The sequence below is a fragment of the Camelus bactrianus genome, chromosome 11 (genome assembly GCF_048773025.1).
Source record: "Camelus bactrianus isolate YW-2024 breed Bactrian camel chromosome 11, ASM4877302v1, whole genome shotgun sequence".
NCBI classification, from domain to species: domain Eukaryota; kingdom Metazoa; phylum Chordata; class Mammalia; order Artiodactyla; family Camelidae; genus Camelus; species Camelus bactrianus.
In genome coordinates, this window is record NC_133549.1 from 31440729 (window position 1) to 31583106 (window position 142378).

The 142378-nt window shown below is 47.2% G+C and overlaps 2 protein-coding genes and 1 long non-coding RNA gene across 16 annotated transcripts; 1 reads left to right on the forward strand and 2 right to left on the reverse strand.

Annotated features, from left to right (window-relative positions):
• Positions 1-831: 831 nt before the first annotated feature.
• NRAP (nebulin related anchoring protein) lies at positions 832-67127 on the forward strand. 11 transcript variants are annotated; one of them, XM_074373589.1, is made up of 43 exons: positions 834-1095; positions 1409-1503; positions 2068-2155; positions 3909-3962; positions 6522-6626; positions 9078-9182; positions 10260-10364; positions 11068-11172; positions 11957-12064; positions 12354-12458; positions 15373-15477; positions 16448-16564; positions 18947-19051; positions 21067-21174; positions 22208-22312; positions 27234-27332; positions 28543-28647; positions 29814-29921; positions 30165-30266; positions 31943-32140; positions 32714-32818; positions 34217-34315; positions 35428-35532; positions 36703-36810; positions 38374-38685; positions 39839-39943; positions 42723-42821; positions 44440-44544; positions 45275-45382; positions 45929-46042; positions 47768-47965; positions 49713-49817; positions 51115-51213; positions 53190-53294; positions 53642-53749; positions 54614-54925; positions 58013-58117; positions 58925-59023; positions 60308-60412; positions 63715-63822; positions 65088-65399; positions 66178-66309; positions 66871-67127. In XM_074373589.1, exons 1-43 carry the CDS (start codon positions 1024-1026, stop codon positions 66973-66975), a joined length of 5247 nt encoding a protein of 1748 aa, XP_074229690.1. In that variant the 5' UTR covers positions 834-1023; the 3' UTR covers positions 66976-67127. The 11 variants fall into 11 exon arrangements, with proteins under 11 accessions (XP_074229699.1, XP_074229696.1, XP_074229694.1 ...); XM_074373597.1 differs by having other exon boundaries at positions 845-1095; positions 3909-3986; XM_074373595.1 differs by lacking the exon at positions 65088-65399 and having other exon boundaries at positions 833-1095; positions 3909-3986.
• Positions 66374-100718, reverse strand: HABP2 (hyaluronan binding protein 2). 2 transcript variants are annotated; one of them, XM_045506633.2, is made up of 13 exons: positions 100540-100718; positions 88322-88358; positions 80812-80922; positions 79233-79340; positions 77934-78050; positions 77047-77166; positions 76385-76556; positions 75083-75180; positions 73426-73681; positions 72194-72336; positions 71348-71482; positions 69836-69978; positions 66374-67716 (listed from the first exon to the last, which is right to left on the reverse strand). In XM_045506633.2, exons 1-13 carry the CDS (start codon positions 100606-100608, stop codon positions 67552-67554), a joined length of 1674 nt encoding a protein of 557 aa, XP_045362589.1. In that variant the 5' UTR covers positions 100609-100718; the 3' UTR covers positions 66374-67551. The 2 variants fall into 2 exon arrangements, with proteins under 2 accessions (XP_045362589.1, XP_010968129.1); XM_010969827.3 differs by having other exon boundaries at positions 69836-69981; positions 100540-100717.
• Positions 100719-102362: 1644 nt separating this feature from the next.
• LOC123612783 (uncharacterized) lies at positions 102363-120379 on the reverse strand. 3 transcript variants are annotated; one of them, XR_012510128.1, is made up of 5 exons: positions 120227-120379; positions 119825-120007; positions 117623-117755; positions 116989-117157; positions 102363-102795 (listed from the first exon to the last, which is right to left on the reverse strand). It is a non-coding gene; the product is annotated as an uncharacterized LOC123612783 (long non-coding RNA). The 3 variants fall into 3 exon arrangements; XR_006720065.2 differs by lacking the exon at positions 117623-117755; XR_012510127.1 differs by having other exon boundaries at positions 116989-117755.
• Positions 120380-142378: the final 21999 nt, after the last annotated feature.

Below are 142378 nucleotides of genomic sequence, written 5' to 3' on the forward strand. Positions count from 1 at the left end.
GGGTTTGTCTTCAAGCTGCCCACTTCAAGGCTGAGAGGCAAGGGACTAAGCAAGGCCCAGAAGATAAGGACTTCTTGGAACAGTCCAGGGTACCAAACCGAGGCCAGCACTCAAAGGGTTCTCATTTGGGTTTTTTTTGCATTCTTGCAGAAGCTAAACACGAATTGGTATCTTAAGTAGTTTCCCATCCTGCTGTTAACAAACATTTTTAATAGGTAAGGCTAATATATATGAAAATAGATGCTAAAAAAGTTTCTTCTGTATAGCACAAGGAATAATGTTCAATATCCTGGAATGACCATGAATGAAAAAAATGTGAAAACGAGTATTTGTATGCATATGCATGACTGGGACATTGTGCTGTACACCAGAAATTGACACACTGTCATTGACTATGCGTCAATAAAATTTTTTTTTAAAAAAAGAAAAAGAAAAAAATAGGTAAGGCTGAATTTCAGTTATGGTATTTACCATCCTGTGGAGTGAATCAATCCTGTTTTATTTTCTTTTGGGGGTGGGTTGGGGGAAGCTGGCCTTTTTGCTTTAGTCACAGGCCTCACGGAGCAAGCTTTTCTCACTTGGTCGTCGGATGAGGGTGCAGTGTCTGCCTTTGGATTCTTTTCTTGGCTTATGATCACAGCTAGTGTTAAACTACTACAGGCTGCCGGATCACACACGAGGATTTGGTCACCCACATGAACATGAGGCTGTTGTGAGTTCACTTTTCTATTTAGAGAAGCACGTCAGCTAGAAATACCACCACCTTATTTCCCAGGCGCATGCGTGCTGAGCGAGTTGCCAAAATAGCCCTTTGAGTAAGTGGCAGCTTTAAAAACCGTCCCGCTGCTGACTTCCAGCTTGAAGGTCAGCAAAGGAAAGTGGAAGTTGGATTCTGAACGCCTGAGGTGCCCACAGGAATTTAACAGGGGGTCGGGATCTGGCAGACTTGCACAAGCGGACTGGGGCTTCTCTTTGGACTTCTTGCCTGTTACCTGGCTCTGTCTTCTCTCTTCGGACTTCAAGATGAATGTGCAGGCTTGCTCTCGGTGTGGGTATGGAGTGTACCCTGCTGAGAAGGTCAGCTGTCTAGACCAGGTCAGTAGATATTTGTCGGCCTTTGAGAATCATAACGAACGTGGGAAATTTATCTTCTCACATACAGACATGTGGGTATTTTTGAACCACCAAGGGAAAAAAAGAAAGATACATTTCCCACCTTTCCTTAGTTCTACCCATTTGTAGCTCCGTCTCCTATATTGTTTCAAAATTGGTTTATTCATTTATTTAGTGTATCATAGCCATGTGTGTTTTATCCCTAAAGCTCAATTTTTTACCCTGAAATATATAGGAATCCTGAGTCTGAAAAAAAAAAAGTCATTTTGCTAAATCTCTTCTCTGTGATTTCCAGATATGGCACAAAGCGTGTTTTCACTGTGAAGTTTGCAAGATGATGCTATCTGTTAATAACTTTGTGAGTCACCAGAAGAAGCCGTACTGTCACGCGTAAGTGATTGATGGCTCCTCCACTACCTCCTGAGCTGTGTTTATTTTTTTAACAAGTAGCCAACCAGAAGCTCAAATCACACACCCCAGGGTTAAATCCAAGAAATGTCTTCTCAAAAGTGTTCACTTACATACAATCATTAAAGAGACCTCAGATGGGATTTATGCAATGGATGCAAAGTTGAAAATTTCAAATTTCTTATACATAAAAGATCAAATCTATCCACTATCACTTCATGTCAAATTATTAAATATTGTGCAGAGCAGTCTAATTGCCATGGATATGCATAGAACTTTAAAATGTTTTCTTTTACATAATTTCATAATCCTTTTCTATTTCTTCTGAAAGTTTTTAAGTGATCATTTCCAGCTAAATTTGGTCTTTAAGTTAAAAGTTTGGATTTTATTTTATTTAAGACTCATTGCCTGGAAAATCTGGAATTTAATTGTTAGGTCTTATTTTTTTGATTTAAAAAATGAAAAAAACTCTGCCTCTAAGAATAGTCACTCAGTCATCTTGGATAAAGTACGTTTCTAATTTTGGTTCGTATCTAATTTTTGTAGCCATAATCCCAAGAACAACACTTTCACAAGTGTCTATCACACTCCATTGAATCTAAATGTGAGGAACTCCCCAGAGGCCATCTGTGGGGTAAGTCACTTCGTTTTGAATTTCAAAATAGCCTTTAAAGAAAGTTTCTTAGTTCAGACACCTGTTAGGTTTTTAAGTGTCACTGTCTTGATGGGAACCTGCCCATGTTTTCCACCCACACAAGCAAAGTGCATTTAAGTAACAAATATTGCTATTTGTTCTACCATAGCATGGAGGCCAACACACAGGGTAATCTAGTTGAATCGAGTATCTGAGGTTCTTGTGTCTATTATAATGTCTGTGTCTGTCAGCTCTGGACGTATTGATACAACAGGCCCTGCATACACTAGGTACTTAATACATAAAACAAAGTTCATCTAGTTGGGAAATATTACAAAGGCCCTTCCTTTCTTTCCCCCATGACATTTTGGTACAGGAGTTGAAAACCTCTCGTTCCACACTTTTAAATCTGTCTGCATTCAGTAGTGTGTAAGATTATTTGCAGCCTCTCTTTCCCTTTGGGGTAGGGGTAGGTCAAAGATATTTTGGTTTGGAGCTGATGTCTGGATAGACAAGAAGGCCGTATTGATAAACCAACCTCTTTTGAAAAACCCCAAGTAGAGTTTTGTCAAATAACTATTGATTGGATGTTTGTGTTGAGTAAAATGATGACTCATTTAACTTCCCTCCCCCATGCCCCACAACAGGTTGTCTTGTGGGATGGAGCTAGCAGCTGCCTAAAATTAGAAAATTACACATGAGGTGGAAGGCTGTCTAGTAATCTGCCTTCCTCATGTTACTGCACCTCCTGCTGACTCTCCTGCCCGCCCAGGCCATCGCCCTTCTCAAGAAAATGGGCATTAGATTGGGTTTATCCTTGTGTGGCTCTCTACACAGACCACCTAGTAGTTATTTTGCCAAGTGCTTCACTTTAATGGTGACTTTTATCATTTTTTAAAAACAAGCTTATATAACACTTACTGTACCATTGCTAAATTCATTTCATACGTTACAGTCCAATAAAGTAAATAGTATTATTATCCCATTCTACTACTGAGGAAACTGAGGCTCTAGAGTTGCTCATACGTCATTGAGTTCTAAGGGTAAACAAATGTTAGGAACTCACAAGCCATCCTAGATTGCTGAGAAGCCTAGTTCTTTTAGGGTTTTGCTTTCGGCTCTTTTTGTTTGTCTGTCTGTTTGGTTTTTGGTTGATGTTTGTTTTCGTCTCTTGCTGTGTAAGGGCAGCTACACGATGTCACTGTAAATACTGAATTTAGCTCTTGCTTCTACAGAGCTCCAGACACTCTGCTAGAGCCTTTAGCTACGTTATGTACTTACTCTTCATGAGAACCTTCCTTAAGATGATCATATGACAGCTGGAGAGGCTGAGGCTCAGAGAGATTAAGTAGCTTGCCCAGCTTTGCTTGCCTAGTTGAGGGCACAAAGCCACATCTGCCTGACTTTGGAATCTATAGCCTAAACTGCTCCATGGGCCTACTGCCATCTACCGAGGGGGTGGCACACTCTCCAGAAGGGAGAAAACCACTTGTTGATGTTTATAAATATCCAGAGATTTCTGCAGTTGTGTAGCCAGAGTTTGACAGGTTGAACACAGGAGAGCTACCCGGTATGCATCAGAGTGCTGTTTGTGCATATCACAAAAACCCCCCATAATATCTGTATCTTCCGCCCTACGCTAGGTGTCAGCTGGCATGCCCCCCCTTACAAACTTACCGCAGGTCACACCGTATTTACCTTTCTTTGAGGTGGCAGTGGATTCTTTTAACTTTCTTTTAACTGTGTGTGACAGGTCCGACCTGGAGCAAGATTATCGCTGGTTCCATCTCCAGCCGCAGACAGTGATGTGAGCTTCTCAGGAAGCCTGCGTGTGTGTATCTGTTCGCATCTATGTGAATGTGTGTGTATGTGTAGAAATATGTATGTGTGCGTGTGGAGAGTATATGTGTGTATGTATGTGGGTGTGAATATGTGTGCATGTGTGTACATATGTGTTTACATGGTGTGTGTGCAGGTGTGTGTACACACACGTGTGTGTGTACATGCATGTGTGCACATCTGTGTATGTGTGTGGTGTGTATATGTGTGTATGTGTAAATGTGTGTCTGTCTCTGTGTGCATATGGTGGACGTATGTATACCCGCACCGATGTGTGCGCATGTGCACATGTGTGCGTGTGTGTGTGCACACTGAACAGCTGACTGTTGAGATCGCTTTCTCCTCCTTTCCCGCCAGGGGAAAACTCACAGGGACAACCATGTCCTTTCTAGGCCCCAGAGCTTATAACCGCCCTAGGGAGTGTGATGAATTACTTTCTTCCTCCCTTTTCTTCTCTTGGAGACTTTGCCAGTTGAATCAAAAACAGATTCCTGGTTTAGCAGGGGCTAAAGTAAAGAAAGGAGAGAAAGGGATGCTTCAGTGATGATGATGAAGGAGAAAAATAAAAATTTTAAGTTGGCATCGGAAGCAGGTTGACATTTTTCTGTTTTTTGTTTTTAAATGTAGTTCTTTAAAATAAATAAAAAAAATTTGCTAAGTAGGACAAAACTTCCTGTTTGGCAGGTGTGAATGGAATTTTTAGGAGAATAGAACATCTGGGTTCTCTTCCATTCAGAGTGACTTTTAGCCCTTAATGCTTCCTTACCTAGTGACTTTTTTTTTTGCTTTTTTTTTTTAAATTGAAGTATAGTTGATTTACAATGTTGTGCTAGTTTCTGGTGTACAGCATAGTGATTCAGTTATACATATATATTTAGTTTATGTTTTTTTTTCCTCTTCCTACTTCTTCCAAATAATCACAAGTCTTGTGAAAGGCCTCTGGGGAGGCAGGCACTCCAGTGATGGATTTGCACTGTGTGGGGAGGACAGCAAATATGACTTCCTATCCATTTTGGTCATGTGATTCTGATTCCTTAAGTCAGTGGCTGTCAAGGAGGGCAGTTTTATCCCCCAGGGGACATTTGGTGATGTCTGGGGTCTCTTTTTGGTCACAGCTGGGAGGTAGGAGTACTGTTGGCATCTGGTGGATAGAGACCAGCTATGCTGCTTGACATTCTGCAACGCACAGACAGTCCCCAGCAACAAAGAATGAACTGGCCCTGAGTATCAGTGGGGCTGCCAAGAAACCTTGCCTTAAGTTGTGTAATGTTCGTGGTAGTTTCTCAAAATCCAAGGGGAAAAGCATGTAAAGGTGTCTTAATTTATATATTTATAAGTATACACGTTGGAGCTTCATTAAGCAGTAACAAGCCCAGACAAACTGCCCTTGATGGGGAACTAGAATCCCTCGGTTATGAACCTGACCCTGCTAACCCGCTGAATGATTTGAATAAATTCACTTCTTTTCTCTGCCCTTCTTTCCTCATCTGTAAAGTTAATGATTTAAACTTCATCTTGTTAGAGCTGCAGATTTCTGGGCCCATCTTAGACCTTGTACATTGCAATGTCTAGGTTTGGACCTAAGACCTGATTTTTCTCTTTTATGGTTAATTCTTTTTGTGTTCTCTTTAAGAAATCTTTGCCTATTCCCAGGGCATGAAGATATTGTTGAGATGTCAGTTCGCCCCAAATTGATCTACGTTTTTACTGCGATCCCAGTCAAAATCCTGGTGTTTTTCATAGAAATCGACAAACTGATTCTAAAATTGATATGAACACACAAAGACTCTAGAATGGCCAAGAAATCTTGAAGAACAAGGTCGAAGGACTTAGGTTACCTAATTTCAAGGCTTACAATAATCGTAGTGATTAACTCAGTGTGGTATTGACATGAGAATAGACCAACAGACCAGTGGAATACAATGCAAGGTTCAGAAATAGAGTCACATTTATATGGCAACTTGAAGTACAACAAAGGCACCACTGCAATTCAATGTAGCAAGAATGATCTTTAAATAGTTGGTACCAAAGTGATTAGACACCTGCATAGAAAAAAATGAGCCTTCATAACCTACCTGACACCTATGCACAAAAATTAGCTCAAGGTGTATTATAGATCAAGATAGTGAAGGGTGAAATTAGAGAGCAGAGGAGAACACCTGCATGAATTTGGGGAGCCAGCATTCAACAAGCTCCCTGGATGTTGCACAGGCTCGAGTTAAGAACCACTGCTCTAATGTCTGGTGTTTTCTGAGATTACTCTAAGCCGAATACTTGTGTGACAATCTCATAGGGACTTTCAGTCTTTTTAATCACACTGCTAAACAGAGCTTTGCACACAGCAGGTGCTCTGTATGTGCTGCCTGCCGGGTGGCACAGATGAATCCATGGTGAGACTAACAGCACAGTGTAGGTTGTAGTGCAATTAAGATGCTTTGCAGTTGAGACTTAGGAAAATCCCCCCAATTTAGCTCTATAGTATTTCTTTTCTGATGGAAACATTACTGACAACATCTTCATTGTGCAGATTGGTGACCAAGGTGTTGGTGAACGGTTTAAGTCGGTTTTTCACTGGGACATGAAATCCAAGGACGGGGCAGCTGCACCTAGCAGGCAACCATTGGTGGATGAGGTGAGAGAAGAGTTATAAATGGGTTTGGAAACAGAGAAAAGGAGGATACACTATGCAGATGAAATGTATTTTCAGTATTACTTCTAGAGAGAATCGATTAGGCTTTTTTTTATCCAGTTTGTAATTCCGGCTGTCGACAGAAGACCTGCATCCACATGTCCTAGCATCACTTCAGCCATATCTGCTCCCGTCCAAGCTGACTGACTTCTCGCTTCCAACCACTGTGTTTCTGCAACTGGGAAGAGCCACCCAGGCTGGAAACCAGTGCTGCCCTTTCTTTTTCTGACACTTCCCTCAGCTCCACGCTGCCCCTGCATTTCACTGTCCCAGCTCTGGTCCACATCATCTCCTGCCTGGACCTCTGTGAGGACCTTCTCTGTCCTGGGTTTGCCCCTCTCCAGCCTGCCATGTGACGTTGGTCACATGCATCTTCCTGGTTATCTCTGCCTTATTCTTCTACCACCTGAGAATGTATGGCCACTCTCTGTTGAAAGCCTCATCATTTCAAAATTCCCAGCCATTTATTTTTAGTGATACACATGATACTGGCATTTTTCTTATAAAAAGAAAAGTCCAAACAGTGCAAAGCTCACTCCTTGTCCACCATCTCCAACCCCAGTTCCTTCTGCAGAGGTACCCATTGTTAGCAATCTCGTGGGTACCCTTCTAAACTTCTCTAATTTACAAATCAGTATCTATGTGATTAATATTCTTCTGGTCCTTAAGTTTGGATATGACTACTGCCACTTACTGAAAGACCTTTAATGAGCTATTTAACCACTCTTTTCTATGGTTTTCTCGTCTGTAAATTGAACTCCAAACAATTCCTGATTCACAGAACTACTGTAAAAATTAGAAGAGCACATAATGCAAAGATCTTAGAGCATTAATAGGCACAATAAATACCAACTACTATTAATTATTGAAAATTATATGCATATACTTCTATGGAAATGCATATTTTTGTTTTTCCATAAAACAATATGCATTGTTTTGCAGCTTGTATTTTTTCACTCAACAAATACCTTGGAGATGTTTCTGTGTTAACATCCTTTTAAGCTGCTGTGGATGGGTGTATCCTGGGTGCAAGAACGGGTGTTAAGAATGGATGTATCGTGATGTCTTATTGCTGGGCAGGGTTATTTCAATTTGTTTTCCATTATGAAGTTGCAACGAACACCCTTGTGCATGAGCTCGTTTGGACACAGTGAGTGCCTAGAACAGGTCAAGAATGTGTGCCTTTTTCATTTTCATGGACACTGTCCAATTGCTCTATAAAATGACTGTACATTTTATATTCCCACAGGCAGGGTCCGAGAATACCTGTCTCCCCACATTCTCACCAGCACTTGGTATTGCCAGATGAAAGTTTTGACAATCTGTGTCTTGTTATTTTAATTTAAACTTCCCTGGTGGCCAGTGTAGTTGAGCGTATTTTCACCTATGAATTCTGTCTTTCCAGATTTCCAAAGGATGGTTCTACCAACCTGTCCCACCTACCCCACCTCCAGTGCATTTGGCTCCCCATCTCATCGCCTCAATTCCAATCAAATCCATCTCCCTATGGTTTTTTCCCATGAAGCCCGTCACTGCCATCATGCTTTTATTCATGGCAGTCCCCACTTCTAGACTTTATTCAACATGTATTTATTGAGTATCATGTGCCAAGCACAGTTGCAGGCTGTTGGAATACACAAGTGTACAAAACAGATGAAAATCAAGCCCTGCTGTCAAGGAACTGACTTCCTAGAGAAGGTGCTTTTCTTTCTCCCTTTGCATCTGTTCACTGACCTCAGCCCTGGAGTTCCAGCCCAGCTTCCTTCCAAAACAGGGCCCATCACACACAGATTGCTTTTTAAAACTCTCACTGTGTTTATCTTTGATATAGTATATTTAAGCAAACAAACATTTTCTAATTACTAATTGTTTCATATGTTAGTTTTATCTCCCTAGATAGGTCACAAGTCTCTTAAAAAAGGAACTTTGTCTTCCTCTTTTCCTTTTTTTCTCTTGCTTTTCTTTTCCTAGTGTTAATTGCATAAGCCAATACTTGGCACACAACCGGTAGTGGGGTTTTGAAGTTTGGCTGAAGAGTGCTGGTTAATCTAGGATTGCCTGTCCACAGCACCTCCCCGCTGCCCAATCTTGGTGCAACAATGAGCAAAGAAACGTTAAGTTACATTTGGAACTCTTCTATGATATATGTGAATATCAGAAAGTTCGGTTATTTATATTAGGTTATTTTCTAGTTTGGAAAAAAAGGGAACATTCTGGTTCTGAGATGTGCCAGATGACAAAAGGAGTTTATAGTTTTTAGAGAATTTCTCTCTTTACTAGCTTATATTGGCAACGTAAGTGAGCCTTGCTGGGAGGATGAGGTAGATGATGGGTGGATCTCACTAACCAAATGTGTGGGGTGCGTGTTTGTCTGCATCTGTTTTTCCTCCATAGAGAACCTACTGGACTGGATGTGGGGACGGGAATGGTTGGTGTCCAGGAGCTCTGCCAGACCCTGAAATCGTAAGGATGGTTGAAGCTCGAAAGTCACTTGGTGAGGTAAGGGCCCTAGAAATCACTGTAGCAATTAGTTTGAATGTTCCTTTATTTTAAGATTGTGGATACAGAATACTGGCCCTCCCCCCAAAGATGACCATGTCCTAATCCCTGGGACCCATGTGTATCCTACTGCACATGGCCCAAGGGACGTTGCAGTTGTGATTAAGGTAAGGATCTTGAGATAGGAAGATTACCCTGCATCATTAGGGTGGACCACATGTAACCACAAAGGTCCTTATAAGGAGGGAGGCAGGAGGGTCAGAGTCAGAGAAAAGTTGATGTAACAACAGAAGCAGAGATTAAAGCTGTTTGGGGCCATAAGCCAAGGAACGCGGGCAGCCTCTAGAAGCTGGAAAAGGCAGAGCCTCCAGAAGGAATCCACCCCGATGCCCTATTTTAGAGACCTCTGATCTGAAGCCCTGTAAGAGAGATCTTAGTAGGTTTTCATTGTCGAAAAGGCAATTTTAGCCCAGATTATGGAAATCCTTAACGTTTGCACGTAGTACCCTCTAGTCCTCTCCGTCCTTCCAGGGCACCTGCCCTTTGAAGAAGCCACTTTGAAAAATATTGTTAGTTTTTAGTAACTTTTCTTTAGCAAATGGAAAGAAAACAGCAAAAACACAATTGCTGAGGTGCTGTGTGTCCTTAGGAAAACTAACCATCAGAGATGCCCAAAAAGTAAGGAGGGAAACAGACATTTCACTCCCAATGATGTAGAACTCTCTCTAGTAGATGAATTCCCGAAAAGTCTCCTGCATAATAACTGCTGATTATTGTCATACAAGCCTTTGAGCCAAAGGGCATCCCTTGAGTGGTGCCAGATTCCACATAATTTAATATAAAAGTTGAAGAGGAAACCCTTTGACCTGGGAAATATGATTTCTTCAGCTTGAAAGTGTTATTCAAATCACCAGGTGAATACCATGTTCAGATTTATTCTAGGTGACTGAAATCTTTTCCAGGTACTTTGTAAGTCCAATAAGTTGCATTGGCTCTGATGACGCCTGCTATTGTCATTTTAGTCGTTCTTGTTGGATGTCATATTGGTTCTCATGCTGACATTGGTCTGACCAACAGGAGTACACAGAAGACTATGAGCAACCAAGGGGCAAGGGGAGCTTTCCAGCCATGATCACACCTGCTTATCAAAGGGCCAAGAGAGCCAACCAGCTGGCCAGCCAAGTGAGCGTCTTAGTGCTTACTCACCATCAATTATGCTCATTTTTGTCATTAGCGAACCCCTGGGACTCGGATAAAATCCAGTAGGAGAGTGCTTTGGGGCAGTAGGTACCCTTAGTGTGATATTATGGAGAAAACTGTGTTCTTCTCTTTTCCCTACCAATTATTCTCTGTGCCTTGATTGGGCCACATCCGTCAAATGGAGAGAAGACCTTGGAGTCCACCCCAAGACTGGACCAAATAATTTCTTGAAGTGGCTTTAGCATGAAGGACACTGTGTTTTAGCAAGTGGAGGGCAGATCTTCCTGAAAAGGAGCGTAGCTTGTTGGGTAAGAGCTCAGATTTTGGAGCCAGAATGCTGGGATTTGAATCCTGGCTCTCCCACTTAGAAGCTGTGGGACCATGAACAGATTACTTAACCTTTCTGTTCCTCAGCTGCTCATTTATAAAATGGAGAAAATCACAGTCCTGCCTTATGCAATTGTTGTGGAGATGTATTAACATCTGTTCATGTTTAGCAGCTCCTGGCACTCTCTCAGACTTACCACACTAGCATCGGTGCTCCTTGGAGAGGAGCGCATAGAGCAAGCCAGAGCGACTTGCCATATTGAGTGTTGCCCCATAGTGTAGCTTCAGGATGGCTGCAGGGAGAGGTCCTCACAAAGGCAGTGGATGTGACCTTGACTCTCCGCTGTCTCTTCACCAGGTGGAATACAAGAGAGGGCATGATGAGCGCATTTCCAGGTTCACCACGGTGGCGGATACCCCTGAGCTGCTCCGGGCCAAGGCGGGAGGACAGCTTCAAAGCGATGTAAGAAATGATGGCGGCCAAGATGCAGTGATTCTTATTTAAGGGTCCCCATTTTTCCTTACTTGGAGGAGGAGGCAGAGAGAATGTAGGCTGCTTCTCAATCCTGCATGGGGGCCAGGAAGAACTTTCTAAGGCCATGGACGGTCAGGTCAGATTCGTCAGCTAGCACAGACCTAGCGAAAACTCTTCCTTACAGAGAAAAGTTTAGACAGTGTTGGTAACAAACCACATGTATCTGATTAATCTGAAAGAATGCTCTCCTTGTCACTGCAAATTTTAGAACATAACTTTCAAAGAATTTCTACCATTTGCCTTTTCATGGCCCAGTTGCTCCACAGTATAATAAGACCGAGAACTTAGTGATTTTTGAGTGGGAAGTTTAAGCATGAACCCAGGTTCAGCTTAAAAAAGTGGCTTCCCCTTGCCTGGGATTGAGAAACCTCTTTCCTGTCCCAGACTTGACTGGCAGCTCCTCTAGGGCAGAGCAGAAGCCTTATTTCTCTGCCTGGCCCCACCAGCTGGCCTGCAGCAGGTGCTCACAAGTTACACGTTGTATTCTACACTGAGCATCTCCGTGAATCAGGCACTGTGCTGGGTACTGGGAATAGAATGGTGTATAAAATGCGCAGGCCCCATCAAGCTTTAAGCCAGCTACATCACTGTAAGAGCTGTGAGCAGGGCTGTGCCGGGTGTTACGGCAGCTGTTAGCAGGGCTTCTTGCTCCGATTGCCCGGTAGACGGTGGGATTGTGGCGTGTGATTCAGAAAGTGTTTTCTTCTTCCAGATGAGATACACAGAGGACTATGAACAACAGAGGGGGAAAGGCAGCTTTCCTGCTATGATCACACCTGCTTATCAGATAGCCAAAAGAGCCAACGAACTGGCAAGTGATGTAAGTGTCCAGGGCAGCGTTGTCACGCTAGGGGAAGAATCAGGAAGTTACCTGGGCCTGGCGAGCCCGACTTCCTATCTCCTTTTGCACGCACTGTGCATCCAGAAAGTAGCTTTCCTTCGTAGTTTTCAATCAGTTTTACCCTGACAGTGATTGGCTACTTTCAGGTCTAAGACACGGTCCCTAGACCCAAGCAGGAGAAGAACATTCCACAAAACCTTCATTTGTACCCTTCTGACGCCTGTGCATAAGCGGCTAAGTTCACCAGGTTTGTCCTCCCCTCAAATAGGTGAGGTACCATCAACAATATCAAAGAGAGATGAAGGGGGTGGCCGGTCCAGCTGCTGGAGCCGCGGGCTCGCTGCCAAGGGAGCACACGGACCAGTACGGCCAGGTGCGTGGTGAAATAACTTCCTGGGAGATTGCCCTTTCTGATGGTCAGTTCTCAGTTCGGCAGCCCTCTAGCCTGGGACACACCCTGTGACTGTTTAATCAGGGGTTGGCTTATGGTTTATCCTTGCCCTATTTACGGAAGGTGGATTTTCCAAGTCAGAAAGTAGCAGACAAACAGTTACACTAGGCTTAACTTGACTCACTTAGGAAAACAGATTCTAAGCACTTTTTCTGTCCTTTTTTGTCATAAAGGACCTGTATCAAAATGGTGGGTTTGCTGGCAATAAAGCACCCTCATGTATCCATTGAAGAAATATTCTAAGGTCTGGTTATGGTTAGCCCATCACTGCTTAAGCACAAAAGGGATCAAAAGGCAATGTCTTGAAAAATGTAGAAGACTTCACTGAGTAGCAGGACTCATTTTGTTAGAAAGTGAATTTCTTATCTGGGTTGCTAGATGAAGCAAGATGCCAGAGAAAGCAACCCCTTTTCTCAGTTTCACTTCTTAAATGAACTACATCTTGACAGGATGTAAAAAGGTTGAGTGACAATTACAAGCTAATTTTATTTGCACATTCCCCTGTATTTTCTGGTACTAGACAGGTGTTGTAAGGGAGAAAGGAAACATAATTTTTTCATGGCTATAAGTAAAGACTGTTGGAAGACCAAGCGTGTGTACTGGAAGTGCACATTCAATGGGATTAGTTGATGTTTTTCCCTTAATTTGACCGCTGTTTGAATGTTTTGGCAATGAGTAGGCTCTACAACATACGTGACTTATTCAGTATACGCAATTCATAAAAGGGAACGAAGAGCTATTTCTCTTCTTCAGAAAACCAAGTTGCTCTATTGGGGATATATTCATGTGAAACTTAGAATGCATGTGAAGATAGATTTTGACCCCTTTGCAAATGTTGATCTGAGCAAAAATGTTTGGTTTTACATTAAAAAGGCCATTTTATTAAATTCCACAATAAGTTCGTTAAGTAGTCTCTTGGTGCTTAAAGCTCAGTGAAAGTGTATTTGTATTGGTTTCATGTTTTAAATATGTTGTTTGGGGGAGGGTGTAGCTCAGTGTTAGAGCACATGCCTGGCATGCATGAAGTCCTGGGTTCAATCCCCAGCACCTCCATTAAGTAAACAAACAAACAAACAAACCTAATTACCTCCCCCTAGAAAAAAATGTTTTAAAAAAGGTTTAAATAAAAATAAGTAGGTTGTTTAGAATGCTCAGAACAACTTGAAAAATCAGTTTTATTAAAAAAAAATTTGGCTTCTATATTTGGCAAAAAATAATTTGTTCTATATTTCGACCATCCTATCTACCACTAGTTCTAACACACACATGTAATTTCATATCCCTGTGTAGACCTGTCTATACACATTGATGAAATGTGACTTCACGGTCTGGTAGTGGGGCCTTCATTATTAGGACATTTTGATTGAAGTTTCCTATCATGATAGTAACAAACACAGGAATTAAAGTGCGCGTTGTTTGAGCACACTGCCAGCAGCTGTCGGCCCAGAGGTCTCAGCCTCATGTGGCATTTCGCTGTGATCTAGTGAGACTCGCCAGGACGAGGATAGGAGGAGAGAGAAGAGGCAGACAGTCAGATAAACTGTAAACATCTGTAGTGCCTAGGAGGCCAAACAGTTTGTCCTTCTTCTTAATAAGTGCCTATTTTTTTAGGTTAATGGACTATACTATGTAATCAATTTATTATTTGTAACCAGTCAACTGCCCAATAGGATCAAGTGTCTTGTGGAAACATTTACATGCACAGCACATATTCATATAAGCAGAGAGGTTAAAATAAAGCAACAAACCAGCTCCAAACCATAGAGCAGAATAGGCGAAAGGAGATTACCAAAGGATTTGAGAGCCTTTATTGTTATTATTTTCTAGCTTAACCTTTTTTTATTTAACCACATTTGGCCCAGAACATTCTGGCAGTTGAGCATAAAGGAGCATTTTGGTGAAACAGCTGTCGTTATTGGATAAAAAGGAAGCCTGGACATTCTAACTTGACCCACCTGTTTCATTTAAGAAAGTATGTGTGTTGGAGGAGGCAAGAGACAGATGGAGTCATGAACCCAGGGGCTCACACTAAGGGCTCTTCCAAATTTGTGGAAACACAGATGAGGAAATAGCTAATTCTGCCTGGGCAGGCCTGGGAGTAAGGGAGGAGTTCCCCTGAGAGAACGTAGCATCTGACAGGATCTTGAAGTACATCCAATCACCAGGGAAGGATTACCCTAGGGACTCAATGACAGTTTCGTAAGAGAGAGATTTTCCTTTGTGGAAATGGGTGGGTGGTGGAGGGGGGAGGGAGGAGGAAGGAAGAAATTATGACTTAGATTGTAATACTTTGTCTGAAATATGCATTTAGTCCCATTTGAGAACATCGTATGGCAGTTTGAAGTCTTTTCCCCCAAATCACAAAAATTCAAATAGTTATGTAACTTCTCTTTTTGGTAAATGAAATGAATCCATCACTGGAGGAGACAGTATGTGGCTGTCAGTGCATCTCTGCATAGATACAGCAACGGGCTTGAGAAAGTGTTGGAGATTCCTGGAAGGCAGAGGTACTTTCCAGGTGTCAGCTAAGAAATGAATACTCCATAACACATGGACCCAGGAGACACACAGAGTGTCTTGATTTATCTAATGGACATGATGATGCTAATGACAATAGTTAGCACTGAATTAGTGCTGACCGTGTGCTGGGCACCAGCAAGTAGGTCTGCCTCCAGAATGGACTACCTTAACCCTGGCGTGGTACTGCTTCTAGGATAATTACATCCAATATGGACAGGCCTCCACAGGAGCAGGGCTCTAAGAGAAATTATTGCTAGCCTCCCACCCATTCCAGGAGTGGAGCATCACTGATTAAAGTTTTCCATTCACCCAACAGGGTTACTCAGAGGAGTATGGCGAACACAGAGGAAAGGGCAGCTTCCCCGCCATGATCACCCCAGCATATCAGAACGCCAAGAAAGCCAACGAACTCGCTAGTGATGTAAGTACCACAATGCGACAACCCCCAGAGCCACAGAAGCAGAGGAGAAAGGAGACTTTGAAGGCGGTGCTTACTGAAACCTACACGCAATTAAATTGATCAGAGCTGAGTCAATGCAGAATGTCCTCGATTTCTATCCAAATTTCTGAATTCTTCTTTTGTTGTGAATACTGTTAGTTCACACTTATCTGCTTCAAAGGAGATTGACAAGGACAAACCACGTAACTTACTTTAGGTCAGCTGAAGCAAGTGCAAATGCTGGTCCCGCCAGATAAGCTGGGGTTAGGAGAGCCTTAGCAAAATAACCTGTCTTAGAAATTGAACACTTTAGAGGAATAGCTGATTAAAATAGTCATATGATTATCAAACTGAGTGTAACCCGGTTGATAAAATGGTTTTTATTTGCAGAATGTTATCCAGCTGGCAGTCCTTGAAAGGCAGGCTATAATTAAACTTGGTAAAGTGACATGCAGGCTGTAGAGCTTAACCCACCGACTTGAACTTGATCTATGAGCAGAAGCCCCATGTTTGTTTCATACCCCCTTTTCCCTTCTCCTTTGCTTTGTTACTGTTCAGTTATTACCCACGTCCCTAGCAGAGGGCACTTTGCCCAGAGAGGGGAAGTAAAAGACACATTCATCACCCAAGGCTGGATGAGAAATGATTGTTAAAACCAAGGGCAGAGTGGATTTGGGAATTACGCCTTTTGGTGTAATCATTTTTGAGATCTTTATGCAGAATTAGAATGTAAAGAGTAAAAAGTGTGAAAGAGGGCAGTACAATTTTGATATAAAAGGACCTGAGTGGTTTATGGACTTAACGGAGGAAAACCCTGTATGATTTTTTTTTTCCTCCAGAAAATTCTATGTAATAAATGTTTGACATTGAACGTGGAGTAAATTTAGGGTAACTTCTCTCATGAAGCATGAAAACACGACGACTCTGGATGCTCTTTGTGTGTTTCTTTCAGATAAAATACCGCCAGGACTTCAATAAGATGAAGGGCGCTGCGCATTACCACTCCCTCCCAGCCCGCGACAACCTGGTTCTTAAGCGGGCTCAGAGCGTGAACAAGCTTGTGAGTGAGGTACGTATGGGGACAGCCTCACCCGGTTGCTGTCACCTCCTTTATCTCCGACAGACAGCGAAGGGGTGACCCCAGAATGGGAAATTCCATGTAATGCCGCATAAACTACACATAGGTTACCAGCTTCCAAAGCGCGAATAGGCAGTAAAAAGCAATTCACAAGTGATCCTAGAATCAAACTGATTACATCTTTCTGTGATGTTTTTTCTTTTTTGGTGGGAGAGGGGTAATTAGGTTTGTTTATTTATTTATTTAACTTTTTTTTTTTAAATGGAATTAACTGGGAATTAAACCCAGGACCTCATGCATGCTAGGCATACACTTAGCACTGAGATGTACCCTCCCCACCTTTCTTCGATGTTTTGAAAGTTTCTTCCCAAATTTTCACTGGGCTAGAGATACTCAGAAGTTCCCGGCAGTAGATTTCTAGTTGCCAGAATGCTGGCTGAGCCAGCTTTTATAACAATGTGTCACTCTTACAGAGTGGCAATCAAAGACGGGAAAGAGCGTTTCGAACATGGAGCCTCCATCATTCCCTTAGTGTTGCTGTCAGGTTTCTGAGAAGCGATGTGTGCTCTGTGAATTCCCCTTGCCTTAGAGGCCGACCTGGCTGCCGAGACTGCTCTGTCTGGCCTGCCCAGCGGTTAGGACTTTTAGAACTGTTGAGACTATTTGGCAAGGAAATACCCCCTCTATTTCCCCGTGTCCTTTCTATGTCCTGAGTTCCTTCATAGCGGCCTCCCTGTTGGCATTACCTGCGGAGCCCTGAAGCCATTTGAGTTGTCAGTCTCTTTCCAGGCTACTCATGGTGCTCACAAAACAAGTCACCTAAAACTCAAAAAAGGATGTGCAAATATCCTAAAATATTTTTCTTCTTTAAGTCCTAAGAGTCAGTCGTTTACCCCAGAGTGTGCCTTAGCTTGTGGTGCTATTACTGCTCAGAATCATGAGGGTGACACCTCCCCAGCCTCATCGGGAGCCTCAGATACGTTGAAGTAGTAGATGGGTGATGGGTCCTTGGAATCTGCACTTTAAACAAATATTCCACGTGATTCTGATGCTCTAGGCCAGAGGTCTGCAAACTATGACCTGAGTGCCAGATCCGGCCCATAGCTTGTTTTTGTAAATAAAGCTTTATTGAAACACATCATACTGTCAATGGCTGCTTTTGAGCTCCAAGGGCAGAGTTGATAATAGAGACTGGATGTCTCACCAAGACTGAAATAGTTACTTTCCGATCATTTATAGAAAACGTTTGCTGAACCTTGCTTTTGACTCATTGAACATTATATCTGAATGGAATCTTTGCAATCTTTAGGTCCTCGCTTTGTCACAGGCCTGGAAAAGTAAAGTATCTTGTTCTGGTTCAGAGTGACTTTTAGGGACAGAACAGGAACCAGACTGCTGAAGTGTGGTTCTGCCACCCAGGAATAACAGTGTTACCATTTTGACTTTTTTCTGTGTGAATATACCGTAAAATAATACATGAATATAAAAGCGTGCATTGATAGAATTAGAATTCAGCTGTATACAGTTTTGTGTACTTTTATCATTTTATATCATATTGTGAGCATTATCATGCTTCTTGCATGCTTTAAAAGGCATATTCTCACCAAATGTTTTATAAGATATGATTAAAAAAATTGTGTTTCCGTTGGTAAGAGATCACAAGGGAACCTTCAATTTCTTTCTTACCCTTATGTTTATCTAATAAGACAACTGGCTTTGCCTCTATTAATGGTAACCAGGCTTCAGCTGCCTTCTCCAATTACCAGGGACAACTTGGAGTCTATTTAATAACTATGGCCTCACATCTTATGTCCAGCAACCCAAGGGAGCTCAACTAGCCAACCCATTTAAAAATAGAAGACACTGTGCATCTATGAGTGGTCTCAGTTAATACACTCTTTTGTAAAGTAACTGTTTTGATTAAATTTTACTGAAGTGTACATTCAGAAAAGTGCATACATCACAAGTATACAACAGGAAACATTTCCATAAGTGGTTACATCTGCATAACTAACACCCAGATCAAGAAACAGAACATAACCAGAAGTCCGGACATCCCCCTAGACATCTGTCCCCAAGAGTGATTTCTGTGCTGACTTTTAAAACCATTTGCCATTTTTTGAGCTCTATGAAATCTTAAAGTATTTACTCCTGAAAGACTATGTATTTTTAATATTCTGAACCAAACTGATTATTTACTTATTTATTATTCAAAAGGGGAACATGTATTGTTAACTTACAGTATCCTATGCCTGGTATTTTAAAATCTTGGGTTGAAAGTTTTCTGAAAATATCCTAGTCGAGTCCTGGTGACATTTTCAAGAGTGACTTTGGGTTTGCTTCCCTTGTGCATCTGGTGTTTTGGTTTCCAAGGTGGAGTATAAGAAGGATCTGGAAAGTAGTAAAGGTCACAGTATCAACTACTGTGAAACGCCTCAGTTCAGGAATGTGAGCAAGATCTCAAAATTCACCAGTGATGTGAGTTTTTAATGCCTAAGTATTTGTTTGGGCTTTTTTTTTTTTTTTAATGACCTTAATTTCTAAGTCTCCTAAGAGACAGTCTACCTGAATATATCTGGGTGTCTTGGAGAAGCATGGCCTCTTAGGCACAGATGCTATGAGTTTTGATTGAGATTGCCTCCTGGGCTGGTCCATGGGGTGTGAAATCCCCCAGCATGCACTTGACCTGGAGTCCTCGGGGCTGCACCTGTCCTCTTGCATCCTTCGTGTGTAGCAGTATCTTGCTCTTAGTGGTGAATGCTGGTGAGGGAGCATGCAATGTGCCCTCTCAACACGACTTTATGCTCCTTAAATTAGTACACAATCTCAGTTAACCCACACAGTCACCTGGGGAGCCAGGTGTTAATACCCAATCTTACAGATGAGCAGACATATGCTGGAGTGGCATTTGCAAGTTTGGAAATTCTCAGAGAATGTCTGCGGATGTATCCTTGAGAACATCAAGGACCTATACCAGTTTATGTGATTTACTTCTGCTTACCTGCATATAATAGAGTTTAAGATCATGTGGGACTTCATGAGGCTCAGTAAGGAATTTCTTTTGCATAAATGTTGTGGTTAAGAACGCCAGTTTTGTTGCTGATAGACGTGGTTCCACAATTAGCCAAGTGGCTGACTTCCAGCAGGTTGTTTAAGTTCTCGGAGCCACTTTGCTCATCTGTAAGATGGTAATGATAATAATTCCTTTCTCCTCATAGAATGCTTGCGGAGATTAACTGAGATAAGTAGAATTGTGTCTGATGTAGAGTAATAGTATTCTGTTTAAATACTCTCAATGCCTGGGAACTCAATGGCCTCCCAGGGTAGGTGATTTATTTTATTTTATTTTATTTATTTATTTTTAGAGCTCTGCTCTTTTTTGTTATTGAACTATACAGTCAGTTATACTGTGTGTCAATTTCTGGTGTACAGCACAATGTCCCAGTCATGCATACACATACATATATTCCTTTTCATATTCTTTTTCATTAAAAGTTACTACAAGATACTGAATATAGTTCCCTGTTAGAGCTCTGATTTTTTTTAAGAAAATGTTTTTAATCAAAATAATAAAACCTCTACTTCCTATAGTCTGGTTTTATCTTAAGACTGGAAGCCAGCTTCACGAGGATGGGGACTGGTGAACCCCAGCTGTCTGACATAGAAGTGGCACTCAGAAATGTTTGCCGAAAGAGGGAAGGGAGTCGGGAGGGAGGGAGGAAGGAGGAGAGAGCTAACACACGGGGGCCCAGGCTGAACCTGCAGGTGGGGGATAAGAACACAGCCCTATAGGACCCACAGGGCTGCAGAGGCGAAGAGTCAGGCACTCTGAGACCTTCATCTGTAAATTTCACCCTCTTCATTCATTCATTGCCTAAGCCCACCAGGGTAGGTGGTTTTAATGTAGCTTCATTAGAAGCTACCCCTATTTTCCTATTTATGGCTTCTGGTCATCGCATTTTGGTCTTGTCTTTATTTGGTAAGCTGCATTGGGGACGTGACATCGTTATTTCACATGGCTGCAGTAGTGACCGATGTATCATGTGAAAGCAGCAAACTTTGGCAAAGCTCAGGTCTCACTCCTCATGCGTTTAGAAGCAGAGGTAACAACATGCAGTGATTGGCGCCAGCCCCCAGCCTGGGGCTTGCATGCCGTGCGGGGACAATGAGGGCTCGTCTTTGGAGAGTTCCTCACCCTCGTGATGGGTTTTTCACATGGGAAAAATCTGGTATATTTACAACAAAATCATGCCTCTTTTGTGCTGTCTATGCTCATCAGATCTTCTGTTTGCTTGTGTGTTTGTCTCACCCCAACTTCTTGAAATTTAAGTTATTTTTTAAAAGTTTATTTTACTTTTGATTCAGTGACATAATACTTAAAAAGGTCCTACTTAATCATTTATATTTTGGACTTAGTGCGTTAAGATGAGTAATTTATCTTCAGCAAGTTGGGAAGAGAATGCTTTTGTTGAAGGTTTTGTGTTTCCGTGTAGAACAAATATAAAGAAAACTACCAGAACCACATGAGAGGCCACTACGAAGGGGTCGGAATGGATAGACGGACTCTCCACGCTATGAAAGTTGGAAGCCTGGCAAGCAACGTAAGTCCTGTTATGAAGGGGCTGTAGGTCCCTAAGATCTGTTGGGGTGGAGGGAGAGGAGTCACGAGGCATTCAGCTAATTCTCTTTCAACCTGCCCTTTTTAAAAATCAGTGTTCTATTGTGTAAAGACAAACCTGTGAAAGTTTCTTAAGTGTTACTGAATACAACCAAAGCTAGGTAAAATCCTTGAAAATTTTCAAAAGCTTCCATTTATTTATCTCAGCTTTCTCTGCTTTGGAGAGTATGTAGATCTCTTATAATTGATCCAGTGTGAGGAGACACTGTCAATTTCTGAGACATAAAGAGAAATGGATGAACATAATTCTTATTTGAAATTCTTCAAATCTCCAAAGCATTTGTGATTTATTTGGAAGTGGTTGGTTAGTTGGTTGATTGGTTCATTTATTCAGTCATGGTGATGTTCATTGTAGACTTCCTATGGCCAGGCACTGGTCAACTTAGTAGGGTAACAAAGTAGATTAGGTCCCTCTTTTAATAGCATGTGACCTCTTAATCTCTCTTTGGGTTTGTCAATTCAGTTACAGGTTTGCAAATGCCAATTTGTAAATCTTGGAGGTAAAGGACACTTAGAAGATCCTGATCTTGTTATTAAAACATACAAATGTCAAATTTCCTCTGCTTGAGAATGTCAAATTTGACCTTTAGAAAAAATTTTTTGAAATACTCTGAAGACTGTTGGCTTTTCATTTATTTTCTGGGCGTTAGCAAGAAGCTCTTTTATTGTATATTTGTATGCAAATTCTTCTTTTCAACAAAAAACTACAAGGGGTTCCATGATTAATGAGAAAGATAAAACAGATGTGCTACAGATGAAGTTAACTAATTTTGGATTAATTAAGAAGAAGAATTCAAATTAATTAAGGCAAAAGTGTGAACATAATTTAATTTTCCTTGGAGGTGATGGAACTGAATTAATTTCTGGTTATTTAAAAAATATTTTTATGACATTCAAACAAGGTCAGAAGAGAGCAGAGGCTAATTTCTCTTTCCTTGTTCTTTTCTTTGTTTCAGATCGCCTACAAGGCCGACTACAAACACGATGTTGTTGACTACAACTATCCAGCCACTCTGACTCCTTCCTACCAAACAACAGTGAAACTGGTTCCCTTAAAAGATGTAAGTCCTCTCCCTCCTGAGGGTCCTTTCTGCTCTGTTCCTTGTCACTTCCCTCCAGTGGAGGGGTTCTTAGGCAGCAAGATGGAAAGAAACAAGCCATCACAGTTCCTAGGAAGTGGAAGGGTTTGAGAAAGGGGAACTTTTTCCCAATAGAAAGTCCACTTATACATATTTAGAAACTCTTAGATTCCCAGTCTAAGAGGAGGGCAGTGCTGGTTTCATCTTGAGACTATCCCGAGGTTCCGTTCTACCTCTTAGAATTTTGGGGACTATGTCTGCCGCTGAGCACATTTAAAGTAATCATTCTCCAGCAATGATGAGCTTTTCTTTTTTCCCCCAAGTTTTGGAGTGTGGTATGTTTAAGGACTGAAGGAAGTAAAATAAAATAGCTATAAGTTGAGAGGAAGTGGTAATGTTGACTTAATTTTTTCCTTCGGGAGCACGGGGAAAATGTGTGAAGTGATGTGTTATCACTAAGCTATCGCAGCAGTGATTGTATTGATTAATAATTGGTTGTCTCCAATGAAATATGTCTGATTAATCAAATTTGTTGTTTTCTAAGTATGAGAATTTTGCCACACAGTTATTACAGAGATTTTAGAAAATAAGGAAAAGTACAAAGAAAAAGGTAAAAATTAGAATCGAGTTGGTATCATGGTTGTAAGTGAAAGTTGTCCTCAGTCCATCAGTAATTTAATGTATCATTCCACATGTGTTTATTGAACGCCTGGGACTTCTTTCCTTCACATTCCTTTGGGATCTGCACAGCTCCAGCGGTTGACTTGGGTCTTGCTATTGGTAGACAGGTCTTTGCATCTCTCTCTCTCTCTTGCTCAGAGTAGGAGCAGTGTCAAGTTCAGCTGGGCGTCTCCAGCGTCCAACACAGTTTACAGGACCATGAAGGCCAGTCATTGGCAAATGGTAGTTTGTAGTGAATGGGAGATATAGGAATATCAAAGGCCTAAATTTGGCTTCTCCTTTTCCCACAGAGTTTGGTTGAGTTGACTTACTCATTTCACCTTAATGAAATCCAAGGTTAAATGTGGCTACCAAAGTGGTGTCCTTTCTGTTCTGGCCACATGCATTATCTGGGAAATTTGAGGGATCAGGAGCCCCTGGTTAAAATATGAGTCTGTGCTTTCCCAGCAGAATTCTGGAAACCATGCTAATAGCACAGACAAAACGAAAGAGTCCTATGACTTTATATCCCGTTATGACACGACTTGCTCTTAAGTTTGTCTACATAAGACCAGGTACCTGAAACATAGCCAGCTCACCTGGGGATGTCTGACACACGAACTAAACCAGACTGGATTAGAAACATTAATTGGAAGCCGAGGTAGGTTCTACACTGGCAGCCCACGAGCCTCATCTAGGCTGCAGAGGGGTTTTGCCTGGCCACACAGTGTGGAAAAAAAAGTTTTTTTGAGCCAGTATGTAGAAATTGTGAGAGTTCACATAGGACCTGTGGGCCTGCTTCCTGTGTGGCAGCAGTTGGCTGGGACCCAGTGGCAGCTGTTTCCAGTCATCTTACCCTCCTTTTGCCGTTTCCCTGGCTCACATGTGAATTTGAGTTTATCGCCCTGAATGTAGGGAGTGCCTTAGTGTTCAGGAAGTTTGGGGTAATCCATTTATATGAACACGTGTGATCTCTCTCTGTCTGATAGTCTTAAAGGTGGCCAAATAGCTATGAAATTAAATAAACAAGCCCTGGTCCTTAATTAGAGAGCATTCCGTTCAGATGGATTTTAGAAACACTAATAGCATTAAAATGAGACTCTATCCTCAGCAAAGGGACCTTTCAGTAAGTAGATTGAAGCAATGACCGAGCATCTGTGATGCTGCAAAATAGAATTAATCACGGAGAGTGTTAATTACGTCCTGCAGAGGAAAGTAATTGTGCAACATACTTAATGCGGAATTACTAGGAAGGAAGGTGCCATTTAAAAAAATACAATTTTTGTGGCATTTTATCATGCATAACTCTGAATTCTAATAGACTCTTTATCATAAGATGATAATTTTCCCTCTAACTTAATGCATTAGGGAATGACTACACTGTAATCTCATTAATAGTTGACATTGAAATGACTTCGTGTTTCCTAGTTTTCCCACACATCCCGTGTCCAAAACTCAGAACGTGCAAAAACTTTTCTTCTTGAACCGTTAACTAAAAAACACAAAGCCATACTGTCCTTTTTCTCTAAATCCAACAAAACAATCTGTGGCCTGGTATCTGGAATACCCTGCTTTTCCTAGATCGTGTTCTAGAAGCTAATTTGTAAGTCACTTTTTTGGGGTAGGGGGCTAATTGATCGGTCAGAATACATTTCCCTCTCTAAACAAAGTTAGCTCTGGCTATGGGGAACCCCTGGTCCACCTGTAAGACAGCGAGTAACAGTTCCAAGTGCACCCGCTTTGACAAACCCTGCTTAGAGTATGTAGGCTGGGAGCCACTTTGGGAGACCAGCTGCTGGGATTTGAATCCCGGCTCCGACACCAACTGGGTGGCCTCGAGTAAGTCACTTCAGGTGTCTGTGCCTCAGTTTGCAGGCTGTGGGGTAGGAATGATCACAGTGCTTACCCACAGGGTGGTTGGGAAGATTAAAAGTGTAAGGATGTGTAAAGCATGTGAAATACTGCCAGGCACATAGTAAGTGCTGATTTCTAAGCCACGATTACTATTAGCTGATGTTGGGACAGGCAAGAACGGGGCAAGTGCCAGGAAGAGAGGCAGTGCCAAGCGGTCCTTGGGTCTATTTCACTTGGGTTTTAAAATATTGAACTATCTCCCCAGCCTTTAAAAATTGTGAGATTTTAGATACCTGATTTCTTTGGAATAATTGGGTTATCTGGCCACTCTGAGCCCCACTTTGATGCACGATTATGACCTCCGAGAGCTGAGTAAGCAGCTGCTGCCCTTTGCCACAGTCCCCACCATTCCTTACTACTTCCCCGACAATGAGGCCAAACACTGAGCCCAGACTGGTGCTATCTGGCTGGTGGTCTGTTTGGCTCTCACAGTCTTTGTGACCATTAGGCTATAAAAACCCATTGAGGCGGGCTCTCACCCAAGGAGATGGCAATGGGGGCAGCAGTAGGCAGATAGAGTGGCAAAGACATCAGATTCTAGTTTCAACAGACAGGAAATGGTGGGAAAGTGCAGTGTTGGCCGCATGTGTAAGCCCCTGTGAAGAGAAAGCCAGCTGCCAGAGGAGTATGTCCAGAGCCGGTGGGTGAGGTCTGGACAGAGATGGCAGAGGTAGTGGGGATGCAGGAAAGGAGTGGAGTTCTTGGGCAGAAGCTCAGCCAAGAGAAGCTGCCACCCTATGTGGGATTCTGTGTGGGGCCCTGGGCCTTGGGCAATTACACAGAGGCATGCAGACTGTGAGTCGGGTGTTTGATGGTGACCTGACTGCTGCAAACAAAGCCAGAGCCAAGCCTAGCTGACTGAAGGGCCTCACCTGGAGCTCGTAGGTGGAGGGGCTCAGGTGTCCTGAGGGACTGGGGCAGGTTGGGGTGCTGGGGAGCAAGGACTCAGCTGAGATGTCCATGTGGGCAGGGCTGAGGCTGGGTTTGCTCACTCTGCCCAGAGCAGATACTCTGTGGCTCTTTGTTGAAGGAATGAATTAATGAACAAAGGGATGAGAGGGGACCGGTCAGGTAAAAAGGAAGAAGATGTTCAGGATGAGGGATGAGTTCATTCTTTTCCTCCTCTACCTGTATTCAGGGCCAGCCTCGGTTAATTCGTGGGTGAGGCCATGTGCCACCCGCAACTTCCCCCTCTTTTCCTTCACCCGTCTGCATCCTGGCCCCACTCCAGCTGGACAGGTTTCCAGGCTCTCACTCAGCACACTTCAGCCCTCACCCCTGACCACCTACCCTCGAGCCTTGAACATGCTCCTTGACCTCTCTGCTTAAATTCCCATTTTCTCTGCAGCAGACCTTGGGCATGTTTGGAGGAAAATAAGATGATTGGATGAATATAGTCTCATATGCAAGCAGCTAATAATCCTTAACTCTCTGGAGGGCAAACTGTACTTGGAAAAAAGAGAAAATTCACTAGCCCTCAATGTCTTGAAGTTAGTGGGAAGCCAGGGAGATTCCACTTCCACCTCTCCTGAGCCCACATCTTCCATGAACGTGCCAAGTTTAGGGCCGTGGGAGTGAGGGCCAGACGGGGGCTGGATGTACAGGGCGAAGACATGTGAAGACTGTCCTTACACGGCGCCACTGTTGCTCCGTCACCTACCCCTTAAAAGACGTGTATAAAGCCTCAGTAAGAATTTCTTTCCCTCTTTCATCTTTCCTTTCCTTTGGGGGGAAAAAACTTTTCTTTTGAAGTGTAAGATATATTCAGAAAAATTACACTAATTATTGATAAACAGCTTAGATTATTATCAGGTGACCTGTGCCTGCATTTTCTTTGTGAATGTGCCTACAAATAGCATTGTGGGGACTTAGGGTACGTGTGTGTACCAAAAGCCGTACCATTTTCCAACATGGTGGTACCAGCCTGCACTTGTGCCAGCATTGTGAGAGTTTCCACAGCTCCACATTCTTGCCAACACTTGGTTCTTGTCCACAGTTTAAATGTTCACTGTCCAGGTGAGTGTGGAGGGGTGTCTAACTGGGGTTTTAAATGCCTTTCTCCGATTAATGGTGGGGATGTGCACTTTTCCCTCTGTTCACCAGCTGTCTGGTTGACCTCTTTTATGAGCTGCCTTTTCAAGCCACCCACTTGTCAAGGGGCTGTTTTCCTATCTGTAGGCTTGGAGTGTCCATTGGTCTGCAACTGGAATCTTTGATCCTTTCTCTGGTAATCTGAGAATCACCCCCTTGGTTGGGCTGAGGGGTAGAGAGCTAAGTAAATCTTAGAGAAAAATGCAAGTGACGTCTTCTTATGCCTCTTTGCACCCAGGTCAACTACAGGCAAAGCATTGACAAGCTGAAGTACAGCTCTGTGACCAACACCCCTCAGATTGTTCAAGCCAAAATCAATGCCCAGCAACTGAGTCATGTAAGTGACCCGCCCCTGCTCAGCCGGATGTGGGGGACTTGTGATTGCTTTGCAAGGTCTGGATATCTCGCTCCCCAAAGATTTGACTTTCATTGATGGTGACATATATCCTGTTACAACCATGAGAGGACTCTCTTTGATTTAAACTTTTTATTATAGAAAATTTCAAATACATTCAAAAGTAGAAAGAATAGCGTGATGAATCCCCAGGTACCCCTCACTCAGCTTCAACGACTTCTAATTCATATCAACGCATGGCCAGTCTTGCTTCATCTGTATTCCCATCCACTTCCCCCTCCGTATTATTTTGAAGAAAATCCCAGGTGTTATATAATTTAATTTATAAATATTTTAGTGTGAATCTCCAAAAGATAAAAATAATTTTAAACATGTTTATACAATGTTAGTATGTCACACCAAAAAACTAACAACAGTTCTTCATATCACCAGTGTCCATTTGGCATTCAGCATTCCAATTGTCTCATAAGGTTCTAATTTTGTTTTTTACAGTTTGTCTGAATCAAGCTCCAAATAAGGTCCATACTTTGTGATTAGTTGATATGACTTTAAGACTCTTTTCATCTTTAAGGTTTCCTCTTCATCTCTTTTCTTTCAAGTTGTTTGTTGAAGAAACTGAATTGTATATCTTGTAAAGTTTCCCACATCTGAGCTTTGCTGACTGCATCCAGCATGGACATCTTGTGGTCCCCTGGCCTCCAAATGCCTGTAACATACTAGTTGGATCTATAGGTTTGATCAGGTTCAGGTTTAATTTGGGGGCAAGACTGCTTCTCAGATGATGCTGTTCTATTGGGAATCACATAATGTTTGGTTGGCTATTTTTTGGGTGATTTAAGATGCCTTTCTTCCAGTGGGGGCAAGCATTAGATACTTATTCTTTGAATAAGTTAAAAAAATAAGTTTCATGCCCTCAGGTTCTTCAGAGGAGAGTTGGCAAGGTAGCCCCAGAGAAGTCGTTTGCACACTCACAACTCTGAGCATGCATTTGAGCTGTTGGACTTTTCATTTGGCATCTTCAACCTGTTAATTTAGAACATTCGTAAAATTAGAGGCTTCCTTTTAAAATGCCTTTTTTCCAGAAATTCCTCAGCTTTGGAGAAAGTGAAAAACAGAATGTTCTCTCCACTGTTCTCCTTCTGCCCACATAAAAACTTGCACTTACCCTGCGGGTTGATTTTAAATCCTATAGGTGAATTACCGCGCCGACTACGAGAAAAATAAGTTGAATTACACGTTGCCACAGGATGTGCCTCAGCTGGTGAAGGCCAAAACCAATGCCGAATTGTTTAGTGAGGTGAGCAAGCAGCATGGGTGAGAACGTGGTGGGAGTTACGCACAGAGGTGAGAATGAAGATGTGAGGATGGTCCAGCAAAGAGAGACCAGGGACTATTCTATCCAAGGAGAGATTGATCAAAGGCACCCATCATGTTATAATTTTGCATTTTGCTGTCTCGTGCCGTGTGGTAGTTCACCGGGGATCAGTCAATCATAGCAACTGAATTCTCACTCTGCACGTGGATGGTGTGTGTTGGGACACACTCAGCATCATACACCTTGTATCCTCATATCATCATCATCCTGGTGACTTCTAGCTGCTGCCTCGCTGTGTGGGTAAAATTTAAGTTTTAAGAAGACCAGTTTTGTTTTGTTTTTGTTTTGGGTGGGACAGATAATTAGGTTTGTTTGTTTATAATGGAGGTACTAGGGACTGAACCCAGGACCTCGTGCAGGCTGGGCACGCCCTCTACCTCGGAGCTGTAACCCCCCAAGAAGACCAGTCTCAATCACCAGAGTTTTCCGGGAGTCACACGTGGGCTGTGATTAGACTTCTCAGGCCAGATGGGATTTGTAGGGTAGGAAAATTTAAAAAGGAACTAACTTTTTTGGTATGCTTCTTCTGTGCTGGACACTGGGATAGGCACTTTACGTATGGAATTATTCAATGATCCTAATCCCCTGGAGGTATTTATTGTAGAGACACAGTTGGTGGCATGGTCTTTGGTATCAGGCAGACAGAGTCAGGCATTATGACCGTGGCAATAGCGTTACTTACATCTGTGTTGCACCTTATAAGCTTAGAATATCTGTTTTCATAGATACAATTTACTCTCACAGCCACCCTGAGGCAGGTAATATATTATTATTTTCCTGAATGATAAACTGAGGCTCAAAGAGGTAAAGCGATCTGTCCAAGGTCACATGATCAAGAAACAGTGGCGCTAGAATGAACACATGGGTCTTCTCTTTGTCCTGTGCCACTTTGCTGCCCCGCATGGCCCTACAGTGAGAGAACCGATTAACTGGGTTAATAATTGCTGTTATCACTTCGATAATAACAGCCACAATTCTGGTCTGTGAACAGATGGAGACACCGACTTTGTTATTAAAAAAAGTTTCTGTTCAACTTTTGGCAGGACTATGGATAGCGACTTCCCTTCAACTGTGTTTTTGTTTGTCAGGTTAAATACAAAGAAGGCTGGGAGAAGACAAAGGGGAAAGGGTTTGAGATGAAGCTGGATGCCATGTCTCTGCTGGCCGCCAAAGCCTCCGGAGAGCTTGCTAGCAATGTAGGTTTTCTCTCATTAACTCCGAAGTGCATAAGAAACGGTTCTACTAAAATGCCAGTGGTCCTGTTGGAAAAAATAATGACTGTTAACATTGTAAACACCACCATGCTTTCATCTTCTACTGGGTTTGGGAAAGATGGGAGGTGTTTTTTCAGAATTGCTACCCTTGCGCTTGTTAAAACCAAAGCCCCTTAGGTGGCAAAGTTTCTGTCTCGCTCAGTTAACTTTCTGCTTTCTCTCAAGATTAAATACAGAGAAGAATATGAAAAAGCAAAAGGCAGAGTCCTGGGAATTACAGACTCAAGGCTTCTGCACTCCCTGCAGGTTGCCAAGATGAGCAGTGAGGTAAGCTCCACTCCCCAGCCCTTCACTTAGAGCTGTGTTGCTGTGAAAGATTTTCCCGACCTGATTCACCTGAGACTGGTTTTTTCTTTTTAATTGACTTCCACTGATAATTTCTTTCCTGGTTTACTTGAAAAGGGTTTTCTCTTTCTTTATTTTGCCAAGGGACACTAATTTTTTAAAGTAGATGAGAAGTGTGTGGTCCCTAAGGGTGACCATCATCTACTGTTCAGGGTACAAGGTGTTCAGCTACATCTATTCATTCTACAGATGTTTAATAAGCAACTACTATATGCAGGATGCTGTGCGAGACACGGGTTGTAAGAGCAAACAATGCAAAACTTGTTCCTCCCTACTGGAGCTTAATTCTACTGGGAGAGTTCGCCAGGAAGCATCTTGTTCATTGTGGTGATGTCCTGGATGAATCCTGTGATCCAAACACACTTGGTATTCAAAATATTTAGCCAACAACTGGGGCATCCAGGCTCCAACCACTCCAAATGATGCTGCTTGTAAAACACTGTAATGGCTGAAGGTTAACCTCGGTAAACGTCACTTACCAAAAAGCCTTCGGGAAAGGAGAGTTCTGCTAGAAGGGACTGACTTGGTTTCTAATCCAGTCTTGTCTGTCAGTGCTGAACAGGCAAAAAGGAAACATGAGCATTGGGTTTCTGCTTTGTGATTGCCTGCCCCAAGCTGTGAGGCCAGTTTATGCTGCTTTGGTGATGTGGTTAGATACAGTTACCTGATGAGTCATTGAGGAGCCATGGCTTGAATAGAATAAGAGAGTTGGCCTCCTGGTTGCCATTTGGGATGTGACGTGCATAGTCATGAAGCAGACAGGGACACTGAGAATTTGGCTTCAGTTTAGACAGAGGACAAATTGGTATTTCCTATTTGCAGTTGGAGCCACCGGGGCCAAAAAGATTATCTTGCCCAAAGTCATAGAGTAGTCAATGGTAGTGGAGGAGGAGTAGAGAATTAGATCCTGGAACTCTTACTTACTGGTACCATACTGCTTCTACTGGACTACCTTTCCTCACCATCATGCCATCATCACCATCATCACCATCACCACCACCGTCATCACCACTGTCACCATCACCAGGACCATTATCACCATCATCACCAGAAACACCATTACCATACCATCATGACCACCATCCAACCTCACTGCCAGCCTCATCGCTAACATTTATCAAGTGTTAGCTATATATCATCCCTGCACTAAAGGGGTTTCAGCTACTGTTTAATTTACTCATCACAATAGCCCTCCAAGGAAAATGAGCCCTTAGAGAGTTGATGTGACTTTCCAGAGGTCATCCAGCTGGCAAGGGGAGATCAAGTTTGAACTCAAGCTTGTCTGGCCCTGGAGCCCCAGCTTGGTTATTTTGCCTCTTAAAGCTTCTACAGAAACCATGGATAGAGTCTTCTCTTTCTGGAGCAGCCAGTTAAAAAGATTTAGGAGGTATTCCTGCAGAGACAAAGTAGTGTGAAGCCTCAGTTTGCAGGTGTCACCACCTTACAGAGCCAGGACTTGGGTCACACCCTTCGGACAGACAGGTAGCATTGCCCGGAGTGCCAGTTCCTCCTGGAAACCTGGGCTTCCTTCCTGGGTTTTCACATCATTCCTGCCAAGTCAGGCTTCAAGTAATGGATCTTGTTTTGGTGAATTCAAGGTTGAATACAAGAAAGACTTTGAGAAGAGTAAGACCCAATTTCACCTGCCCATGGACATGGTCAACATCAGGCACGCTAAGAAGGCCCAAGCTCTGGCCAGCGACCTGGACTACAGGAAACAACTGCACGAGTACACTGCGCTGCCCGAAGATATGAAGACTCTCTGGGCCAAGAAAGCCTACGGGCTCCAGAGTGAGGTGAGCCCTCGCTCATTGCCAGTTCTCCCCGTGCATCTGTTGCAGCTGGGTACAGTGACACTTCCAGAGTGACTTTTAACGTGTACATGAGTCTATTATGTAACTTAGAGGACTAGGAAGAACCACTGGAGCTGTGGCAGGCCCAGGGAGGATGGATGGGGAGGGTAGAGATGAGTCAAGACAGTGGAGACTAGAGGATGGAGGACTGGGACTCGGAGCTATTTCCAAAGCCAAGATGTGTTAGTAATGGGATAAAGCAAAGAGGAAGGAAGTGTTGAAGATGGTAAGTAAATCTGGGAAAGGTAACAGGTTGGCGGGTAAGATCCTTAGTCAAAAAGTCTGAAAAGCCCTCTTTTTAGTGAGGTTGCTGTGGTTCAGGGCTCAAGGAGAACAGGTTCTTCTGGTGGCAAGGTGGGCCCGTGGCTTCACCCCCAAGCAGAGTTCTTCCTGACTGCAAAAGAGTAGGGGGCAGCGCTTCTAGGGAGACAGATGCAGGAACGAGGACTTTCCCGACTCTCCTGTTAACTTTGCTCAGTCCGCGCCCATGATTAGAGCTTGGGTTTTCTCTTCCAGCTGCAGTACAAGGCTGACCTGGCCTGGATGAAAGGAGTCGGGTGGCTGACAGAGGGCAGTCTCAATTTGGAACAGGCCAAGAAGGCCGGACAGCTGGTCAGCGAGGTAACCTGAGCCCAGGCCCCCGGCTTCTAGTCCTTCTCAGCACGAGTCACCACTGAGAGGAATATTTTCCTCTGATTCCCCCTCCCTAACCCCCAGGCTTATTTTGAGCAAGACACAGAGGAGAACTTCATTTTGCCCCTGTAGCATATCCTGAACTAACTTCCCACATCCTTGAGATTCCCGGGGAGGTATTTGTAAGAAGCTGACCAATTTACTTAAAGTAGTGGCAGCCGAAGCATCCTTCAGAATGATCGTAACGTACAGTCAGTTAGCACGTAGGAGACATGTTTGTTGGGTGAGGAGTGTGTGATTCCTTCTGAATCAGAGAATCTGGTATTTGGAGGTCAGCATTCTCATCAGGCCTGTGACTTCGGGCAGGTCACTCAATCCTGCCGATCCTCTTTCTTATAAAAATGAGAAAGTTGGCTAGGATGTTCTCCAAAGCTCCTGCGGCTCCCAGCCTGCACTTCTTTGCGCCTCGTGGAGCTGGCTGTGGCAGCGGGCAGGGGAGGGCTTTCAAAGGGCGTTCCATTTGGAAGCATGACTATTTCAGGAACACTGGGATCTTCACAGGGGATTCTTGTTTCGGCGCCAGGAAGGCTGAGTTGGCATTTCTCTTGCATATGGTGATAACGGTGATAGTAATGGCTGCCATTTGTGGACGGATAGTAGTAACGTCATCACTGCTGTCATTTATTGATGACATTGAGGGTGTTACGTACCTATTGTTCATGTATTACTCACATTTAATCTTCCTATGTGAGTAGACACTATTATTATTCTATGAATATTCCTATTTTGCATATGAGGAAGGAGAGACTAAGTCATATTCAGTAAGCAGCGGAGCTGGGATCTGTACCCAGTATTTTGGTCCAATGCCCCAGCCCTTAGCCATTAGGCAGCATTGGATCCCCAAAGGATGTTCTGTAATTTATTCTTTTTTTTAATTAAAACATTTTCTACCTTTAATTATTTTCCCCCTTAACGGAGGCACTGGGGATTGAACCCAGCACCTCATGCATGTCAAGCACGTGCTCTACCACTGAAAAATACCCTCCACCCCCCTTGTAATTTATTCTTCCCTTCCCACTGTATTCTTCCTTCTGTCAGACACAGACACACTTAAGGTTAGAGTGTGTGAATGGAAGGCAGAGAGAAGAGAATGCCCTTGGGAGTCCCCACTACCTAACTTCTTGGGTAGGGGTGTGGTAAGGGGACCCAACCAGCCGATGCTTTGCATTACGAATGTCTGTTTCTACCTCACTTCCTGTGCCTACTAACTTTTAAGCTCCTTGAGGGCCAGGAAGATATCACTTCCTTTGCCTTCTTAATATGCTTGTGTGGCGGTGGGGGCAGGCCCAGTCCTAATGCTACCGGGTCCCTTTGCTTTGAAAACAGAAAAACTACAGGCAGAGGGTGGACGAGCTGAAGTTCACCAGTGTGGCCGACAGCTCGCAGATGGAGCACGCCAAGAAGAGCCAGGAGCTGCAGAGCGGGGTGAGTCCGCGCTGCCCTTTCTCCCTGAGCTGTTGTGTCCCAGGCCTGGGGGCCTCCGGGGACAGCAGCAGGTGCTGCCCAGGCACGATCCAGGGACCAATGCGCCTGCCCTTTCATTAGGCTGCACCCAGCTTCCCACAGGCTTCCAGGCTGTCTCTGGAGACTGGACGCCAGGCCTCCCTGCCTCACCCACCACACTTCTCCTCTGGTTGTTAAGGATAGCTGTCAGCTGGCGTTATTCCTTTTCAGCCTCGTTCCCTCTTTTTTCTCTCTCTCATCAAAGACTCCGTTATCCTGGAGCTAGTCGAGAATTATCTTGGAGGAGGGTAACACTTGCTTGTGGGATGTGTGCCTTTCATGGCCACTTAAGGTCAAATATGAGAGGCAGGATAATGAAATGCCACCATAATGACAATGTGTGCATTATTTACACGTTGGTGGTCAACAGCCAGGCAGGTGCAGCTGCTGCCACCTGGCCAGGACCTTCCTAGTGTTTCTTTCTAAAGGTCCAGGTACACCTGTCAGAAAGGATGCCATCAGTATCACTCAGAGTCAGCAGAAAGCCATTGTCTGGAAACTCAGTGTGGGGAGTGGGTGAGGCTGGGAGAGAGAAAGCAGGGAGGATACGTTTTCTGGGAAGGAGATGGTCCCTCAAGTTGTCTTTTGGTCACTGTTCCTCTCCAGGTGTCAGTAGCGGTGGATGCGTTAGGGTTGATTATGGGCTGCAAGAGGCAGAGGATGCTTACTTTTCCCACTTAGGGAGTCTGCGCTCATCTGAGCCCTCCAGTGGGTTATTTTTTGTGGCCATGGATAGTGTAGCTGGGAACAGCTTGGGGAAGTTGATGCCTCCTCAGGGGAAAGGTGTAAAACCAGAAACCTTAGAGGGCTTCTCAGGTTGGTCCCCTGGCCACAGTCTTCTCTCAGCTTCTCACGGCTGCTGCTCCTTCTCCCGTCACGTCTTCTGCCCCGAGCCTCGTTTCCTGTACACTGCCAGCCAGCGTCTGGTCTGGTCCGTCTTGTAATGGACTTTCCACATAAGACACAGAAATGCCGAGCAGCCACCCACCTCCTCCCTTGCCACCTGCCCCTGACCCAGTGCTCTCTCCCAACAGGTGGCCTACAAGGCAGGGAACGAGCAGTCCGTCCATCAGTACAGCATCAGCAAAGACGAGCCCCTCTTCTTACAGGCCCGAGCCAACGCCGCCAATCTCAGTGAGGTACAGCGAGGGGCAGCGGGCGGCCCTGGGCTCTGCTTCTCTGCGCGTAGGCGCCTGGTCCGCAAAACCCACTAGCCACATGGCTGTGTCTGTGTCAGCCGAGGCTGCGTACATCTGATCTTTGTAAATAGCTCCTTGAGGAGCACCTTGTCTCTGTCCGGTGTTTAAGTAGGGAGGGAAGGGCAGCCCTTTGTAGAAATGAGCTGGTGGGAGATTTGAACCACCGACTGATGGGGTAGGAGGCAGTGGTTATTCCTCAGCTGGAGCTGAAACAGCATAAGAGCAGTGATGGAGGAGAGTGAGTAAGAGCTCAGACATTAGCTCCAAACTGCCTGGGTTTGCCCCTTGCTTCTAATACTTACTAGGCATGCAGCCTTAACCAGGTTCTTTGCTCTCAGTCCCACTGGTAAATGAGGGCACTCCTGGTCTCCTCCATAACGAGTTACCTTGAGGCTTCCATGAGCTGATATACAGAAAGCACTCGGAGGTGTATGCACAGGGCAGCTATTCCTGAGACACAAAAGCATGCGGAGTCCCAACTTTGCTTCTCTGTCTTCCAAGGAGGGGCCTTTCTGGGTTCTTGCATGCAGCTCCCAGGTCTTTGGGGTCTTGATCTGAGTAATGGGTCAAGGGGAGAATTATAAGGAGCAACCAAAGCTAAGGTGATTCACACACAGAAACGGACGGGGGTCTTCCAGAAGAAAGAACTTAAAATCTGAAGATGCGGGCAGGACAAGAAAGGGGAGGAGCAAGGAGGAGACCCATGTGGACTAGAGGCTGGGCTCAGGAAGAGAAAAGGGTGCAGCTGGAGTAGCTGCCGGGCTGGTGGGACGTGCGGACCGACATGGAGAACAGACTTCAGAAATGTTGCTGTGTGTCGTGCAGTGTTAGTCCACCTGTGGCTTGTCATTAAGACTTCCATGAAGAACCCTAGTATTTTCCAAGGCTTCTGGAGCTCAGTTTCTGCTTCTTTTGGCTGAAGCTCTGTCTTTCAAGAGGCCTTAAGACAAAAATAAGAAGGCCTGGTTATATCTAGGTTATAGGTGTCTCTGGCTCTCGGGGTTCCTGGGGAAGGATGTAATTGACGTTTGCCTCCTGGAGAGGTTGGTACAGAGTCTGGGGAAGCCCTCTCACATGAAGATGATTTCTTTTTCTCCTAAATCCCCTTAGAAACTGTATAAGAGCAGCTGGGAAAACCAGAAGGCAAAAGGGTTTGAGCTGCGTCTTGACTCCCTGGCCTTCCTAGCAGCCAAAGCCAAGAGGGACCTGGCCAGTGAGGTGAGTCAGTCCCCAACTTGTACTCAGCGTCACAATCCTGATGTTTTACATCTGGGCAGGTTCTTAATCTCTCTGAGCCTCAGGGTTCTAATCTGTGAAATGGAGATAAATACGACCACCTTGCAGTGAGATAATCATGTAAGTGTCTAACACACTGCTTGCCACACACTGGTTATTGGTGAGTGGTAACTGTTATTATTCGTGGTAGTAGCCAGAGTAGCAATCCAGATGACTCATTTTACAGGTAAACTGATGCCCAGAGATGTTCTGTGACTTCCTGAGAATGTGGGGGCCTGCTGACAGTTGAGTACAGGCTCTCGCATTGAATAAACGGGATAAAATCCCAGCTCCATCACCTACTCGCTTGTGGCTTTGGGCAGGTTGCTTAACCTTTCAAAATCTCAGGTAACTCATGGGTAAATTGGTGACTGCAAAATGGTTATGAGGAAATGAAATGAATTGATGTGCGTTAAGTATCTATGGTTCGCTGCTGTCTGTTATGAGTCTGCTGTGAGATAGGGAGCCTAGGCCAGAATGTGAGTCAAACTCTGCTTCCTTCATCAAGAAAGCCTTGCTTCAAAAAAAATCCCAAATATATACACATGTATATATTTATGTTCTATATCTGTTGTGTATATAGTACATGTACATGCAAAAATACATCCATAAATGTGTATAGGTATCAGCTGAACTGAACAGTGACTTGGCAACGGGGTTGATTTACCTTATGACACAAGCCCCTTATCGCATCAACTGGTAACATTTTACAAATCAACACTTGTCTGCAGGTGCACTTTGAGTGGCACAGATTTACACCATCCCTGGCTCATTGTAAGTGATCACTAACTTGTGACAGTTATCGATACCGTTGTTACTGTTGTTGGCAGAGATGAGAGTAGAGTCCAAGTCTTCTGATGGCCACAGTGATGATGATGTTGACATGATGCCACACATGAGTATCCTGTTACAGTTTTCAAAGCACTTCCATATTTATTCTTTCTTCTGATCCTCATTACTCTTGGCCTGGTGTTTCTTTTTCAGGTCAATGTGCTGCCTTTTGCTCTCCATAACGCCCAAATATTTAATTTGAGTTTTTTTCTGAAACAGCAGTTGCATTTTAGATATTCTGGTTTTTTTTTCATTTCCTGACAACTTTTTATTTATAATGTTCTCCCTATAACAAAAAAAAAAAAGGGTTTTAAAGTGGCTTTCATGAAAGTGACAGGCTACTTAAAGATAAACCCAGAAAGCGTAATCTCAAATCATACAGAGGCAAGATGAAATTTCACCAGGAAATTGGGAGAAGACTATTCTAAAGCTGAGCTTTCAGTTTAGCTCTGAGCTCTCTGGCAGCCAAAGTGAAAAGGGAAATAATGAGAAGTAATATTTAGTTTCACCATTTGATGAAAAGAAATATATCAGTTGTTTCAGGAAGGCAAACTTTTTATGACCCTGATTCTAATAGGATCTGTTGTATGGCTTCTTTTTAACTTTCATGCATGGCTTGATACTTAATTCCTTTAGGAGATTCTGATGTACCGCTGCTCTCTTCCTCCCATTTAGGTGAAGTACAAGGAGGATTATGAGAGGTCCAGAGGGAAGCTCATTGGGGCCAAGGGTGCCCAGGGGGATTCGCAGATGAGCCACTCACTGCAAATGTCCAAGCTGCAGAGTGAACTGGAGTACAAGAAGGGATTCGAGGACACCAAATCCCAGTGCCACGTCCCCCTGGACATGATCCACCTGGTGCACGCCCGCAAGGCGCAGCACTTAGCCACGGACATAGGCTATAAGACGGCGTCCCACCGCTTTACAGCTTTGCCCACAGACATGAAGGTGGAATGGGCCAAGAAGGCTTACGGTTTACAGAGTGATGTAAGCTCTGTGTGCATGTGTGTGTGTGTGTGTGTGTGCATTAATATTGGTGCAAGGTTTTCCCAGACTCTTCAAGACTGTAGCTTATACTGAGACGTACCTGTTTCTGGATCCCTAAATGAAAAGGTTTTAGCTTCCTAGTGCTTTAACTTTTATTCAAACTATGCCCATTCTAGAATCTAAAATGAGATTATCAAACAGAAAATCTTACAGCTACTTTTTCCTTCTTGGAATTCTGATCTACGTATGTTTGCCATGTTCCTTTTTATTGCTGAGGGTTGGGGGAGAATGTATTTGTGACATTCTCAACTGTGGCTTGCTTTGGGACGGCATCAGTGGTACTCACTCCCACGCTAGTAGTCCCATTTTCAGAAAGGGCAGCTTGCTAATCGCCGACAACCCTCTCCCCTTTTTCCTTATATTCTCCACCTGGTTCTGTTGACTCTCGCACGAGAAAGTTGGGGAACTCAGAAGTCAGGTCAGCAGGAGCCAGACTGCCATGCACAGGACGGGGGTAGGGGGTAGGAGGAGGGCAGTGCAGACACACCCTTCCAAATAGAGCTCTTTCAGGATGGAGAGATGATGTGCTAGTTTTAGAGAAGTGTCCATTTAAATGGCCTTCCATTAAAACTGCTTCTTCAGTGGCAAGAAAGAAATGAGACACCCCCACCCGCCCCGCACCGAGGTTCGTAGGAAGGAATCGGCATGATGGGAAGCCTGGGCTGTCTTGTGAAATTCTCTCAGATAGCTCCCTGCCTGGGTTCCGTTGTGAGCTCTCATTTTCTTCTCCCCGCGTGTCATTTTAAACAAGAAAACGGGGAAAGCAGACAATGAGGGCGCGTTTCTTTCCGAGGAAGACGCGGGTCTGTAATGAGGGACGGGGGCTGACTTGGCCCCTCCCGCTCTGCCCCCAGTAGTGTCGGGTGGGGCCAAAGCCACCATCAGCGGGTCGGCTCCAATTAAGGGGGAAATTAATTTACATTTTGGAGCCCTACCTGTGACTGTGCAGAAATGGATAAGACAAAAGTGGCGTCTAATTTGACTCAGCTGGCACCAAGGCGACATTGGGGAGCTGTTAATAGCCCTCTAAATGTCTGCACACCAACAATGGCCTGCTTTTTTTTTTTTTTTTCCTTGCTTTCTCCTTTGTCAGAACCAATACAGGGCAGATGTGAAGTGGATGAAAGGCACGGGCTGGGTCGCCACCGGGTCATTAAATGTGGAGCAGGCGAAGAAGGCAGGAGAACTCATTAGCGAGGTGAGATTCCCTGACAGTGTGCAGCAGGCCTGGCTGCATTAGGCGTGCGGCATTTCTGTATAAAATTAAAATAATTTCCACTCAAAAGGCAGAGAAAAAGGCAAAGCTACATAAAAGGCCTCAAAACCCAGACTAGGGCTGGTAATTAGAGAGAAACCACATACCAAACACACCCCAGTAGGGGCCGGGAGAGCCCTGGCAAAAACAAAGTGGGTGACAAATGATATTATGAATAATAATGACAATCAAACGGAGCTCAATTGCTACCCACCAGCTTACCTTTTTAGTGAAGCAACATGGGAGAGATGATGAAAAGATGCATTTATTACACCCAGAAAGCCCTTTTGTGACTTAACGCACATTTTCTCCCTCTTTCTTTCCATGGCAGTGTAAACAGTGTTTGGATAGTCACGTGGTGTTGAACATGTGACATGGTTCCTTTTCGTTGGAGGGTCTCACTTCTGTTTAAATCTCAGTCCTGTCTACTTGTGGCCACCCCAGCTGGACTCTCAGACATGACAGCTTATGAAACGAGCCCTTTCCTCACATTTTAGGGCAGTATCCTTGAGCAGATCTTTTAAAGACTAGGTCAGAGTTTCTCAACCTTGGCCCTGTTGACATTTTGGTAATTCTTTGATGTGGGGGTGTCCTTGGCTTTGTAGGATGTTTGGCAGCATCCCTGACATCTGTGCACTATATGCTAATGGCACCCCTTTCCAGTTGTGGCAACCAAATACGTCTCCAGACAATGCCGCAGGGTGGAGCGGCATCAGACAGGACACATCAGGGAGCTGTCACTGCCTCATGATCACAAAGAGGCTGCACACCCCAAACGACCCAAATGCACTCTGTCACTTCTGTCTGGGCAGGGACTTGCTCAGAAGGCACGTGACCATTTGTTTAGTTGCCTCCAGATTAGCCTGCTTTTTCTGGACTCTTCTGGGTGGGGAGCAGACTGTACTGGCCGTAGTCCCAGAAGACCTCAGCTTTGTCAGTGAGCAGCCTGGGACCCTGTGTCCCAAGAGGAGATTTTTCTTAACTGAATGTATAGTTAAAACAGAAAGACTGCCGTGGTGTAAACACACCTAATATTTTGACACACAGCATCGATGTTTTCCCACGGGAGAGCATTCTAGTCACCTGACACATCACAGAGCTTATTTCAAAAGTGGCCTTGCTCTGACTGGCCTAATTTTTAGGAATGTGAGTCGACACTCAAGGTTCAGAAGACCCTGGGAGTTACACGAAGACTATACTGCCCTCAGCAGTTCAGTCTCATTAAGGAAAAGCCCTCTTAGGGGATGAACATGAGAAACTCACAGAGAAAATATTTAAGTTGGAAGCTCTCAATATTGGGCCAGCTCTCAATATTGGGCCCGCTCATAAAATAAAGACCATCACGCACATAATTTAGACTTTGAGATGATTCCTTCACGCAGCTAAGCCTGACAGCCAAGGGATCTTTTGAGAACCATTTGTCCCACAGTGGTCTTACTTTTCCACCTTACTTTGCAAACTTATTCAACAAATTTGCTTGTCTTCTGCACTCTATACCAGCCCTCAAACTTCAGGAAGGCGCGACATCTTTCAGCAACTTCTTGCCAACCATCGCCTTCCAGCTTGCCACGTTTCCAGTTTAGTGCCGAATTGGATTAACCTCTTAGTTTTCAGGCGGAATGCCAGGCGCTGTTGAAAGAGCCACAAATACACACACACCTGCCATTTAAATCAGGAGTCAGCAAACCTTTTGTGTAAAGGACCTGATGGTAAATAGTTTTGGTTTTGTGGGCCACACTGCTTCTGTTAGTAACTATTCACCTCTCCCATGGTAGCATGATGCAGCCGTAGACAATAGGTAAATGAATGAGCATGACTGTTTTCCAATAAAATTTTATTTACAAAAACAATGGATGGGCCAAATTTGGCTGGATATTGAGCTGTGCCTTCTTAAGACAACCTAGTAATACAAAAGTCCAACTCGATAAATAAGGAAGTGTATATAAAACATTTGTTTGAAGGGAGAAAAGATACCCTTCTTAATTCTATTAAGATAGCAACTGTTTTAGTCTCCTGGAAATGTACTTTTATAAAAAAAAAAAAAGCAGGAATTAATTTAAGCATAATTTTTAGAATACTTCAAAACTGAGTACCTAGGATTTTGCCAGCACTTACATTTCTTGTAGTTTGTTTATTTGTTTCAGTCTCTTTCAAATTGCATGATGACTCCTTTCAGGAACAGCACCCTTGTTCCTGTTACTGTAACATTTTGAGACATTATTGCATATGTTAACCTGAACCGGTTTCTAGCGTGATCAGCTAGTGTACAGTCACTGTTAAATGCAGAGGTTTTGACTATGATAATCTCTGGCATGTCGTTTTGTGGAAGGAAAACAGAAAGCTTCAACTGATAAATGTAACGATGAATGTTCTTTCTTGCTTGGGAGACCCAAACTAAGATATGTAAACAACTGGAGACTGTATTTGAAGGCTATAAAAAGAGTCCTTTCCTAAGTGTGTCTCCTATTTTACTGGTATAACCTAATTTTGAGATGTTTTCTTTGCACCAGGTAGAAATACTTTAATGTTAATTGACACGAGGTTATTCTTAAATTGAAACAAATATTAACCCGAAGGCACCTAGGATATAAAGATGGAGGAAGCCGAATAATAATTATGTTCACAAATTCACTCTAATCTCAAGCAACCTATGATTTTCTCTTTCAAATGGCATGAAAGAGCAGCACAAAATTCACAGCTTTGATCTTTTTCTGCTCAACAGAAGAAGTACCGTCAGCATCCAGATGCTTTGAAGTTTACCAGTATTAAAGACACTCCGGAGATGGTCCAGGCCAGGATTAGTTATACCCAAGCAGTGGATGTAAGCGATAATGTATATACATTATGACTCTAAGAGTGGGCTCCTCTTTCAACTCTGCGATTGAAGCCGAGGGGTTCTTGGCTTGCTCCTTCTGTTGTTCTAAGGATGAAGGAGCTTCTTATCCTTCGCCGAGGCGCACCTTAGCAGGGGTACTTCCTCATTAGGATGCAAACGGGGTGTCACCGCCACTCTTAGGATGCCAAGTGGGGCTCCACCACCGCTCTGCCCCACGCTCTCGTTCCTTCCCATTTGCATGCCTCCAGGGTTTGTCTGTGGTGAGGCCTTTCCCCCTCTCCTTTTGTTCTGAAGCATTGTTTTCAGAAATGGGACTTTGGGGCAAAGTTCTTGGTAATTGGAATACTTAGCAATTGGAATGCTTAGGGTTTCTTGGGACCCACGGCAAAGAATTCATGCTTTCTGATTTCCCCCAAAGACTTTGAAAATGGTTTGCATCTGATTTATGTACGTTAGACTAGCTTTTAAGCTATTTCCCATATTCCATTTTTAAAGTGAAACCAAGATCTGGCCTTTGCAGGGTCCCGCGGAGACGAGATGGAATGGTGAGATCCTATAAAAATTCACGTTAGGACGTGGATTAGCCCTGTTTGGCTGATTTTACTGAGAGAGGCCCCCAGGTCATCGTGAGGGAAGACATGCCTTTTAAATATCTTCAGATCAACTTGCCATGAGGGAAACTGACAAACCTTGATGGGGAAGGATTTCAAAATTGTCTCCCTTGTTTCCCAACTGAACAGATTATTCCTGTTGTGCTTTATTCAGCTGACATTCTGAGATGGTCTGAGTGCCTGTCAGAATATATTATGGGATGATTTATAAACTTATAAGTTTAGGAATTTATAATTTCTTGACAATCAGCCCATCAGAAGCAAATTGAATTCTGAGAAACGTAGATGGTCAAACAAGAACTTTTGTATAGAAAAAAAACAATACCTGCTTTTTCCTTATCCTAACCAGCTCTAGGGGGCACTGCTGTGATACATAGAAATTTGGACACATCTAATAAGATTCGGGATGGAAAAGCCCGGTTTAGAAACTTTCTTTGGTGGCGGATGCCAATTCCATGTGTTATTGCTCACTACTAGAATTATCATGAGCCCAGATCAGAGTTCTGGGTGAATAGCACCCCAGACTCACCCAGGAGACGTTTATTAGCACAAGAATCATTGAGATGCAAGGGGAAGTAGGTGAGGATGGAAGTAGATCCTGGGAAATTCCCACCTGTGGAAAAGCCATCTTCCCTTGTGCTTGCTGAATTGTGATGCCCTCTCCTAGCGTATAGTTAAAAGCAAAATTACCAGATGTTAACCAGAACTCATTTTTTTCACTTGACACCCATCTCAGCAGTACGCTACAGGTGGAGCGTTAAGTGAGAGGGGAGTTTCAGCCCGTCATGTTCTGAGCTCGGAAGTAGAACTCGGGAGGGAATGAAACGCGTGTCATCTCGCTAGCTGTGTAGTCTGGTGGAGGCAGGATGCCCGAGATCCTGTCTCTTCTGGGAGGTGGCAGCTGCATCACCCTTGTCTCCTGAGGTGTAGCTTGGCTGATGGCTGCACGGGGGAGGCTTCTGGGTTTAATGGGAACCTCTCTCCATCCGCAGAGGTTATACAAGGAACAAGGAGAAAACATAAAGCATCATTACACGCAGACAGCCGACCTCCCTGAAGTCCTGCTGGCCAAGCTGAATGCCATGAATATCAGCGAGGTGAGGCGGATGGAGGGGGCGCTGGTTTTAATTTCGGGAGATCACAGGACCTGTGCAGTTGGTCTGCGTCCTGTGCTCCGATGCATCCTGTGCTCCCACACTGGGTTTAACGCTCTGCTGTCACCATCTTGAAATCTGAACAAGGGTCCCCCATTTTCCTTTGCACTGGGCCCTGCCAGTCACGTAGTTGGTCCTGCTGAAGGGTCAAGCTCATTAAAAAGGATGAGACTAGGAAAACTTCCTTGGGACAAAGGGCATCTGTACTGCGGGGCTGGATTATGGGAGCATCGTCAGAATACAGGTGAGGACCTCCAGTGGCTGTGCTGAAGAGGGACCAGGGAGACTTAATTCGTTCCTTCCATAATCTCTGTCAGCACTTCCTTCCTCGCTCTTCAGCAGAGACAGTTGAGTTTTCTTTGTTCTACATAAAGAGCTGACCCTACAAGCATCGTGCCTCCTTCTTCCAATCAACTTGCTGCTCAGGGCAATCTGGTTCTGACTCCAAAGCTCTTGCCTTTTAAACCCCGCCCCCACCCCCCGGCTCTCCCCTCCGTCTGTGGGCGTAAGGCAGCATTCAACTCTTTGTTGGTTTTTGCTAAGCCACAGTGATCTCTAACTCCAACTAGGGGAAAAAAACTCCACAACAAACTGGATTCTCATTTTGGTGATGGGAGTTTAGGAAACCACCAGGTCACACGAAGGTCTTTATTTGCACACATCTTCCCAACAGACGCGGTATAAGGAATCCTGGAGCAAACTTCGAGACGGTGGATACAAACTGAGATTGGATGCCATTCCATTCCAGGCAGCAAAGGCTTCCGGTGAAATCATAAGTGATGTGAGCGGCCACCTCTGTTACTGGGACAGTGTTTAATACTCGCCAATTTTTATTCCCTTTGCCCCTAACCTCTGCCTTCTTTTGCCTGTGGATAATATCCTCTCCTCTCCCAACTGACTGTGTCAGGGCAATCAGATAACGACCAGTGAGAAAGAACATACCCTACAACAACAACAAAAAATCCCCTAGCCGGGGTACAAAGCTGATGCTGGACTGTAAATATGGACCCCGGGCAGATGAAATGCACCCGCCACCAAGCGTTTTCCTAAAGCGAGTCCATGTGAAGAGACTGTTAACAATGCACCCACCTTCTTCCAGCGTGGGCCGCCCAGGCGCTAACGTGTCCTGCCATTTCATATCGCAGCCCTTTAGTCATTGGGAGGCTTGCATATGAAAGAATAGGCCTTTTGACGACTCCCGCGCCTTTTCTTTTAACTCACCCAGTTGCTGTCAAAAGAACAAAACATTTTCGCCCAATACCCACCTCTTCCATTCCGTGTCCCTTGTCCTCGAGCTGTTACTCTCTCCCGCTCTCTTTCCCTTTAGTACAAATACAAAGAGGCATTTGAGAAAATGAAAGGGCAGATGCTCGGCTCCCGGAGCTTGGAAGATGATATCAGCCTTGCCCATTCAGTGCACGCGAGCTCTCTGCAGAGCCAAGTAAGTGGGAGAGAACACAGCGGAGCTGGGGGGCCCCCACCTAGTGACACACAGCCGACAGATGCCGTGTGTCCTTCTGGCTGCGGGTATTGGCTCTGTCCTGACTAGCGAGGTGGCCTGGTCAGGTCCCTTGGGCCTTCTGGGCGTCAGCTGCTTCCTCTGTCGAGTGAGAGGTTGGACTAGTTGACCCCTTAAGCTCCCTTCTGGGCTGGGCATTCTGTGGCTTTGACCCATGGCCACAAATGGGGGCCGCTGGGCTGATTTGGATGGCAGGGGTGTTTCGTTGGGTCTGCAGAGCAAATTCATTGCAAACCTTTAAAAATGGAAATCTTTACACAAAAGTTTTAGATTCTGGGCGGAAGCCAGGCTTGGGTTCCTCAAGGCTGCGGTTGAAGTTGATTACTGAGAGCACCACTTAGAAGGCATCCCTGCTGTCCTGGTCACGCAGCCAACCCCTCCTCCCCCACTTCCTCCGCTCATTTGTGCTACCTGCCTGGCTCCTGGAGGCCTCTGAGTTTACATGCCTTGATTTTGACTCTCTGGATGCTGGCACATGTGTGTATACGGTACCTCCTTGCGTATATGTGAGTTGACTAATGGCAGTGATGAGATCTGTGCCCAGTGGGTAGCAGAGGACTAAACACTTTTACGTGCAATGTCCCATTTAATCATCAAATTGTCTCTAGGAACTTCACTTGTTATTCATCCTGGTTTGCTGATAAGGAAATCTAGAGTCTGAGGGTCTTTCTTGCCCAAGGTCAGCTAGAAAGGGGCAGAGCTAGGACATGGAGCCAGCTCTACGTCTCATGCCCTCTCCACAGTTTCATGTGTTCTCTGCCATTTTGTTCTCTGCCTCAGTTTCCTTGTTTTTAACATTTCTTTCCGCTTTCTGTGCTGGGATGCTGACCAAGTAGTGTGAGATTGGACGTGAATCGTCCTTGGATTTATGCTAGGAGTGAGGGGAGGATGAGCGGAGGTGGGAGTGGGAGGTCAGGGAGGAGTGGCTGGAGTTCAGAAGGCAGTGGGAAGGATGGAGGAGGAAGGGGTGGTGATTTTGCATCTGACTCACAAGAAAGCCCCGAGTGCGCTTCAGGGACCTTCCCGCAGCTCGTCCCAGGACTGTTGTGGAGCTTGAGGTCTGCAAATGGGCCTCTCCCCTCCTCCCTCAGGGTGCATGTTAGGCTCTTGGGAATACCCATCCCTGAGAACTGGCTTTTCAAGCATCCGCCCACTGCTCCTGGCCCCCAGATTTACTAGGACGTCATCTGATGTTTGAAGAGGCTCTCCATCAGCAGCCTGAGAGGAGACTCCTTGGTGTCTCAGATCTGAACTTGAGAGAGTGATGGGGAGAAACTCTGGGGAGCAGGAGGCAGGTTAGCCCTGCATCTTCTTGCCCCTGGAAAATGGGGAGATCTAAAGACTTGAGCAAGGGAACCACTGACATTATATGTGTCCCTTGAACTTCTGTATTTTCCAGAGTAGGGGAACCCTGGACCTTGATCATCCAGATCAATGACCTCCAAGAGTCGGGGGTGGTGAGTGGCAGGGCCTGGAGACCAATCCTTCTTATTAAGCCAGTCCTTTCAAGAAAGGAATGCTGGCCCTGCCAGGAAAGCCTCCCGGGCTTAACCTGGGACAGTCACATCCCAGTTGCTCTCCTGATGGTCCTGATGCAAATGGATGGCGGCTTTGAAATAGCTGCTGTTGATCTGTCTGCCCATCTAGGTGAATTACAAGAAAGGCTTTGAACACTCAAAGGCGCAGTTCCATCTGCCGTTGGACATGGTAACCCTGGTGCATGCCAGGAAGGCTCAGACCCTGGCCAGCGACCAGGACTACAGACATCCGCTCCCCCAGTACACTTCCTTGGCGGAAGACCTGAGGCTTCGCTGTGCCAAGAAAGCCCACAAGTTGCAGAGTGAGGTAAGGGGACCTGGCCTCTCTCTCGGGGCTCTTTTCCTCTTGAATTTGATCACAAGGCAGTGGCCCACAAGCTCCTGTGAGCTCAGTGGGGGCTCCAGAAGTGAGGACTCCTACACCTGGGTTTTCTTTTAAAACACTGCCTTAGTTGTTTTAAACTGGGTTTTAAAACTGTGCCTCGCTCTTAATAAGAACAGTTGCACAGGTCGAATACTAATAGCAACAACTGTTTATTGAATATTTCTGCTGAATTTCTAAGCATTGAGATTTCAGGCATGACCTCATTTAATCCTCAGAATAACCCTGTATCGATCGTCTTTATCCCCATTTTACAGAGCAGCTATAATGAGGCTCAAAGAACTTAAACAGCTTGTGCAGGATCACAGAACTATAAATGAGAAAGTGGGTGCTGAGACTTGGACCTAGGTGGTGTCTGTCGAGGATGTCAAGATTTGCTAATGGTGTTGCCTCTGGCCCCACGTGGGGCTGGAGGTTCCTCTTTGCTTCCTCTGTTTCTGTGCCACTGGTTTTCTCCAGAGGGCTAAGGTGTTCTGGGACCACCGGTCTTCTGCAGAGGGCTAAGATGTGCTGGGAGAGGTGCACTGAGCCCCTTTGGAACTGACCCACTTCAGGCAGAGGAGAGTGCTGGCAGGAGGGCAAGGCAATTAGGGCCCCAGAAATCCTTCCTGGGTGCTTCCAAGGAGTCTTGGAGGCCTTTATGTCCTCCCGTGTGCATTTCTAGCTCAAGCTACCTGTTTTCTGAAGGAGGCAGGCCCAGAAGCGGTGGGAGGCACGGGAAGATTTCCTCACTCCCAAGGAGATGCAAAATGTCTGTTCCCAGGAGGCAGCAGCATCCTTTTTGGTACTCACGTTATCTACCAGCTTGCCAGGTTTCCGCGCCATGAGATTCACAAGTAATGGGCCTGTGTTAGAAAATAAAACAACCCCACCAACCCGCTTTCGGGTTTGGCAGAGCCTGAGAGCTGCGCGGTGCTCAGATCTGGCTTTCTGTCGTCTGTTGGAAGTTTTCACCTGTGTACAGCATTTACGGAGTGACATAAACTGTCAGGAACCCGGGAGCAGCTGGAGGAACGAGGGAGCTGCCACGATCAGCTCAGGGGCCCGTTTGTCACTTGAGCAGAGACCTCACTTCCCCTGTCTCTCATCACCATAGCAACTGGAAGGCGGCATGCCTGGGGGAGGGGTGCCTCTGTGGCTGAAGGGGAGTGAATTTGGGGGTCCCCTTTAAACTGTCAGCCCTGATCACTCAGGTACATGCACTCACCCCCACCAGCACAGACTCAGGCCTTTGCCAGGTTATTCTGGATTCATTTATTAGTTCTTTCTTAACCTATGATTAATTAATGTCACCCTCTGCTGCTGGGTTTTGTTTTGAAGACCTATTAAACCGTTTCCACGTTTGCCCCAAGACAACTGCCTTTCTAACCACAATCCGCTCCGGCGTTTATTTTTTGATAGCCCACGTTAAAATAAAAATCCGCCGAGCATCCCACTAACAGCTTCAGAGACAAGTGACGGCGGAATTATTTTCTTCTGACGTACATTTTTGTTTCCCTAACGAGCATTTACTAAGAAGCGTGCGTGCATTTGCTGAGTATGACGTATCTGGAGGGACTGGCTTTGCCATGAGTTCTAATCGTGATGCTGTCTGTCGGGGGTCCTCTGGCTTCGCCCTGCTTCCTTGTGCCCCGAGCTTAGTTTTTCTGATTCCTTGTGTCGTTCCTTGTAGAATTTGTACCGGTCGGACCTGAACTTCATGCGAGGTGTGGCCTGTGTCGTTCCAGGCACGTTAGAGATTGAAGGGAGAAAGAGAGCGTCTGAACTCATCAGTGAGGTAACCAGGGACGCAGGATGGGGCGGGAGTGTCGAGAGTATTCCACAGTAGAGGATACTCCAGAACAATCAGCTTGTGTCTTACTGCTAAAGCCAGTTGGATGTCACACTGTTAGCAGGGGCAACTTCCCGCACAGCCTTTTGCCAGTCTCTCTTCTTACTCGCCTCTCCGTTCAGACCGCATGCTGTTTAAAACAACTTTGCAGACACTGAATCAGTTCCTCTATTAACGTATAAGAATTATCCACTGGCTCGCAAGATGCACTTTCCTAGGGTCCCTTTGAAGACTGGCTTGTGATACAATGAAGAGAGAGTGGGCTCTGGAGACAGAGATGGAGACTGAAATTCCAGGCCAGTACTCATTTGCTGTGTGCCAGTCACCTGCCCTCTCTCAGCCTCAACATCTTCATCAGTCAAATGGGAATATTCAGACCTATCTCATTTAGGTTTTGTGAGGACCAGCACCAGTCTAAGCACTGTGCTTCTCTGGTGGCTGTATGTGAGATGGTTGCTATCAGCTTAGTGATGATTTCTTGGTAGAAGTACAGAAGCCTGGAATTCTAAGCTCTTTGAACTCCTGAGGAATCTTGCCCGCCCCTGAGAGGGCTCCAGGACTTCCATTCACAGCAGGTGGAAGGGCAGGAGGGCGTAATGGAAGACTCTGGAAGTGAGAGGTGGTCAGCGTCCAGCCCGGGTGCCTCAGATGAGCCTGGGCATTGATTAGAAGCTCTGAGCCAGCAGAACTGTCCTCATTGTGGGAGTTGAGATTTAACTTTGTGCTTTACTTTTCCAATAATATTTCTTTAGCGAGTGGTTTCTAAACCTTGTGGTGCATCAGAATTCCCTTTGGAACTTAAAAAAAAAATACGGAGGCCTGGGCCCACTGATGACTTACTGAATCCCATCTCCTGGGGGGAAGGGGGGCATGCCGGCATGTGGATTATTTCACGCTGCACGGTCATTTCTGGTACACCCCCGGGGTGAGGAGCCCAGGTCTCCGGAGAGGAACGGAAACTTGGGAGCAAAACACAAATTTCAGTAGTCAGGTTCACATTCGTGGCAAAGGACTAGCCCTCTCTTTCCTGTTGATAAGCATCTGATTTCATCTCTTCTATCCTTTCTGCTTCTTCACCCTGTTGAGTTCCGAGGTCACAAGAGGAGGTGACAGACTAGATTCCGGGTGACAGACTAGCAGCCTTTGCAAAATGGGGTTTTATAACTAGTACTTAAAGACCGGGTTTTTCCTCTAGTTTTGCATCTTACTGAGTCTTCTTATTCCCTCTTGCATGTGACTTCAGAGTAAATACCGTCAGCATCCCCAGTCATTCAAGTTCACGGCCGTGACAGACACTCCCAGCCTCACTCATGCAAAACTCAGCAGCCAGATTACAAATGAGGTAAAATCTCTGGATGGCTTTGGGATGGGCTTTTGAAAAAACTGCTTGATGTTGGAAAAAGTATGTGTGAATATTTGTGCGGTTGGGGGTGGCGGGAAGCACGGGTGTTTGCATGGAAGTTGGGAAAGAAAAGAACGTCATTAGGCGGAGCCTAACTGGTTTCCAGAAGGAAGAAGAAAGGCCCAGTTGGAAATCTGGTTTCGTCTGCAAGCTCACCCCCCAAATGCAGTTACAGACCAGCAATGTCAGCATCTCCCGGGAGCCTGTGAGAAATGCCCAACCTCAGGCCCCACCCCAGACCCACTGAATCGGCATGGTCATGGAGCAAGATACCCATTCAAGTTGGAGAAGTACTGGGCTGCCATGTGTTTGTCCTAGCTTGGCAAAGACTGGCTACCCATTTTTACAGGGTCATCCTGATGGTGGTCATGGGAGGATCTGCGTCTGTCCATGGACTGTGATGCGGTGTGATGTTTGCCAGGCTTCTTGACTCTCTGCCTCCCCTTCCTCTCACTTGAATCCTTCTAGCACGGGGCAGGGGGGTGGGGGGGAGGCCCGGAGAAGGACTCTCACTACAAAAAATCACCCTGGCAGCTCTCCCTCTTCTTAGGGGCTCTCTCACAAGTTTGACATAGCAAGTGAGCTTGGCAGAGAATGAAGTGTTGCATCATCATCGTGAGTTTTTAAGATTCTTCTTCTGATCCTCACTTTTAGAAGTCAGTTGGAAAAAAAAAGTAGGGGGAAAAAATCTAACTCGTCTTTTGAACCAAACAGATTCAATCGTAAGTGTAAATATAAAATACTGTTTTTCCTACCTAAAAAAAAAAAAAAGTCAGTTGAGATCTGGCTATTTATAGATTAGTTCCCACTCTCACCCCAAGCTCGGGATAAGGAAGCCCAAAAGGCAGTGTGGCAACGTTGTCCATTTTAAAATTCCCACCGAACCCTCCTTGCCTGCTTTGCCATCTGGGTGCTGTGGGGCAACGGCGCCCCCTGCAGTAGTCCCTGGCCTTGGAGAGCTCAGCAACCAGAGAACCGTTTCTAATCATGAGAATGGATGTTTTCCGAGGGGCTGAGGCCGTGCCCGGCAGCACCGGTGTGAGTTCACTCACCGGAGGCTCCCGAGATACCGGTAAAGGCTGCAGACCAGGCTTGGGAACCTCCCTTCCACCAAGCCCAGCTTCTCCTAAATTCCCCAGGCCTTAATCTTGTCTTTACCCTGTGTCTTCAGTGAAAAAGTCTACCACGGGAAGAACCACAACAGTATTCCGAAATGTGTTTTTCTTTCCTCAGCCTATTATTGGGCAAAGCGTAAAGGAGGACAGAAATATCTTTTCCTTTCCCTGTCTTAGGTTCTCGGCTGGGGCTCTGTAACAAAAGACAGGCTAACAAGAGAGAAGCCTGCACATCTATTTAGTATAAGGAAATGGAGACCAGAAGGAATAAACCTGGGTGCTTTTTATTTTAGGTTTGATGAAAAGTGTAAAGTTGAGGGAAAATGTGGTGGGATGGAAGGGGATGAGCTGGGGGAAGCTTAGCCAGGTTTGTTCATTTGAATTCCTCTCGGGTCCCTCAAGGTCAGAGATCAGGTTCCTCCTTCCTCCGGCAGAGGGAGGGCACCTCCCGCAGGAGGGGTGTGACCTGCTGCAGGGGCGAAGTTTCTTCCAGCACCTGCTGCTTCCTGATTCCTTCAGCTTAAAATAGTCACTCTGCCTAGGTACCGTATTTTGGGGTAACATGTCCTGAACCCCATCACAAGCAACTTGCAGTTTCTTACATATTCCTTTCCTAGCGCCCAATTTGATGCACGAAGACTGTCTTCATGGAGGCAAACATCTTCCCCAGGCTGAAGGTGTATCCATGACACTGCCAATGGCCTTTGACAAACGTATTTCCCGATTGCAAAGGAGGGACTCCTCCTAGCCCTGCTGAAATGCACAGCACTTACTTTCTTGCTTTTTTTTCCCCCTGCCCAGCGCCTCTATAAAGCAGCAGGAGAGGATGCAAGACACCAGTACACAATGACCCTGGGCCTGCCGGAGTTTGTCCGAGCGAAAACAAACGCGGCCAATCTGAGTGACGTAAGCCTTTCCCCTCGCTGAAGTTGAGGCCTGCTCTGGGGCCACCTACATCCATGTCTGTGATGCGCTCTCACAGGGACCCTGCTGGTGTTCATAGCAACTTAAAAAAAATACATCTTGTAGATGCTCATATTAAATATACCCTTCCACAGACGCACTGATATATACATGTCAGGGCCCACGACCATGTGGGTGCTAATGAGCTCTTTCTTTGCAACATAGAAAGCTTTTTGCTTGTCAGGAATCAATTCTGGAACACCACACTACAAATGAGAGGGGTTGCCTTTGTTCGTTGAGTCATGTAATTTTTTTTTTTTAAAGAAGATCTACATGTGTTCCTTCCATAGGCAAAATACAAGGAGTCTTGGCGGAATCTCCGTGCTCAAGGCTACAAGCTGACAGTAGACGCTCTCCCCTTCCAGGCGGCACGGGTCTCTGGAGATCTAGCCAGTGATGTGAGTCGAATGATATGACCTTCCATCTCGCCTAATTTCTGTTAACTTCATGTAAAACAATGTCTGCGGCTGATTTTCCTGAATTAAAGCAAATCTATCACCATGTGAGACAGGATGTCACCTGCAGAATCTATTAGTTATGAATGAGGTTCTTTGACGGAGACAGGGAAAGAAAGGCTCTCGTAATCAGAAGCTAAATGCAGGCAAAGGTCTCCAGCAGGAAAAAGATGATGATTTAGATCTAATTGCAGTGTCCAAGCAACGAGCCCCTGGAACGTGTGAACTGCCTGTTTTCGAACTCCACCCAGAATTGGAAAGAGAACCGCAGTAGAAACTGGGGGAGGGCCGTAGCACGTCTCCCTCTTGGCTCTCAGCAGTTGCCTGCGTTGGCGGTAGGATTTGCAGTCTGTGTCTCAGCCACTCTGTTGATAACGTCCATAGCTTTGGGACACGAAGGTGACTTTCTCTTTCCCACAAACAAATCACAGAAAATGTCGACTTCAAATAAGCGGATCCCGTCTTTGGGGTTTGATGTTTTGCCAAGTGCTAGGGGATAAAGCGCAAGTTTCTCTTATACGATTTTTGATAAATTCCTTCTGGCCATAGGGCACGTACGGGGAGCGGGGCCTTCCCTTTGGTTCTAAAGATCCGGTTTTAATTAGATGGGAGGAATGGAGCAGTGTTTTAATTGTTCCTCCCCCAGGGAGGAAGCATGCTCTCAGGACAACCTTACTGTGGTTTTTCTTATAATCATCCCCTCCTGGTGTAAGAACAGGTGATTTTTGTAGTGTCTGGAAGGAAAATGCACAGGTGGAATAAAGCGGGCCAAATTTCGGCCCCTGACCACCTGGTCCTCCCCTCCAGTTTCTCTACAGACATGACTTCGTGAAGGAGCGGGGGAGGCTGATCGGGGCCCGGAGTGTGAGCGACGACCCCCGGCTCCGGCACTGCCAGCGGATGGGCCATGTGCAGAGCGAGCTTCAGTACAGGAGGGAGGCGGCGGGCGGCCGAGGCCAGTGCCACCTGCCCTTGGACATGGTGCCCCTGGTCCACGCCAGGAAGGCCCAGGCCCTGGCCAGCGACCATGACTACAGGACACGGTGCCACGCATTCACGGCACTGCCTGAGGACCTGAAGATGGCCTGGGCCAAGCGGGCTCACGCTCTGCAGAGTGAGGTAGGGGGCACCCCAGGATCGCAGCCCATCGGCCCCTAACCCTTCTCCTCCCACCAGGCCTGGGTGGAAATCTCTGCTTCTTTTCCAGCCTTTCAGATCCTCGTCCAGATCTAACGACAATGACTCATTTGGTTTGCATCTTGTAGGTTGGAATTATTCAGTCAATCATTCAACAAATATTTACTGAGCACCTACTACATACCAGGCACCACTCGAGGTCCTGGGGATACCGTTATCAACAAAAGAGTCAAAAAACCCCTGGGGTCATGGAGTGTCCCTCCTATGGGAGGGAGATAAAGTATGAGTGAGGGACAGAGAAGGTCAGATGGTGAGACGCTATGGGGACAAGCAGAGCAGGGAGCCATGTGCAGGGTGAGCACATTTGCGTACCTGCATGTGTACAGCCTAATGTGGGGTCAGTGCTCTGTCCAGGCCACGCCCTACCACGTATGGGTGCTGGTTCGATCTGCTCTTAGTCCCACACTCCCCTCCGTGATCTCAGGCAGGCACTGCAGGATGTCCTGCAAAGCACAGGCAGGGACAGTCAATGCGACAGCCCTGGCCCCTCCCTTTATGGCCTCAAGAGACTCCTTAAGTTCTCCCGCCTTCAGTTTCTCCATCAGAAATAACAACAACAGCAATAACAATACCTAGGAAACACGAATGCTTATCCTGGGCCAGACGTTGGCTTAAATATTTTGCACGAACGATCTCATGTAGTATCTGAGGAGGTACTGGTAGTACTGCCATTTTTATAGATGTGGTCATTAACCTATAATCTTCAGTGACTTGCTGAGGGTCATAAGCTGGCAGGGAAATGACTTGCTCAAGACCATACAGATAGAGGCAAAGCGGAGGCTCTGGGCTCCTGACTCGGGGTTCAGTGCTCTCTGGCTCCTCCAGGTGGCTGGATTAGGAACCCAGGAGCTCTGGCTCCTGTGTGTTCTCTTAAGGACCACCTATGGGGCATACCCAGTGGACAGCATTTGGTGGCTCCTCTGAAAATCTGAACAAACATTTGAACCCCAAAGTTCTTCATTAGGTGGGAATAGGAGCCCATCCTTTGAGGACAGAATGAGATAATGAATCTAAAGCAAACCACATCCCATGCAAGGTAGTGGTTATAATGGTTATTATTAATATGACAAATATACCCCTTCCCCTGGCCACCTCCTGGGTGCAACTGATCATGTCATTCCTGTTGGAACTCAGGGGCTGAAAGCTACAGCTCGTTGCACCTGCCACCCTGTGCTCCAGAATGGGGGTGCTGGGAGACCCCATGTGTGAATCTGAATGTGACTTCTAGGTCTTAAGATACACAAGGGCAAATAACAAAGCTGCCATTTGGAAAAGCCAGATTCAACCAGACAGCCTGAGAAGGTCTCTATTAATTCTTAGAATCCTTCTTGGAACCCATCTTTGAGTAGCCCGTTCTCCCCAGCCCTCCTCCCCCCTCCCCATCTTTCATGGTGAAGTCTGGGGCAGGCGTGTTGTTTTTAGGGTCTGCGTGAATAGTCAAAGCTGGGCTGGGAGCTGCAATATCAATAGACAATCCATTTATAAGAGACTCTGAGGCGCAGTCAGATCTTTGGGGAACCAGCATCTTGCCTTCTGACTTACCTGCAATTGTACTGTTCAGCTCAACAAAAGGCAAGTTGAAAGAACGCCCCCCACTTCATCTCACTTATGAAAGGAGCAAGGCCTGGCTGTGAAGAGGCCCTGTAGGATTATTCTCTCTAACTTAGAAATTTATCCAATTTTCTCTGTTCTTTATCAGAGTGGAAGGCAAAAGCTTTGCCGGTGTAGACTGAAAGATCGCGGTATAAAAAGCCATCTCACTGACATGGGGTTTTGAAACGTGCTCCTGAACCTGAGTGATGTCTTCCTGCACCAGTTGGAAAGCAGAGTTGAATTTGCACAGGGGCATTAACCAGCAGACAGTAGATCAGAAATGGACCCTCTTTGAGGCCAGCTGTGAGGAGTACTGTGATTCCTGAAATGAAAGAAAACTAAAAAGGCCGACAGGCTGATTTCAGGAGTGGTATTCTGCGTTACAGCAAAGCTTATATCTAAATTAGAGAAATGCTATCAACTTCGTTTAGATCCAAATTTTAGATTTCCTTAGAGAGGCTTTTTCCACCTTTAAAAATGCCTCATTTCCATAAGGAGAGGAAGAAAAGCTTTCAAGCGACTGTCTGTTCATAGGTAATGGGGGTGCAGGTCAAGGAATAGTAATGAGTGAACATGTTAGGCGATTCCTGATCAGACCCATTGTCTTAAAGCACCATGTACTGTTTTCTCCCAGCAGTTGATGCTGGAGAGAGGTCTAACCTTCTGACTCCTTCAAATGAAGAAAATGAATAAAGCTTAAACCCATTTATGCAATATAATCAAATCATGAGTAGCAGTAGGTGGTGGGGGTAAACCGAGGCACAGAAAGATTAAAATGGCTCGCACGCCGTTGGCCAGTGGCATCCGGGTTTGCTCCAGTTTTGAGAGTCCGGCTATAATTGTCTGCCCCTTCGCCCACCACCACAAGAAAAAAACAAATCTAACATACAGAGTGGCTTTTACCCCTCAGGACTCTCAGGTGTTTTCATGGGAACAGAGGGGTTGTCATGACCTCCAGGTATCACAGAGAGAAACTGAGTCACATTTCGGTACAGTGATTTGCTCCGAGTCACAGCGGGTTTGATCCAGAGCTCAAAGCCCTTTTATCAGCTGAAAGTGTGGAGAACCTTTCTGTTTAGGCAGGCGGTCAGTGGCCTCGCTGCCAGACTGAAACAAAATAACCGGGGCTGATGTGTGGGCTGGGGTGTATATATACTCGGAGCCTCCTTAAGTGATCACTCCCACAGGTCACCACCTTCCACTTTGGATCCGGCCACTTCACAGGAGGGGGTGTCTCGTATCTTATGCACAATTCATTATTTAATTCTGGGAGGGGCAGAAACTCCGTTTGACATAATGACATGTAGAAGGCACCCCACGTGCCGGTGTTGAAAAGTTGTGATGAAGCATGGTTACAGGATGCCCCAGCAGTCTTCGACACTCTCCTGAGAAAAGCCAATGGTTTTCTTCCCACAGTTTCGCTACAAGTCAGACCTGATGGGCATGAAGGGGACCGGATGGCTGGCGCTGCGCTCCCCACAGATAGAGAGCGCAAAGAAGGCCGGGGAACTCATCAGCGAGGTACCAATAACCTGGCTCTACCAGAAACGCAACCTGGCATGAATTTCCTCCTGACGAGGGGACCTGCGGATGCACTGGAGACCCCGAGAGGCCCCCACGGCTGCTGGACTCCAGATATTTTTCTGGAACCATTTGCAACCAAATCCCCAAGACAGAATAAGATTTCCCTTCAAATGAATTCACTTGCTGGGAGTTAGAGGCGTGTTCCAACCAGGCAGTGAAAGCGGCATGAGGCATTAGAAGATTCTCAGCAGATGCGTCATGTACCAGTATGGTCTGAACTGGCCCACTGTTTTCACGGGGGCGAGGGGAGGATTTGCCGCCCACCTCCTGAGTTAGTCGGAGAGCCCAGGGCCCTGGGGTTGTCTGGCTTCAGGAGGTGGTGCATGTTGCACAGGTACAGTTGCATTAGCTGAACTCCCCACCCTGTTGACGACCTAGAGGTTCTTGCCCTGGGATCTCCTTGAGGGTGGCGCTGCCTTCAGTTCCTTAGAAACAGAACCTGCTTGGATAGGGTCTGAGCAAGGCCACCTGGATGCCGGATCCTTCCCTCTACTGAATTCCTCTATTGGGATGAGCTGTGGTATTTTGCAGCCTCTCTTTTCAAGAGAGTAAATACCTGTAAAATGTTCCTCATCACAGAGGCAGCTGGAATCTCTTCCGTAGGCTACCGAGGTGCCCACCAAGAAGAGAGACGTGTCTTCCAGTCATGTCGTTGGTACCTTTGGTCCTGAGTAGGTGGGGTCAAGCTGCATCCAGAAAACGGGCCTTGATTGTTTCACGAGAATCTTGGTGTTTCTCTTACAGACCAAATACCGTAAAAAACCAGACACTATCAAGTTCACCACGGTGGTTGACTCCCCGGACCTGGTTCATGCCAAGAACAGCTACGTGCATTGCAACGAGGTAGGTGTTTCCCCCACTCATCGCAGGCTCAGGAGTGGGCCGTGCCGTACGGTGGGCAGTGCTGAAGAACACGGGCTCTGGACGGGTGTGAGTGCAGACTTCTGTCCCTCACCTGGCTGATCTTGGACCAGTCACTTAATCTCATCTAACTCCCATTCCCTTATTTGAAAGGAGTGTAACGATAGCATTTCCTAGGACTGGGCGAACTAAATGAGGATTAAACAAATAAAAGTACTTGAAGCTTTTAGCAAGTATCTGGAACATAGTAAGTCCTTAATAAATGTCCCTTTCTATGGTTTGATACATAATCCTAACTGTAATAATGCTAAGTATTATTGATGCTCCCTTACCAAACAGGGCAGATACATCTTAATTTTTGATAGATGACAATGAAATTAAAAGCTTAATATAAACCATTAGGGAAAAAAAAAAGAGAACAGCTTTATCAAAAGCTTCTTTCTGCTTTTACTCTCTGTATGACTTAGCCCCATTTCTCCTCTCCTGTATTTATTGCAAAGAATAGGAAATGAAATATTTTTTTTCTCTGAAATTGTCCAGGGATTGGACTTTGCCCACACACACTGTCATAGCTGCCCCATCCTCATGCAGAGTCCAAATGTTGTACTGACCAGTTCATGTTTGCAAACCCCAAATTGAATGTGGGACAGGGTCGGGATATTAAATATCATATTTCCTCTCTACAAATAGACAAGGCTCAGCCACTCCCTACAATTGTTTGCAGTTCTTAGACCACTGCCCTAAAAGTAGCAACTAAGATTAAGCTTGAGTTTTAAAATTGTGTCTTCTTGGAACCCAGGGTGGACTATGAAAACTTCGAATTTCTGTGCACATATTAAGGCATTTAAAGCTTTTTAGCTATGGGGTCTTTTTATTATGTTTATTAATATCAAATAACAAAGGCATTGAAGCATCTTGTTACTAGTAAAATGCTTGAACAATGCCCAATTGCAAAGATTCTCCAAAATATCCACTCACCTTTTACTGTTTGTAAAACACACAGGAATAGCCAACCAGGGTGACGTGGCCCATTTGGAGCAGATCTTGATGAATATTTTAAGCAGGGGTCATTTAAACCACCCCCCTCACCTGACCCCAGTCGCATGTGCCCCTCCCTCCCTCTGGGTTCTGGAGGGGTGCTCTCCACGTGCAGGGGTGGCTTCTGTGCCCTTGGTGGGCACGGGGGTGGGAGAGGCAGGCAAGGGGATCAGCCTGCGGCCGCAGCACAGGCAGTTCTCCAGTTACCGAGAGCCTTCTTCCCTGCAGCGGCTGTACAGGTCTGGGGATGCCGAATCCCTGCACAGATACACCCTGGTCCCTGACCACCCTGATTTCACCAGAGCCCGCCTCAACGCGCTGCATCTGAGCGATGTAAGTGAACCGGTGGTTCATGTGGGGTGTGCCCGTTTCTGTGAAATTATCTGTGCCCAAACTGGATTTTATTTGCTTAAAAAAAAAAAAGAAGTTCCTAGAAAGGAAGATTGGGAACCGAAAGAACCCTGGACTGAGAGTGGGACAAATGGCATGTGTGATTTTGAGTTGATTTCCTTGCTGGGCCTCAGTTTCCTCAGCTGTAAAATGGGGATGGAGCTATGCCAGCTGACACCTGTGGTTCCTTCCAGCTCTCAAATCCTGATGCTGGGCGTGGCTCCAAAGACCCCGGTCCTGTGCTGGGTTACGGTCAGAGGAGTGGTGCCCTGGCTCTGGCAGGTGTAGACGGCTGCTCTGTCCAGTCCCTGGACACCTCTCCTTAGCCATTCAGAGCAGTGTAAGTTTGGAGACAGAGTGGCGCTTTCTCGTTTAGAAAGATGCTGCAATTGTAGTCCATTGGGTCCAAACACAATCCGCTCCTTTGTGCCTGAGGCTGTGGCCCCCCACATGTCTGTTTCCCTTGGATGTGTGCCCTTTGCGTGCATAACCAAGCTGCTGTTTCCTAAACCCAGGCTTGTTGTTAGCAGGGGTTGGAGGCCCCTGGTTGTAATAGAATAGGCGGCCGCTCTGCCGGCAGCGCTGTGATCCTGGGATAACAGGTATCGAGGCGGCGGAATCAAAAGATGCTGTCAGATCAGAATAACACAGGCAGAGTGTGTCGGCCTGGGGCAGCGCGGGGCCTCCCACAGCCTGGCCATTCTTCCCTCCCTGGCCTGGCCATTGTGTCCTGGGGCTCCGTGCAGATCAACAGCTGCTGCCGTTCACCCCAGAGGTGGCTGCCTCGCAGGGGTCGGCGAGAGGCGCCTTCTAGTTAGCGTGTGTATTAGTTTGTTGCGTTTGTAAAGCCCTGTGGGATCCCACGCGGTGAATGCGACGGTGCTTTGTAAATATGAGTTATTATGACCATTTGATGCTTTTGAGGGATGCACGAGGGATAATTTTAGAACGGCAGCTCTGGTGGGCTGACCTCCATCTGGGGAAGCGGGACCTCCCCCTCGACAGAGCTTGGACAAAAAAATCCATCTCATTAATGCTTCAAGGATAGGGGAAGGCGCAGCCTCCATTTGAGGAACTATTGGAGGCCCCATCGCCCTGGAAACTGGGATAAAACTGCCAGTCTATGTGAGACGCAGCTTAAGGAGGACAGCCACCCCAGGCTGGTGGCAGAAGCATCTTTCCTCTCACATGGGATGCCAGTCTGTAGAGTCCCGGAGCTGAAATTAGCCGCCAGGGCACGCGGGTATGGAGAACTCATGAACCTCTTTTGAAAGAGCACTTCTTCGGGGGCGTGTGGAATACGCACAATTGGATCAAGTGCTCTGTGAGGAAGATGTGGAGGGAAAGTGACCTTCCTGGGCAAAGAAAGCCATTGAGATGTGTAAGGCAGCCGAAATAACTAAAAATCAAATGACTCTAATGTGTGAGGATGAGGGCAAAACTGTGCCCACTGTGATAAAGAAGAGGAACGCCCAGGGTTCCAAATCAAAGTGCCTGCGGAATCTAAAGACTCCCAGTGGCAAGGCAGAAACCTCAACAGAATGGGAAAAACTCAGGCAGGAAGCCGTGGCAACCAAGCAAACAGTACACAGGGGCGAGTTGCTGAGGGAGGGGAGCGAGCGCCTCGGGGAGAACCCCAGTTTGGGCTGTGCCCTCCAGCTGACCCTCAGTCCCAGAGACTCGGGAGCTGGGGTGCGTCAAACACCAAAGTGGGGTGACATTGGTGTTTGATGCTGTGGAAAGACTGGCGTCATTTCCTAGCCCAGATCTGGTGCGAAGACTCTTATTAGGGAGGCACTGACAGTCCCCTTTCCAGGGGATGATCAGGACGTTGCTAGTCTACTGTCTGCGGGACGCCGAAGCAGGAAGCAGAATGCTCCAGGGCTGGGTGGTCTGTCATCTGAATGCTCCTCCCCTTCTACGTGCCTCTCAGTCCTGCCTGCTGAACTCAGCAGTGACCCAGGAGATCTCATCCTTTGGGCCCTGTCTGTGGTTCATCAGTTAGGTGATCGCCCCAGCGAGGACCGACTCTGTATTTCTAGGCCCTTGAACCTAGTAGGTACTTGGCTCGTGTTGGGTGTTGGAGTTGGAGGCAGAGATGAAGGTGAAGGTGACGACGGTCAGCAGGACCTCACTCGTCGTTTGATGAGATCCACTGTGCTTGGCTCAAGCCTTCCGTGATCCCCTCTAGTCTGGGCCCAGTTGTAGGGTGGCGTGACACTTTGCTTTTTTTCTCCCACTCCTCCTTGGCTTAATCCCTCCAAACCCCTGCAGAACAGAGCTTTGGCCTTAGCCTCTATTTCCAAGTGACGAAAGTAAGGTTCTTAAGGGTCCCCTGACCTGCCCTGGCTCTCAGAATGAGTGAGCGCCCGACACGGCCTGGGGCTGTCACTTTGTCACCTGCTGGTGATGCGCCTTGCATGCTGTCTCCCTTCTCTGTGGCGGGATAGAGGACAGCCTTCCGCTGGGATCTCCAGATGATGCCTTTCATGGAGCCTTTCCCTTATCTTGGAAAAAAATACGAGCTGCATGAAGGCACGGGAGATTTTGATGCCTCCGTCGGTGATGTGGGTCTACCTGAGGACTAAGAGGATGTGATTACAGACCCCTGGAGGGTATGTGAGAACTTGAAAAGGCAAAAAATGAAAGAGAAAGATGTGAAATGCATGGGTCAGGAACTTGGTCAGGTTCCTGACAATCAATTTAATTCAGGTGAAGGCTCTCCCCTCAGTGCAGGCACCAGGGGTGCATATGGGATGCAGCGTGCTTCACAGGGATGCTGTGAGGTGGCATCAGAGGTAGACAAGGGCCCCCAGGAAGCCAGTGGAGCCGATGAACACATGGGTGCCGGGACCCAAGCAATGGCACTTCCAGCGTGTGGGAAGAAACAGGGTTCTTGGACTTTGAGCTCTGGCATCTAGAAGCTGCAACCTGGAGGCACTGAAAGTGAAAGCAAAGGCAGGAAGGAGTGGGGCAGGTAACATCGGACGTAGCAAATGAGCCAGACCCATAGACCCCCAAGGCCCACAAGAGCAGGGCCTGATGCTCAGCCCCTGGTGGCCAGCACCCCCAGTCCCAGAGCTGGGGAGGTCCTCAGGATGGACGTGGGGCCAGGGACTCTGCCATCCGGGAGCCAGCAAGGCAGAGGGTGTGTGTTTAGGAGCTACTCCCGCTGAGAATCAGGAGCACATCAGACACGGAGCTACTCACTGCTTGCTCACTCATTTCTTCTTTCCCTCAACTAGAAAGTCTACCGAAACTCTTGGGAACAGACCCGGGCTGGCGGCTATGACTTCAGGCTGGACGCCATCCCATTCCAGACGGCCCGGGCGTCCAGGGAAATTGCCAGTGATGTAAGACCCCGCCTTCACTCCCTACTCTGTCACTGATAGGTTTTACTCCGGTTTGCCCAGTTCTGTTGAAAGGCAAAGCACTAAGAACCAAAACTGAACCGATATTTCAAATGAAAGAAAAAAAATTGACCTTATTTTCTAGCATCTTTGCCAGAAATTTAGAATTGGGGGGGGATTGTTTTCCCATGTCCTCTCTTTTAAGAAAGGCACTCTTCAAAGTTGATGCATGTGGATGGTACCAGTACCTAGAAGTCAATTAACACATGCTTGATTTGTTGACCTTCAGTAAGTGGACCTTTTTTTTTTAGCTGAAGGGCACTGTGGTGGGCTAGAAAGAGATTGCCCCCCCCCCCAGGTTGACTTGAGTTCAAATCCGGGCTCAGTCACCAAGGAACTGGCTCTGTGGTCTTGGGCAAGTTGCTTAAATTCTCTGAACTCAAATTTCTACATCTGAAATAGAGAATCTCATACTTGTCTCCTAGGATTGCTATAGGGAGAAAAATAAAGGGGTTTACAGTGTCATGCATGTAGCAGGTGTTCAAAACATTAACTGCTACAGTTGAAGGGGAAGACATCTTCACTAGATTCGTGATCATTCATGAACGGCTTGTTACTGGGATAAGTACAGAAATCAAGAGAGAGTTTAGAAACATTTTTTAGCAGTTAGACATTATGACATCCCAACGTGTGACCCGTAGACTCATCTGGTTGAGCAGAGGGGAAGCCAGCTTGGGTGTCATCAAATGCACCTGCTACTGCTTACCTACCGATCACAGGCTGTAGGACCACACGTTGGACTTTGAGGGACTGGAAATATAAAAAAGCAAAATCGAATGAGTCCTGCTCTTCACTGTGGATGGTTTGAGGAGCACTGGACTGGGCCTCTGAAAGCTGGAAAGAATCAAAGGCTGGATGCCTGCTGACAGAAAGGGCGCAGTCCTCCTGCTGCTGCAATGATACCAGCGGCTGCCACGCAGGGCCATGAGCCTACACCAGACATCTCACTGAATCCTCTCAGTGTCCCATGGGGTGGACGTTCATGCTCCCATGTTATCAGGTGGGGAAACCAAAGGCTCAGAGAGGCTCGGTAGCTGACCCAAGGCCACACAGCTGGGAGGCCACAGAGGGAGACAGAGCTCCCAGGTCGACTTGAATCCATAGCTGTGCCCTTAACCTACTGTTGAATTTCCTGCTGAGAATCCCGGGGGCTGGCCTTGGAGTGGGGGTGGGCACCCGTGACCCAGCTCTGCTCCTCTGACCTGCAGTTCCGGTACAGAGAGGCCTTCCTCCGGGACCGGGGCCTGCAGGTTGGGTACCGCAGCGTCAACGACGACCCAAGGATGAGGCATTTCCTCAGCGTCGGCAAACTCCAGAGTGACAATGAGTACAAGAAGGACTTCGCCAGGACCCGGTCCCAGTTCCACAGCCGCCTGGACCAGCCCGGCTTCCTCCAGGCCAAGAGGAGCCAGGAGCTGGCCAGCGACGTGCACTACAGGCAGCCCCTGCCCCAGCCCTCCTGCGACCTGGAGCAGCTGGGCCTGAAGCACGCACAGAAGGCCCACAAGCTGCAGAGTGATGTGAGCAGCCCTCACCCGCTTGGCTGAGGCCCTGCCTCTTCATGAGAGATGGCCGTAACCCCACATCCCATGTTACCCCCAGGGAGGAGCTGGGCTGAGCTAGAACCAGGAGACCTAACACGATAGCACAGGAAAAAATGACAAGCATTGCAATGTGTCGGGTCCCTACTGTGGGCCAGGCCCTGTGCCACATGCTCTTCGAGCATTGTGCTGGGTAGCACCCCCAGCCACCCCGTTACTGCCTCAGTTTACAGATGAGGAACCGGAGGCTTAGAGAGGTTAAGTAACTTACTCAAGATCACACAGCAAATAAGTGGCGGAGCTGGGATCGGAGCCCCATTTGGTTTGATGTGAGAGCCCAGTTCTTGGTTGCTGTGCCGGTCTGTTTTCAAGGGATCTTAGTGGTCGCCCAGCCCAGCCCAGCCCGTGCACTTTCTCTGGGAGGCAACTGAAGCTGAGAGTAGAGAAATGACTTCCCTAAGGCCGCAGAGCAAGTTAAGGTGGGGCCTCGGGCTTGAACCAGGTCTCCCTTCCACCACCCCCATTGCAGCTCCCATCACTTGAAGGGGAAGATGCAGGGGACGGCGTCCTGCTGGCTCAGCGAACAGCACATGGGGTCCTCAGCAGCAGCTTCTGCTTAAGACGAGTTTACACCCTTTTCCCAGCCTCACTGACAACGTAGTTCCCCAGGGCAGCCTTTTAAAGCGTCTCCACTCTGTGCCCAGACCACCCTGAAACCTGCTGACCTATTCCTCTTGCCTCCCCCCGTTCCCCCAAGGTCAAGTACAAATCTGACTTGAACCTGACCAGAGGTATTGGCTGGACACCTCCTGGCTCGTACAGAGTGGAGATGGCACGGCGGGCTGCAGAACTGGCCAACGCCAGGCGCCTGGCTCTCCGGGGGGCTGACGTGAGTAGCGGGCTGCAAACCCACCCCGGCTTGCAGGGCCAGGGCGGGAAAGGCGAACTCACAGTTTCTTTTCAAACTTTATTTTTGGCCGAAGGTCAGCTGGCTCTAAAGAAGTGTGAAATGCAACTCAGGCAAGGCGCCTAATTTCATGGGTCTGAGCTGACCAGGCAGATGACACCCGGGTTAAACTTCCCGCAGGGTTTTCTCTGAAGTCACAGCCATTAGTTCTTCGGAGACAGACGTGCCAGGGCTGCATCAGTCCCGGCCGAGTCAGCCCAGGCTGCACCGACTGCTTGCTCGTTACATTCGCGGGAAGGGTCAGGGACTTGCTGGCTACAACAGTCTGGGTTTTGAACCCTCCTTTGTTCAGAAGAAAGACGCCACGTCTAAATGAGAGATTGGCTTTGCTTCTTTCTCCTCCTTGCCTCGAGGATCCTTTTTCTTGGGGAGGGTGGAGGAGGGGAAAAGGAAGGGGAGGGCGAGCGTGTTAGACAGCTCGTCCTGCAGGAGCGGGGCGGGTGCTTCATCCCCACTCAGGGAGGTTGTGTGTGATTTCTGCAGTGGGAGCCGGAGGCTGTGGAGACTGGAGATAATCAGAGAGGGGATGTGAACCCAGATGCCACTGAGATTCTGCACGTCAAAAGAAGGAGGGCCCTGCCGTTGTGAGTGGGCAGCATCTGCCCGGGATTCTTGGGGCAGAAGCTGGAGAGGAAATTTGCACGCCAGAGACTTGGCTTCAGTTGGGGCCAACTGTGAAAGCAGCACACCGGCCCTTCCCCTGATCCTCCTTTATTAAAATAACAATTCCCTGAAAGTGAGTGGAGAATGTTGTACTTTGGTCCTCTGTCGAATACTGGAAGTGGGTGCTGGCTCTGTGGCACGCCTTGAGTGTCTGGAATGAGGAATAAAGCGGTAAAGGTGACAGCCACCGACACTGAGGCATCTGAAAGCGTGCATTTGCAAGTGTCCCAGGGGAAGGCAGTCTGTGAACACTGATTTTCTAGAAGGTACAGTTGTTGGAAGGGAAGCAAACAGCATGTATCTCAGGTTGATTCTCTCATTTCTGGGTTTCCCCAGGAGGGAGCCTGAGGAAATGGTGAACATGCTGGTCCAGGCTGGGCAGCAGTGGTCTCTGCTTAGACCATAGACCCTTGGAGGCCCCAAGGGGTGTCCACTGCTGCCCACGAGGCCTTGCCTTGTCTGGGTGCCAAGGAGGATGGGCTCTGGGCTTCGGAAGACACCTTAGACGCCAGCCTCCTTTTCCATGGTGGCTTTGATCCAATTCAGGAATTTGGTCACCTGGGTGTAGATGCCTGGCTTCTTCCCACACTCCAGGCCCCAGCTCACTATCCCGTAGACATAGTAGGTGCCACCCTTCTCACAGGTCAGAGGGCCCCCAGAGTCACCCTGCAGGACAAAGACGCGTGAGTCAGCTTTGTGAATCACAGTGCATCTGGAGACACCCCCCACCTTCCGTGAGGGACACCAGGGGATGATGGGGTGGGATCAGTGGCCAGCCCTGGTGGAAAGTGGCAAGAAGGCTCTTCCTCTGCCTCAGATGACACAGTGCTCTGAAGGGAGAGAAGCGAATACCAACTCATGCCCTGAGTCAGGGAGGGCTTGGCAGAGAAGCCACAGGGCTGGGGCGCTGTGTGGGGGTCACACCTTTCCTTCCTGGCCTGTCATGACTCTTAGTCACACAGGTGTTACTACCGTGTGTTCTCGGGGGCCCTCCACTTCTCATTCCGGCAGGGACCTGAGGGGTAGTGCCTTTTGGGATAGACCCCTTCCGGGACCCACGGGGCACACACGGGGCAGCAAGGCTGAGGCTCACAGGCAGCATGGCCTTGATGTTCAACATGGTCTATGGAGTTAAGTCTGCTGGGCTCCAAACCAGGCTTACCGCCTGCTGGCCAGCTGGGCCTCGGTGTCTCACGCTGTAAACCATTGATGTCAACAGAACGCCCTCCCCACCCCGAGGTTTCTTGTGAGGACTAATGTTTGTAAAAGTACAGAGAGCAGTGTCCGGTTCATATTAAGCCCTCAGGTAAAGGGGTCAGGATGAACGCGGATGCTACCTGTCACACACGCTGCTGCTGCCTGCACACTACGACTGGTAGGAGGTTTAATGAACTGTCTGTCTCTCTCAGTCTTAGCCACAACCTCATGATCTCATGGGTACACTATTGCCATTTTATAGACTAGACACCCGGGATCGGAGAATTACTCTGATGCAGTGGATTGAATGTTTGTGCCCCTCCTCTGCCCCAAATTCCTGTGCTGAAACCTAATACTCAGCGTGATGCTGTTGGGAGGTGGGGCTTTGGGGAGGTTATTAGGTCATGGGGGTGCAGCCTTCACACGTCCCTTACAGAAGGGACCCTAGAGATCTAGCTCTCTGTCCACCGTGTGAGGACACAATGAGAAGCCAGCAGACCCCAACCAGGCCGGCACCCCGACCTCAGCCTTCCAGCCCCCAGAACTGTGAGAAGTAAATGTCTGTTGTGTAAGCCACCCAGTCTATGGTAATTTGTTAGAGAAGCTTGAGCTGACTAAGGCATAGGGTAATTGATAAAGGTCACAAAGTAAAGGACAGAACCAGGTTTCAAACCCATGACTGTCTATTTCCAAAGCCTGCAAGGGAAGCCCTCGAAATACCTAGGGAATTGAACAATTTTTTCTAACTCATCTTCTAGGGACTCAGGGCAAAGCACACCCACCTGCCCATGCCCCTCCTTTGAGTAAGTGGATATCTGTGGCCCCTTGGAAAGGGGCGGAGGGTCACAGTGGAACCTGGAGAGAGCCACTGTGATTTTCCATCCCAAAGTGGGCTCAAGGCCAGCAGATCATTGTCGGGTCCCTTTGTCGGGAGGAGCTCAGATTTGAATGTGTCCCTGCTGGTATCTCAAAGACCTAGATGGAGGGGATGTCAGACAGGCTCTGGGTTGGCGGTGGCCACAGAGGAGCTACTCACCCAATTAATTTATTAGGGCTAAATCTGCCCCCCACACACTTTTACACACACACACACACACACACACACACACACATCCTAGTGATTAGTCAGTACTTTTTGAACTCTCTGGCCTCTCATCTTTATCCTTCTGGCCACTGGTCTTTGGGACAGTTCCCTGCTTCTTGGGATTTGCAGACACACTGCCCAGCACTGAGGCCAGAAGGAGCATCGTCACATTTAAACACAGTGGAGCGAATTCCTGCTCTGCCTCCTGACCACCCAGGTGCTAGAGGCCAAGATAATTTCTCTCAGCATCTGTCCAATGGTGATGACGACATCCCCTCCACCAGGCTGAGAATTAAATTAGACAATCCAGGCAAAGTGGCCGCTAGTGTTATCATGCCGAGTTGTCCTGGATTCATGTAGATTCAGATTTGCCATCTGTGCCTCGGTTTTGTGGCAGCTGGGCCACTGAACCCACCTCCAAGCCCAGGGCTCTAAGGGCCCCTTGTGCCCAGCATCAGGTCCCACCAGTCTCCCCTTCTCCAAGTGCCATTTAGCATCTCTGACCTGGCAGGAGTCTCGCCCAGGCTTCTGAAGGTTTCCTGCACAAATCATGCTGTCATCGATCATGTGGTCATACAGTTGGCGGGAGTTGCAGACAGTGTTGCTGATCAGCTTGACTTTGGCATCCAGGAGCTGGCGGGACCCTTCTCCTAGGGGGCAGAGGAAAGAGGTTGCCCCTGTAGGGACCAGGGTTGAACCTGCCCCATGAGAAGCCAGCAGGGGTCGGAAGAGGACCTCCAGCCCTGAGCTGGGGAAGGAAGGGTTTTTCCAGGAGACAGGCAGAGAAGCCTCCTCTTTCAGGGTTGGGGCTCTTTGCTTTCAGCCGGCGCCATGGCCCTGCAGACCTTCATACTGTGCTAATCACCATGGAGCAGAATCATTTATTTCCTCCTCTGTCTCCACAACTAGACCATGAAGTCGGGAGAGCAGGGATGATGTCTCAAACCTATTTCTAATTTCCCGTGCTGGGCAGAGGGCTGGCACGGAGTGGATCCTTAACGATGCTTGAAGTGCCCTGTGACCGTCTAGATTACCTGCTTCCCAGAGCAGACATTCCTTCCCCTAAAGAACCTCTGTTCTGCTCAATCTGCTCTTGTCAGTGTGATGATGTTGAAAGGTAGGTTTAGAGAGACTACAATGCTACAATGAAGTTCGCTACAAAAAGGATTTTCTGGTTAACCCTAAGTCTGATTATTTACCAGATATCTTCTTTCCCAAAAGTTCTGATAAATTTGAATATTACATTTCACATCTTCCTGAATACAGGTCTATTTAAACTAATTCTTGCTTTTCATGATTAAGAACAAGATTTGGGGGAAAGAGGAATCTATTTTGAGTCTTTGAAAAAGACTTAAAATATACTTCTGAATTTCACGTGTTAGAGGATGTAGTCTTGTCAGTACTATGATGAAAGTAGCCCTTTGGTTCCTTTTTTTAGATAAGACCAAACCCTAGAGGCAAATTAATAACTTGGGCTAACAATATTTTATAGAATGCTACCATGTAGAGAGTCTTGACCAAAGCACCACGGGAGGGACAAAGATGAATGAAACCTGACCCCTGCCCTCCAGGGGCTGACTTAATGCCTCTAGAGAATTCTATCCTCTCCTATTATCATGATTCCAAACCTAGGAGGTTATTGGGAAGCTAAAACTCAGCTGTCCAAGTGACAAAGCCAAGAATCTAAAACAAGTCTGACTCCAAAATCTATCTTCTTTCTAACTTATCCCCTTTCCAGTCTGCCTAGGGGAGGAGAGCGCTCTCCATGGATACAGCATCAATCCTTGGTGAAAGTCAAGGGTCTAAGGGTAGGAGCTAAGGACACACACGGACATCAGGGAAGACTCCTTGGATGTGATGAGATTAAACCAGAGCTTGAAAGCTGGGCAATCTCTCTTGATAATACATTTTGAATATAACCCTGATCTTAGTTCAGAAGGGCAGCTGAATGTGACCCCTTCTCATCCGGTGGATGCAACTCACCCGAGTCTCGGGAGAATGCATGGCCAGTCTTACCTGTTTCTGTAACACCCCAGCCAGAGATGTGGCATTCAGTCCCAGAGGGAAAGGGACTATCAGGCAAACACACGGTTTTCACATATTTGGATTCCAGAGCGCAGTGACCATCCACTGGCTTTAGCTTGAGCAAAGCTAGGTAGAGAAAGGGGAAATGGACAATGATATCCTCTCTGTCGAAGAAGCATCAGCTTCAACTTGATTGGAAGGTGGTCGTAGCAAAGCCCCGCTCCCAATGCCTAAGAATGTCTCCCTTGGTCATTTCATTCTTGTAACTTTCACCTGGGGAGGAGTAACTCTTCCGACTGAGAGCAATATTGGAATAGCAGTTGAGTTTTAAATAATTTCTAATCTATTTTTTAAAAAAGACAGGCTTTAAGGGGGAAAAAGATTGAGGAAGGAGCGTGAATGTCCCATGACTGGAGAAATAGGGTACAGACTGAGCAGTAAGCAGCTTAAGTGCATCATTGCCTACTAGGCTGAGTGAGTGGAGAGAGAGTGGAGTCATACATCAATGTCCCCATTTCACAGGAGACGGAACTGAGGTTTAGCGGGGTTAAGCCCGCTAATACATAGGGCAGCCAGGACTCAAGGCTGAGCTCTTTCCACAACACAATGCTCCTGGCATCTCTTCCCCTCAATTTAAGAGCTTGTGCACATTTATCTGCAACGCTAACACAGACTATTAAGAACTAAGAAAGCTCTGGGATAAATTCTCAACCTTATAGGGTCTATGAGGGACCAAAAAGATAAGAGCACCTTCTAGAGCCAAGCTTCAGCTTTCCGTCAGTAGAGAAACCCCCCCAGGATGAGACCCACGGGAGATCCATGATAGAAGAGACTTGCCAATGTCGTTGTGGGGGATCTCGTCTCTCTCACTGTAGTGGCTGTACTTGAATATCTTCTCCACCCCGAAGCTCTGCTCATGGAATTCTGTCTTCTCCAGGTCCTGGTCCCCTAACACCACTTTTAGATACTTGGCTTTTAAGCTACAGGGGAAAGTGAGATGATCAGGAACTAGCCCTGGAATTTGAGAGACTGGAGCCACGCCCTGGCTCTACTCCTGGTGAGCTGTGTGACCCTCGACAGATGACCCAACCTTCTCACACCTTGGCATCCTCACCTGTAATCCTGGTCTTGTTCACAGAACTCTGCTGTGTCATCCAAATAAGATAATGTGAGGAGACAGCTTTATTAATGGAACAGTCTCCAAATATAAGCCCTAACTGGTAGCCCACATTTCCTGGGAGGCCTCTCATTCCCCTGGGCTTTCCCATAAAGCAGCCAGTTAACATCTTGAACATGTATTCTTGGTAGATGCTAATGTTTACATTTTTGACCTCTCTTGAGGAACACCTCCCAGAATCCCAGAAGAAATTGTTTAATAACAGGGTGGACTGGAAGACCTTCAAGGCCACCCCCAGAACCTGGGCTCCATGGGACCAGCCCTGACCATGAACTTAGGGAACTTGGGGGAGGTGGTGGTTCTTCAGGCTCCCCAGTGGGTGCTGACTTCTCTAAGGCACACAAGAGTCAAAACCTGACCCAGGAGGCTCATTGGTGATGGCATCATGTTATTTTTCTCTGTTCAGGGCAGGGCTGGAGAGGTTAAGGAAGCAGGTGGGTCTGGGTTCCCTTCCCACTTACCCACTTACTTTGCACATGACTTCAGGCAGAGTGCTAATCCTTTCCAAGACTCAGGGTTCTCATTTATGAAATAAGAATAACAATCAACTCTTTCAATGCACAAATATTTACTGAGCACTTGCTCCGTACAAAGACCTGTGCTAGGCACTGGGGATGCTACAATTAAGCAAAGATAAAAAGCCCTGTCTTCCCTGAGCTTATCTTTCAGTAGATAGTTTTGAGGATTGAATATCACGATACATGTGATACACATGGTAAGCATCCTACACAGGGGAGCTCTTTTCCATCTGGTTTAAATGAGACATTCTTTTGCCCTTGGAGCTAGATCAGACCCCCTAATCCTGCCAGAGTCACCAAGATGCTACTTAGATGGGAAGGGAACACCCCCAGGGACTCGAGCCACCCTGGCCTCTGCTTCCCCAGGTACCTACTCAGTGCAGTGGGCGGCAGTCAGCACCCAGCAGGGGTGGATCAGCGCCCCCCCACAGAAGTGGCCCTGGGGCATGGAGATGGTCAGTCGCAACGAGGTCTGCAGGGACGCCTGCCACGGGTGTTTGCCTGCTGTGCTCTTAAAACCTCCATAGATCCTCTTGAACTTCCTCTCTGCTATCTCAGTCCTCCCGCATGACTCAAACTCGGGAAGCTTGGTCAGGGGCTCTGTGGGGCTTCCCTCTGGGTTGGCAGTGTCTGTGAAACACGAGAAAAACACATCACGCTTCTCGCCATCCATCCGGGTTCTCAGAAGGACCTTGCCAGAGGTATGACTCTGCATCCAGCAGCTTAGCCGTGTACAGAGCTAAGACACTATGCTGGTGCATTCTGGATGGGCACCTAGTAGGTGTGCAATTAACATTTGTTGAACACACTGATTAATACAAAGCAAGTCTATAGAATTAATGATGAAGATGTTGCTTTTTCCTTCTTATTTTGACATGTGTACACACACACACATAAAAATGTGTATCACTTATATGTTAGACTCTAAAAAATAGAACACCAGGGTAAATATAACAAAAAGAAGCAGACCCACAGATATAGAGAACAAACTGGTGGTCACCAGTGGGGTGAGGGAAGCGGGGAGGGGCAACATAGGGGTAGGGGATTAAGAGGTAGAAACTACTAGGTATACAATAAGCTACAAGGGTGCATCATACAACTTGGGGAATATAACCAATATTTTATAGTAACTATAAATGGAGTACAACCTTGAAAAATTGCAAATCACTGTATTGTACATCTTTAACTTAGATACTACGGTACAGCAACTATCCTTCAATTAAAATATGTGTGTATAAATATATAAATCCATCTCTGGGTATGTGCTTAACTATGTGTTAATGCACACATATATTTTGGAGGCTTTTTTGTTGTCTGGGGGAAGACATCCAGACCCAGTAGAGTGAAGGAGATAAGACATTTGCACAGATCATGGTCATTACAAAGGAGAGGGCAATAAATGTTGTATGGGTGATGCCCAATCCATTCCATGGGGTTTGTAAGGAGGGAGAGATAAGACTTCACTTGGTACTTCATGGACAGCTTCTGGGAAGAGTGGTTACTTGAGTTGGCTCTCAAAGAATGGTTGGATATGGATAAGAGCTGATATGGGATGGAGCATTATAGACAGAAGTGACCATTAGAGCAAAGGCACAGAAATGAAGTTGTCCAGGGAAGTAATGCCCGGGCGGGAGGGTGCATTGCTCCAGATGTGGGTAGAGAGGTGGGCCAAGGAAGACTGGCAGGAAGGTTGTGAGGCTGGAATTCAGACCATGTTGTAGCCTGAGAAGTTATGGAGACCCAGTGGACATCTGATCACCATTGTGCACTGAAGGCTGGCAGAGTGCCTGGCACACAGCAAGCAACAGATCAGTAGCCACTGAGCGCACTGACTGGAAGTCAGGAAGCCTGAGTTTACAAAGGTATCCAGGTCTGCTTGACATCCTGAGAAGGGAGCAGAGGATCGGGCAGTGGGGTTGCTACCGGGATGGCAGAGGGTGAAGCAGGTGTGGTGGGAGGACAGAGGTAGGAGTGGGGGTGCCAGGGACATCTTTCTGTGGATCTACAACCTCCCCACTCCCAGGCCCTTACCCAGGTCTGAGCAGGTGGAGACATCACAGTACTCCCATTTCACCTTTGCCTTATTCACTTTAATGAAACACCAGGGCTTTTTGTCTCCATCTGGATTTCTAAAATAAAAAACAACATAACCCAGGGTCAAGGCTCGGTGAACCCACTGGACGTCATTAAAGGACTTTTGGGTAAGACAGTACCAAGTTCTTGCATTGCCCCTGGGACCACATTCCATTCCATTCTCCCAACAGGTTAGCAAACCTTGGCATACAAGGGTGGTCATAGCTTTGGGGCCAAAGCTTAACTTCCAGAGGAGATTCCTAATGACTAGGAGGTAGTTCACAAGTTTTGTGCCAGGGTTCACAGAGCATATTAAATTGTTTATAGGAAAATAAATGAGATCTCTGTTGAAGATCCTTCTTTGCAGGAAAGTGAAATAGCCATGGAAACATGATGAGAGTAGGTCTCCTCTGCCCAAAACTTCAAATTCCATGCATGGGAATTCTTTGAGAAAGGCTGCCGGGGTCACCCTGAAGACAGCTCCATGGGGGGAAAGGAAAGAAGACAGCTCAAGGAAAGTGAAAGTGGAAGGGAACTTGTGTTTTGTGCAAGGGAAACCCTCTTGCTTAATGGAGCCAGTTTAAAGCCATACGCAAAGTCCCTGTTTCTGTGTGCAGATCATGCATGTCCTTGGCCTTAGTTAGACAATGAGCAGTGGGAGGAAGCCAACAGAATGGTCTGGAGGCAGCAGCTGGGGAAGAAGGTAACTAGTCATCGCCGGGGATAGAAGTGGCATCATCCTTACTTGGGAAAACCTGAACATCCTCGTGGCAAAGACTGTAATGCTCACGAAATATTCCATTTTCTCCTTTGAAGTTCCATTTCTCCCTTGAAGCTTTGTGGGACTCTGTGTCTATTTCTGGCCAATGAAATATGTGTTGCAGAGATGATGTGTCACTTCTAGGCTGAGGTAGTAAGAATCTCATGCTCCACTTTCCAGTCTCTCCTTGCCCTTCCTGCCTATTTGAGTAAATTTGTGGAGCTAAGAATTCCCCCACCCCTGCCTCCCAACCTACATGACACATGGAGCATTAGTGAGAAGTAAACTTTAATGTATTCAAACCACTGGGACTTGGGGGTTGTTGTTATAGCAGCATATCCTAACCTATCCTGAGTTGGAAAATCTTCCTAGAAAGAAAGCTGATGAGTTTCAGTGTTTCATTCCAAAACTTCTAAGCTGGCCCAGGAAAACTAGGAGTGGGAAGGGACAAATAAACCCTTACACTGACAAGTGAGCATAAGGAAGAAGGTAAGTTTTACCTGCAGAAGTTGTGCTCCCCAATCCCATGGGCCTCAGCATCCTCCATAAATACGTTGTAATTCTCCTGCAAGAGGAGGTGGGAGTTCCAGTAAAGGCATGAGTGCTGGTTGACTGTCCTACTCACTTTCCCTCGGTAGGAGTAGCCATCACCAACATAGCAGTCGTCAGAACCTCGGAGAGAGCAGGCAGGAGTGTGAGAACTGAGACCAACTGGCGTGCCACGACCAGCCAGGACCTGGCAGGTGTATCAGGTGGTGAGAGGAGTGGACCTGAATATTGATTCCCCCCTGAGATTTCACCACAAGGTCCCAGAAGGAAGGTGGTCTGAATGTTCCACATTCAACCCAGCTTAAAAATATGGAATATCATGGTTGTGGGGGTGGGAGCCAAGTTAGTTAATTTTGGCTCAAACAAGAACTGGTAGTAGGTGGACTGAGGCCCGAGGATGCCCAGTTGTCTTTGATTTGCCTGCACCTCATCCCAGTTTATTACTTTTCCCACCTGGAGCCAGACACAGCCTATGCCCTTAGGAAGGCTGAGGCAATAGCAAGACTTGGGAATCCTGACTCCATTCTAGCAACAAAACCCCAACAGAACAAGTGTTCAAAGGCCTCACAATATGTCTCTGAGTTCCTGGGAGAGTCGTGGTAGGGACCCGTACCTATTTCACAGAGCCTCCCCTTGAACTGATAGGGACAGCTACAGGTGAACTTGGATCTCCGCCGATGCCGGGAGCAGGTGCCGCCATTCTGGCAGGGATTTGGCCTGCACGCGGGAACCACTGTGAATACAGGAAATTGGGCCAGGATGGTTCTTCAGAAGGAGTGGCCACTACATCTGAGATGATGGGGAGATATTGGTGGCACTTTCCTGGTGTCCATCTTTTCACAAAAGATGGATCTTTATCAAAGGGGAAAGAGAGCCCCACTGACATGCTAGTAAACATGCACACAAACCTTAAGAACACAAACAAAACATGGATGAAGCAATGTGACTGAGGCCCTGAAAAAAAGTATATAAGCAGATGGGTCACTCAGTAAGGAATAACAAGACACACAGACTGAGCAGAAACTTGGGGGCCAGTCTGAGCTAGGTTGAAACTTAGCTCTGCCTCCTGATAGCTGTGTGACTGTGAGCAAGTTGGCTAACCTCTCTGAACTTCAGTTTTTTAAATCTGGAAAACTCTTCTTATAGAGTGTTTGGGAGAATGTGAGAGAGAATGTAAATCTCCTGGGACAATGCCTGACTCACAGCAGTGACTGTAGATTTTATTCTCCTATGTGGCCCATTCTAGAAATAGACCTGGGCTTACTTCCTAGAGGAAGTGAGTTTCAGGATGATTTTTTTAATGGGAAGGGACACAAACCAGTCAGTTTTCACTGGACTCTCTAGGAATAATAAATCTTAAAAAGTCCCAGTTAAAAGGGCCATCTTTGGTATCACTAAAAACATTGGATGTATCTGGACGTCCACACGGGAGGATACTGACATCCCAGGCACAAGCCAGAGCGGAGAGAGCCTAGCACAGAAGAGGCCTCCAGCACTTACCTGTGGAGCAGTCTGGACCCCTGTAAGGGTGTTTGCAGGCACAGCGGTAGTAAGGAGGGCTCTGAGTAATGAGACATTCTCCCCGGCCACATGGGTTGTTCTTGCATTTGTTTTTCACTGTAGGAGATCAATAGAGACATAGGGCCAAAGTACAGGATGTTATTTGGAGCACGTTCTACTTAGATACCCGTACAGTACAATGTTTGGGACGGGGGCAAGGGGAGGTGGTGATGGTGACTGATAGAGCATGTGCCCTTGTCCATGGTTCTGAAACTCCATGCTGCCCACTAGACAAGGCTTTTCTCTTATCCTTGGGTCAAGGATGATTGCTTCCCAGTCCCTTATGAGTTCCCAGTGCTCACGGCCTTTATTATCCTATCTTTATAAACACCTTGATAATTTTTACACCTTCAAAAAAAATAGAGCTGCAATTTGAGTTTCTCCATTTTATAGCTGATTTTAGATTCTGTTTACAGTTTTGTCATTCTTCCAAGAAGCTGAGGGATGAATCCAGATACTATGTTTGTGCCTGATATCCCAAACCAACCTGAAACATTTATTGAAAAACTTGTAGGATTGAAAATGGTAGGAAAAAATTGAAAAGGGCATAGAGAAAAGAAGTCAACCATAAAACCCTCACTGCTTCCCCTACCCGTTAGATGGTTGCTAGGTGGAACAAAATCCAGGTTCTCTCTAGAGGTGCGATTAGCCCATCAGAATTTTATTTCCAATATGCAATTTTATTGCATAGCCTCATGTTATGCCCACAAGAGGTCACTAAAGGCAGACACAGCTTTCATCAGAGTCTCTATAAGTGAGGATGGCAGGCAGAAGAGCGTGGGCCTGGGAGTTAGGCACAAGGCTCTAATTTCTGCTCTTCTCCTAACCTGTGTGTGACCACGAGCAAGTCCCCAAGTGCTCTGGACTCCCCTTCTCTAATAGGGTTGGTCCTTATGTGCCCTGAGAGCCTTCCTGCTCTCCTATTTGAGGACATTCCTCTGTCAACAAAAAGTCCTGAGTTTAGAATACACCTCGGTCAGAATCCAGCTCTTATGTCCTCTTTCCCTCAATGTTCTCATCTGTGGAATGGACACACTAGTCCTACCTAACATGTGGAGGTGAGGATTTAGTGAGATGCTGCCTGTGACCAGGCTGAGGAATCCATTATGCATCGTGTAATATGTGTGGTTATCAGCCTTTCCACGGGATCATTTAGCCCTTCTTTACCTCCTAGAGTTGGCAGAGGAGCTGCCTCTTGTTCAGCTTGGGGAACAGCAAATCCAGTGAAGGCTCACTCACCATTCTGACACCTGTTTCCAGAGAAAGGGGCCGGACAGCTGCACTGAAAGGTGTCCCCGCTGATGAGGCAGTCCCCACCATGTTCACAGGGGTTGGACTGGCATGGATCTAAAACACATGGGCAGAAGTCAATGTTTGCAGTGAACGGCAGACAAGAAGCCCCCATGTGCTCCCTGAATTTCCGTCTCCTGCCCCAAGAGAGAGAGAAACTGCATAGTCAGTGACTGGGAAAAGGGGGAAACACACATAGCCCTTAAAGAGCAAGGGAAACTGCCACCACACGACCAGAGAGAGGGATTCAGGTTAGTGAGAGGACAGGCGAGAAGGGGCCGTGACTGTCTCCCTCGGCCTGGCTTTGGATGGGGCCTTTCTCATGGAGTAACTCCCCTTTCCCACCGTCAGTGTCTCTCTCCTCCCAGTCTCGCTGGGAGTGCCACGGGGTCTGTCTCTGATGCTGAAGGCATTTCACAAGCCTGAAGACCTCCCCTACTCCCAGTGCCCAGGGGTGAAGGTCAGGAGTGGGGAACGAAAACCCACCCCTAATGAAACACAAGCTTTCTGAACATCAGGAAAGAAGACCAAAGGCAAGAGGGTGACAGAAGAATTGACGGCGAGGAGGAAATGACCCAGTGGCCTTCATCTTTCTTCAACTACTTGTTCAGTTAGATTTTGTCATATTTCATCTGTGCCTTTGGCTTTTCATGGTTGTCTGAATGGATCTTCCCTTGGGGAATTCTTTATCCTTCTGTTCACACACATTGTTCTTTGGTTCAGGAACTAGGATCCCTGGGCCTGGCTCTTGTTTTGATGGTCCCTTCTGATGTTCCCCTGATGCCCCGTATCTTGGCCCTGCCTTCCAGGCCACTTCACAGTTACACGGCTTTTATTCCGGCTGCTAAGTGCTTTCCATCCCTTCTCCTGGTTTAGTCGCACGGCTTTGCTTAGGCCCAGCTTCTCATTTTCCTTTCTGTCCCACTGTTTGGGTTAAGAAGCCACAAAAACAAAAGCAAATGTAGCAGAAGCACACGTGTGAGAGTACACACACACACACACACACACCCTAACAAAGGTGCAAAGCTTCTAAAGAATGAAAGGAGAAAGAAAAGAAAAACACAGCACAGGTGGAAGGGATGTGCCAATGCCAAATCTGTGAATGCTGCGATCTGATGCCTAACACTAACTGACTCCTCTGCATAATTAGGACCTCCCTGTAACGAAAGCCCTGGGAATGACTTTGAACATAACTCTAACTTACAGTATCAGGAGACCTGGATGATGATGCACTAACTTGCTGCGTGACCTTGGCCAGGTCACCTCCTCTCTTGGCCCTACTTGCTCCATCTGTCATTTGAGGGTTGGAGAGATGGTCTCTAAGAATGTCCCCTGTTTTCATGGCATACGATTCTAACTGGAAAAAAAAAAAGCCAGTCTAAATAATTTTTTCAATACCCATTTTATGATGCTGGTCAGAGAGGAGGAGGAGAGAGAGAGAGAGCCCTTGCATCTGGTCACAGATAGACTCCCCTTCAGGTGTGCTGCTCTCCTCCCAGTGCAGCCCCCCAGCAGCTTTGGCACCTACCGTCCTCGCCATAGTACCAGTCGGGGGTCTCAGGATAGGCCAGGGGGCTGCTGCTGTTCTCCTCCTGGTTGTAATTCTCCTGGCTGTACTCGTAGTAGTCAGGGGTCCAATCTACAGAAGTGGGAACCGGACAGAAGAAACCCTGGCCATTAGACCTAAATAAATGACCATTTATTTCACTGAAAACCCCCTTTTTTTCCCAGAGATTTCTAGGCTTGAAGGGGGATGGATGTGTCTTTCCAGCTGCTGACACTGATGGGCCAGGGATGTGAGTTTTCATTTTGGGGGTGTTATGACCCAGCAGGGCAGCACTGGCATAAGGTATGGTCAAGAGTACACCTGATCGGAAATGGGGAGGAGGAGTCAAGTTCTGGCTTTCCACTAACCATGACCTTGGATAAGCCAGTTGCAGCCTCCGTGCCCTGGTTTTCTCACCTGAAAACAGCAGGAAGGTGACTGGGGCCTAGGAGGTCTCCAAGGTCCCATTTGAGGTCTGCCCAGTGGAACTTGAGCACCTTATTGGGTGGTTCTATAGATGAAATTTCTTAAAGGGACTTTATCAGTCACCTTAGCTTAATAAACTCAAAGAAACCTGTCACTTTTCTTTCGGCTTCAGCATCAAACTACTCCCAGCTGTATCTTTAGAGTCATCATAACAGGTAATACTTACTGAGTCTCTACTGTGTGCTGGGCCCTGCACTAAGCATTTCACACGAACCATCCCATTTCATTCTCATAAAGATCTAAAGGTGTATTATTACCTCTACTTTAAGTTGAGAATCCTGAGGCTAAGAGAGGTTAAGGAACTTGTCCGAGGTCACAGAGCTAAAAAATGGCAGCATATGAACTAAGGTAGTTTATCTCCATACAACCCCCAGATTGCACTGTCTCAGTGCATCAGCAGGCCTCTTCCACTGCCTCAGATAAGCCACACTTACCCTTGGGAAAGGGGTCCAACCATTCTCATTGCACATCCAGCCTATTAGGAATCACCCAAGAACAACCTTGAGAAGGTTCACGGATCTTGCCCACCGAAAGAGAGGGCAGTGGATGGCGTTGCCCATGGCTGTAAACCTCACACTAGGACAGTCCATTGGGAAGAGCAGGTGTGTGTCAGGCTGGACTAAGGTGCAGGGCTGCCTGGGGCCTTGGAAGATGCTGGTAGCGCTGGGGCTCATGGAGAGAAGTTTGGGATTTGAAGAAAGTGGGGTTGAGTTTGCTGGCTCCAGCTGGCAGGAGTATGGCAAGTCGGCAGACTGAAGCTGTGAGGAAGCTGTCCAGAGATGCATATGGTAATGAAGCGAGCAACTGCAGAGACAGACTTGAAAAGGCGCTCCCACGGAGCCGGCTGATGACTCAGAGGATGGCACTTTACCTCGGCCTGATTATCAACCACATTATCTTACTCGTCTCTCAGTCATTCCCTTATAGTCTTTATCTCTGTGGCTTTTGAAAAATCGACGTTTGCACAATGGCTGTTTTATATTTCCCATTAAAATGGAGCTATCTTTTTATTTCCTTTTTGAATACGCCAACTCTGGTTCCTTGCCAAACTTTCACCTCATTTATCACAGTGTCAAGTCAAGACTCCCTTTGCTTCCTCATTATTTCTCCCGCGCTGCTTTTCCCCCAACTATGAAAATGCTCCCAGAGGAGGCCACCTTTCCAGGCAGGAGGATCTAGGTTGAAGATAAGGCCATTGTCTTCCTGGAGCAAATAAAGTTCCTTTCCTTGTAGCATGATAAAGCAGAGAAAGAGAGTGAGAAAATGAGGGGGAAAGAATGTTTTCCTGAGTTTGACATGAAAGCTTTCAAACTGACCCTGGGGAGAGACAATGGGTCTGGTAAGGAGGCGATGGGCCCATTTCTTCCTTTCTGTTTGTCTCAGAGAATTTATTTTTGTTTGTCCAACAAGTGTTTATACATAAGCCCCTTCGGATTGCTCCTGTAATTTCTCCCATCATTCCCACAGGGTGAGGGTCAGACTGGCTAATCTTGGCCAGTAAGGCCATGATGAATGATCTCCTTTGCAAATATTTGAAAATGGGGGAAGGTTCTTACCTATAGATGGAATGGTGTAACTTTTCCTGGTGACAGGGGATGGACAAAATGTTTGTTAGAGGGTTTTGAGTTGAATCTAGTCCTATCAAGTTCTGCTCAGCTCAAAGAAGGAGGGGATAAAACACATAGGCTTTGAATTATATACTCCTGCCAAGCAAGGCAGTAAGTCCCTGCTACTCTCCAGGGCTCAGGCAGGGCCCTTGGTGGAGGTGGACAGAAACAGCAGAGGCTTGGAGGCCCCAGATCACCAGAAGCCATCCAGCTGGAGGACTGTGCAAGGGAAGACACCGAGATCCTCTACATTTGGGGTGGGCTGCACCCGGGGAGGCTTCTCTACGTCCAAACTTAGTGCTTATTTTGTCTTTTCTATTCTATTGCCACTTAAGCGCATTGTCTAGGTAAGAAACATGTATTGTGCACCCACAATGGGCCAAGTATTATGCCAGGTGCAGGAAGGCATTGGGAACAGTGGAGAAACATACAAAAAACAGTGGGATGTGGCTTCCATCAAAGGAGCCTCAAGTCCAGGGTGGGTAGGGGAAGAAAGCCAGCTTTCTTGACCTGATTCTAGAGATGAAAGGGCGGTGAAGAGGAAGGGCAGCTAGGTGTGGCCAAGTCTAGGCCTGGCAGCCTCAAGTTTCACAGTGACACTCTACTGTGGTAGGAGCCAACCTGATGCACAAAAGGGCCCTGATTCCTCACCCCTCCCTGTGGCCACACCTTTTGCAATATGCCTTTGCAGCTCCTCCTACCAAAGGATGGAGTCCATTGCCCCACCCGTGGGGCTGGGCTGGCCTTGGGATTTGCTCTACTATAGCTTGTGGTGGAAGGACTGTGTTCTAGCTCTAGGTCTGGGTCTCAAGAGGCCTTGTGCTCTTTCCCTCTGTCTTTCTCTCCTTCATGGACCCCAGTGACTGCCCTGTGAACAAGTTTGGGCTATTCTAAGGAGGATAATAGAACATGTGGGGCAGCAGCAGGCCCTGCAGCCCCAGCCAAGGCCTCAGACATGGGAGAGAGCCTAGCTAATCTACCAGTTGACCGCAGATACACTAGGAGGCCCAGCCAAGATCAACTGAGCCTGGTCCAGGCTGGAAGAACTGCCCAGCTGAACCCAGTCTAAATTGCCAACCCAAAGAATGAAGAATTAAGACCTGGGGTGGAGGGAATAGCTCAGTGGTAGAGCGCATGCTTAGCATGCACAAGGTCCTGGGTTCAGTTCTCAGTACTTCCCTCTAAAAATAATAAAAATAAAAAAATAAACTAATTGCCTCCCCCTCTTCCCCCCAAAATAATCATTTAGAAAATTAAGATCTAAATACGTGGATAATGGTTTAAACCACTAAGTTTGGGGTAGTGTAAGTTGACCCTTGAGCAACATGGTTTGAACTACATGCACAGGTCCACTTACAGACAGATTTTTTTTTTTCAGTAAATACATTCATACATGTGCTGTAAATGTATTTTATCTTCCTTATGGTTTTCCTAGTAACATTTTCTTTTCTCTAGCTTACTTGTAAGAATACAGTATACAATACATGTAACGTATAAAATATGTGTGAACTGATTGTTTATGTTGTCAGTAAGGCTTCTGGTCAACAGTAGGCTATTATCAGTTAAGTTTAGGAGGAGTCAAAAGTTTTAGGTGGATCTTCAACTGCACGGGGGGAATCAGCTTCCCTAATCCTTGCATTGTTCAAGGTTCAACTGTATCATGTAGTGATAACAAACGGACACATACGGCTTGATTAACATTTAGTTGCCAGTGGGATACAAATTTCAGTTATTAGAATTCCTCAGTGGGCCAGGTGGCTGCAGAATTTTAGGTTTCACGGCTAGATCTCAGAGGGTACCTCCTTCTTGTATTTCGTATTCAACTTGGTCTACCGGATTTGTTTCCTTCAACTAGATATTTGGTTTCTTAAAATGAAGGGCCAGGTCTATCCCTCTTTCTACCCAGCAGTGCCCAGCCCAGAGCCCTATATGCAGTTAATCTGTGTGTTTGACAGATGATGCTTTCTCTCTGTGGCCAAGCCTCCCTTCCTTCTGATGGCCAGCAGAGTGGGCTCATAGCTCTGCCAGCAGACAGTGTCTGCTCGGAGCAGAGTGAACAGGGCAACTGACAGGACAAACCACGTGAGATTTGGGTCTTAGGTATTTGGTGAAGAAAATGCCTGATGAGCTCTGTAGGAGGGTAGAAATTTGTCCCAGCTCTTTCCTGGGTAAGAGGCAGTGCATGCAGCCTGATGTGAAATTTGGTTCCATTGGTAGATTGTAGGAAAGGACTCCAGGTTCAAATACAGATTATTCGAGAGTTTCTCTAGGCTACAGAAAAGGAGAAAGCTTTGCGGGAGGAATGGAGCTGCTGTCAGAAGCATTTCATATCAGGTACAAAGAGAAACCCTTGCGGATTTGTCTAATTATCAGAGCCTGTTTTTAGGATTTATCAACAAGAATGGTAAGAGTATCCAGAGGTAATTCAAATAATTCTAATAATAAATTATTATATACTGAGTATTTTCTATGTATGGGCCACTACACTAATTAAGTGTGGTTGCCCACAATCTTATTTAACTGTAAAAAAAAACCCCTATGGCATGGGTATTATTATTCTTATTTTACAGAAAAGGAAAAGCTAAGGCAGAAGATGGAATCAGAATCCAGGTCTACCTAACTCCAAGTCTGCTTTGCCTTTTTACAAGCCCTGGGCCCTCTTGTGGGTTTGTGTTTCATGAAACTCCATGGGTTTTAGCTTCCAGGAAGAAACACGCTTTGGGAAATCATTTTTAGCATGTGCTCCAGCTCCCTTGACCAGGATCAACGTGGTCCACACCCGGGATCTCTTGGAAAAACTCAAGAGTTCCTGTGATGGGGAATTTGCAGCTGCTCTGGTTAAAGAGCTTGCCAGATGTGTGGAACAGAATGAAAATCCCTGGAATGCCGTCCCTGTTGGCACCATCCATCACTGTGGCACAGACGGTTTCTCCGAGGGCCTCCCCCACATCTCAGCCTTGTCGGCCTGCATTTAACGCATCCAATCCGGCTGACAGGGCAAGCCCAGCAGAGACCCTCGCTGGCAGGCGGCAGGACAGCTGATGGATGGGCTCAGCCTGTGTTGCAAGGCAGAGTCAAGCCAGCTTTGAAGAGGCATTTCCGCAGGCCTGTTGGCTGGCGTGTCACCTGCTTTGGGGAGATGGGCAGAGTCTGTGCTGTTTCATGGTCACCTCCTCTGCTACCCACTGGGGACTGTGGCCCGGGCCCCTCCTGCTCCAGCCAGGCCCTCACCATGCCCTGTCTCCAGCAAGACCAACTAAAGAAGCAGTTTGCCTGTGGACAAGAGCACAGTGTTTCCCTGGCTACATTGTTGTCTAAAGCCTGCAGGGAATCTGACAAATTCCATCAAAGTGCAACCCTCAGGTGAAATTAAATCAGACACAAATAGGGGTGTTTTTAGACCCTAATCTGATCTTTGCAGAAAGGCCCCATCCACTACATCTCACCCTGCTCCACAGCTAGAAGCTGACAGAACACTTCCAGATGGATTCGGAAGCCAGGGGGGTCTGCTCACCAAACTATCAGAAACTACTGGCAGAGTTCTTATAAAGCCCAGAATCTCAGAATGTTAAATCTCACACTCTCCACTCCCTACTAAGTAGTTTTTTTAGCCTGTGCTTAAATACCACCAGTGATGGAGAACTCACTACCCTCCAAGAGCCCAAAAGCCCATTCAAATTTTTGGACCACTCTGATGGTGAGGAAGATTTTCCTGTTTGCAGATCAAATCTGATCCTGTAGTTTCCAGTTCATTTACTTAAAGTTAAAAGCCTTACTGACACATAGACTGTATCCACTCCCTTTTCTGTGATCTCTGTTCAGTAGGGCCACTGAGTACAGTTGTTCATGTTGTTCACTGCATAATCCAGGGTGTCATAAACTCAGAGTCATTGTAGATGTCTTTTACAACTTTCTGGCAGGTAGTGGTAAAGTGTCTTGAGGTAAGTGCACCTCTTAATTTCCACAGAGTGCACCTCATGGACACAAGGTGGAGGATGCTTTTCAAATACTTGAAGAGAGTGAGGTCCCTTGAGTCTTCAATGCTCCTCTTGCTTCCTCTGTGCGACCCCACAGTTCTGCAGCTCTGTCTCTTGGGCACCTAGACCAAGGCAGCCCCTTCAGTGATGCCTGAGCAGTTTGTGCTGCAGCCTGGGGATAGGACAGCTCTTCCCATCTCTTGGCTTTGGACCCTCCCTGGATTTCAAGTGTGAATGCTGGTTTGAAGCCCCCTGAAACACGATTCTTCCAAGGAACTGAATGATACGTTATTGAATTTAACACTCTACTTTGGGGAAAGACACAGATCCTTTCTAAACCCTCCACACCATGTTCATGTATATTTCTATCCAATTCCACAAACATTGCCTGAGCACCCAGGGTGGACAAGGTCCAGGCATCACTTGCCTTGAGCTGGCACAAGTCTGTCTGCCCATTCTCTGGCTTTACTGCCAGAGAATATTGACTGTCAAGCTGAATATGGCCCAGTGCTCACCATTTTTGCTCCAAAGAGACCCTTGATCCAAAGTTTAGACATGACTGCAATCTCCACTTGTTGTCTTCCTGGCTCTTGTCCTCTGCAGGTGACCAGCACAGGTCACTACCAGTGAGGGATGCTGTCCTCTGCCCCAGTGGAGTAGTGAGTAGGAGTTTCTCCCTTGGGTCTCAGAGCAGCAAAGGGAGACTCAGACCCAGAGACAGAGACCGAGATGGATAATGTGGCAGGAAGCAGCAGCTCTGCTCAGCCTGGGCACGGCTGACGGCAGCAGGCAGAGGAAACAGGACAGGGAGGAGGGGAGAGCTGGGTGGGTGTGTCTGCGACAGAAGAGCACCCAAGGAAACAAACCGGGCAGAGGGGACAACAGTGGGGATGCTGGTGGAGGGCCATCAGCAGTGGGGGGACCAGCCTGGGGGCTGCCTGCATCAGCAGTAAGGAGCTGGCTCTTCCCCAAAGTGGGTGGAGTGAGTATGGTGGCACAGGGCTGGCCGGCCTGGAGCCGTGGCTCAAGACAGCCTCACTTTGCCTTCACCTTTTTATCTCTTCTCAGCCACGAACGGGCTGTGTGACCTGGGGCAGGTTGCTTCGCCTCTCTGGGCCTCAGTTTTCTTCTCTGTCAGATGAAGGGGTTTAACTGCTTCAGCAGCTTTTCCCTTGGGGTCCTGAGACTGAGCAACAGGGGTGCCCACAGGTAACTCAAAAGTGTGTGAAGCATTGTCTGTGTGCATGGACACACAAACACCCAGGGGTGTGTTTCTCTGGGAAAATTCTCAAAGGGGTCTGTGACACTTCCGAACCATTGGAACCCTGAGGTCCTGCCCACACTCACATGTGCAGGCCCCCTTTCCTCCATCCCAGAACCAGCCCGTGAGGGGGGCAGCCCCAGGGTGGTCCGCACACTCACCTGGGTCCGGGTCTGTGAGCAAAGACATCAGGGAGAACTGAAAAACAGAATGACAGAGCGGAGCAAGGTTGAGTCCTCTGAGCTGGCTGGCGCCTTCCTGAGTTCCTAGGAGTTCAGTGGAGCCTTTCCCAGGATGGGGGTTGGGGCGGGGGGTTCAGATCCTGGGCACAGGGGCACTGGATTCATTCTGATGGCTGGAGAGTGGGGGGGAGGCGGTGGGACCTATTTGAAGATATCTTCATTCTTCCTGTGCTGACTGAGTGTCCAAAACATCTCCCTTTCTCCCCAGTTCTTAGAGTTCTAACCTATTGTCCTGCTGGAACCTGGCCGCCCAGGTACTGACCATCTGGTCAGTTACAGTGATCAGCACGTATAGCACGGCTCCTCTGCCAGGCTGTACGTTGTTGCATTTTAACTCTTATAACAACCCTATGAAGAAGCTTTTATTAGCTTGTTTACAGATGAGAAAATTAAGCTCAGAGATCTCGCAGTTGTGACAGGATTCTAGTCTAGGTGATTGTTCCTTAAGGTTGGAGATGGACAGATGCTTTAAAGTCTCCAATGATTCTATTTTTCTTGGAATAAAATACAAACACCTGCCATGACCTGTAAACCCCCTCCCATACCCTTCTGTCCTGCGGCTCCTTACTAAACTCCAGCCACATCTGGGTTCAAAATGGCAAGCTCCTCTCACCTTAGGACCTTTGCACTTGCTGTTCCCTCTGCCTAGAAAGCTCTCCCCTGTGACCATCACTAGGTCTCAGCTTAAATGTTATCTTCTCAAGGAGGGTCTTCTCTGCCTCCCCTGTCAGTATGATACCCCCCATTGTTTTGTCTCTGCACCCATTCATTTCCTCCATGGTCCCCATTATAGCGTGTAGTTTGATGAGTTAATAGGCATGCTATCTCTTGCACCAAGCTCGGCTCTCCAGAAAGTTGAGGCTCTTGCGTATTTCATCACTGATGCTTTTGCCCAATACTGAGCATAGTGCTTGGCACATGGCATGCCTCGAAAAGTTTTGCTGAAAAAATAATGATAGGAATAGTTTTTGTTGTTGTTGCTGTTGTTTTTTGTTTGTTTGTTTTAGAATGCAATCCTTACCAGAAAAAGGAATTTTTACTCCTTATTTTTACATTTGACTGTAGTTTGCTCTTAAGCCTTAATTTTATTATTTTTTGTATTTATATGTATTTTTTATTGAAGTATATTCAGTTTACAATGTTGTGTCAATTTCTGGTGTACAGCACAATGCTTCAGTCCTACATGAACATACATATAGTTGTGTTCATATTCTTTTTCACCATAAGTTACTACAAAATTTTGAATATAGTTCCCTGCACTATACAGTATAAAGTTGTTGATTATTTATTTTATATATAGTAGTTAGTATCTGCAAACCTCAAACTCCCAATTTATCCCTTCCCACTCCCTTCCCTCCTGGTACCCAGAAAGTTTTACTCATTTAATAACTGGAATATTTTCTTTTACTTAAATCAAGGGTCAGCAAACAAAGGCCCTTGGGCTGGACCCAGCAGTTGTGCTTTTGCCAATAAAGTTTTATTGGAACATAGCCACGCCTATATTGTCTAACTCTGCTTTTGTGTTGCAATGGCAGGGCAGTGGTGACAGAGACAGTGCAGTCCCAAATATTTCCTGTCTGGCACTTTATAAAGTTTGCTGCCCTCTGACTTAGAAAACAAGAGTTCTAGCCCCTGACAAGGTTCCCTTTGGGTCTCTGCGGCCGGAAATCTGCCATCAGTGTGATGTCTCTTCCTGGTGCCTAGTCTAGGCATTTTGGTATACTTCCTTCCTCTACCTCAGCAGAAGTTCTAATTTTCTGTTTTACTGTAGCCTTCCCAACAGTTTTGGGGTAAAACAGTAAAAAGAGAGAGTGCAACCTGACATGCTGTACCAAGGACACACCGTCAGCCTGCGGTGTTCTGGACAAAAGTGCATATCCTGAGAAACACAACAGATCCAAACCGTGGGCGTTCTACAGAACAACTAGCCTAGAGTGCAAAGTTGTCAATGTCATAAAAGACAAAACCGATGAGAAAACTCTTCTGTATTAAATGCAACTAGAGAAACACAACTGAATGCAGGGTGAGATCCTTGATTGGATCCTAGATTTAAAAAAAAAGAAAGCCCTAAAGGACATCATTGGAACAATTGGGAAATTTGAATATAGACTTATGTTAAGAGAGTACTATTGTATTGATGTTGAATTTCTTGAGAATGACAATGGTATTGTCCTTATTTGTAGGAAATGTCCTTATTCTAAGAAGATGCTGAAGTAGGGAGGGGGAGGTCTGCAATTTAGTTGTAAATGATTCAAACCAACCAACCAAGGAAACAAACAAACAAAACAAACATATACATGAGCGATCCTGACAGAAGGCAGTCGTGGCAAAATGTGTTGCATCTATCTGGATGAGCGATATTCAGTGTATCATTCTTTCCATTTTTCTGGAGTTTCGACAAATTATAAAATAAAAAGCTGGGGAGGTGACAGGCATGCAAAGAAAGGGAGCGGCCATTTGATGTCTGGATTATGTCTGTTCAAATGCATCAAAATTCCCCTGCCCTGTTTCTGCAGGAAATGGGATGAGGGGGTGGGGTTCTGTTTGGTGGGGGGTTGATAGTAGGGGAGGGGTTGGCAGAGGAAGGGCAGGTTCAGATCTCAAGGGTGTTCCTAGGACCAGGGTGCTTGAACGAGGAGCATCTGATGTCGACACCTCTGGGCTTGAGTGCCAGGCAGATGCCAGAGACAGGGCATGAGGGGACCCTGAGGATAAATGTTACACCTCCTTCAGTCTCACCCTCATCACAGCCAATCAATTCCGCCTTGGTCCTAGTCCTTTGCCCTGCCTCACTTTCCCTCCACAGAGCTTGTCTGGGGGGCAGGGTCTGTCCCTCTCTATCTGACTTCTTCCAGCCCTCCAGGACCTGTGCCAAAGCCAGAGCCCCAAATCTTAGCTCTAAACCAGATTCTGAGGGACAGCCAGGTGCTGCGCTGCACATAGCCAGAAGGTGGCAGACGTGCCCTTCCCAGGAGTTAGAGCTGGAGCCGGAGCTGAATGTAGCTCAGAGGGAAACCAAACAAAAGAAAGCAGAACCTTCCCGGGCTAGGGGGCCCTTCAGATCCCGCGGGCTCTCAGGGAGTCTGGAGCAGCTGCCGCCCAGCTGTGCAGCCTGGGCTGCACGTCAGGGGGTCCCAGGGGTCCGAAGCAGGCCCACTCATTTTGTGAATCACCAGATCCACCCGCAGAAAAGAAGCTTTAGTGAAATGTGAACCCCAGGCTGGATATATGGGGGGCTCGTACGGGAAAGGCCAGGCCAATAGCCAGTTATTTGTGCCCTATATTTGGATCCTGAAACTAACCTGGGTGATGGAGAGGGGGTGGGGAGGGTGGATAGACACAATACTTGCCTCTTTCATCCCATTATTCCATTCTGTTTTCCCACAGAGATAGGGAAATGATAAGAACTCCTGCTCCTGGGACTTGCAGGTCCATAAGGGATGATCATCAATGCCAAAGGAGGAGGAGGAAAGGACAACTATGATCTCCATTCACATTTATTAAGAGCTGACAGTCGCCAAAGACTGTGTTTTATGTGCATTTTGTCTCATTTATTGTACACTCCTTGATAACTGAGGTACTATAATTATGTCCATTTTAAAGGTGAGAAAATAAGTTTGCAGAGATTAAGTTGTGCAAAGTAACTCAGCTAGTAATGCTGGAACCAGGCTAGAATGGAGCCAGTCTTACACCGGAGGGAACCACAGCATACAAAACATGGTAGTGAAAGAATGGAGAAGGAAATGGGAGAGCTGCCTAACCCTATGAGAGGCAGCGTATTGAACTAGGTGAAGAGATAGGCCTCTGTTCTTGGAAAGCTTTGCAAAAGGCTTGTGCAAACTAGCCCAGGCCTGGCAGACACAGAGAAGCCCACTGGGCTCCAGGGACAGCTGGGAAAGGTACGAAAGTCAGCGGGAGCCTCAGCCAGGCCAGTGTGGCAAACACATCTTAGCAAACATCTCCACACAGTTCGAAAGGCACACAAACCACTGCCTGCTTAGTCCACCATGGTTAATTCCTATTCTCAATGGGGATAAAATAACACGTGGTCACAACTGCCGCAGCTTCTCTTAAGGAGCTGGAAATAGCGCTTCTTGCATGTGGAAATATAAATGCTTTGCAACAGATTCGGAGAGACTCCTCTGGAGCCAACTTTGGGTCCATCTGCTCCACAACTGGGCTGTCACAGTGGGTCCGAGGCTCAGGACGCTGGCCTTCCCCAGTTGGGAGCAAACCCTTAGCAATGCTAATCTCCCCGCAAGTTACCAGGGAGCATGCCTTATGATCTCATGTCTGCTAGGCTGAGGTTGGCTAGTGGGAAAGGCAGGGCGGGGCACAGAGAGAGGGCGCCTGCGTCTGAGACTTACTGATTTACAAGGTAATCTCCTTGGTGTGCGGGGCATTGCCCTCTAATCTTTATCTGCACTATCTTTAATCTAGTGATTGCTTCACCTCAGCTTCTTCCCCTACCTTTCACAATTCTAAACCTTCTAGAAAACAAACAAACAAACAAAAAGGCAGAGGCTAAAAGTCTGCATTGATGGGTTCCAGGAATTAACTGATGGAAAATGTTCTGAGGATTGGGAAATAGCCAGGGGAGAGGTGGGGCAAGACCTGGACTTTGGGGCCAGAAGCTTGACTCAGAGTGAACAAATAGCAGGAGTCTTTCACCTGGTAGGTAAGAGACTGGGATTCAAGTTTCAAATCCTACTCGTCTCTTTCTCTGTGAATGCTCTACCATGACTTGGTGGTAGACCAGATGTCACTGTACACCAGGGAGGACAGCATTGCTCCTAAAGACAGCTGGGGAGGAGAGACCTCTGCACCATGGGCAAGCGAAGCTCCAGCTGCTGGACTGGAAGACGGGCCATGGACAAGAGTGCACAGCTCAGAAAGGCCAGTCCCTGCTGCTGGACAAAGAGCTCAAGGTTAGGGTGAGAAGTAGAGGTGACAGAGGACGGGGCTGCCAGTATCCCAGTCACCAGCCCAACTGCTACCTCGTACCATCCTCCTGCTCTGGCCCTGCTGCGAACATAAGCTATGTCATGAGATGAATAGTTATGCAAAGCCACTCGGTCTTTTTTGGAACAAAAATTGCAAAATACATACCACATAATACTGTTCATTTTAGCCATTTTTAAGTATACCATTCAGTGGCATTAATTACATTCACAATGTTATATAACCATCACCATGATCTATACCCAAAACTTCATCATCTCCAACATAAACTCTGTACCCATTAAATAATAACTCTCTCTTCCTTCCTCTTCCAAGCCCGAGTAACCCCTATTCTGCTTTGTCTCTACAAATTTGCCTGTTCTAGGTGCTTCATGTAAGTGGGATCATACAACATGTGTCCCTCTGTGATTGGATTTATTTCACTATGCTTAATGTTTCCAAGGTTCATCCATGTTGTTGCATATATCAAAATTCCATTCCTTTTTATGGCTAAATAATATTCCGCTGTATATCACAATTTGTTTATCCATTCATCTGTTGATGGACACAGGTTGTTTATATCATTTGGCTATATGGATAACACTGCTGTGAACATTGGTGTACAAATACCTGTTTGAGTCCCTGATTTTCATCCTTTTGGGTAGATGCCCAGGTGTGGAATTGCTGGGTCATACGGTAACTCTAGGCACACTTTTTTAGAATCCACCCTACTCTTTCCCACAGTAGCTGCACCATTTTACATTCCCACCAGCAATAAATGAGGGTTCTGATTTCTCCACATCCTCACCAATACTTATTGTTTTCCATTTTTTAAAAGTTCTAGCCATCCTAATTGGCGTGAAGTGGCATCACTTGGTCCTTTGTAGTCAAAAGGAATCTTGTCCTTGCTTTTTTGGCACACAAGCCATGCAACGCTGTCCCGGGATTGGCAGCCTCGCTGTGGCTTGGCTTTAATCTGAGGCTCAGGGCAAGGAGGGAGAGCTCTCACAGGGATATTTAGAGGCCAAAGGAGAAGGCATGGGCCAGCGGGCCCTGTGGGTGGTTTCCTTCTTGGGAGCCTGGGAGCCGCTGTGCACAGGACCACAGTGATGGCCAGGGGGCGCTGTGAAGAGGAGCTGGCCTAGACCCTTTACGCGCAGAGGAGGGTGCTCAGGCCCAGCAGGGTGACACGAGCAGATTGGGGCAGGGGGCACACCAGGCCAGATCTCCTCACTCTGGCCAGTGACCTGTGTCCGGCTCAGAGCCATCTGTGCAGATCTCTGCCCAGTTAATTACTGAGAGCTGGACTGCAGCTACATGAGGCCAGCAAAGATGGGCCAGGGCAGAGAGAAGGGTCCCCTTTGCAGACCCTGAGAATTGCCATTTTAAAAAACTGAAGTCTAGTTAATTAACAATGTTGTGTTAGTTTCAGGGGTACAGCAAAGTGATTCAGTCATACATACACATACACATCTTTTTCAGATTCTTTTCCATTATAGGTTATTATAAGATATTGAATATAGTTCCCTGTGCCACACAGTAGGTCCTTGTTGTGTATCTATTTTATATAGAGAATTTCCATTTTTATCTGGAGAGCTTTAGATAAAAGTTCAGATCCCTGGACACCCCCTGTAGAGGTTGTGCTTCCAGAGGTCTGGAGTGGGCCCAGACATGCATTTTCAACCCTCACCCAGGTGGCTCTGCCCTTGGCCACACTTTGATTTGGTCTCTCTTAGGTGAGGACTGCCTGGCCAAGGAGATTGGTGAGCCTAGATTTGCTCCTGTGCAAATTACTGAATCGCTCTGTGCCTCAGCCTCCCCAGTTATAAAAGTAAGAATTCGCTCACCCAACTCAATGTTTGGGTCAGGATTTGTCTTCGCAGGGGGAGTACAGGATTTGCAATGGGTTACTCTTTGGGTAAGAACTTGTGAGAAATACCAGTACAAATGGGTCACCCCAGGGACCTGGGGAGAGGGGGCTGAAGGTTAGGGAGTGACATCATCCAGGGTAAGGAGGCTGGATAACAACAAACACTTGTTTCTGGATGCGATCATGCCCTTGGGAGCCCTTTGAAAAGGCAAACGAATGAACAAAACAAAAGAGCGGGTTGGGGTTGAGCCTGAGTCCCCCCCACATGGATATAAGCCCCCAGATTCACCTCCTTGGCCAGTTGGCCTCAGCAAACAGCCCAGGGGTTCTCCGGAAAGTAACTTCCCACCGATGGGAACCAACTCCACCCCTGAAGCTGTCTCTACTTCTGTGTTCTCTGCAGTGTGGGCCTTGAACCACTGCTGGTACCCAAGCTGATGTGGGCAGTGCCTGGCCAGGGAGCGACATCACATCCTAACACCACGTGAAAAAGTCATTCCCTTCTGAGTTTTGCTGTCAGCTCTTCCAGTCCCGTCACAGAGGCAGACTGGGGCGCTGCCGCTAAGTCCCTGTCCTCAACCTCTTGCCAGTCTCCCCTTCTAACGAGGAGAACGCAGGCTTCAGCTCGGAGTGTTAGCATGACAGCTGCAGCCAGTTAGAATTCAATGGCATTGTTTCATTTTCTTTGATTTTTCCCGTTTACAGTAGTGACGGTTTCCTTTAAAAATTAATCTGTTTAGGTAGAGGAAAGATGAATCTGTTTAACAAAAGTACTAAGAATCCAGTTTGGGCTTTGGCAAAATTTCTGAAGATGGATTCATTTATGGCTAAAGTTTTGAAATCACTGAGCCAACTGGTTAGCCATCTAGCAAGACCCGATCCTTCTGGTGCTGGAGAGGAAAGCTTCAGAGATTGTTAAAAAAAAAGCCTCCAGGTAGGAGTGGCTTCTTCTCTTGCCTGAAGTCGGAGTCTGAGGCCACTGACCCTTTTGGAAAGCCTCACTTGTTTTGGGGAAGTGTCTGGCATGGCAACCACAACCACAGTGGTTGTGAGCACGGAACAGGCATTGGACAGACCTAGTTTAAATCCCAGCTCCGTGACCGCCCAGGGCAGCCACTGAGGCAGATTACTTAACGTTTATAAAGCTTAGTTTCTTACCTGTAACGTGAGGATGACTGTGGTCTCTACCTCGTGGGACTATTGAGAAGCTTTAAATGAGATAATAACCATAAAGTACACAATAGCTGACACTTGGTAAAGTCCTAATAAACTTACTAAACCCTCGCTGCTATGATTGTAATTATGAGCCACTATTGTCAATGAGTTTGAGTTTTTTTTCTCCCACAAACTGTGGAGCGATTGAGGAGAGCTTGCTCAGCACAGACTCTTCCTGGAATTTGTCTGTCGGGTCACAAGTACGTCACACCAACCCCCTCCCCCCATTTTTCCTGGGATCTTTGCCAAGTCCTAAGCCAGGAACCCTTGTTATATTAATTATGAAGAAAAGGCATGTTTTATTTAAAATCCCGGCTGCCGAATATTCTGCCATGCTGTTTCTCTGTGACAGCAGAATTGTTTTGCATTTAGAAAACCCTAATGAATTTAAAGTAAAAATATATCTGTGCCTATATACACATGTGATTTCCTGAGACCTGATTTCCCTAAGTACCAGTGGACGCTGCCAAAGCTCATGAGTTGGACTTGGGCTTGGAATCAGTGTTTCTTTTTCTTTTCTTTTTTTTTTTTTAATCTGTAAGAATGTGCAGGGCAATTCAGTTCCCCTCTTTTCCATAAGACTCTGTGGGTTACAGCAAGAGGGAGGGCTGGCTCCTAGACCCGAAAGAGAGACTCTGACATTCTGGAGCGTTGAGGCTTTGAAAGGGTGGCTTGTGTCTTTCTATCAAAGGCCTTGTTTTGTCCTGGGGACCAGGCAGATTTGGATGCTGGAATTAATCAGATGCTCAGCCTCTTGGCTTGACCATCCAAAATTATCTCTAATACTTGAGCATCCACAGTGTTCGTGAACAATAACCAGACAAGTGCGTGCACACTCTCTCTCTCTCTCTGTTTCTCTCTCTCTTTCCGAGGTAGAACCAGGCGGATAATGTGCAGTCCTAAGCGGGGATGGTGTCAAAAAGTGGAGGGTGCTGGGGTCTGTGGGACCTGGGGGGCTTCAGCTTCTCCTCATAATGAAGCAGTCGCTCCCCCTCTCCTTGGTGCCACACAGGGATGTGAGCCCCGTGTTACTGGAATGTCTCACTTTCAAGAAAAGCTGGAGCAAGGGGAGGGCTGGATTGTTATGTGTAATGTTCTGATCCTCCAGTGTCACCAAGCAATTGAAAGGAAAGGAAAATACTCTTCAGGATGAACTTTTTTACCTGCCAAACAGGGCTCAGCTGTGAGCAGAACGTACCCCCCGAGCTGACAACTTGCAGCCTCTGGTCTCAGCAAACATTTTTGTGGCTCTAAACCGAGAAGGATGCCAGAGTTCCAGAGTTTGGGGGTTTAAACTCAAGGGTTTAAAAAGCTAAGAAATGGGAGCAAACACACATTTTAATTGTAAGGCCCCTTGTGGGGGATGGGCAGAGAGAAGCAGGGCAGGGCTGACAAGACTTGTCCTCTGGCTTCTGACCCCAAGGAGGTCAAACTCCATTATGGCTGAGCCTGGTGGCACCCCAGATCACCCTAAGGACCACAGTGAGGAGAGATGTCTAAGCCCTGGGGACCGGGCACATCCCTCACACAGCTGGGCGGGCCTCATGTGTTGGGTGAGGAGTCGTCAGAGCTGGGTCTTCATCCGGGCTGGGAAGTTAGTTCAGCATTTTTGGGCTTGTTTTTCATTCCTAAAGTGGGGATAACCACACAAGGCTGTGCCGGGGATGGGTGTTCAAAACCAACAAGTAAGGGAAAACACATCTAGACCAGACTAGGAAGGCGCTATGAATGATCTCCTGGAGTTCGTGGCGATAATATTTGACCTACACCTTTTTGGGTCATGGATATCTGGATAAAAATCTAAGTTAAGGATGAGCCCATAGAGGAGTCACCATAATGTTTGCTCCATGATCTGAATTCATAAGAGAATAACCAGGCATCTTTCCAACGGGCAGCACACAGAGACCCTGTGGCTGCTTTTCTTCAAAGTTTCAGGAGCACATGGGGTCCATCATGCTCCACCCTGCAAGCAGGCCCATCCTAAAGGAAGGACCACGCCTCTGAAGCTGTGCGGACCAAAGAAATCTCATCGTCAGTCAGGGCCCCAGGCGAGAGGCCTTATCTAGACAGAAGGACACTAGCACAGTCTGAGACTCAGCTCTGCCACTTCCCAGCTGTATGACTCGAGGGTGTGTTACCCAGATCCTTATCCATAAATTGGAAGCAATGACGGTACCTAGGGTCCGTTAGGGTCCTTCTGGAGATGAACCAATCCATCAAAAGCATAGAGCCTAACACATAGGATTTCTCATTAAATGGTAACAGTTGGTAATTATTTTTAGCTACATGGGGCAGGAGAGGCCACTCAGTCCATCTGGCTATGTGGCTCCTTCCTTCCTGATAATGCCCCAAACTCTCCAAAGCAACTGAGTGACCGGCCACTTTCCCCCTTATGTCTGTGCACTAGCCCGTGGAACGCAAGCCACACTCCCACCCACCTGTCTGGCGGTAAGAAAGCATTCCAAAGCCCTGAATCCTCTCTTTGGAATTGACTAAGCTCATTGCCTGAAGGCTGTCTTGTATTTTCTCTTTTATCCATTATTGACTTATAATTTCATTGCTAACCCTAAAAATTCACTGGGGCTTGCAAAAAAGGGACATGGGGGGACCATTATCTTTTGCTAAACTTCAAACAGACTGTGCCAGCTCTCTACCTTGCCTGCAAACTTTAGGATCTAATTCTTTCTAACTGGTACTTTCTCTGGGCCCCTAGTAAACCTCTGATAATTTCTACAGCTTTTCTCTAGACCTGTGGTATTTCTGCTGGGTCTTGGCCCCAGACATCCAACAGCAATGATGCGGGGAGTTTGACCACAGTTGGTGATGGCGGCCACACCACACACAAAAGTCATCATTGGAAAAGAAAACCCTTTCAGAGGTAAGTCACTTGGCAGCTCAATCTGGGGCTAAGGTGGGTGTCTGTCGTTTTTAAAGCATGCTAATCAGAAAACCGGGTATTTAATCTGTTCTCTGCAGGAAGAGCTCCATGGTAAAATGGGAAATAAGATGGAAAGGTGTTTAATCAGATAAAGAGGTTATGACTGTGATTTCAGTTCTCATCCCCTGCTTGTCCTCGACACCAACCCTCCCACCCCCCAACAAAGGGGCGCATGCTCTGATTTTTATATAGAACTTGTGTTCACTTTGAAAATTTTAAGGGAAAGGAGCTGACATGTATTGAAAGCCTCATGCATCACCCTATTTAACTGGGTGTCACCCTCCCCAAACCTGTGGGAGATTATCACTAGGTTTGCAGTAGAGGAAACTGAGGCCCACAGAGATGATGTTATTTGCTCCATGTTCTGTGGCTAGAATGTGGCAAATCTGAGCTTCAAACCCTGGGCTCCCGAGCCCAGACCACATCCAGCATGGAACTCCAGGAGGTGTGATTTCTGGTGAGATCGCCCTCTCGTGGGCCCACAGAAACCCAGCTAATTCACGTGGACCACAACGGCACACAGCAGGAGCCGACATCTCCACAACTCATCTGCTCCCAAGTGTCTTGAGTCCCCCGTGCAAGACTTTCCTTCCCTGCTCACCACAACCCTCTCTTGGGCCCCTGCTCAGGCTGTCCCGTTCACTACAGCCACAGTCACAGGGTGATAAGAGAAAAATTACTGCACGCAAAGCTTCTCTCCAAATCGAATCCATCTAAGTAAACCTGTTGCCAGGATCACTGGCATCCAGCAGGGTTCTCCTTTAGGGCCAGAGCATGGAGATTCTTGCCTTAATGTCACCCCAAATGGCTGGACACCTGGGGTATGTGTGCCAGCATGTGCAGAGAGTTCGAGGCTTTCACTGGCTTTCCAAATGGGTCTCTGAGATCCATGCCCGATCACGACGCCCTGCCTTAGCAGATTTTCTTACTGCGAAGTTGGAAAGTATTCAGGGAGACTTTGCTCCGAGAGGGCTCAAGTCAATTGCATGGCTCCATGCAACTGGCCGCTTAACAGCAACCAGCATCACAGACCTGCTTGTAATCAGGGCATATCCTACCTGGCAACACCAGCCTTTCACAGATAAAATTTCTCACCGTCCCTGGCCCGGCTGGTTTGGTCCTCCTAATAACCCCAGCGTCTCTCCACTATAGATATTTGAAAAGAACACTTACCCCGAAGGCTGTCTTTCCCGCCAGAACCACTAACAGCAGAACATGGAGATCAGACATTCTGGCAAACATCTTTGTAGTTTAAGAACTCTTGTTTTGCTCTAAATAAAATTTCTTTTGTTGTCTATGCCTTTAGGGGGACAAAATGTCAGTCTCCAAGGATTCAGGAACAAATGAAGAGGATGCAAATTATTAACTAGGCATCAAATACTGTTTAATGTTTAATGTTTTGCAAACCAACTATCTTGATTAAACAAATGGTAACTTTGGGGCTGGGCTGAGTCATGGGGTGGTTTCTTTTCTGGAGAGAAAGTCTCCAAAGAAAGCGGCAGAGATAAAGTGCCCCTGGCTCCTGGTGGGCAGTGGAGTGGGGAGCGGGGAGCGGGGAGGGTGCTGTCGAGTGTTCAGTGCAGAAGTTCCAATGGTTAACTAGCATCCCAGCTGAAGGATCAGGTGAGATTTCTGCCACCGGCCTCCGACATCGCTGATTTGAACAGAATATTAATAGAGCTCTGATTCATCAAATCTCAAACTGAATTAAGGCATGGATAGGCTCCTAATAACATCACGCTCTATGTTCATGAAAGATAAAGGATGCAAAACTGCTATTGACAAACATTGATTCTGGACCCTTTGAAGTGTTGCCCATGGTTGCTTGTTAGCTTCAAAAGTTTTCTTTTAAATTTCATTACATAAGGTTCTAACTTTCTAATTATTTTTTTTTCCCTTTCATTGGAGTCTTTCTTTGATCAAAAGCAGGGGAAAAAACCACGATGTTCATAGTTGGGGCCAGTTGTTTCCTACGTTCCTTTCTTAGCCGCATGGGTTGCAGGTAGGGCTGTATAAAGCAACAGTTACCTACGAAGCATGGGTTCTCATGGATACAGTTCATGTCTTTAATAGGCATCTTCTTGGGCTCCTGTAAACACCTGATTGCCCACAGCCATTTATGCAAGGGCTCTGGGAATCCTCCCGCTAAGTCCTGTATCCAGCACCGACTGAGGCAGGTGCTCACCTGGGCCCCCTGTTCATTCATCTGCCAACCCTACTTGGCACAAGCACTTGGACTGTTCAATGGCTGCTTCCACCTTTAGAAGCCAGGTTGCTGGTGATGGACGGCCTTACAGGCACCAGGCTGGGAGAAGGCCGGAGTCAATGCCCCAGCCACCAGATAGATGGCCATTGAGGGACAAACCAAGTCTTGCCATTTTACCTCCTCAATCATCTCCAGTTTGTCTTTTTGTTCTCCACCCTATTTTAGGCAGCCATCAACTCACTCCTGGTCAGCATCCGTTTGATCCTTTAACGCATGCAGACTTCTCTGGAAGAGATCTTCCCTAACCTTACCCTTTCCTTCCCCTAATCCTTACTCCACCCCTAACTCTGTTCTTAACTCTAACCCTAATCACTCTTTCGCAAGTTCACGTAGTTAACTCACCTAGTTAATCCAACTTTCAGGTCTCAGCCCAGACATTACTTCCTCAGAAGCCCTGCATGAGTTTTTTTTCCTTCCTAGCACTTATCAAGGTCATAATCACATACCTGTATTGCTCTTTTGTTCGTATTTGCTCCCTCACTGGCCCCACTGGACTGAAAGCTCATGAGGTAGGCGCTCTGTTTTGCTCACCACTGAATTCCTGCGGGGATGCCTGGTGCTTGCCTGGCTCATGATAGGCGTTCAATAAAATAAACACACCTTGAATGAACGTGCAAAGGAGTAAGCGCTTCCCTACAGTGATAGTTGGATACTTCATGACCAGGGCACCTTAGACAGCATAGCCAAGTCAATGTGAAAAGAAAACGGATGTGAAAAACTGTTTGTGCAATGGTAGACACACTTCAGTTTATTCATGAACACTATGAATATTTATCGATTATCCACCGATGATCTGCTGTGAGCCGAGCGTTGTCAACATTGGGACAACGGAGGAGGTGGATGTGAACTTTGCTCTTAAGGAGAGCGAATTCTGGTTGAGGGGGAGACAGGTGGACCATGAAAAAGTAAACAAGTTAGTTTTAGTTAGTGATAGATCTGGAAAAGAAAGAGACAAGGTAATGGAACAGAAATCCTTGTGAGTGGGAGGCTTCCGGAGACGAGGAGGTGGCGATGGTGGTGATGTTGGCGAAGTGGGTCACAGGGTGAGTGTTGACCCCGGGGAATGTCATCTGGTCATAGAGCAGGGGCCAAAGAGGCAGCGTGCACGAAGGGGTTGCTGTTTTCCAGTTTCAAAGCTGAAGCCCTCCCAGCATCTGTGCAGTCTGTAAAAAGGAGGAATTTCAGGCACGTCAAATCACTGAACCACTCGTGTGACTTAGGCATCCTTGTGTGAACTAGCGACCTTCTGACTTTGTGGAGAGATTTCCAGCAAACAAACCAGAAGCTTTTCTTCCTGTGTCAACAGGAAGTGACCCGGTGCTCACCTTTAGAATCCGGATGAATTCCCTGACATGCAGTCTTCCCTTTATCTCAAGCAAAAAGCAGACAGTTGTGCCCTTTGTGTAGCAACTACATGCTTCCCACATACTGTCTCTTATTTCCCTGAAGTTTTGCGATCGTGACAATATGGAACTGAATAAATTTCTGCACATGGCCCTGAAGGAGAGAATTCTCTAAAAGACGCTTAATCCTTTTAATTTAGGAAGACAAGAGGACTATTTATCATGTGATATGGCTTTTTCTGGGGAGTCGGAAAAAACCTACATGGGATCTCTGCTTTTTAAATCCAAATATCCCGGTGGGGGGGGGGTTCAGATGTGATCGAGTCAGTCTGTTCTCTGGAGAGCTGGGGGACACTTTCCCATGTGTCGGGTTACAGGCTGCTGGAGAGAGCCTCTGTCCTGCCTCTGGAGGCCCTGGGACCCTGGCTCACTAGCGGATGATTCTTCCACCCTAAGAGAGGATGTCCTCACCATGCCCTTGCTGGAGATCCACGTTTCGATGTACTAGGTTACGTGAGGTCTGTTGGGCCTGGACCACCCTGCCTCATATTTGTTGTTAAGTAACAAGCATCTTCCTCCTGCTAGGCCTTCAGTATGGGGAGGAAGCAGTGGAGAGGGAGCAGAGGGGAGGGCCTAAGAACAGCAGCTCAGACTCCAGACAGACCTGGGGTGAGCCCTGGCTCTGCCATATCCCCACTGTGGACAATGGGCCATTTATTCTCTCCAAGCCTCGGTTTTCTCATCTGCAAAATAGGGATGCTATAGTTCCCACCTTATGGCGTTACCACGAGGTGTATGTGAGAGCATATAGGTGAGGTGCTAAGTGAGGCAACTAGCATAGAGCATAGTTTGCAAAACACACTGGCTTTGACATCAGGCAAATCTTTTTATGGGATGGCGCTTGCTGAGCCCCCATGATAAGCCTCACTCAGAGTCACGTGGCTGGTCGTGAGCTAAATTCTTAAAGTCATCCCCAGTCAGAGACGACATCCTGTGGGGACATGTCACTGCTCCTTCCTGTCCCCAGAGGCCCCTGTCTGATCCATTCACTTCAGGGGCACCCTCTTTTGGAGGGAAGGGGAGACGGCTTACTAACTTGGTGCAGGGGCAGTAACTTTTCCCCACTCTGCCCCCACGCCCCCCAGCATGGTTCAGTATGTTCATATTTATTGTAAACTTGTTGATCCCACACACTCCATTTTCTGACCTGGAAGATACACCCCCTCCATGTTTATGAGAAGAAACCAGTATTCACAGAGTGCCTTCTGTGTTCCAGGTGCTTTTACAATCCTGAGCTCATTCAGTCATTGTAAGTACACTGCAAGGTGATTGGGCCCATTTCACAGATAAAGAAACTGAGACTCAGAGAGGTTAAGTAAATTGTCCAAGGTCACAGAGTTTGAGACAGAGCCAGGTTTGAAGCTCTTCCCACTCTGTTGTATGGACTTAGAGTCTTGGAGTCGTGGTTTTGCCTTTGACCTCAAGCCACCTAAGAACTTACTGAAGAAAACAGCATGTCTAAAAGCAAAGACTGCCAATTGCCTGACCGATTTCCGTATTCTTGTCTTCCTTCCTATTGCCTGTACTTAGAGTGGCAACGTGCCCAGTGGTTAGTAGAGAGACCATCTCCTCCCGCAACAGCAGCCGCTTGGTTTAGGTTGGGTTTCCTGGGAAACACAGATGCTGGGGGCACTTGAGGATCAATACCCTGAGGGAGTGAAAGAAGCAGGACTGGGTAGAGGGAAAAGCTGGGCTGCCATGCAGAGTCCACTTCATGGAATCTTCTGGAGCTGGGATGGCCCTCAGTGTTGTCCTGCCATGAGCCGCGGGGGCTGGGACTTTGAACTGGGAGCATCCCGTCACTGGATTAGGACTCTCCCCATGGAAGAGGCATGAGTTTGGGCAAGGCAATGCTGGTTAAGAGTAACACTCAGAGAGGAACTCAGTGGAGAGCAAGAGGGTGTCAGTTGGGAAGGGTGGGTAGTACACACCACGGCATCCACTATTCCAACTACTGCCTGGGACTTTACCCCACATCCCTTAGTTCAAACACCCAATTCAGGAAACCTGAATGGCTCAGCCAAGTTTTGGATGAACATCCCTAGTTAATACTTGATCTAATCAGAGATGGCTGGAGCCACAAGCATGGCCAGGCTGATCCAGGTCCATGGAGCGGACAATGACCGACGTTTAGTTGAGGCAATCAATATCAGGGAGAGAACCAGAATGCTGCCACAGGAACCAGGAACTCTACACAGTTATTAGGCAAGCCAAGCTACAAATTTATAGTTAAGCTCGCTGTCGGCCAAAGGGAATGGAAAACCCTGACCGTTTGGCATGATTTTCATTATACTTAAGCCAATTCTTTTTCCTATGACCAATTCCAGGTCAATTTTCATTCTTAAAAAAAAAATTATGATCTGATGAGCACAAGCTGGGGTTGAGTAAACAGGAAGGGGAAACTCACTGACACCCTGGCAATCGTGAATTTCACGTGGTCCATCAGCATCACCAGTGAAGGGTGTCTGTCTGTCTATCAGGCTGAGCAGGAGTCTCGATGAACTAAGGACGCAGATTTTCTTATTTTTCTTAGAAGCAGATATTGAGTTTCTAGCACATAGTAGGTGCTCAAGAAATGCCAGTTGGAGGACGGGAAGAATAAACAGCCTCTTCAGTCCTCTGCATCTTAGAAAATGACACCAGCATACACGTGGCTTTTCAAGTTGGAAACCTGGAAATCATCATTTGTCTCTTCCTCTCCTTCCCCAAACTCAAATCATCAGCGTGTTTCTACCTCCAGGAGGCATCTCAAATCCTTCCAGCACCTTCCACCCGAGTCCAAGCCCACACAACCTCCTGCCTGGTCTCTTGCAATAGCCCCCCTCCCTGCTCTGCCTATTTCCACTCCTGCTTCCTCTTAAGCCCGTTCTCTACCATCTAAAAGCATTTATTGTAAAAAGCCTAATCAGAATATGTCAAGCTCCTGCTTGAAACTCTTTGATATCATCCTTTTGGACCTAGAATGGAATCCCAAACTCTTATTGAGACTCAGTTTAATCTGGCCTCTGCTTACTTCTTCAGCTGCATTGTGGGTTCTTCTCAGACATGCAGTGTTCTCATAAGACCAGGGACCTTGTCTGTCGTGTTTACGGCCTTAACTTATCCCCTAGCCCACAGCCTGGTATGAAGGGTCAATATTTACTTGTTGGATGAGCGGATGAATGGATGGTTGGTTGATTGAATGGATGGATGAAGGGACAGTGGGCAGCCATGTTTGATCAGATGCCAGAAGCCTCTCTTTTGGGAAGGGCTCACCATGGACTCCAGAGCTGCCTTCCTCTTGCCAAAGTGAACCCTGGTCTTTGGCCATTGGTAATTCTGTCTGCTGTGATCTATGAGGTTTGGGAAGACATAAGAACAATTGATGCAGTACAACCGTGTAACCACCAAACGTAGTGCAACCTAATGTGAATTAAACACCTTAGGATCTTCACACAATAATTGATCTGACTATTTGTGCTTCTTTCCTTTCTTTAGTCTTCTGTGGGGCTTCAATCTTCCCTCTTGCATTTTAAATTTTCTCTGTTCGGTGGTTGTCTAAGGCAGAGAGTGTTTTTTTGTTTTTTTTTTTCACCTGCAATCTCTTGCATCCCATCAATCAGTTCTACAGAAACACAAGGTCCCCCTTTGGATCTCCAGCCTCACAAAGAGCTATCACCTGGATTGTGTGATGCTTCTTGTTCTAAGTGCATCTTTGATTTATTAAACATCTTTGAATAAAATTCTGTCTATGTTTTACATGTTGGAAAGTTTCCCCTCCCTTCGATATGATAGAAAACCTGAAAGAGAGAAGGGATCTTGAGATTTAGGTGTCCCTTTCTGTCTAGACTTGTCGGCATTCTGAATAGAGGGTACTGTGATATTTTCAAAAGCCTTTCTCTTTTGGGGAAGGCAGACCTCTGAGCACCTCTCTAAAATGTACTTCTAGAAACTGCCTGACATGAATCTCTTTCCAAAGCACATTTTCTTGCTGCCTCTATTGTGCGGTGGCAATAGCCTGGGTTGGAATCAGACAGAGCCAGTGGCACAGCTGTTTACCTGCTGTGTGCTCTTTGGCAGGTTGCTAAACCTCTCTGAGCCTGTCTTAAATACGTTTGGTGTGTTAAATGAGATGATAAGTACAAAAGTGCCTGGCACACAGGACGTACTTGATTTGTGTTAATTTATCTTTCTCCCTTTTTTCCGTTCCACGTCTTGGTTCCTTTTGTATTTATTATGAAAACTCTACATCTTCCTCCAGACTGGCATGATAATCAATGAAGCAAGTTTTTAGAAAAGGACTTAGACAAAACTGTAAACAACAACCCACACACAGCTGTGTGACTTGTCTTCCTGAATCATGCATTCTTTCGTTTATTTTAGGAGAATTCATTGTGCTGGGTACTAAGATGTGTAAGAGACCTCTGTCTCTGTTGAGGGAAAACCAAGTGGGCAAATCCACAGGTCCTTCCGGAGGCCAGTTCTCAGCCACGGAGATTGGAGGAAATCATACTGGGAGAATGATTGGCGCGAAATGGGTTCCATTAGTCATTCCAGGAGAGCTTTCAGCCAACTCGTACTTCACCATGTGCTCCAACCTCAGGACACTCAGTAAAGCCAATTGTCATATTGGTGACTACTGGTACCAAGACCTATTTCTGTGTGTCCAGCACTGGGCTTAGCTCTGTGGATGGAGGTTGGAGGATCCTGATGGTCTCACTTTGAAGGTCCGCACACCTGGTCTGGGGAAACAGCTCTTAACTTCTGTATGACTCAGTTTCCTCATCTGGGACATGAGGACAATGTTAGTATGTATCTCGTAGTGTTGTTACGACACTTAAATGGGGTGTGATGCGCCAGGTTTGAAGTGCTCGGAGCCACGCCAGCACATAGCGAGTGCTCTGAGGCCATTTGTTAAATGACTTGCCCTCCAGAGTGTCTCTGCCGGAGCTTCACATATTACTACCTAAAGCGGCACCAACGGCTCAGATGATTAGCATAAAGGATGTTAAATATTAAATTTTTGTGGATACAATGAGCAATAGCCAAGATAGATGGTGGACTGAGCAGTCACCGCCGCCCAGGCATAAACAGAAGAAAAGAATCTGGTAACGCTGGTCGCCCAGGTTCTTCAGACAAGAGTTCCAGGTCTAGACCTCCTTTTGGTTTTGCCGCCAACTCCCGGTTCAGCCAGAAGCCCCGCAGACTCTGCAGCTGAGCTGTGATTGAAAAGTGACCCTTTTCTGCAAAGGGGTTTCGGAGAGCCTGAAGTGGCAGAGGGCGGGGACTCACCCACACGTGGGTGCCTTTATGCCTCTTTGTACGTGTGGCAGAACTACCTCTAATGCGGTGCTTCCGTCGGGAGCCAGTTGAGAGGGGAAGCCGTGGAACTCCCCCTCCTCTAACTAGCAGAGGCCCTGTTATGTCCCGAAGAGCCTGACCGCTATTGAGTGAGCAAACGGGCTGAGGGCAAACAGCATCTGAAGTGTCTAGAACATCTCCTGCCGCGCAGCCTAGACCTCAGATATTAAGCCATTCCTACCTTATGACATAATTAGAAACGGGTCAAGTGTTAGACCACGTGGAACAGACAGCTTGAGGCACAGAATTGGAGAAAAGGAAGTCAGGACAGTGTGGCCAGAGGCTATACTTGGTCTCCGGAGACCAGGGTTTAGTTCTAGCTGCTTCTCATACCAGCTTGGTGATCTTGGGCAAATCAGCAACTTCTCTGAGCCTCAGTTTTCTCAACTGTAAAAATGTAGTTCATTTTTTTCAGTCTGGCCAAGGTGGCGATGAAGGGCTGGAATGCTCCCAAAACGCAATGACCTCCCCCACACAAGGGCCGATTCTTCTCTTGCCCTTGCTGGTCCCCTCTTTCCTGAAGTGTTGCGTGCTGATTTGTGTGCCGTCGCCAAGCCTTGCCCCCAGCAGCCATCTCTGCAGTGGTTGGTACAGTCAGTGCTCAGCAGTTCACCTGGAGAGAGGTGATTTTGTCTTGAGTAGCCCCCTTTCTCCAAAGTTCATTTTCTCCTCTGACTGGCTGGGGTCTGCGAAGCATGCTTCCTTCAGCGCCCCGCAGGGCCCCTGCAAAGGATGCACTTGAGTATGTCGGTCTGAGTGTGAGCCCAACCAAATATCCTCCACGTCCGTACTCGGAGCCCCACACTCACAGCCACACCTGGGCCCTCGGAGCCCCACCCTCAAACCCAGCCCTCACTGTGCCACAGGGCCAGCTTCCGAAATCCCGATCCGGCTGTATCACCCACATAGTCATCAGCGGTGCCTCACTGGCTGCAGGACAAAGTCCGGACTGATTAGCGTGACACACGAGGCCCTGCTAAGCTGGCCTCTGGCCACTTGCTTTCTGCTCTCCCGGCCAGCTTTAGTCCCAGCTCCCCTCCCACTCCCCTGATGCACATCCTCACACCCGCCCTGAGCTGCGGTCACAGGCCTGCCTGATGCCTTCATTTATTTACAGTCGTGGTTCCCGTGCCAGAAAAGTCTTCTTCCCCCTCTGGTGCCTGAAGAATCCCACTCTTTCTCTTTTAAATCTCAGCTCGACCATCCCCCTGGGGGAAGCTTTCTTCCCCTGGAAGTTGGAGTCTGCTCTCTACCCTGAGAACTCTTGTGGCATCTTGATATTTATGACCTTAAGACCCTGACGTGTTCCTCTTGGGGACACTTTGGAGCTGAGACTGTGATTCTCTCATCTTTGGACTTCAGCCCATGGCACACAGTAGGTGCTCAATAATTGTGTTCTGAAAGAAGTGAGCGTGTATATGTCACCTTAGGGGCATGTGAGCTCACAAGGATCTCAGAACAGGGAAAAGGAAGGAAAAAGAGAGATGAAGGCCGGCTTAGAAGCGAGCAGTGGTGCCCTCTGGAGATGACAGGCCCCCTGGTCTAGTCTGAGTCCCTTCAGATGTCGTCCTGGACTTCCGTCCTTGGAGCTGAGTCAGTGGAAGCAGCAGCAACAGCAAATAAAAGGAGCGTTTGTCAATGGGCCCATGGGAACTGGTCCCTTCAGAAACAGGCTGCTCTTCCCTGTCAATACGTTCCTGCCAGTTCTTAGTCCGGCCCGACCCCTCCCACTGGCTCCCGTACAGATCCTTGCCGTGAGCCCGTCTTGAGGGCCGGCGTTCACATGCAGGAACAGTGGAGCTGGGAGTTTGAGGTTTGGATCCCAGTGGCTCCATTTTCTAGCCCAGTGACCTGGTTATTAAACCAATTGGGACTAGTAAGGCCAGCTGAAGTAGGTAACACAACTGAAGGTCTTGGTACACTACCTTGCAGGTAGTAAGCGCTCAATAAATGCAGCTGTCATTTTCTTGGGCTGCCTTAGAGCAAGCAGTTCAACGACCACAAATGAATGCACATATTGCAAGAGGAAATTATGAATGTACTTTATATAACATCCTCATGGTTCCTTTATGAGGCTGGCATTTGTTTTCTAAAAACAAACTCATTTTGAGGTTGGATTTGGGACTTGGTGATCACATTGAGGCCAACAGATGCCAGAGGTCTCTGGGTCCCTGGGTGTCTTTCTGGGTAGTTTTTCCCGGCCCTTTCTCACAAAAACCATCTTTCTGATGTGTTCTTCTATCATTGAAATATTTACACTGGAGATGGCACCAGCTCCAGAAAGGAACACGCGTACACAGAGAGCTAGCAAAAGTTTCCTGGATTTTGAGAAATCGCTGATTCATCAATGATATTTGGATCGATGAGTCAATTCTTCATTTTTACACAAAGCAGTGGGGTGCTAGAGCTGACTCCCACTGGCTGAGAGCTGACTGTCCACATCTCTTTCATGCTCTACATTCAGGAACATCACATTGGTAACTTGAAATCAACCATGTGGGAACATATCATAGAAACAGGCAAACACTATGGATCAGCGCTTCTCCCCTCCCCTGGAGGGCCAGCTATTAAACATTTACCAGCCCACCACCACACCCAATGGAAATGAGAAACAGAGAGATCGAGTGACTCTTTCAAAGTCACACAGCACAGTAGCTTAGAAGAGAAATGGTTAAGCAGGACTTTTTAGAACATGTAAGACTTCAGTCGGGCTTCTAATGGTGTATGATAGAGACCAGATTAGAACAGAAAGATAGATAAAATAATGGCCCCCTTAGATGCCCATGCCCTAACCCCCAGAACCTATGAATATGTTATTTTATATGGCAAAAGGGACTTTGCAGATGTGATTAAGGGTTTGGACCTTGAGATGCTAAGATTGTTTTGGGTTATCTGGGTGTGCTCAATTTCTTAAAGACTTGAGAGAACTTTTCCTGGCTGGGTAAGAGGGATGAGACAGAAGGAGGGGAAATTCAAAGTGTGAGAGAGACCAGAATTTGAAGATGGAGAGAGGGTCAGGAATGTGGGTGGCCTCTAGGAGCTAAGAAATGGCTTACGAGTCCTCCCCCTCTCCCTGGCTTGGCCTCAAAAATATAAATTTTTTTTTTGCTGTACACCTGAAACTAACATTGTAAATCAACTACTCTTCAATTAAACAAAAAATAGAAGAAGAAAGCTAATAGTGAAGCTAAAAGTTAGTTGCTAAAGGAAAAATAGGGAAAGCGTGGCTGCAGGGGAGATGTCTCGGCAAAGTCTTGTGGGCAGGAGGGGCAATGCATTTTCAAGGAACCGAGAATAAATTGTTTGTCTGTATGGAGGCCTCAAGTGGAATCAGAGTGGGAAGTAACTTGGGGAGGGCAGGTCTGGGTCTCTGTGTGGCCCCCTGGGAACAGCTGGCAAGTGGCAAGGACAGAAGCAGTGGCAGTAACAGACTGATGGGCAGGGCTCTTAATGTAGATGCCTACAGGGGCCAGGCAGGTACTCTGAAGTGGGTGGAATGAGGGACAAGTAAGGAAAACGTCCTGAGGATCACGATGAACGGTAATTACACTTAGCTTCAGGGTGGGGAGCAATAGGGGGTGGTGGAGACTGCGGTGAGCTGGATGGTCCCACCAGCATCGGCATCCTTGCTCCGCAGGAATGTGGGCCCAATGTGGCCAGAGAATTAGCTTTTTCAAGAGAAGCCAGAAATCCTGAGTTCCTCTGATGTCTAGTTCACTGATTTTTTAACCTGTGTGGGCCACTGTCATCTGTGTCCCATTAAAGCACATCCCTGGGCCAGCTTTCGACCTTTATCTCCTGCTCCCAGCTTTCTTCCCTCCTGATTTTTAGATTCTGTGCCGAATCCCCCCGTGGACTGAGTAAGCTTCTGGGGTGATCACACAAGTCAGTAGTGGGAGGGCTCGAAGGGGGCGGAGTCTGGCCTTCCTGCTGGTACGGGCCCAAGTGACTCACTATAAAAATAAGACATGAGAGCATTTCTCCTCTTCCATCCCTTTTCCCTCCAAAAAGGAAAACAAAAAGGAACAAATTTTGCTGGCTTGCTGGCCGGCTTACAAAATACCTGCTGATTCCATCTCAGACCCTGGACTTTGATGTGGAGGAAGGACGGTCTCGCTCTTTGGGTTGGCAGGGATGGGCGGCCACAGCCCACACTCCTGGCTGTCCTCCCTCCTCCCTCGCCGTTTTGCCCGGGACCTGCCCAGACTCACCTGGAGGCTTGGGGAGGCGAGGGGAAAAGGGAGGGCAATTCTTTGGATTTCTTGTCAGAAACCAATTTACGCTGCATTGAGCTGAACAGAATCCAGTATATTTCTTCCCCAGAGGAACCATTTATTTATTTATTTGGGGGTAATTGATCCTCCTTATTTTCCTGTGCTGCTGGCTGGAGTGTTGCTGAGGAAGCACTTTTAAGTGGTAAAGCGCGTAGACAGGAAAAACTGAAAGCAGGGGGAGAGCCTGCCCTGGGCGTTTCCTGCAGGAGCAGACCCCTGTTTCTGGCGTGGGCACCTGCAGCCATGTCTCAGGGAAACGGGACGCTGGTCTTGACAGAAGGGGAGCCGGAGCTGACTTGCGGGGCTGGACGGTGTGGTGGTCGGGAGCTCTGGCTCCGGGCAAGACCATTCTGCTTACTTCCACTGCTGATGCCTTGCGTGATCTTGGATATATCAAGCTCTTGAAGCCTCAGTTTCCTTACGTTACAGGATGTTGGGAAAATTGACTAGGGGTGCGTATGTAGTGAAGTAAAGGGCTTTGCTGTGACTTCTTGATGTGCCATAGCTGCGGACACGCAACCCACACTGCACACACCCCAAGTGCGGAGACACACACCCCTGTGCCCATGGCAGACAGGTGTCTGTCTGTTTTCAGATCCATCCTCTGTCCTTCCCCTGCTTCCGTCTGTGAGGGAGGGGATTACACGGATCAGGCTCTCTTGCCCTCTGGCTTCCAGGCTGGCTTGGCCACTGAGGGGCATTAGTGAAAGACTGGAGGATGGAAGGAAGGGAGAAGCTAGGGAATGCCTCCCTTACGCTGTGTTTCCTGTGGCTACTCTGGAAACTTCTGTGCCTCCTCTGTGACCTCAGTACCCGCAGAACGTGCTGGAATTTCACTGTGGAATCTTCTTGAACACTTGTACGTGCTAAGTGCTGTACATGTATTTTAATCATACTTCGTCCTCTGAATGACCCTGTGAAGAGGATGCTACCACCATTAGCCCCATTTTACAGATGTGAAAACTGAGTCTCAGAGAGGTTAAACTGCCTGCTGTCCATCTCACCGCTAGTCCCTAGTGTGGCCAGTCGAACTGACACAGTTGGACTCTAGAGCTTTTGATCACCAAGGCAGGTGCCTTACAGAACTGAGGACTGGCTCAGGCCTGGCTTTCGCTAACCACCAGGCCCTATGGGCTGACACTAGCCGACACTGGGCCTTTACTAGTGATGCTTCCTGCCCTATAGCTCCAAGAAGGGGAGAGCTGCCTCCCAAGGCTGCAGCAGTTCAAGTTTTGACAGACACCACTAGCTGGGCCCGAGAAAGGTTCTGCAGCTTTGATGGGCGACAAGATCCCATCCAGGCAGTTCCCGGAGATGGCTTTGCTCTGAACAGACAACTGAATATAAAGGAGAGGAAAAAGTGGAGGGGCGGAGGGAGGGAGAGGAAGGCGAGGGGGCGGGGGGAGAAAGTCCCCGATTCACAGAGCCCAACCCCGAGCAGACACTCTCTGATGACCAGGGGAAAGACTTTGAAAAGTGGAGGGGCAGCGCCTCAAACCCTGTTCCCTGAAAGTGGGGGTGGATCCCGGCAGAAATCACATGGGGACCCCTGCTGTGGAGCCAGGGAGACCGGGAAAGAGTCCAGGTGATAAAAAAAAAAAAAATGTTAATAGAGGACTGAAATACATCTGGTTGTAATTCCAGTCTTCTGATTCCCAGTTTGAAATCCTGGGGAACGAACGCTGTCAGGCTGCTACCTCTCTCTCCTGGTGGACTCCACTCACCTGGGATGGTGCCACTCAAAGCCGGTGCCCCTTTTGTTGGTTTGTGATGTGAGAGTCGCCATATTCCACGTGGCCAAGCAGGCACCTCGGTTTGAACAGCTCTCTGTTAAGCACCTTCTTTTCTTCCAGATCCCTGAACTACTCACTGTCCACAGATGACAACATCTGGAAGGGAGATGGACCTCTTTCTCCAAGAAAGATGGGGTGTCCATGACTCTAGGTGGAACACCATCGGCGTCTCCAGTCCATTGTCCAGAAAGGACATCTTAAGGCACAAAAATGGGGTCTTGTCACTTCCCTGCTCAAATTCTCCAATGCTTTCCTAACGTGCTTAGAATATAATCCAGACCCCTTGCTTGGCTAACCAGGTCCTACGTTGTCTGTCCTTGCCTTCTGAAAACCTCACTTTGAACCATTCTCCACTTTGCTTGCCACGATCCAGCTGAAGGCCTCCTCTCAGTTCCATGAACACACTCACTACCACAGGGCCTTTGCACATTCACTTTCTTGTTCTTGGGACCCCCTTCAGACTCTTTACAAACCTGGCTTCTTTGTATTCTCTGCTCTCAGCCTCAGAGCCCATCTCCCCACCAGTGCCTCCGAGCCACTCTGCTGGGCTCTTCCTGGATGCTAGGTCCTGTCCCCTTCCTGCTCCTGACAGCTGGGGCTGGCAGGCTCCTACCTGCAGATGTGGCAGTTCAGCCCTTATAGGTGTGACTGTGAACTCGTGTGTCTGTTATTTTAAGCCAGCAGTGTCTCCAAATGAGCACTGTCCTCTTGGAAGCACTCAGCTCTCTTGGAGGTCTCAGGGATTCTAGTCGGGTGGCATCAATCTGGCTGGGACTCACCTTCAGACCTGTCGTCCCGTTCACCCCTCTCATGACAATCTTCAGCCTTCAAGCAAGACTTGGATGTCTTTGGAATGGAAGGCTGCCTCTCTGGAGAGGGCTGTGGTCTGGGGGTTGGAAACCAGGCACATGGCAAGAGAGAGGGGTGACTTCCTCGTGTGCATGTTAAGGTTTTTTTTGTTTTTGTTTTTTTTTTTTTGCAAGTGTCCTTCTGCCTGGACTAGAAGCAAAGCCAGCCTTCCCTGCCCCTTGGTCTTTGCAGAACCCAATGCTTGTGCTTTGTATGGTGTGCAGACAGGCAGGTCGGTGGCCACTGGGCTGATAAGGAAAGACACCTTGGTGGTTTGACAGGACACTCAAGCATCACATGTGTGGCCGCTGCTCCCTTTCCTCTTCCCTCCCACATGGCCCCCGACTGTCCTGCGGAAACTCTCACCCTCTATCCGTCCTCTGCGGCTTGTCTCTCCGTCCTCTGGCTGCAGGGAAAGGACGCAGCCCGCATTTCCACGAAGAGCTCGATGCCGGGGCTTTGCCGAGGGCCTTTCTCTTATCTCTGCTTTCCTTTCTCAGAAGATGTTCGGGGCCGGCTTCAATTTGGGGATTAATCTAACCAAAGTACGGAATCTACTTCTCTGCATGGAGAACGCTCTCCAGGCTGTTGTTTATCTGTCCTCCTCCCACCCCCCTCCCTGTTTCACCCTAATCTTTGGAGCTTAAAAAGGCTTAAAATGCTTCCCAGGCATGCAATCGCTCTTCAGAGGCAACTATTGATGGGCTAAACAGAAACGACTTCGAAACTGAGTGTGTGAACTTTCGTCCGTGACTGCACTGCCAGAAGTCTAGCGGAAGGGGAAGGAGGGGCATTTAATGTCTTATATTGTCTGATATTTTCTTCCTGGAGAAAGGCTGGCCATCTCGATGGTCAAATATGGAAAAACTGAACCTGCAGGGGAGGTGGCGATGCAGAGTGGCCCCCTCCCTTCTCCTTCCACCTGTTCAGCTGATGAGATGGTGACAATGGGTGTGGTGGCCTCATCCCAGCACAGAGCAAGCCCTGGGCTCTGACCACACCCTGGGAGGAGGAGCTATTTTCCTTCACATCATCCCACTGATTCTCATATCATCAGCCCACCCGCAGCAAAGTGACACATCGGAGTAGAATCACAACATCCAAGTTGCCCCTTGCAGTGTGAAGACTGCTATATGAGGAGACTGAGGCTTGGAAAAGAGAAATGACCTGCCCATGATATCTCAGTTACTCAGGTGTTGTGTTAAGATCCAAGCCAAAGTTCAGACTCTGCAGCCTTCCAGCTGCTCCCTCCTGGTCCAGCTGCTTCCCATAGTGATGGGGGAAGCTGTAAAATGGCTGATGAGCCCTTTGCGGTGGTAGAGAAAGAAAGGTCCATGAATCATTCCCAAATCAAATCAAGTGGAGACTCCAGCAATAGGATGGGAAAGAAGGGACCCAGAAGAAGGTATACCTCCCAGATGAAATGAACATGCAAAGAACAATTTACTTGAGCCAACTGGGGAATTAGAATCCAGTGACTGTAAAACCTACCACCTGGGGCGTGTTAGAGCTGACCCTGCATATGGGGAGTGGGTGGGGAATTAAGGGCAAAGCCAGGTGACTGAGACAGTGATGACTGTTCCTGAGGGGAGCCAGAGGCTCGAAATCTCTCGATAATTCCACGCCTTTCCCCTCACTCTGCATGGGTGGGCAGGCTGAGCTCAAGGAGCAAAGAGGACATGGGACACGCTACTTGCCTTGGTAGCCTCTGTCAGTGCTACTTCAGAGGGAGACTGCAAGCACCAGTTTCGAGGTAGAAACCTTTGCTGCTGACATTTGCTTTTGCATCTTCTACTCATGTTGTTGAGAAAGCGATAAATGTCTGACGCTTCCTTGAGCATCTTCTCCAGCTGTGGAAGGACAAAACTGGCAAGAGGTGAAGGGAAGGGGTTTAGTAATAAGAAGAGCTACACATATGGAAGTCTGTGGATACTTGTCCCTAGTGCTGGAAGGAACGGGGGACCCTGGCTCTCTTGCTAAATCACCCAAGCAGCATGTGATACCTACCTGGGGACACCTGGAATATCCAGCGGTGTCCTAATGAAATGATAAGGGGGCACGTCCTCCTCCCCAGCATTTCTACAGGGAAGACTTACCATCCCCACCCCAAGACAGGGAATAGGTCTAATAAATTACACTTCAGGAAGCAGGATGCGTGCAAAACGTCAGGGCTGTGTACACACTCGGATGGCCCCGAGCACAGAAAATTTATCACCCTCAGGGTAGACACACAGCAGGCGCCAAGCAGGAGGAAGTGGCCTGGAGTGTGTCCCCCTGAAGGGTTCTTGGAGCTGATAAGGAAATACCAACAGCAATGCAGGGGACATTTACCTCCAGGGTGGGGGTAGGACTCGGAGCCCGAGGGATTTGGATGTTGCATTCGTGGGCCCCTTCCATCTTCGTAAGAGAATATTGCCATCCCTGGGTCCTACCCGGGTGTCTCAGCCTTGGCACTGTTGACATCCTAGGTCAGACAATTCTTTGTTGGGGGTGGAGGGCTGTCCTGTCCGTTTTAGGCTGTTTAGCATTCTCCCTGGCCCCTGCCCACCAGATGCCAGTGGCACAGCACCAAAAATGTCTCTAGACATCGCCAAATGTCCCCAGGGTGGGGCAAAATGCCTCCCCCCACCCCGGTGAGAACCATTGGTCTACACAGGGGAGACAAAGGGTGCTTGTGTTTCTCTGTTTGGCTGCCGGAACCGCCCGTGGCTTCTGGTCTCACTCTGGAAGTCCACTGTGGGCCCCCCGCCCCTTCGTGATCCACTGATCTGGCCTCACCCAACGTTTCTTCCCCAGCAGCTCCCTTGTTAGGGACTGTGTGTTTGCCGTTCCTTCTGCCTGGAATGCCCTTTGCCCCTCCCCTTCCCCTTCCCCTGTAGCCACACGGCTCATTTCCTCACCTATTCAGGTCTCAGCTCCAGTGTCACTTACTTGGAGACATTGTCCCCCAGCCTTTCAAGCTGAGGCGCATCCCACTCCTGTCAGACTCTAAGCCCTTATCCTTATTCTGACTTGCCTTCCCCCGTAGTTCCATTCGCTCCTGGCCATCCTGCACCTGGTGCCCATCTTCCTCATCAGAGCTCACGCCCCTTGAGGACAGGACCCTGACCACTAGGCCAGTTGCTGTCCCAGATCTCCAATGGGTCTCGCCGTCATAGGTGCTCAGACCCCTGGTGACGGAATTAGGACAGAGACCGTGCCTGCGCTGGTCACCAGTGTGAACTGAGTGCCCATGGAATGTTAATGAGGGCTGCTGAGTTATGATTAATGAATTCTTGCAATGGTGTCCTCCCTTACACGTGTGAGGTGGGGGTAAAAGAGAAATCAGAAGTAACCAAACAAAATAAATGCGCTGGGTGGCCTCCTGGGCTCAACTCTGCATGAGGCTAAAAGCTTGGCTTGGAATCAAACTGATCTGGATTCAAATATCTGTTGTGGGTCCTGATGGAAAAGTCACACACTGGCTGTTGGGTCTTTGGCGATTGTTAACTCCTCCAGGAGTCAGTTTCCCCCTGTAGACAATGGGGATAAGGGTAGTCTCCTCACTCCGCCCTACACCCCGGTCCAGGTTGCCGGGAGGAGAACATGAGATGTGGACAAATGCTCGGCCCGTCCTGAATGCAACAAAGGCCACTCTCCGTTACATATAAACACGGGCTGGTCGTCACCCAGGTTGGGGTGGGGACAACACACTCCATTCCCAAGAAGGGCTAGAAGACCACAGAGGAGGGGAGGAAGCTCTGGATACCAGGGTTCACTGCAGAGGTGGGACAGAAGCCAGGGATGCCCGGCTCATGATCAACTCCATTCACATGGCACTTGACTTAACAAAGCTCTTTCGTGGTCGTCTCCTTTGGTCCTTGCAATGCAGTGGAGCAGCTACACTTTCCCTCGTGATGAAGAAAGAGAGGCTCAGAGATGCTGATGGACATGAAGAACAGTGAGGAGGGCAGCACCCAGACTCCGGTCCGGTCTCCTGACTCTAAATTCACTCCAATTTTCAAGGACTCTGAATGTAGTACACATGCACTGAATTTGACGGTAATACACACTACCATTCGGCGGGGCTCCAGGGGGCCAGGTGCTGAGTGAAGAGCTTCACAGGCATCGTCTTCATTTCACTGGTGCCACAGCCCTGGGTGGGGTCCTCTTATCACCCACTCTGCAGAAGCTCAGAGATGAAGACACTTTCTCAAGGGGGCAAAGCCAGGTGCAAATTGGGGTGAATCAGGCTCCCCATGTGAGCGTCTACCCCCTAGAGGTAGACCTGCCCTCCAAGCAGAAGCATGACAGTCCTCGTGTCCCCTCGTTCCCATGACCTGGTGTGGTTTGAATAGGTCAGGCGATGGTGGGCGATGGTGAGGAGAGAAAGAGGAATGGCTAGGCCTTCAGCCTGGGCAAGTCCCACCAAGCACATCCCCCGGAAGCTCCCTGAGGATGAGCAGAGAAGGGGGCTGGCCGAGTTTGGGGCTCGGGGGGACCCGAGTGGTGTCTGCTGCCGCCTCCCTCCTCCCCAGCCTTCACTGGGCTCACCTGGCCAATGTCATCATGGTGGGGTCAGCAGTGAAGGGCCTCCTGGGTCTCTGAGCTTCAGAACAGCAGTCCAGGGCCATGTGGGCCACCAGCGGGGGGCTGGAGGTCTGCTCTTGTCCAGACTGCAGGCAGCTTGGGGACTGTGTCCTTTGGGCTCTGTATGCCTGGCTCACGGCAGGCTGCCTGCGTGTGGAATGAATGAGTGAGTCATAAGTGAGTGGACTGTGGTCTTTCCTTCCGTAACATTCCTGTCCTGACTCGGGCTCGGTGTGGCCCCGGGGTTAGGACAGCACGAGGAGGTCTCTGGATCTGTTCTCCAAAGGCCCACGGACCTGAGACAACTTTCCGTATTTCTGTCTCCACCCTTCCCTTGTCCTAAGTCGCTAAGAGTTACCGTCATACCTTCACGCCAGTGGCTGCGAGAGAATCTTGCAACATGCAGCTGTCTGGGTGTCCCGGAGCCTGGAATGGACCCTTTCCCTCCTACTCCTGATGGTGGGAGCCTGAGAGCATCGCTGCGTCCCTGCCACTCCGATCCTGCCTCCCCTTCTCAGAGGCTCTGCTGGAACGGACTCAGAGAGGGAACAGAGGTCCAGCCCTGGGTTATACTTTCAACAAGGAGAGTCACTCAGCCGTGGCCCCTGGGTCAGCTCGCCAGTTCCCCGTGAGTTGGGAGGAGGATGGTGTGAGAGGGAGCTTTGAACCTTTTCTTCTTGGGAATGAGAAGAGCCCATGAGTAAATATAGGCATTGGAGAGATTCTCTCAGTGTCCTATTCATCCCCGGAAAGGGAAAAAGGAACAAAAGAACAAAACCACAGGGGCCTGGAAGAGTCCAGCAGCTTCCTGAGGGTGACGCGCCATCGGGAACAACCGATGGGAAGGTTCTTTATCTGGCTGCCTGGCTCCGGGCAAGACTCCCCTGAGGAAGGCTCATGTCTGGACAGACCTCGCTCACAGACGACTTCCTCACCAGCAGAGACTCGAATCAGGGCCCTTGCTCTCCCCCGAGTGTGGAGCCAGCCTTGGGACACAGCTGTAGCACAGGGGTTCCAGGTACAGGCTCTGAAGTCAGGCTTCCTGGGTTCAAATCATCCTCCTGCCACTTAATAACCATGAGACCTTAGAGAAGTTTGTTAATGTCCCTGGGCCTCAGTGACCCATCTATAAAATGGGGAGGATAGCTCCTCCCTAGGTCATGGTGAGGATGGAGTGCGTCCATACGTACTTCAGACAGTTCCTGGCACGTAGTAGTGGCTCAGTTAATGTTAGGTATTGTTGTTATACCGCGAGTTTAACCCTCCTGCAACAAGTTGCCTTTCTAACCTAAACTCCAGCCTATGACCTGGAGCCTTCCAGAACCTTCCAGACTTTCAGTCTTCTGCTGGCCAACAGTGTTAGGAATTCTTCAAGGTCTTCTCAAGGACAAGCCTGGGGTCATGTAGGGACCCTATCTTTGCTCACTGGCCTTGGTTCAAGGACATTCCTTTGACTTGAGAGGGCATCCCCTCCCATGGGTCAAGGGAGCCATCACAGAAGTACATGGGACCCCCCCAGGAACTCCTGCGTCATGTAAACACTGGTGGAAAAGGAGAAGGACACTAGAGAGCAGACAGCAGAGCCCTCCAGACCTTCGCCGGGGCACAAGTCCATGGAACATTGCCAGTGAGCTGTTGAGCTCCTACAGAACTCCTGAAGCCCCTCCCACTGTGTCACTTAGCAGACAAGGCAATGGATGAAGAAATGTACCCTGCTGGTTCCTATCCGTGTAGGATGTCTCTCTCTCCCCCAGAGGACTTCTCAGGAACCATATTAGCCATGAAAAGAATCACTGCTTGCTTAAAACCTGGTCCTAAAAAAGTTAGGTAATAGGACAAAAAGATAATTCTCATACATTCGATGCTTATTACGTGTCAAGTATTGGACCAAACCTTTATATACATTATTTCATTTGATTACCACCACAACCCTATGAACTAGGTTCTCTATTATCTCCACTTTATGGATGAGGGAACCACGGTTCAGAGAGGTTAAGTATCTTGCCCAAGGTCACACAGCTAGGAAGTGGTGGAGCTGAGGTTCAAATCCAGGTCTGTTTGACCTTCGAGCCCAAGTAACTTTATTACACATTAGGGAATGGAGACTCCTAATAAAGGAATCGTCCTTATGACCTCTCTTCTGATTGCTGGGGTATTTCAGTTAAATATACACTTTCTTTCTTAGCAACAGGGATATTCGGGGTCCTGTGCATGAGACTTACTGTTCCCTATTACCAAAGAACATTTTTTTTCCTACTCATTTTAGGTGATATTGTGAAAAGGACACTTGACCCAGATACGCAGTATCTTTTGGAATAACCCGATCGCCGCAAATGCCTCTTAATTAAACCATGACCTTCCACCCAGTTTATCTTTTTTCCTGAATGCACTCTCTCTCTTTTTCTACCCAAACCGCTCTGAGTAAAAACGAGGCTGGACCTGTAAAGCATTAACCTTTTTCTCTCTTCCTCTCTCATATCTGCCGCTCTAGCTCTGGTTCCCATCTCCCATTTCCCCGCAGGAAATTGGCACCTCCAACTTCACCCCCCCACCCCCAAACAAAGCACATCCTCTCCTCCGTGCCCAACCCCCCCTTCCGTTGGAGGCGTCATTGTTCTCCAGCCTGCAGAGTTCAAGGTCAGAGCAGCAGCTTTGATGGCGCCACCTCCTTCATTCCTGCCTGGCCAGGAGTCACCAAGCCCACAAAGCTGCCTCCCCAGCACCCCTGGCGATTGTCTCCCTCCTTGTCCTGAGTCCCAACCCTCCTCACCTCTCCTCGGGGCTCAGGCCCTTTACAATCTGCCTGGCATGAGCTGCCAGAGGTCTTGCCTCCAAAGGACCATGATCACACACTCAGCCTGTTAGGCTGACAGGCCTTCTTAATGATTCTTAATCAGTGTACAGTGTCCTGTGGTGTCATCCTGAACTGCTCACCTTTGGCGAAGGTGTTACAAATAGACTGCCACATCTTTGAGGGCAGAAATCGCACACTTTGTCATTTCCTTCCCTTCCACACCCAATTACCCAACAACACCCAGCATCAGTCTCTGATGCCCCCGTTTGAGATCAATCAGGCCCTATTAGTTATCTATCTAGCATTATTTTAACAGATTCTCAAGGCACTGGAGGGAGGATCACAGATCCCCATAAGATATGTGGGACTGGATCAAAATGACTCAGGGATCCAAAAAGGACTGTTCCAGGAAACAAAAATATCTCCCTCTCTGTGGCGGCCGTGAAATCTGGTTTTTCAGATGCAACAGCAACATTTTTGGCCACAAGAGGGCAGTAAGCACCAGGCTACCGGGACCGAATCGCACCAGACTCCATCCAGGCCTCAGAAGCAAGGGGAGACCTTAGCAGCAGTCATTTGTTTTATTCGGGCGCTGTCAGAAATCTCCAGATGAAATGTATCGCAACAGGCTGATGCAAAGATCTAACGTGTGGCTTCCCCGCGGTATCCAGCATAAACTAAGCTAAATGGGCTTTGGTTCATGAATGTATTTGTGCCACCTTCATTTATTGAGCACCTACTGTATTCCAAGCACTATGCTGCTACCGAGGGTGACAGAGAAGTAAACTGACAACTCTAGTACAGGTTTCTGGAAGGAATCTGCAACCTCTCACCATGTTCCTAGAAGAGTCCCGGATGGCATCTCAGAGGAGGTGACCTTTGAGTTGGGTCTTGGAGGAGGTCTGGGAGTTCCCCAGATAGAGAAGGCTGGGGACAGGGCAACCCAGACAAAGAGAACAGGAGAGTGGGAGCTGCAGAAGTCACTGGCACGAAAGTGAATTTTTTTTTACTGCTTGCCAGGGGCTAGAACTTGATGGCCATCTTTACACAAAGATCCCTGAAATTCTCCTGTCTTCTGGGGTCAGGTGTATAACCACCCACAGGAGTGGAGCTATAGGCTCTGGCTGGAGGGTAGCAGTGGGAACCATCTTTTCTAGGAAGTTCCTATGGTTATATTCTTCATGAGCAGATTCATGGGAGTTCCCAGCAAAGGCATCACGGATCTAACTCTGGAACAAGCCCAAGGGGACAAGGTGGGAACCCCTGAGGACACTTCCACCTGCACCTCTGCACCTGGCTAGAGATGGCTGAGGTCCCAGCTCTCAATTCTGGAAAACAGGCCACAGTTTCAGTCCCGAGCAGCTGGATTTTCCAGCCCTGCTTTTTCTCCAAAATGGCCCTCCCCACTTTTCTCCTGATTTAGGCCAGATTCCATGGCAAACAACAGCTGCCCTGGCAATTGATCTGAGTCTCTGGGTATAAGGTGGGGCAGGAGGTCATGAGGTCATTGAGATCAGCCCTGAGCTCAAATCTAGGCCACGTCCACGTTGGCTATGTGAGCTTGGACTTGACGCTTGGCCTCTCTGGGCCTCCATTTCTTCATCTGAGGAATGGGTATTGTATTCCTTTCCTCCCAGGCTTGTGGTGAGACGTAACAGAGGTAAATGTGAACTGGGGTCCCAAGTGAGGGCTTGGGCTGTGGACCCCAGGATGCCGGCAATCTCAGGGGCAGTGACGGGGCAGGTCGGGGTGTCAGGGTGCTTCATGGAGCCCCCGGGGGAAGGTGGGTCCCCCCCTCCCCCAGCAGGGGGAGCCCTAGTGAGGAAACTACATTGAGAAACTGTTGGGGGGGGGGGGCTGCTACTGTTGTCTCCTCCAGTGTTGTCCCTTAGCCTGAGGAAGCTGGGCGCTGAGAGGGACTGAAATGGACTAAGGAGGGAATGTGATGGGGGAGCCGACCCCTGGGGGTGCTGGGGGAGAGTCATGGCCCCCTCATTCCAGACCTGCTCCTTCTCCAGGGGAGCCCAAGAGAGGGCAGGGCTGGGTGGGAGCAGGGACCATGTCAATCACAGTGTCAGGGCTGCACCCATGGCCAGAAAGGGGGACATCAACCCAGCAACTAGAGAGTAAGAGGACAGGGGTGGCAGAGCCTGGGGAGAGTGTGAAGATGTGAGGCACTAGAGAGGAAGGCCCTGTGTGTCATTCATCACCATCACCTTCACCATCATCACCATTATCATCACCTTCACCATCATCACCATTATCATCACCATCACCTTCATCACCATTATCATCACCATCACCTTCATCACCATCACCTTCAATACCATCACTACCATCACCATCGTCATCATCATCACCTTAACCATCATCACCATCATCATCACCATCACCTTCATCACCATCACCTTCAACACCATCAGCATCATCATCATCATCACCATCATCATCATCATCATCATCATCATCATCATCATCGCCATCATCATCATACTACTACTACTACTAACAATAATAATAATAAAAGAGTAACTTTAATTTACTAGCACTTACCACACTTAAAGCACTTTCCCTACGTGAAATCGTCACAATGGTACTTCCTTCCGGGTAGATGTCGTTATTACCCACATTTATAGATGAAGAGTCTGAAGCTCAGAGAGTCTAAGGAACTTACAAACTTGCTAAAAAAGCAGCAAAAGCCAGGATTCAAATCCTGATGCATGTGACTTCAAAATTCATCCCCTCTCCACGTCCCCCACCGCCTCCCTGAAAGAATTAGTCACTTTGGATCCAAAGGACAAAGACCTTATGAAAATTTTCTTTGATAGTTTGATTACTCTGAGTTAAAATGCATGACATGCAGGCAGATTAGAACATCAGCTGATGTTTAAGGGATGAGCCATGATGAACACAACCCTGAGTACAAAAACATGCTCCACAGACCTGGAGGCCAGCCAGCCCTGTGCCTTTTTGTTCTCCCACCCCATCCCATCCTAGAGCCCAGTAGGCTGGGCCAAATCTTGCAGTGTCCCCTCCCTGCCCGTCCCTGCACAGGTGGCACTTTCATTCCCAGCCCCCCGGGGAAGCCAGTGACTGAGAGCTGGGAAGACCTTGTTTCAAGTCCAAAGAGCAGCTGTGTGGCCTCAGGCAGGCCTCCTAACCTCTCTGGGCCTCCATTGTCTCATCTGTGAGACGGGCTAAAACCTGACTTATGCAGCACATCTAAGACACCATTAGTTATACGATGCACCATTATGTTATATACCACTGCAAAAAGCTTTTAAAAAACTGATTAAACTCTGACTCCATGCTGAGATGCCATGAACACTCAGACACATCCAAATTTTGGTGATCCTAAAATATGAAGTGGATGTTTGTTTTAGAATTGATGACAGAGAACAATAGTCCCCACATACAGCCCCCAGCACAGTGCCTGGCATGAAGCCATCACCCAGGGAATGGGAGCCAGATGGGGTGGCATTTTCTGCATCATCTCTTGTTTGCTGAGTCCCCACCAACATTCCCTCCACCCTTGGGGGCGCCTTCCCAGGGCCCTCAGAGTGGGCGCCCCGGGCTTGTCCCCCCTCCCCTCCCCTCCCCCCTCCCCACGCCCTCTGATCTCAGGAGCAGCTTCTCCCCAGGCAAGAACGTGGGCCGAGTCCCTTCAGAAACAGAGAGAAGAAAAGTTGATGTTAAAAGTTCTCGGGGAAGATTTATTTTTCTCTCTCTATTTTCGGTGAGCATGTCAGACTCCTACCTGTTCTTTGAAAGTTAGAGCATTAGCTGGGCCAGCAGGGGAGCCGAGCACACTGCAGAGCTTCTGCACTTGGGCAAAACTTTCCTTCCTGCCACGGCGTGACTGAGTCTTCTGTTCCATGCCAGGCTCTTCACTGCTTGCTCTCTGAATAGTGAGGCTTTTTCGCCATCTTGAAAGCCATGCATGATCTGCCTGAAGAGGTGGAAGTCAAATCTTGTGGCTCTCCAACTCCCTGCAGCCCGCAAAGCAGTGATCGAGGACCCACAACCCCGTCCTCTGCTGTTGGGACTTACACAGGAGCCCGTTGTCCGTCCATCAGCCCGAAGAACAGCGACGAGGAGGCCCCGCCCAGTGCACATCCACCTTCTCATGGCTTGGGTTGGTCTCTTGGCCCTGGACCCCTTGCTTCTTCTTGACCAGAAATTAGGCAGGAGGGACAGGGCAGAGACCATCAAGGATGCTCCTGCCTTTGAAAAGGAGCTGGCTTGGACCCCATTCAGAGGGACACCCACCCTTCCTCACACAGGTGGGTGGACCCAGCTCACGATCTCACCACCTGAGCTTTGCTGGTAGCGTTCACCTGGGCCTCACTTACAAATGTGTCTCTCCTGTGTGTACCGTGTGCACCTCAGAGTGAGGGAGATGCCTGCCTACCTCTGCTAGCGCCTTTGACTTCCTTCCCCCCAGATCACCATGTGGGCGAGGGGTTATTATGTGCTGATTTATGATCCCGTGTGTGGATGGACAGAGGTTCTTCTCTCTCACCTGGAAACACAAGAGACAGGGAATGTTCTAGAATCACAGATAACAGCTCCCAAGCCATGAGAGTCCCAGGCAGGGGAGCATAGGGGTCTCATTTGTTTGTTTGTTTTTATTTTCTTCTTTTTTTGGGGGGGTAGAGGGGGGTTGTTTATTTTGGTGTCTTTTTTTTTAATGAACCATTATTTTTGTCCTGATTTTCCTTCTTCAGAAGATGAGGACGGAGCATAGGTTTCCATAACGGGAGGGTTGTGTCCAGCCCCCATGCAGCCGAGGACCCAGAGCAGGCAACCCATGGACCAGAAGGAAGCCAGGGAGGGCAGGGAAAGGCCAGAACGGGCTGTACTCAAATTCTAAAGACTGAGATGGAGTCCACTGAGAAACAGTTGTTTGCAATTGGAAAAGAATGAGATGCAGAGAATGAATGCGTGGCCTTACCTGTCACGTGGGCCTTACAGTACAGGTCCGAATGCCTTCCTGTCATTCTGAAATCCAAAAAGCTCTGAAAACAGAAAGCCTCATCTTTTGTCCTAAATATTTGGCACTAAAACTCATTTAGTGGTGAAGCCTGACCTGCATGGATGTGAGGCAATTCACAGCTTCTGTGTGTCCCACGAAAAGTGAAGATACTGTGTTAGATGGGAGGCTGCTACCGTCCATCCTGCTGGGGGTGGAATGTACTATATGATCAACACCCATACTATCCCTTTACTAAACTCTGGGAGGAAAAGTCTTCATTCTGAAACACATCAGACGCTAAGCATTTTTAGATGAGGGCCTGAGGATCTGGATCTGCAATACCTTCTTCAAAAGATTATTCTGGAAATCAGAATAGCACATGTAAAGCACTTAGCACAGGGTTTGGCACCTAGTAAGAAATCCTCTCCCTGGCCCCTGCCCCCAAATGGCACCCCTACCAGGTTTGGGCCTCAGACAGAAAAGACAGCTGGGCATCTTTTCGAAGAGGGGCCTTTCCCCTGAGGGAGCCAAAGGGACTTCCCATAACTCCAGGAGAAACACGGGGATCGCCCCTCGCTCCTCCAAACCATATTTATCCCAGCAAATCAAGCTACCCAACCCCACTGCCTCCCATTTTGCCTATTAAAATAAGCCTGTTTCCAGAAAGAACGTTGTCTTATACGCAGCTTCCTCCCCCAGCCGCTTTAAGTTGCAACAGTCCCTGTTGGTTATGAAGTCGAAAAACACATTCACATCTGTCCTTGATCTGGTAAGTCAAGAACGTAAAAACTCAGCAACACAAAGGCATTCTTCAGCGCTCCTTCCAAAGGGGCAGTTTCCATCAACCGTGTGGGCAAGTAGGAGCTGCTTTACATATGTTTTTGATGCTGAAACTATAGCATTTGACTTTTTTCCTCCTGCCCCAAAGTGTTAACCAAATAAATAAGAATTAGACGATGTTTGTGTAAACTCCGATACATGACCTAAGATTCTTGTTTCTCTTCCGACTTCAGCATAAGGCTTAGCTACTTAATCCCTACACTTTAAAGCGTGTGTCCTACTTATTTATTTTATCAAATCCATTTATGCAGCGAATAACCTCTTCCTTGGCAAATATTCAAGCAAGGAGGTTGTTTTGTATTTTCAGCAAGGTGGAATCGACACCGGGGCTCTGTGGCTGTCTAGGGGATGGGGCACTTGGCTTCCTTCTCTGGGTCAGTGTAGGTTCATTTCTGTCCTTGTAACTTCGGTCCCCTGACTTCTGACCACTGGTCACAAGGGGGAATGGGTGTGGGGTGACCAATCGAATTCATTTGTCTGAAACAGAAAGGTTTTCTAGGCGTGGAAACTTCAGTTGTAAAACTGGGAAAGTCCTGGGGAAACAGGGACCGAATGGTTCCCCTGGAGAGAGAATGAGTGTGTCAAAGTAAGCTGTCCCAACTATTGGATTGGAATGCACATGCCATCTTTTATTCTGAAGAGGTGTGCTTAATACATGGTCACACAAGCAAGGGATGGGAGGAGATGGAAGCTTCTGAGTGTGAGGACTTTGTTGGGAAGATGCTGTGGGTCTTGCAGGAGCCAAGGGTCCCCATCTCACTCGAACAGATACCAGCCACCAGGGACCACGGGATGGGACACATCTCTGGAGAGTTTGGTGAAGACCCAGGGGTGGCACAAGGAGAAGAAGCCCATGGGACACATCTCTTCCACGATGCCAGGGTGGAACAGAAGCCTCCCCACCACAAACAAACAAACAACTGTGACAACAATGACCGGCGAGGCTGCCCCACGGAGGAGAGCTGAAAGGGGGAGGAAAATCCAGAATGAATTGAGATCACATTCTGGAAAGATCAAAATTTGTCCCAAAGAGCTCATCTCAGATTGCTTTAAATCGAAAGTAACTAAGGTATTAAGAACGTCAAGCTTTTTATTTCTCTGTGGTGAGGAAGATCTCTGTGCAAGATCAGGTTGGCATTACTTAGAGGGGAAATGTTACATTCTAGGGGCACATTTGAGTCTTAGAGATAAGTGTGGACGTTCCTTCCCCACGGGCTTTATGATTATGACAACTTCCATTGCTTATAGAATAAGGTCCAAGTCTCTACCACAAGACGCTGCATGACGTGGTCCCTGCTTTGCCCCTTTTCCAATCTCATCTGGTACCATTGCCTCTCCTCCCTCTCCATGCCTGGCATGATGGCCTGCTTCCCATTCCCCACGCTCAGATTTCCTCCTGCCTCAGGGCCTTTGCACACCTCCTGGCCCTTCCTCCTAAGTTCTCCCCTTACTTCTTCTCCTGGATCATTCTTATTTCCCCTTCCTCATCCCACATTAAATATCCTCTCTTTGGGGATGCAATTCATGGCCTCTGATGTTATCTAGATTTGATAGTAATTAATCATTTGTGAATTCCTTTTATATTTCTGATTCAAGTGCCAGATTGTAAATTCCAGGAAGTCAGAAATTGAGTCTGTTTTATTAGTACTTTATTTTTAGCATGCAAGCAGTGCTTTGTACATCTTATGTTTTTGGAATCTAGGAAGGAAGGAAGGAAGAGGGAGGGAGGAAGGGAAAGAGGGAGGGCAAAGGTGAGAAGGAAGGAGCAGGGGAGGAAGGAGTGCATCCAAATAATTGACTCGCACTTTTCATGGTGCATTTTTGTGTTATGTAGACCCAGATTATTTTGCCAAGAGTTTCTTTTGTCCTGAGGATTGTGATCTCCTCGGGGCAAAAGACTGACTTGTTCTTCAATATCTTATCTCTACCAACTTTCTAGCATACAGCAGGTACAAAATAAACATTTTTGAATGAAATAGTTGGATTTGGGGCCAACAGAAGGCTGCCTGTAAGACAGCAGAGCCCAGTTGAATGACTAAGAGATCGTTCTTTGGATGCTGACATGACCTACAACTGTTACAAATTAACTCTACTAAAAATGTGTATGCTCTGTTAATCTGATAGCCACTTATTTCTAGACCAGGTCAGTTCAACCTAGGCCTAATCAATGCTTCTAAATCCCAAATACTCAGGTTTCTATTCAGGTCTAATTTAAAGAGAGGAACATCAGAGAAGGCCAGTTCTAAGCTGGTTAGGAGAGAATGATCCTGGTCTAGTACAGTGTTACAAACAAGAACCCAAAGTGACAGAGTGGTGGCTGCAGCTTCTAAGGATACACTAGATGCTTAAGAGAGGTGACAAGGAGATGCCTAGGAAACTGCTAGAGAAAAGAACTTGGCTTGAACACCACTGTCTTCCCAGAGGATTCTCTCCTCCATGGCCTTCTCGGGAAATGGGAGTCTTGCCTTTGGGCAGCTGTCATTCTGTATTAGTCTTGGTCATTTCATGTGTCAGAATTTTGCTCCCCTACTAGACTGTAAACTCCTGGAGGTCAAGTCAGATGTTGTAAGCATCTCTGCATCCCCAGTACCTAGCCCCATGTGGAGCATGTGGTTAGTACTTGAAAAATATTCGCAGGACTGACATCAGTGAAAATGGCAGAGTAGAAGTCTCAAAAGCAATGAATGAACTGGCAAAAACTTTCACAAAATCAACTCTTTTGGAATTCTGGAAACTAATCAAAAGCATACAACAACAAAGAGGGAACACTTAATTAAGAAAAAACAGTTGAATCTCATTAAGAGAGCTTTGAGGCATTTTTAACTTACCCTAGTTCCATTCCTCACTCCCCAGCTAGGCAAATGGTCTTGAAGACAGCAGCCTACAGTCCCACTAGAGGCATAATTATTTGAGGGAGAAGAGTAGATCTTATTCTCAAAGAATTGTGGTTAGTTGTTTTGGTCTATCTGGTGGCTCTGTGGATGAGCAATTCAAAGGGTTTGCCATTATCTGGCCTAACTCAGAACACTCCCAGTGCTGAGATAGCTATCCAAGGGGCATTTGTCAAAGACATTTAAGGAAATGTACTAGTTCCTGCTAACCGGACAGTGGATAACAGCTGGGGCAAACAATAAACTAACCAGAAAATTTGAGAGGAAAAGCTGGGGGATATGATGTTTTGGGGAATAAAGGCTTTGAAAAGTTCTGGCATTTTCTTGGGAGTCTTGAAGGTCACATGCATCCCCAGGGCTGAGTCCATGCTCAGGAAAGAACTAAGGAGTCTCTAAGGCCTTATCACTGACTGATCTTCAGGTGGTACACAAACAAAAAATAAAGGCTAAGGCAGAGTTGTCTGCTTGCCTGAGTGTTGAAAGCATGCCGCAATATGTACCAGAGCTCATCTGCAAAGACTGAGAGCTTTTATTGTTGTTGTTCCAAATATTTGAAGAAGTCTCTGTCCATCCTCTGGCTGATTACTAGGCTAATGGAACAGGGATTTCAGTGATCACAAATGAAAAAGAATACAGGATTTACAAAATTAGCTCAGAAAAACCATTTAACAAACAACTACAACACACAGAACCTACAAACATTGAAAAAGGAGAGAATCTAATCTCCAGAATTGCCACATTATGATGTTCAAAATGTCCAGTTTTCAACAAAAATTATGAAGCATGCAAAGAAACAAAAAAGTATGGTCCATGCACAGGAAGAAAAGCAATCAGTAGAAACTGTTCCTGAGAAAACCTAGATGTTGGACTTACTAGACCAAGACTTCATATCGCCTATTTTAAATATGTTCAAAAAGCTAACGCAAATCATGAAAATGATATATCACCAAACAGATTATTGATTAAGAGATAGAAATTATAAAAAAGAATCAAACAGAAATCCTGGAGTTGAAAATTATAAGAACAGAAATAAAAAATTCACTAGGTGGGCTCAAAAGCATATTTAAGCAGACAGAAGAAGAAACAGCACATTTCAAAATGGCTTAATTGGGATTATCCAGTCTGAGGTGTAGAAAGAAAAAAGGAGGAAAAATTAACAGCCTAAGAGACCTGTAGGTCATCATCAAGAATACCAACATACGCAAAATGGGAGTTCTAGGAAAGAAGAGAGAGAATGGGAGGTAAAAGAAATATTCGAAGAAATAATGGCTCAAAATGTCTCGATTTAAAAATGAAAACATTAATTCACACACCAAAGAAGCTCAATAAACTCCAAGTAGTGTAAATTAAAAAAGAATCATTGAGAGATAAAGTATAATCAACCTGTGTATAATCAAACACAAAAAGAGGGAATCTTGAAAGTGACAAGAGAACAATGATTGTCACATACAAGTCATCCTCAATAAGACTAATTTCTCTTCAGAAACCATGGAGTCCAGAAAGCAGTGGGATGACATATTCAAAATGCTGAAAAGAAAAAACTACCAACAAAGAATTCTGTGTCTGGCAAAATTGTCCTTCAAATATAAAGGAGAAATGAAGACATTCCCAGATAAACAAAAACAGAGAGAATTAACCCCTAGGAGGTCTTCTCTACGAGAAATGCTAGAGGGAGTCTTTCAGAAATTTCTCAAATTCACCCAAAGGAATAAAGAACATTGTTAAAGGTAACTACATGGGTAAGTATAAAATAGAATAGTAATCTCTGGTTTGTAATGTCTCTTTTTTCCTATGTGATTTAAAAGATGACAACTTCCTAAAGCAACAATTATAAATCTATGTTGGTGGGCACGTGAAGTAGAAAGATGTGAAGGCCTGTGAACCAGGAACACCAATGTCTGAGGGCAGGAGAAGATGGATGTCTCAGCTCAAGCAGAGAGAGTGAATTCACTCTTCCTCCCTCATTTTGTTCTATTCAGGCCCTCAACGGTTTAAATAATGCCCACCTGTATGGGTAAGAGTGATCTTCTTTACTTAGTCTATCAGGTTAAAGTGCTAATGTCTTTGAGAGGCAATCTCACAGACATGCCCAGAAATAATGTTTTACCAGGTCTCTGGGCATCCCATAGCCCAGTCAAGTTGACACATAAAATTAACCATCACATTTATAACACATCCAGCCCCTAGTAGGCATTCCATCTATGTTAGTATGATCGCTGGATGGAACCAGGTAAGGATAGAGTTATGTGCATTACTGACATCACCCTATAGTAGAAGCTGGTGAACCTCTGGGACCTTGTACTAGAAGCAAGGGTCACTCCATTTCTACACAAAGGTGCCCAAGAGAATCTCCTAAACTCCTAAAGGGACCTGTGATCCCAACTTACCTTCCTGAGGGTCATGGTCAGCTGCTGTGGCCCACTTGCTCCCTCCTTTACCGAATTCCCTGCTGCTGGGTGGCAAGGATGTCCCAAAGCCTTGTTGTTCAACCAGGATGAGGGTTATGTTTAAAAAAAAAAAGCATATAGGAAAACTCAGATCATTAATTAGAGAGTGCTTGAGTTCATCAAAGTAGTCAATAATTTAGAGACTTGCTTTTGAAATAGAGGACAAAAGACAAGCAAAGTCAATCTAGCTTCATAAGAACAACTCAAAAGTCAAAACATATCAGTCATTATCTCTCCCATCTCCCACATAATCTATGCTATAGCTTTCTGTGTCTCTTGTATCTCCCAGTCTCTCTTAGGTAAAACCATTTTTGGTTTACTTTGAGTAACACTTTGGTAAGTGTACCAAAAGTACATTTGAAAGATGAACTTTTGGTAGCTGTATCTTCAAAGGATATTTACATGGAAGGAAAATGTGGGGAGAGGTGTAATAACAGTCTGGAAGGTCTTGATCACTGGAAATCACTTACTGAGTGTATTAGTCAGCTAATGTGTAGTAATGCTGAGTAACAAAAATATCAAAACCTCAACAACAAATGTGTGCTTTTCTCACTCATGGGGTCTGTGGGTTGGCTGAGGCAGCTCTGCTTCAGGCTGTGGGCTGGATTCAGATTGCCTCCATGGGTCTCTCACTCTTGGATTGATGGCTTTTCTTATGGTGGGGAATCAGAGATTCAAGAGGGGTAGATAGAAACCAAAAAGTGATTCTTCTAAAGGCCTTGGCTCAGAGCATGCACACCATCTTTCTGCCATTATCATATGATCAAACCAAGTTACGACACAAAAATCTAATGATGGTATGGGGACAAAACCAATGGTATGAGGCTATACACTCTACTCACAGTGAACAATGCAAGGGCAAGAAGGAAAGAAAAATTATGAATAAGTGATATAATCTACCCCACTGAGCCTGAGCTAGAAGTCTAGGGGTATGGCTGGGAGGTGCTGCTCTGCTTCAAGTTTCAAGGGAAAGACAGGGACCAAGGCTGTCTATTCTAGTCTACTTCTGTCAGACAACATCCCTTCTTCTCTGACAACTTGGGCAAGTGAAATCTAGGAAAATGATCGATATTCTGCCAAAAAGTCTAGAAACCACTTTCTGCTAGGCTAGATCAAAAGTGAAAATAGCACACACATAGAAACTTTGAAGGCTCTTCTCAGCTAGCTCCCAGTGGGCAATGACTATGCCATCCACATCTTCTACTTTAGTGTTTAATCATGTCCTTTCAGTAGCATCCATGAGCCGTATGTGTGTTTTTGTAGAAGCAAAACACATCCCCCAAGGGCACCTGACTTCAAGGGTTGCCTTTCGATGTGCCTTGAGAAGAGATCTGGGCCAAATGGTCTATGTGGGTGTTTGAATCTGGATTCAATTCAACAAACATTTTTTATCACCAACTATGGACCAAGCACTCTGCTAAGTTCTGAGGCTGCAGCATGAGTGAAGCCAGGCTCCCGGTCTCATGAAGCTTCATTTGAGGGGGAAGACAGACAATAAACAATGAAACAATTGAATATAATTATTGTTGCATGGCAGCACATGCTTTGTGGAAAAATCTCTCAAGGGAAGGGAGCGAGGCTGGAGGAAGGGTGGTTGTTGCTATTTTATTCAGCTTGAATGTTCAGGAACAGCTTGACCAAGAAGGTTTCTTAGAGTCTTTGAGCAGAGACCTGATGCAAGTCAGTAGGAGCCATGAAAATTATCTGGGGGAAGAATGTTCTCAGCAGAGGGAAGAGCAAGGGGGCAGGTCTTGGGGCAAGAGCAAGACCTGTTTGAGGAACGGCAGGAAGACCATTGGCTGGATCAGAGTGAGCAAGGGTTAGAACGGCAGGAGATGAGACTAATAAGGGCCAGACCACGCAGAGTCTTGTGGGCGAGTCTAAGGGCATTGAACTTGGGCTCAGGACTCCATGGCTCAGCGATCACACCAAATGCGCTTGTCTGCCACAAAACCACTGGCCTCCTGGATGTGAAACACCTTGAGTGTGTGGAGGGTCTTTTGTAGACTAGGGCTGGGTGTGTCCTGGTTAAGTGGCCCAATGCTCCAAAGGGGAAAGAACAGTGCGGCAGGGGAACCCCACTCACTTCCCCCGTTAGTCTGAAATCATGGGGAAGCCAGTCACTCTGGGAATCAAAGAAATGAAAAATCCAGCTCTCTGTGCCACACACCAGAGTGAGCCGTCCTCCGGAAACAGGAGCTTCGCCTTCACCTGTGTGTTTACCTCCGGCTCCCATCACCCTCCCTCCAGGAAGTTCCTTCTGGGGCTTGTGGTGCCTCTTGTGCCCAAGCTGCATCTTACGCACGTTATTATACTGCATCCTGACCTTGTTGAACTCTCCTGGCTGACTAGTCCTTGGAGGAAGAGCCACAGGCTGAGGACGAGTTCACGGGGCACAGCTGCTGCTGAGTCATTTGGAAGAAAAAGCAGGAGCCCTTATAAAGAGCGTTTGTATGGGGTGTAGGCTGGGGCTGTCTCTTGGCTTAAATGAACATATTTGGGGTCTAGAAAGAGGACCCCATTTGGCTTCCACACTAGAGAATTCCCTTCATTGAGAATCAGTAACCTTGGAATCCCAATGCTCCCAGCATCCAAGCAGGATGAGTTCATGACTACCCTCTACTGACTCCACTCCGGGCCACGCAGGGTTAATCCAAATTTGCCTGTGCTCCCCTAACCGGTGAAAAGCTGGAAGCATTTCTGTTTTATTTCTGTTCCTTTTTTAAAACTGTTTTCCTAAGTCACTCATTTTTCAAGAAGTAATTCCTTTGTCCTTCTGGAAGGATAAAGTCGTTTTTATCTCATTGTGTTTCCCCCAAACCCTTATCACCGAGGGCTTTGTAAGTTAACGCAGGCTAGTCCTTAGCTTCCAGGTCTAATTAGCGCCCATTGTAATCATACAACTGACCAATCACGGGAGGCTCCCAAGGGGGGCCAAGCCCAGGAGGGAGACTATTCATAAAATCGTACACTTAATATAGTCTTATCTTGCCAGAGGGAAATAGCCATCTGTCTGGCATCCGACAACCCGACAGCACGCAGGTACTCTGGCCCTCCTTGCGGTGGCAACTTTCACCCAAGTGTGCAGCAAACAGTCTTCAAAAGAAAAGAGCCACACACAGGAAGTGACTGGAATGCTTATGGACACTGTCAAAAGAGAGCTGCCAGTGTGCTGTTAGTGGCCAAATGCACCTCGCAACCCAGAAGATGGAAAAGGATGAAAAAAGGATGAAAAAAAGAAGAGCTGGCTCTTGTGCAGCTCTCTCCCACTCCAGCTTTGCAGAAAGCAGCTGTTTTGTCCTCCTCCTCAAGATTTTCCTTGAAACTGCTGCAGAAAAAGCATTGCCAAGAAGTTAATGAGTCCCACCCCATCCCGTTCTCCTATCCCCTCCCAAAGAAGCAAAACAGGCTTATTTACATAGGTCAGCATCTGAAGGTAATTAAAAATGTAATCTTATATTGGCAGCAAGCTCTCTCATCTCTAGTAAATTCCCACCACTGAATCATAGTCCTGCCCTACATCAGTAGTGCACTGTAAGCTGCTTTCTCCCATCCCCTCACTCATGTAATGGATTTAGATCCTCGTAACAGTCCACCCCAGCTGGGTGGATAGAAAAGGAGGCAATCTTCCCCATTGTAGAGATGGGAAAACTGAAATGCAGAGCGATTCCATGACTCACCCAAGTTCAGGAAAGCCAGGTTTCCTGGTCCCTAGTGAAGAGTTAACTCTACCATGTCCTGAAGGTGATGAAGAATGGTTGATTCTGGTGCACTGATTGCTTTGGTCAACTCAGTTTCCCTGTGTGCTAACTTTGGCTGCAAAATATTCCAAAAAATGGAAGGAAAATGCTACTGGAGAGGATTTTATGTAGAATTTTGGAGCTATATGTTGCATAGAAGCACATATGGACCACTTCTTACTTCATGGATGGAAATTTGTGCCCCAGAGGGGGCAAGTCAGCCAAGAGCGACACACAGAGGAAGTGGCAGCCCCAAGCTTAGAAGAGAGGGCTCCCGACTCCCAGAAGATTGATCCAGCATCTTCTGACAGATTCAGAAGTCACTTCCAAATCCTACTCCTATACAACCTTTCTACTCATTGTCAGGGGTTAGCATGGTGAAAACATATGTGATTACACAAGTTTTCTAGTTGTTTGGGTTCTAAATGGAGTTCACTATCTTAAAAACCAAGGGAACACAGAGTCGAATGTTACCCTAGAAGGCAGCATAATGAAGTGGATTGAGCACTTGACTGGGAAACCAGGCGCATTTCTTTCTGACTCAAGTTCTGCTAATAGTTCACTTAGGGAAAGGGTTGGAGGCCAGGCACCTGCCACTAACTGGCTGTCTGATTCCTATTTCTCTGACTCTGTTTTCTTATCTGTGAAATAGGGAAGGGAGAGGTTGGACACATTGTCCTGGAAGGGCCCTTTGAGAACACTTTGGTTCTAGGACACACATGGACCCCTGTCTCTCTCCATCCAAGCTGCCGGGAAATCATCTTGGAAGGAGCGAATAAATTAGGAGAACAAGCCCAGTCTCAACTGGACCTCCACAGGAGCTTGCCTTTTACTTACATTGTACTTGTGTTCCGGGGGCATCAAACGGGGGTGGATGTGGATGAGAAATCTTTAGTTCTGCAGCTGTTTCTGTTCAAACATGATGGTATTTTTTCTAACAGGATTTGATCTATATGAGTGGACATTTAAGTTCCCTTAGTAAAACATCTTTCATTACCACCGTTCAGGGGGCTCTCTCTTCCAGCAAATCCAGAAGCAACTTTCTCCTTATTGTGGAGGTGGCAGCCAGGTGACAATGTTGGGAGATCTTCCATCCTGACCCCTCACTGTTCATACACCCAGAGGGTTGGTGGCGGCTCTGAGCATCCTGGGTGGGGCTCACAGCTCGCCACGGTCTCCCCAGCCAGTGACCCAGAAAACAGAAAAGAAAGACACACACAGAAAGGAGTGGTCAGCATTCTCCCGACTGCCCTTCCTTCTCCTAAGCCCATTAGAGAAGTTCAAGTCCAGGTCCACAGGGAGGACACCTCCATTGCTAATGCCCTGCCATTCAGGGAGCAGGACAGGGAGGCAGGGGGTAGAGCGCCCCCTCTTCTCCCGCCATCGGAGCCCAAAGCCAACCTCCTTCACGCCCTCTTCTTCAGACTGCGTCTGCACATCGCCTCGCCCCCCTGGCCCCCGACACACAATACTGAATAAATATGCCTGGCTTGGGTCCATGTGGGAATTCTGGAGAGTTACGATTGTTATTTCCAGGAATGCACAGACACCAGCAAAAATTCATTTCCCAGACGCATGGCTATTTTGAGAACCAAATCTCCTGCTCTGTAGCAATCAAATTGGGGGCTTTTCAAGTCTTGCTTTACAATAGAAACCCGTTCTGCCTTCAACTGCCTTTTACCTACAAGACTCCAATAAGAGAGGGAGAGAGAGAAGCCATTAGAGTTTCCTCTCTCCATCTCCGCTTTGGCACGGCATACATTCCTGGCCAACTTTCCTGACTCTACATCTTAGTAAATTCTTCCTGATGATAGTTAGTGACAAGCATGTCAGAAGCAACAAACCCCGTCATCTATACGGCTTATCAATAATTTAGTCTCTTCCCCCCCGTGAGAGCCTGTGTGTTTTGCAATAATGAAATATATGATTTTAAAAATAAATAATAGGCTGTTGTCAGCCCGATTGTAGCTGCAAGTTATGAATGTGATTGATTGATTGAACATTTGACTTCATCCGCTCGAGCAGGATCAAAGAGAGACTCTTCCACCCGCCTAAGGCCACTAGCAATTTATTTAGAGACTGTGTTCGGATCCCAGCAGGTAGCAATATTGGACTGAGGTACACAGAAAATCAGCTCTTTGAAATTTTTTCCAAGTCCAAGGGAAGCAACAAATGAGATTTTTTTTTTTAGTTCATTAAATCATTAACCACTTAATCACTAAAACAAGACATGATAAGCATTCCCCTTCGCTGGGATGCCCAGGAAAAAAAGGAATGCGGCTTTGCCGAGATCTGGTGTTACAAGGTTGGCCGTTTTTACACAATGTGACAGTCTCTAATTTTTTATTTATATGGCACTGTATTTTTTTTTCTTCATCTTAACTAATCAGTGTGGAAACAGCCACAATGACATCCAAAAGTGACAGGTGTCTGAATTGCAATGAGGTGTCTGTAGGACTGCCAACATGGGGAAGGAAAAGACAAAGGTACGGAGGAGATGTTTGTAAAACAAATGTTGCAACTGCTAGGCTGGTTGAACGGAAAAAGGAAAAAGAAAAGAGAAAAGAAAATGGGGCGCAGGAAATGGCGTTGTGGAGTACAGCCCCCAACTCAGCCAGGGCAGAGATCCTTCTGAGTCTGGGTGACCAGCCGGCACAGGAAAGACTGTCTCTTCTTTCCAGTAAGATCCCCAGGGTCAAGTGTGATTCTTGGTCCTTCACCCAACAGCTTCCCTGAGCCTTTAAAAAACCCTGCAACCCGGCGCTTTCCCCAAGCGCAGGGGAGCTGCACCGCATTCCGATGAGCAGGGCTGGCGAGGAGCCCGCGTCTGGTCCTGACCAGGGTGCGGGAATAAAGAAGCCAGGGTGTGGAGGCCGAAGGACATCCATCCACGGAGGGACGGGCCCATCTGAACAAGAACACGCAGCGGTCTCCGTTGCTCTAGCAGGGGAACGGAAGAAAGGGAGCAGTCTTCCCTTCCTGGCTCCCCTAGCCCTGTGCTGTCTGACCTCAGGCTAGGCAATTTAATAATCATCCCAATGCTTTTGACTTCATAGAGCCTTTCATCCACGGATCTCAAAGCACTTCACAAATACCAATTCATTAACCTTCACAACCCGCCCTGGGGGACGAAGGGTGGGCACGTTTTCCCCTGTGGCAGAAACGCTCAGCTGGAGGCACAGGGAAAAGCAGTTTTTCCTTCAAGGTCACTTGAAAGTTGACCAGGAAACTCGAGAGGGAGACCCAGAGCAGCTGGCATCATGGCGGGTTGCTGCTGATCACTGGGGCCTCAGTTTACCGTCCTTTGTACAGTTGGGCTGGATCTGCACCTCTGATTCTCCCCACAGGGAGCAGAGGGGCTGCAAGTTCAGGGAAGACAGGACAGAAAACATCGCTTCCTGCTGCTATGCAGGAACTACTTGCACACACTGCATCTCATTCACTCCCTGCGAGATTCCTGTGCTGTTCTATAAGCCCCATTTTACAGGTGAGAAAATTGAGGCAAAAGGATGTAAAGAATTTACTCCAGGTCACCTAACTCATAAGTAGTGGAGCTGACAATCAGTCTGTTTGTAATAATAATAATTAAAATAATAATAATAACACATGGATATTCACAGTCATTTTCCCAAGGCTGCCCCTGAGAGTTCTCCTTTTGTTTACGGGCTTTTCTTGGTCTGTGATCAACTCACCAGTTGAGCCTAAGAGCTGTAACAGGAAACATTCAGGCAGGGAATTAGAAAGCCTGGAAAGTTAGAGAGCTAGGAAGTTTAGAATTAGAAAGTTTAGAGAGCTAGGAAGTGGGGAGACAAAAGTAGCTCTGAAAAGGGAGGGAGAGACAGGGAAGGTGAGCAGACAGCTTGGGATGGGTATAGAGAGAGGTTTTAGGGGAAGACTGGCACAGAGGAGGGGAGATTTGGGAAGCAGCTGCTGTGCACGTGTGGATCAGGTCACGGAGAGATGAGCGGAAAAAGAATTCTAGGAAGTCCTGCTTTGCATTGTGACGTGGTTTCTGAAGGGACTGCAATGTAGATCGAACTGCTTCGGAGTCACTTTCGGGTGGCAGACTGATGCTCCCTCAGCGCAATGCTAGGCAGAGGCCGGCCGATTCTCAGTTTGGATCTGTGAATTACACATCTGTCGGTTGCACATCTCTGCTGTTTTCATGCCTCATTGCCTGTCATCCCTCCCACCTCGGCTCTGCTTTTGTGCAGAACAGGTGTTGATCCCATGCTGTTCACCCACTCTTGTAACTGTTTTATGATTGAATGCTGCTTCCTGTGATTAGCCTCGGTGGGGCTCAGCAGGACAATCGGCATAACTGACTCGGCCATCCAGGTGAACTAACACACGTGCCAGGAGGCAACCACGATTTGCAGGATGTATTAGTCAGGGTAGATTAACCACTGTAACAAACAGCTCCAAAATGTCATTGGGGGAACATAATGAAAGATGATCTGTCACTCATGTGATGTCCCCTGTTGTTGTCCCTGGTTAGCAGTTCTCCAGGGCAGATCACCCCCAAGCCATGACTCAGGGACTAGGCTTCTGTAAGTCTTGTTATTCCCTCATCCTCTGGGGCTTTGGAGTCGTGTTGCAAGGATGGCAGAAAGATGGAGTGTGGAGAAGGATACAGAGCTAGGAGCCAGGCCTGGAAGAGCTGTTCATGTCACTCTGCCAAACACATGGTCCCACCCAACTGCCAGGGAGGTCAAGCTGTGTTGTTCAGCTGTGTGTCCAGAAGGAAAAGGAAATCTGGTTTTGTAAGGACAGGAGAGTCACTGCTACACAGCATCCTTCACCTCAACACCAGGATTCCTTCATCCACCAA

Coding starts and splice junctions, on each gene's coding strand:
- NRAP (XM_074373597.1), top strand. CDS start 1,024: ATGAATGTGCAGGCTTGCTCTCGGTGTGGGTATGGAGTGTACCCTGCT. Junction 11,173..11,956: donor GAGGACAGCTTCAAAGCGAT/GTAAGAAATGAT, acceptor TTCTTCTTCCAG/ATGAGATACACAGAGGACTA. Junction 39,944..42,722: donor CAGGAGAACTCATTAGCGAG/GTGAGATTCCCT, acceptor TCTGCTCAACAG/AAGAAGTACCGTCAGCATCC.
- HABP2 (XM_010969827.3), bottom strand. CDS start 100,608: ATGTTTGCCAGAATGTCTGATCTCCATGTTCTGCTGTTAGTGGTTCTG. Junction 88,359..100,539: donor CGGGAAAGACAGCCTTCGGG/GTAAGTGTTCTT, acceptor TCTGTTTTTCAG/TTCTCCCTGATGTCTTTGCT. Junction 80,923..88,321: donor GCTCACAGACCCGGACCCAG/GTGAGTGTGCGG, acceptor CCACTTCTGTAG/ATTGGACCCCTGACTACTAC.